Here is a 144,179-nt window from a genome sequence, read left to right as displayed (position 1 = left end):
TAACATCTGAGAAGCTTGAGAGCAAATATTTGTTCTAAATATATAAAATCACATTTTTGCACACAAAAAAAAATCTTCATTCTGGTAAAATGCCTAAAAATGTATGGATTTTACAGCTGTTCCCGACTTAATCACATTCTCATCTCCACTTTGGAATATTCCAGCTTTCTATTTTTTACACTGGATTTAGTATAGCTGCCACTTAGCCTCAAACTACCTACTAGTATTTAAAGGGGACCTACAGTACATCTAAAAGATGCATTGCTATAAACTTATTCAGAGTCATCTACGGTGCAACTTACATTCCTTTTTTATTTTTACTACATTCTGACAGTTTTTGGCTTCCATGTCAACATTTCTCATTGATAAACAGTGAGTATCAGTGACACAGGCATAATTATTAAACGCTGTATTTTTGGGTAAAAAAAAGGTGAATTATTGAGACAAAGCTCATTCGCTGTTTTGGATTTGTTAAAAATGTTGAAGCAAATTTAAATATTTAATGAACACTTCACATTGACTTCTGTGGCATCTGGATTTAGGTAACGAGATGCAATTTTTTAAAAATTTCCATTTGATAAATTTGCAAATTGCAAAGTGCACTTTCAGCACAATTACATATAATGCCTAAAAATTCGCACAGTTGCAGTTTTTGAGAATTGGGCCAATTGTGCTGAATTGGTAGAGTGGGGATTGTATCATTTCTGCTGCTTGGAATTAAAATGACCCCTCCGGAGTCATATTAATACTGTCATCCTCTGCTGCACCAGCCACACTCCCTGGTTTAAAGGATGCACAGCATACGCTACAAGTAGTTTCATACCTAATATAAACCATGGTTGATCTTTTATAGCCCTTCAAACTTTCTCTCATGTTTTTGTTAGAGTCATTTGAACATTACAGACCCTCTGGGCATCATTCCCTGAGCATGTGTGAGCCACTCTTTTGATCTACACCCCCATCACTTTGTGATTTCCATGGCACTTTTACAGGCTTTAAAAAGGTACCTACATTTTTAAAGACTGTTGGGATGTTGTCTTAAGGACCTGCTTCCTATAGGGATGACAGTTTTCATCAAAACCAAGCTATCTGTTGTTGCCCAACTCATTAGGGTCACATTAGGAATGTGACTTGCTACTAAGGAATTTTGGGAAGTTTTGTTGAGAAAAGTCTCTAATCCACAGGAAAACAGGTCCTGGGGAATACCAGTTACAGACCAGTAGAACTCTATTACATTGCAACCCTACCTGTCAGCTGGGCCTTTGCAAGGTTTAATGTTTATAACCTGTAATGTTCAACATATACAACTTATGAACTAAAACCTAAAAATTAATATGCCTAGAAAATGGCTTATTTTATATACTGAATTTATTAAATTAGTCTAAGGGTAGTAATGATCCAGGCCTTCAAAGTTGTCATAGAAGTTATCCATCTTGAATTTTGTTAGGAGTGTCTGCGACATGCACATGCTCAGTGGGCTCTGAGCAGCTGTTGAGAAGCTAAGCTTAGGGGTTGTTGCAAATCATCAAGCAGAAAATGAGGTTGACCTGTAATATAAGCTGATGATGATTATTACATTCTGAATCTAATTGTGCTTTTTCTGATCTGCTATACCAATAATGATTTATTTATCAGCCTCAGCCTTATATTGTGGCATTTATATTATATATATTCAGTATATTGTGCCCAGAGCATGTGCAGTAAATCAGCAGCACAAAATATGTCGAGCTACTGGGGCATCTTTGGAGACACAGATCTTTACAGGGCTGCCATCAGGGGGGCACAAGTTTGACTTTTGTCCCAGGCCTGGCCATGCTGCTGAAGATGCTACTTGTTGGTAACCCTGGCACCAATTTTTTTTTAACTTGTAGGGGCCATGGCATCAATTTTTTAACTCGTCGTGGGCCCTGGCACCAATTTTTTAACTTGTAGGGGGCCCTGGCATCAATAATTTTTTTTAACATTTCTGGGACACTGGCACCAATTTTTTAGCTTGTCGGGGGTCTTGGCCACCTATGTTTTTTTTAACTTGGGGGGGGGGACTTTGGCCACCAAAATGTTTTGGGGGGGCTTGTACGTGGGGGGCCTGGCCACCAGAGGGTATTGAAAAGTGAAGGGAGGCAAAAGATTTGGGCTGGATGGGATAGATGCAAGCAAAATGTTATGGTATTTGCTGTCAAGTTGATCCTTTTTGCCTGGTCATTTTGCCTGGTCATGTGCTTTCAGAAAGAGCCAGCACTTTAGGATGGAACTGCTTTCTGGCAGGCTGTTGTTTCTCCTACTCAATGTAACTGAATGTGTCGCAGTGGGACCTGGATTTTACTATTGAGTGTTGTTCTTAGATCTACAAGGCAGCAGTTCTCTTGTGTTAGGGAGCTGCTATCTGGTTACCTTCCCATTGTTCTGTTAGGCTGCTTGGGTGGGGGGGGGGAAATGGAAGGGGGTGATATCACTCCAACTTGCAGTACAGCAGTTAAGAGTAACTGAAGTTACAAAGGTCACATGACTGGTGCAGCTGGGAAACTGAGAATATTTCTAGCCCCATGTCAGATTTCAAAATGAAATATAATAAAATCTGTTATGCTATTTTGATAAATGGATTTCAGTGCAGAATTCTACTGATATGTTTTGAAAAAACATTTTTTACCACGAGAATATCCCTTTAAGCCATACCATACCTACAACTGTACAGAACAGTTTAGAGCATACATAGCATGTAGAATGTCTCCACAAGAAGATGTTCCCAGGATGATAACAATGGTCAACTAAGGGAGACAACTTAATTTATCTTTGCTGTCATAGGGTTCCAATAGCTCTATGCTTGGCCCAAATAGCTCTGTACTGAAAACCATAGGAATTGAATAATTAAGCAAAATCGGATCAACAGAAATTTGATTATAAAGTGCAAAATCCAATATTACTCAGGGAAAACATTAGTTACTGTACATAGTTAAATCAAGCTGAAAAAAGACAAAGTCCATCAAGTTCAACCCCTCCATATAAAAACCCAGCATCCATACACAAACCCCTCCATAATTTCACATACATTATATATACCCATATCTATACTAACTATAGTGTTTAGTATCACAATAGCCTTTGATATTCTGTCTGTCCAAGAAATCACACTGCTTCAAAGGAATTTTTTTTCCTCTAGTCTGAAGGGGTGGCCTCTGGTACGGTGATCCACTTTATGGGTAAAAAGGTCTCCTGCTATTTGTCAATAATGTCCTCTAATGTACTTGTAAAGTGTAATCATGTCCCCTTTCAAGCATCTTTTTTCCAGAGAAAACAACCCCAACCTTGACAGTCTCCCCTCATAATTTAAGTCTTCCATCCCTCTAACCAATTTAGTTGCACTTAGTCTCTGCACTCTCTCCAGCTCATTTATATCCCTCTTAGGCTAAGGCCACACTAGGCGATAGCGCCGCGATTTGACTCGCGGCGACTTTTCGCAGCGACTTTTAAGCCGCAATCGCTGGGGAAACTTTTGCGCTGGCGTCTATGGGGAATTGCGAGCGTAAAAACACACGCGGCGATCTTTTTTCTATTGTCGCTCGAAATCGCCTAGCAAGGCAATTTCGAGCGACAGTAGAGAAAAGATCGCTGCGTGTGTTTTTACGCTGGCGATTTTTCGCGATTCCCCATAGACGCCAGCGCAAAAGTTTCCCCAGCGATTGCGGCTTAAAAGTCGCGGCGAAAAGTCGCCGCGAGTCAAATCGCGGCGCTATCGCCTAGTGTGGCCTTAGCCTTAAGGACTGGAGTCCAAAACTGCACTGCATACTCCAGATGAGGCCTCACCAGGGACCTATAAAGAGGCATAATTATGTTTGTATCCCATGAGTTAATGTTATCTACAAAAAAACCCTAGATCCTTCTAATTTAAGGAAACTCCCAACACACTGCCATTTAGTGTATAACTTGCATTTATATTATTTTTGCCAAAGTACATAACCTGCATTTATCAACATTGAACCTCATTTTCCAGATTGCTGCCCAGTTTTCCAACTTAGTCAAATCACTCTGCAAAGTGGCAGCATCCTGCATGGAACCTATAGTTCTGCACAATTTAGTATCATCTGCAAAAATAGAAACAGTACTTTCAATGCCCACCTCCGGGTCATTAATGAACAAGTTGAAAAGCAAGGGATCTAGTACAGAGCCCTGTGGTACTCCACTAACAACACTGGTCCAATTAGAAAATGTTCCATTTACCACCACTCTTTGTAGTCTATCTTTTAGCCAGTTCTCTATCTAGGTACAAATACTATGTTCCAGGCCAACATTCCTTAATTCAACCAGTAACCTTGTGTGTGGCAATGTATCAAATACTTTAGCAAAGTCTAAGTAAATCACATCCACTGCCATCCCAGAATCGAGGTCCCTGCTCACCTTCTCATAAAAAGAAATTAAGTTAGTCTGGCAAGATCTATTATGCATAAAACCACGCTGGCACAGACTCATAGTATTATGATTTGCTATGAAGTCCAGTATCTTATCCTTTATTAACCCTTCAAAAAGCTTTCCTACCACAGATGTCAGACTAACTGTCCTATAGTTTTGAGGCTGAGAACGTGATCCTTTTTGAATAGCGGCACCATATTCTCCAGTCTCTTGGCACCATGCCAGACATCAATGAATCCTGAAAAATTGAATAAAGAGGTATGGCAATCATGGAGCTAAGCTTGCTAAGTACCCTGGAACGGCAGGCGAATTTTCGCTCTGGCGAATGGACGTAACTACACAAATTCACTAAGATGCGGATTTTACTGAACGTTACCTCTTGTGCAAAACTTGCCTTCTCCGCCCTCAGACCAGGCGAAGTGCAATAGAGTAGATAGGACTTCCTCAAAAAAAAAAGTTGGAAATTTCCCAAAAAACGCTGGCGTCTTTTACTTTTTACAGGGTGAAAGGCTGAAAAAGATAGTAATTTTTTTTTTTTTGGGGGTTCCATCCTTCCTCCCTACATTTTCTAACATCTGGCACCTAAACTATACACTGGGCACAAGTGTAGGGCAATATAACAACTCTATTTTATTAATGTTCCCTGGGCTTGTGTAGTGTAATGTATTTGCTGCAACATATACGTCCATTGTACTTTAACTTCGCGCCGTTTGCTAATTAGGCATCGCTAGCGTAACTTCGAACTGCTTATCGTATTATCGCTAGTGCAACTTCGCAAGCGTTCGGAGCCCAGGACGCAACTTCAGACTTTTTGTGAATTAGCGTTGAACTGGCGAAGTGTTACGATGTCAGAGATGCCGTCCCTGGCGCAATTGCAGAGGTAAGTAAATTTGCCCCATGATATGGAAAAGCAGACTGAAATTTGTTTCCCTAGAAAACTCAGAAAAGGGATTAAATACCAACAGTAACTTATTAGGCATAATTACAGTATGGAAATTACAATGCACTTGATACACAAATAAGAATATAGAATAGATCTTGACATGCCCCTTGGTATTGCAGTTTCCCAGGTGACCGATTTTCATGCTGAATTTATCAGGTACACGACAGAAGAGAACTTTGTTGGTGTGGAAAGGGTACTGTAAGTAAATTATCCAACGAAAAAAGTGATTATGAAAGCTCCTTATCATGACGTAATGCAATAGCCTTCCAACTGGAATATATACAGTGACAAACTGAGCACTTTGTTTTTCAATTCAATTTATAGCTAAAATTGTTCCCATAACCATAAGAGGGCTGTCAAAGCGGAGGGCAGAGGTCTGTTTTTAACCCTTCACAAAATTATTATGGCCTCCAGCATGCTCAAGATCACAATGAGACTCTTTAAATTACACTCTTGTTTTATAATAATCTGTCCCCTGAACGTGGTTGTTCACCTTCCAAATACTTTTTTCAGTTCAATTGTTTTCAGATTGTTCCCCAGAAATAAAATTACTGTACTTTCCATTTTTTATCTTATTTTTCCAAAATCTAATTTTAAAGTCTAATGTTTCTGTTTCAGTCTGGCAAGCTCAGTGATCCAGGAGCGGACTCGGAACTGTTACAATTTGCTATTTTTAGTTGATACATTTAGTTAATACATTTCTCAGCAGCATCTCTGGAATATTAGCAACTATTGTATGAATTCTAACAGCTGCCTTTAATGAAACTCAGGGTATCTGCTCAGGGACAAAGATAAGAAATGTATCAACTAAATTTATCATTTTAGAACAGTTTAGGCTAGAGTCCTGCAGCGGCTGGGGTACCCGCTGGTTACCTGCAAAAAAAATCGGAGGAGGATTTTCAGATGCGGGTATAGATGTGGGTCGCAGGTCGGGTTGTGGGTCTCATCTAAATGTCTTATCTTATGTAATATTGTCTATATTTTACTCCTTTTAAAGTTTTACAAAACATGTTTCTGTCGCCGCCCACTTTTGATGATGTCACTTCCGGTTTGCAGCAACATCACTTCCAGTTTGATGGTGATCAGCTGGTTGCAGGTCGGGTTGCGGATGAGGCAGTTGCGGGTCCGGTAGCAGATCAAAGTGGGCTGCGGGTTCTTAGAAATTGGTTCCGCGCAGGACACTAGTTTAGGCTATGGACACACGTGCGGATATGTGAATCATTTTCGACACAGTTCGCGCAGCAGCTGACCGCAGTGTAAATACGATACAGTAGCGTGCCATTGCCAAAGGTTGAAACCGCTAGCTAGCAGTCAGCTTTTTTAAAAACCATGGCATGAACTGCGCCGCAACCGCTGCGGATATCCGCATGTGTGTCCATAGCCTTACAGGGTCGGCGATCCCCCCCCCCTCCCAGAGCATTGAAAAATGAAACTTTACACTTCTATATTAGAAAAATGGTCACAAATAGACAGTTATTGGAAAAAGTCTTTATTTCTGGTGAACAATCTGAAACCAACTGAACTGAAAAAAGTGTTGGAAGGTGAACCACCCCTTTAATAGCTGACTGGCCCACGTCATGGGAAATTATGTATAGATTTATTACATGTCCTGTACCCATCCCACTGCTACCTGATCTCACCAACTGACCCTGCTCCTGGAGTTTGAGCAGTGCATCCATTAGCCAGCGCACAGTGAAATGCAGCAACTACGAGGCTGTGATAGGCTGTTTGTAAGGGTATTCCAGGCTGTCACAGTCTAGCATTCACAAGGAGATACGCCCCCTACTGGCTCAGGCACAGACTGCCTACACAGACACAGACATTAAATATAATGTCGTTAATTTGAACCAGCTTGGTCTAAAATGTTTGTCACAGATAGTGGCATTTTTGTATGAGTGGTGCCAGTTGTCAGTCACTGGTGAAAAGCTTCTAACCGGATTCTATTTGGGTCTTCTGGGTGTCTCAGTGCAATGCCATAACGCAGGAGCATTTCAATGTACGGAGGCAAGTGATGCGGTTCAAGGACAAGATATGGATCATGTGGAGTGGTCATCAGTTTGTTTATGAGGATCTAGAATAGAAAAGAAGAATGACAATCGGAGGCTCATTTATCAAAGGTCGAATTTTGAATTCATATGAGTTTTTAAAAACTCCCCTAAACTCCCATAAATTCAACCAATCTAAATTTATTAAAAGAAATCGAATTTTTTAAACTCGGATAAATGGAATCGACCCGGTAACTCGAATCAAATTCAAATTCAATTTGAATTTTAAAAACTCGATTCGTGTTTTTTCCCTGAAAAACCCCCCACAAATGTCAGGTCGGGCTGCAAACAATTTAAAATTGATCCACGGACCTCTCCCATTGACTTAAACAGCAATTCGGCAAGTTTTAGGTGGCGAATAGTCAAATTCGAGTTCTTAAAGGGCCAGAGTATGATATATCTCAAAAATCGAATTCGAATAACTCCCTAGTTGAATTTGACAGTTTTGACCATAAAAAAATTCAAATTTTCAATCCGACCCTTGATAAATCTGCCCCTTAGATTACTATTATTATAGTTCATTTAAAATGCACCAGCGTATCCCTCAGCAATGATGTGAGAACACTTTATACAGTATTTCAGATACAGAATAGCAGAGATTGCAGCTCCATAGCGTTAACACTGCTCTTGTGTTTAGAATGAAGCTACTGTATAAGAACTAGTTTGGATCCTTTCTATATCAGGACACTGACAGCAAGGTCCATGTGTATCAGTATAAACAGACTCTCAATTCAGCCTCTGTGGGTCATGCTGACCTAATATTTGGCAGTATTTGCCCTGAAGAAGAACCAATCATTTCCAGCCCAAGTCAGTTTATAAGACAACGGCTCAGATTTTAGCATCTTTATGGGTTGTCAGGTTCAGTTTGGAAGGAACATCTCTGCGTGTCTGATGCTGTGACCAAGCACAAGTGTTATTGGCCTGAGCTGTTTGAATGTCAAATGCTGCAGGGTAGCCAAACTAATATTAAAGGGGAACTATTAAGAAAATTAAAATGTAATATAAGCTTCATCATACTGGAATAAGAAACTTTGTAAATGCAATCAATGAAATAATCTGCATTGTTTCTGAAATAATCAAGTTTATCTTCCCTATCCCTCTCTCAGCGTCTGTTTCTCTTCATTCTGTCTTCATGCAGCAGTTGGGTGTCAGATAATCACTGACAGTTAGATCCAATATATCTTATAGGGGGCTCATTTTGCCTAGAAGATGTATCAGAGCTCACTCTATTAAAATCACCAGACATCAGGTCTCTCTACATGCAGAATTTGTGCAAAAGGAAGTTATTTTGTTTGATTTTGTTTGTACTGGAATCAGGTATTTGAGTGAGTTCTAATTAATTTGCTAGGAAAGCTAGAAAGTTTCTTTTTTCAGTATGCTGAAGCTTATATTAAATTTTCATTTTCGCGATAGTTCACCTTTAACTGTAATTTAATACACAGGATTGGTAAATCATTAAATGAGCACAACGGTGTTGTCATTCACTGCAGGATAAATTGAGCAGTTGCTGTAGGGATCTGTCCGATTTCTGCAGTTTAAAGCAGAGCCATATACAGTATGTAAGAAATACAATTCTGAGACAAATGGTCTCATTTATAAATTTCTGAATGGAACATGCAAAGCACAAACCTGCCCCTATTTTTATGTGATATTCGCAAAGGTGCTTTACATGCACCTTACAACTTGTGGGTAGTGGCAAGGTGCTGGTACAGCTGCTCTGATGAACTGAATGTAAGGTGCAAAGTACTGGGCATATGTCATACATTAGCCCTGGATTTAACACCTGCTTTGAGAAGGTCTTACATCCAGAGTTCTCTTAATATGCTGCATCTATACAGGCAACTGACTTACTGACACAATAAGGAAAAAAAACCTACATATGACTAACTTTACTGCACAGTGATTTGCCCACTAACACTACTAACTTTTGGGCTTTGCTGTTTGTGTTAGTAAAGCAAATGTCAAACAAAGTATAGTAAGCTTTTTTTACTTTAAAATACAGGGAGAAAGTTATGTTGTTCTGGAAACTATTCAGTGTAATTTTAGAGGTAAAAAAATAGGTTCACTTATTTAATGAATGTAAAATTGCTTCTAAGCACTTTCACATTTTACCTTTATTTTTTTAATAGTTTCCAAGTTTTTAACAGCTAATACAATTTGTAGAAATAAATCAAATCAACTGGATTTTTTTTTTCAAAGACGTTTCACCTTCTCAATTCGGCACCTCTCCTTGGAAGGTTTAGTAACACCTCAAAGCTCCAATCATGCTAATACAATCAACACCCTACCTTCATGACATCCTTGTTTATATATTCCCGAAAAAAGATCTTATTTACAAGTTATTCTGAATTGAGAAAGCCAGTTGGATGACTTGTGAAACATCTTCAAGAAAAAAAAAAAACAGAGCAAGTCCCTTTGATTTGACTTATTTCTACAGATATACCATGCCCTGGATAAATGAGAATCTTCACAAACATTTTGCTAATACAATTGATTTGACATAATGGCATCACCTGCTGTCTATTTCAGCAGAAAATTAAGTTAGTGAAAAGAGAAAAGTCTTGTGATGTCTCTTCTCTGCTTGCTAAATTCATTTTTTAACAGAGCAACAACATCAGATTTTCCCTAGAAGCAGCTGTATCTGGGATGTACTTACTGTCTTACAGCATAACAATGACTCTGAAGCTAAAGTGGCATGATTAAGAGTAATGGTGCATGGAGTGATTTTCTGCCTGCATGAGTTCTAGCTCACGGGTGGATGGCAAAGCATTCAATAGATAATGTTAATGGAGCTGACACAGCCAGTGTAAACACAGATCAGGAGATTATTGCTCGAAAATGGATGCAGCCAAGGGGACGATAGAATGCTGTGAAGAGTATGAGGAAGCTTTAACATACAGAATATAGTTGTGAATGTTAACAAATATTTTTCATATTGGATCAACTTGTATTTTTAGGTGTATTGTGCTTTAAAAATAACTGGGTACACTCTAAAGGAAAGAGAATATCAACCAACAACTACTGTGTGGATAACACAACATACATCTAGTGGCAGGATTACCTCTGAAATGTCATGTAGCTTCATCAGTGGGACAGGTTTTTTCCCAGAATGGCTCTGAAAATACAGAAAAAGAAAATTACCTATATACACAATATTTTTTAATAAACCGTTGCATTCCTTTCACCTAATAGATTTGATTTATTCCAACTGAAAAGATACGTATTATAACACATAATTTACCCAACATACTGGCCTTGTAACATAAATAAGTAACATAAAATCTGTGTTTTCTTACCTTTAACTTGCAGATGCAATAGGGGAGTGATATGATATTATATATATATATATATATATATATATATATATATATATATATATATATATATATATATATATCTATCATACAAAGATCAGCACTTACTTTTTGAGCTTACCCCAAGTATTGCAGTATTAGATCCTATACCTGTGTATATAATATCCCTATACTGTATTCAACAATATTTAACTTAAAGGGATTGTGTCATGATTTTTATGGTGTAGTTTTTATTTCTAAATTACACTGTTTACACTGCAAATAATTCACTCTACAATATAAAATGTCATGCCTGAACCAGCAAGTGTATTTAGTTGTAATATTAGTGTGTAGGCGCCATCTCAGGTCATTTTGCCTGGTCATGTGCTTTCAGAAAGAGCCAGCACTTTAGGATGGAACTGCTTTCAGGCAGGCTGTTGTTTCTCCTACTCAATGTGTCTCAGTGGGACCTGGATTTTACTATTGAGTACTGTTCTTAGATCTTCCAGGCATCTAATTCTAAGCAACTTTTAATTGGTTTTCATTATTAATTTTTGAATTATTTGTCTATTTTCTGACGCTTTCCAGCTTTCAAATTGGGCGTCACTTACTCCCTAAAAACAATTGCTCTGCAGCATCTATTGTTATTGCTTCTTTTTATTACTCATCTTTTTTTATCAGGCCTCTCCTATTCATACTCCAGTCTCTTATTTAAATCAATGCATAGCCACTATGGGGGAAAGTAATGATAATGGGGGATTTTAATTAGCCAGATATTGACTGGAGTACTGCCAGATCAGTTAATGGGAACAAGTTTATAAACTTGTTGCATGACAATTTTATGGCAAAAGTTGTTGAGGAGCCTACCAGAAAAAATGCTATTCTGGACCTAGTGATCAAACGCGCAAGTCATTGAACCCCTGGGTAATAGTGACCATAATGTGATATCTTTTAATGTCTGGTGCAAAATACAAATCTACACTGCTGCAGCAAAAAACTGTACTTCAGAAAAGCTCATTTTAGTGCATTAAAGAAGAACTAACCCCCAATAATAAAACCCCCTACCGTACATAGTCCCCCCCCTGCTCCCCTGAAAGTACCCTAATCCATTACTCATGTATAGGTGCAGAGTAAGCGCAGCAAAGTTCATGGGCGACATCTTCTGTGTTCTTCGAGAAATGAACTCCATATTGGCGCATGTGCAGTCTTTCGGTTTATAGCAACTGTGCATGCGCCAAAAGTGGCTCCTTTAAACAATGGATATCGTTTATAAAGCTTTACTAAAAATTAATGAGATGGAATACACCCTCGGGTACTAAGAGGGCTTAGTTCACTTGTAGACTGGCCTCTTTCTGATTTTCTCAGACTCTCTTTCAGCTGGCATGGTACCTTGGAGTAAAGCTCTTAATTAACAAAAGGGTTACAATCTCAGCCTGGCAATTGTAGACAGTAATTTTTTTATTGCTTATCTTTCTTAAAAAGCCTTCTCCTATTAAGCCTTCATGCTGACTTTTAAACCTGCTGCTGGGGTGCTAGGGTAATGTTCATCTTCCATAATGACTTTATTTTGTGACTGTGATGGAACATCCTGGGCATCAGTGAACCATAACATTTAACTACATATATTAGAGTGCATAACCTACATATAAGCCCTAACTAACATATAGCAGTTTAAATTCTAAGCCTGACAGTTTCAGATAAAAGAGAACAATAAATTGCAAACTGCCTTAAAGCACTGAAGTATAAGACATACTAAAAGTAAATGTGAATTGCTCATTTAAAGACAAGGAAAGCAAATTCACAATATGTCAGGCACCCCCCAGTGCAGGGGCTCTGTACCAATGAGGCAAATTGAAAAACTCATCTCAGGCAGCAGCGCTGAGTGGGTTACCTGAGGAGGTAAAAAGCAGCTCCTGGTACCCTTTTGTTTTAAAACGGAAATTCAGCTTTTATAGTGTGAGAGCATGTAACTGCGCTCTCCACACTAGTAATTCAGCCCCCACCGTGCAGGAAAGCGCGGGGGCAGCATTGCAGGCGCTTCCTCAGGTGACTCCTGTATCAGAATTGCCACTGCCCCAGTAATGTTCATTTCCTCAACTGCTCCTAGCTGCCCCATGGCACTTCCCTGACATTGTGACATCATCATCTAAACGGAGTGATTGGATTAAAGGGGGAATGTAATTCCCCCCACCCCACCGGTAAATTCAGCTTTTTTTGTCCTTTAACCTTGGGTGTGAATGGTATATACAAAACCCCAATGTGTCTGCACCACTCCACCTTGTCTCTTCTCTTAGTGTCACCAAAAAAAAAAAAAAGTCACCAGCACTCCTCGAATAAAAAAAAAAAAACGTTTGTGTATTCAGGGAAAGCTAGTGACTTTTGTTTTGTGTATATATAAATATATATGGGTGTGTGTGTGTATTTATATATTTATATATACATATAGTATGTATGCAAAAAGTGCTGGGTAATCTTATGCAACTACCTTTTCTCTGAAAATGGAGAAAGTTGATTTTTCCGCTCATCTTGTCTGGAGGCAAGAGCATCAACTATTTTCTGTTTACCATCCAATCCAGTTTTGCTCTCTGAAATAAAAGAAAATACCATTATTTTATATATGGGGTCTGGTAGCTACATTGATCAGCTTCCTTTGCACTTGTACTTGTGCCTGGTTCTAACAACACTGAGAAAATACTGTCTTATTCATCATTCTCTATATCGGTGATCCCCAACCAGTAGATCATGGATGTTGCTCTCAGTGTCCTCAAAACAGGGGCTTATTTTCGAATTCCAGGCTTGGAGTGAAGTTTAAAGTGCATTAAAACTAAGTATAGTGCCAAGCAGAGCATCCTGGAGGCTTCCAGTCCACATAGAGGCTACCAAATAGCCAATCACAGCCCTTATTTGGCACCCCCAGGGACTTTTTCATGCTTGTGTTGCTCCCCAACTCTTCTTACATTTGAATGTGACTCATGAGTAAAAAAGGTTGGGGACCCCTACTCTATATCATGCCTCATCCTTTACTCTGTGACACCTCTTGTTTCTGAACAAAGTCCTAACTCTTTCCATGCACTGTTTGGAATCTGTACAGATTAATGATTCCATGGTCTCTCCCTTAAACTGTCACCAGTGTGCTTCAATCTGTCTGACAGCTGCTTGAGCCTCTAACTTTAGGGGCATCGGAGGTAAAATTACCTTCCCATGAAGATATCTCAAAGGAAAAAAATTGCAATACAATGGAGTAAAAGGACTGGTTTTGACTAGTACTGTAATGGTAGACAGCAGAATGCAGTGCAACTGAACCGTAAATACTTATATAGTATGGAGGCCATATGGGTTGTGTATTGCATGACATACATATTCCCTGCTAAGAATCATCATGGCCAAGTCATACATAATATATGCCTGCCTGGTGCGCTCAGTACAGGTGAACTGGCACAGGTGTAATGACATATTATATATGACATATATATTTATTATGACATACTAGATATATAAAAACCTATCTGCTTATTTGTTTTGCTTCCTTTAATGAAAAGACATTACAATACAATATGAAAATTAAGATACATAGAGATAAAGTCAAAATATTATGCTACAGTTATCTCCCTCAGAACATAGATATCTAAAGTGCATCAGGCCTGTGAGAGTCAGAAACTGTTCCACTAGTTCCTATGGGTAGCTCTGTTGTGCAGTTGTATGTCATTAATTATTATTACAGGAATTAAAGGAACAGTAACATCAAAAAATGTTTTAAAGTAATACAAAATAATGCAGTGTTTCCCTGCACTGGTAAAACTGATCTGTTTCAGAAACTCTACTATTGTATTGTACATATGGCTTTTTTTTCAATTTCCGCCATTGCTACACAGCAGCTTGTTCATATAAACTATAGTAGTGTTTCTGAAGCAAACACATCAGTTTTACCAGTGCAGGGCATGATATTTCCATTACTTTAAAATACTTTAATTTTTTTGGTGTTACTGTTCCTTTAAACATGTCAAACAATTCAGGTTGGGTGGTCTTCTCTGGTCTTTCTAGGGAACATGAAGGGAGGTAGGCAGGGGCGTAACTACAGAGGAAGCAGACCCTGCGGCTGCAGGGGGGCCCAGGAGGTACAGGGGGCCCCATGAGGCTCTCATTGATGAGCAATTTGAACATATATTTGTAAAACAGGACAAACACTGGATATGTTGGGGGCCCTAAAATTAATTCGCTTTGGGGCCCAGCAACATCTAGTTACGCCACTGGAGGTAGGGACAGAGAAAAAGATCTAGTATGTCCTGAAGCCCACATGAGAAAGACTGTATGGTATTGAAGGGGAAAATAATATCATGAAAAGTTATGGTTATTTCAGCTATATATAATTCATATTCAATATTATATGGATAGAAATCTCAGTTTTTAGGCTGCAGTTTTATACAACCAAAGGCATTCAAATAGGTTCCATGAAATATAGAAATACAAAACACCAAAAAGAGGACGTAAGAAAATGATTAACCAAAAATGTTGTCTACCTACCTATCTACAAACCTATAGCTTTATTAAAAGGGAGTTAGAGCAATGGCACATTTTGTTTTCGAGTTTTTAAATAGTTTAGGTTTTTGTTCAGCATTTCTCCAGTTTGGAATTCCAGTATCTTTCTGGTTGCTAGGAAATAATTTATCCTAGCAACCAGGCAGGCAATTGAATGAGAGACCAGAAGATGAATAGGTTAGGGCTTGAACAGAAAGCCAAGTAATAAAAAGTATCAATAACATTGTAGCCCCACAGAGCAATCATTTATTGGTTGCTGAGGTCAGTATATATTTTATAGGGGGGCTCCTTTTGCCTAGAAGATGTATTAGAGCTCACTCTATTAAAATCACCAGAAATCATGTCTCTCTACATGCAGAATTTGTGCAAAAGGCAGTTATTTTGTTTGTACTGGAATCAGTTATTTGAGTAAGCTCTAATACATCTGATAGGAATCGAAGCCCCCCCCCTATAAGATGTATTGGATGTAACGGTCAATGAATATCTGACACCCAACTGCCGCATGAAGTCAGAATGAGGAGAAACAGATGCTGAGAGAGGAATAGGAGTACTTATTTCAGTATGAGGAAGCTCATTTTCACGATACAAGCATTTGTAGGATCAAGGCTCTACACTCCCCAAACTACATGCACATTATAACCCTGCTTTGTGCTCATGATGCTTAGAGTTAAAACGATCCTCAAATGCTTCGAGCATAATGATAATTTATGCATGTCATCATTCAAAATGGAGCAAGTGATATAATCCATTCTATATTTATGATCTGTGCCATGAGCTCATGGAAATATGACAAAACTGATGTTCTCTGCTCCACCATTTCCCCTCAGTCTAAAACAAAGTTTAGCTTCCCTCACATACGAATGGCGCAACATGTTCCACGGGATGTTAAATTTAGAACTAAAGTATTAACACAAGAATCTGAAAAGGAGCTCAAGTGCTTAATGTATAAAAGGGGGAAAGTATAAAATGGATTCTGTGGAAAAGGCAATCCTGGGAGATGGTTACCTCTTCTTTTCCAACAGCTAGCAGAACATCCTGGTTGTCAGATATTACTAAAAAACAAAACAAAAAAAATAGTGGTTAATGTTTTTGGTGGTCATAGCAACAAATGGACAAAAGACATCATCCTCATTTCCTGACTGTCAATGAAGAATAGCGGCCAATGCCAAGAATGACTGCATTGGCCATAATGTTGGACATGACCAAATATATAGGATTTCCAGCGTTAGGTCATGTTTGCTAGTAGGTAACGTGTGCTTTCACTCCCAACATTCCTGTACTGTGTGTTAAAGGAGAAGGAAAGGCTAAAATTAAGTAAGCTTTATCCGAAAGGTCTATATAAATACACCAGTAAACCCTCAAAGTAATGCTGCTCTGAGTCCTCTGTCAAAAGAAACACCACATTTCTTTCCTTCTATTGTGTACACATGGGCTTCTGTATCAGACTTCCTGTTTTCAGCTTAAACCTCCAGGGCTAGGGCTTGAGCATGCTCAGTTTGCTCCTCTCTCCTTCTCAACCTCCCTTTTTCCCTCCTCCCCTCCCTGCTGTAATCTGAGCCCAGAGCTATGAGTGAGCAGGGAGACTCGGGCAGAAAGTGATGTCCAAGCTAATATGGCAGCTGCTATCCTAAACAAACATATAGAGCTTCGAGAGCTGTTTACTCAGATATGGTAAAGCATTCTATAGAATAAATACAGTGGTATAGCATGTCACTATTGTGGCTAATCTACTGGCAATAAACTGTCTCTGTAGCTTTCCTTCTTCTTTAACTGAATGGATGCAGAACTAAACATTGGTACTCGAAAATTATTAAAAAGCATAAATTTAGTAGAAGGTGAACACTCAACGGCCCTACAATATGCTAAATACAAAAAAATTATCCATAGGTCTCTTACCTTTGCTAGTGGAGGTATTCTTCTTCTTTTAGGACATGACCCCCCAGGCCATAGTTTTGATCTTATAACACCCCTATGCCTAAACAATGTTAGGTCTAGATAATCCCCCTGGGCAACTGCAATTCTTTAATGAATTATCTCCACCGTAGTTCGGCATGTCATGTAAAGTAGCCTTGTTGCCAATACATTCCTTGACCAGGCAGTAAGTTCAGGGCTCTTTTTGCATAACTATATTCTATCTGATGCCTAATGAGTGAAATCCACTAAAGAAAAGCAGAAAGTAGTGTTCTGTTCTATTATGTTACCCAGTCACATTACATTTTTGCCTAACTAACTATATTAGAAAAATGTTTTATTTTGCACAGCCTATTTATTTACCCAGTTTTTATTTTTATACTGAACTGTACTGTAGCATTGTTTCCAATACATTCATTGACCAGGCAGTAAGTACATGGATATTTTTGTATAATTATATTTTATCTGATGCCTAATGAGCGAAATCCACTAAAGGACTTTATACTGGATTTAAATATCAAAACAGCCCCCCCCCAGCAAATTTCCATGCATGCAATGATAGTTGGGCAATATAGTTGGATTAGTTGCTGTGTCCCAAATAACTGTGTTCTTTTTACTCATGTAACACCTATTTGGGCTGCATAGCACACAAATAGTTAAACTGTCCAGCTAGCAGTAGAAGCATGGGTTACACGCGACTTACACAACAGGGTCAGGGCCTTCGCCATGTGGAAGTGTTCCCTCTATGGTGTAGTGCAACTACATCCCCCAGGTTACTGTGCATACAACAAAAGATGGGCGCCAGGAGGTTCTTGCAGTAAAACAGAAACGGTTTATTTAACTATGCACGAGGCAAGTGACCACAGGTTTAGTAGTCACGCAGGAGCTGAGGCAATAGCACATTTCTCACACAGAGCTGCAGGCATTAGGCATTTCTCACAGAGGAAAGGTCTCCATTAGGCATTTGCAGTATTCACACACATTCCCTCCTGGAAGTTGTCAGGAAAGCAGCTTCTACCCTACAGTCCCTCTTCACTGAGGTCCCTGACTGGAGGCAACACATAAAGCCTCTGGGAAGCTACTCCCTTACTGCAAATCCTTGTTGGAGCTTCAGCTGCTCTTTCTCTCTCACCTCTCTGCCTTTCTCTCCTAGAGAGACTATGACAAGTCTGCCCTAGTGTAACTATTCCTCATTCACGGGGTTACCTGGTCCCCGACTTCTTCTCCAAAGCACATGGGCCTTTCTGGGCCTAGCTGTGCCCAGGCTCCCCTGAGCACACCCAGCTGGATCACCATCCACAGGCCAAAGAGGAAGTGGCCACTCCCTACACACACTATATAGCAGTGTAGCAGGGGAGTGTCATTCTCTCCTGGCAGATCACTCTAAGAAAAAGGTGGGGGCCTTAAAGCTGCAGGGCAGATTAACCCATAGGGGCCCCTACACTCATTAAAGGAGAATGCAATGACCAATCGATGGGGGGTGCCAAAAGGGCACCCTACAAGGATTTTATTGACTTACCTGATGTTTTGGGCTGGTGATCCTTTAAGCAAAAATCTGTACCTCTTTCTCCTTTCTTTTATCGTTAAACTGAACTTTAACAAAGAAAGCTGGCATTTTTGCTCTACTGTGCATGTGTCGGCCACTAGATTTGAAGATGAAGGAAGAGGATTGCGCACTTGCAAAGACCATCTATGCCAATGCATTTTTCAGGCTAACGGGAGCACCAGCCTGGGGTATTAAGTAAGTCATTTCAATCCTTGGGGGGTGCCCTTGACACCCCCAAGGATTGGACCTTTCCTTCTCCTTTAACTCAGCCCAGTCTAGACAGTGCTGCATGTATGTTAGAGGTTAATGATTATTCTAATGTTATACATGCTAGACTTACAGCCTTACACACTATATACTAACTCATACCACAAAGTTTAGTTATATCCAGTCCCACATAAAGGGGCAGATTTATTAAGGGTCGAATTGAAAATTAGAATTTTCTTTATGGTCAAAACTATCAAATTCGACTAGGTAGATTTTTGAATTCGACCCTGGACAAATGTGCCTCAAAATTTTAAAAATGTAGGTACACAAACACCGATATTAACATTCACTGCTGTTGCTGATAATATCTGAATAAATAAGAAGGATACCAGGATGAACTGAATATGGTTTAATATTTAGAATTCAGAATATGTCTGCACATTGACATTTACATCAGAATAAATATGTTGGAATTATTTGAGGAGGATCTATAATTTGCATTTATGTAGTACTTCTATTTCTTTTTTAGAACACTACAAGTCTGTTTCTTCTCTTGTGTATATATTTACAGTATACTATAGTAAGAAAAAAAGGGTCTTATTCCCATGAGCAGTTAATCCAATAACGTAAGGAGGGATGGAAAATTCACTTCCACTTTTTCCAAAGTCCCAGGCCTCAGACCCCAAAAGATATATAGATCGCTAAATGGCTTGTCAGCGGTAGTTTCCACTGCATGTATTTGGAATACATTCACGTTTAAAACCAACCGTGCTATTACTTATGTTTGCATACAAACAGCATGGCATTTTAGACTATTTCAGCTTCACCAATATATTTATCTAGTTTAGGCTCATTTGCAATTACAAATTAAAAAAATAGAAACGAAATGCATAAGCAGCTAAATAGCAGTCACTGCTATTCCGTAAAACATACTGGCGTAGGCATGAAATTGGACTGACCATACTATTCCTCTCCAAAGGCACTACTTAAAGTGGTAGTGTAACCCCTTTTGAAACATTAGTCCCACAGATAGAACATAGTTTTTATCTGTTGTTTGAATTAAGAAATATGTATGGTTTTTATTATTTCTTGCACTACATAGGCCAAAACCTGAACTGAGTACAGATTTATCTTCTTCAGCTGCAGCATTTGTCGGGGTTTAAGATACGGAACAGCTCCTTATATAGATGCCTTCTCAGTTGAATGGTGATTTGTTTTGATTGGGTGTTTAAGAATAGGGAATAGAATGTGACTTTACTTTCAGATTTTGCCTAGTTTAGTGCAAGACATAACAACATCAATACACATTTCCTATTTAAAACAACATGGGAAAAGTATGTAAGCTCATTGCACTAATGGGGTATACTGCCACTCAGGAAGAAAAATGCCTGGCAATCCAATGGGAAACACTTGGCTTACAGCTAATAGATCTGACTATGTCAAGACTCTGGGGAGATCATGGGACCCATAAGTGAATGTCATGTATAATGAAAAAAAAAATACTAGATAAAATACTTAACATATATAACATAATTCAGCTTGTTTTGTAGTTTTATGTTATACATTACACAGTGGGCTGTTGGAGGGATACTGCATTAGCACCAGCAATAAAACTAAGCTCTCTGAGAAGTCTGTTAGGGTCATATACTGCAGTACCCAAAGCAGTAAACATGTGCTATAGGTTACAGCAGTGATCCCCAACTAGTAGCTCGTGAGCAACATGTTGCTCTCCAACTGCTTGGATGTTGCTCCCAGTGGGCTCACACCAAGTGCTTATTTTTGAATAACTGATTTGGAGGCAAGTTTCTGTTGTATAAAAACCACATGTACTGCCAAACAGAGCCTCATGTTGGTTGACAGTCCACATATGGGTTACCAAATGGCTAGTCACAGCCCTTATTTTGCACCCAAAGAATATATTTGATGCTAGTGTTGCTCCCCAACTCCTTTTACATCTGAATGTTGCTCACGGGTTCAAAAGGTTGGGGATCCCTGGGTTACAGCATTAAGGCAAATAGAAACTACATAAGCCTACATAAAGCTGCTCAGCCTCAGCTTTGAGCCCTCAGAGCTCTTCCTCTCAAGTCTCAATACCCTAGTTGAGGAAAATATGAAACGGCTGAGAAAGAGTAAGATAGAGAAACACTGATAAATCAGTACTGAGAGGGGAATCCATTCTACAAAAGATAAAGCGGTGTGAATGTATGAGAAGGTGAAGAGAAGCACTCATGTATTATATATGAGAAAGTATGTATATGAATTATACAAGGGTTGGGAAAGAGTTTGGATAAATGCTAGTTTGAGTATGGTGAAATCAACCTTATAACAGTATCCAAACTGAGAGAAGCGCTGCTGATCTCTGTACTTGTAACAATGCAAGGGACCAACCAATGGTAAACTGATGACGTGTCAGTGGAAACATATGATCTTGACCCTTACACAGATGCTCACTAGTTCCCACACTTACTTTCAGGTGTTCTCTTCTGCCACTGTTCATATTCAGCAGTTATGGCTTTCACTCGCATCATGAGCAAGTACAGCTAAAAGACATAAAAGCCAATTGTTACATTGCTGTACAGAGCCCATGCCTTTCATAGCCTAAAATGTACTTTCACTGTTTAATAATGTCCATGCATAAGTATTATTACTACTGCTACTCCTAAATAAAATGGATTTTGCTGTCATATTCACACACCTGTTTTTCCTCTACTAGGACAGCTCCCGTTTGGAGAACCGGCCTGGGGAAAATACTTATTGGAATTAGGCCTGGGAAAATACTTATTGGAATTAAAAAATGGTGTAAAAGTAAACATTTAAAGGGGTTGTTTACCTTTGAGTTAACTTTTAGTATGATGTAGAGAGTGATATTCTAAGATTATTTGCAATTGGTTTTCATTTTTTATTATTTGTGGTTTATGAGTCTCTTATTCCAGTCTCTTATTCAAATCAATGCATGTTTGCTAGGGTAATTTAGACCCTAGCGACCAGATAGCTGAAATAGCAAACTGGAGAGCTGCTGAATAAAAAGTTAAATAACTTAAAAACCACCAATAATAAAAACCAATTATCTCAGAATATCAGTCTCTAAATAATACTAAAAGGTAATTCAATGGTGAACAGCCCCTTTCAATTCCGCTATGACTTTTTACAATTTTACAATATTATAGCATCAAATTAAAGAACAATCTCACTTGCACATCCATGTCAGGCAGCGTTTCTGGCCCTGACATTGTCAGTTTGCTTTGGCACTGTTTGCAGAGCAGATAGAATAGTTAGGGGCTGATTCACTATGGGTCGAATATCGAGGGTTAATTAACCCTCGATATTCGACTAGGAATTGAAATCCTTCGACTTCGAATATCGAAGTTGAAGGATTTAGCGCAAATTCTGCGATCATACGATCGAAGGATTATTCCTTCGATCGAACGATTAAATCCTTCGAATCGAACGATTTAAATCCAACGATCGAAGGAATATCCTTCGATCAAAAAAACTTCCCCATAGGCTAACATTGACTTCGGTAGCTTTTATCTGCCGAACTAGGGGGTCGAAGTTTTTTTTAAAGAGACAGTACTTCGACTATCGAATGGTCGAATAGTCGAACGATTTTTACTTCGAATTCTTCGATTCGAAGTCGAAGTAGCTCATTCGATGGTCGAAGTAGCCCAAAAAAAAAAAATTTTTTCCATAAACACTACCATATGCATTACCTTGCCTTTACTACTAGCAAACATAGAAGAGTAGCTATATTTATCCACAAGGATTTCCCCTTTGTAACTCTAAGCGCAAACATAGATATCAATGGTCAATATGTCATACTCCAGGGCACCTTATATGACCAGAAATATATTATTATCTCCAGTTATGCCCCGGTCACCGATCCACTGATCTTCTTCAATACATTATGTAACCTCTTACCGGATTTAGACCAGACCAGACCAGACTTCTGTGGGCGGGAGAATTTAATCTTTCTTTTAACCATACATTAGATAGATCATCGACACTAACCCATCGCGGTACAAGACAATTACTAAAAAAGTGGACCATTTAATGCATGCACATAGCCTTATAGATTCATGGAGAGAAATCAAGAGTTCTAATCGAGACTATACCTTTTACTCCCATACACATAAATCTTACTCTATTATTGATTATATTTTAGTAAACGCCTTGTAAGGGAACCTTACCCTGGTGGTCTAGTGGGCAGCGGGGTCCAACGCCGCTCCTTTGTTGTGGACGCCCGCTGCGCTGCTCCTGCTCTGCCGGTTCCTCTATGGCGCGCGCGCTGGTGCGCTTCCAGGTATATGCGCCGTGTGATGACGTCACGAGCATTGGTGTGAAATTTCAAACAGTATTTAAGGGGAATTTAGTTTTCAGCAAGTTGCCCGTTGTTAGGTTCAATTAGCTTGTTCCTGGGTGTTTAGTACTTGTGACCTCTCCAATCCTGACCTTGCCTGCCTGAAACTACGGTGATCTCTCCAACCCTGACCTTGCCTGTCTGAAACAACGTTGACCTCTCCAATCCTGAAACCTTTGCCTGTCCTCCGACTATTCTATGATCTCTATCCTTATTCCGGCCTGTCTGACCATTCTATCTGCTTGTGCTGGCCTGCCTGTTTCTGGTGGTGTTCTTCCTTCAGTATCCTGGTGAGACGATCGTGCCCCTTTGCTAGTCCAGAACCGTTAGCTTTGCTCCTCTCTCTGTTAAGACCTGGTGGCATCCAATTAGCCAAGGGCTCCTCCCGAGGTGAAAGGCGGCGGTTAAAGGCAGAAGTGAGAGCCGAGACCAGGGAGCTTAGCTTGGGTTCTGGATATAGGGTGCCGAACGTGACATGCCTCCTCTCTCATTGACTCAAAGCACATTCAATGTGCTTGGTCTGACCATGATATTGTGCTGACATCACTTAATTTACAGGTTTCTACAATTAAACGTCCTAATTGGAAATTAAACGAAAGCTTACTAGCAGACCCTGATTGTATAAAATATATCTCACAAGAGATGAAATTTTTTTTCCAAGATAACTTAACATGTGATGCGTCAATAGACTGGGTTTGGGTGGCTCATAAAGCTTTCATTAGAGGATGTTTAATAAAATATGCTTCAAAGAAAAAGAAAGAGAGAATGCAGGTACAAAAACGTCTAGAATCTGAATTAACCCTATTAGAACGTACTAATAGATTACACCTCACAACCCGTAATAGGAAACTAATAGAAGAAACAAGGCAAAAATTGCATGCATGTCAAGTTGAGCAAGCTGAGAAAGCTATCCGCAGGACTAGACACAAGTTTTATAGGTTTGCAAATAAACCAGACAAAATGCTAGCTAATTTACTTAAGTCGGAAATGCGTCAAGGTCAGGTCCACAGAATCAGACTAGCTAATGGTACAATCTCCTCTAACCCTGATAAAATTGCTGAAACATTTGCAACTTTTTACTAATGACTATATACCTCCAGCCCCCCTGAGAAACCAGGCGAGATGGAGGCATTTTTAAAGAGATATGCCCTGGACACGTCTTGGAGGAAATGAAAAAGATTATGACCCAAGATATCACCTACGAAGATATAGAATACACTATTAAGCTATCAGCTACCCTGATTAATACTCTAAAAGCATACTACCACTGTCCACAAGCACGTCTGAATCTCCCTTCTACCAAAAATGTAGGTACTATTAAAATACAAAGGGGTACACGTCAGGGCTGCCCACTTTCTCCAGCTTTGTTTGCACTAGCTATGGAACCTTTAGCAAGAGCACTTAGGGAAAATACAGATATGAAGGGCCTCTCTATTAGAGGTAAAGAATATAAGCTCTCTTTGTTTGCTGATGATTTACTTATGCATGTGACTAACCCTCTTACATCCTTACCCAACTTGATAAATGTTCTATCGAGCTTTGCAAAACTATCTGGCTTGCAAATGAATCCGGGAAAGTCGGAAAGGTTACCCTGCAACTTACCTAAGCCATTGATTAAACTGACTGAACTTTGGGTTCTCTATTAGAAATGAATATTTACAATATCTTGGAGTAAAAGTAACTGCCTCCCTCTCTACACTATATAAGACTAATTATCCACCATTAATGCAGCTTTTAGCTCAGAAACTTTCAAGATGGGACAAACATCGAATCTCATGGATTGGCAGAATACATTGTGTAAAAATGGTGCTACTACCAAAGATTCTGTACTTGTTCAGGACTCTACCTATCTCTATACCAATCTCACATATCTGTAAGTTGCAATCAGCCATCAACAACTTCATATGGCAAAATAAAAGACCACGGATACCGAAACAAGTAATGTATTCCCATAAAGCGAATGGAGGACTTTCGGTGCCCAATTTAGCTAATTACTATAGAGCTGCTAGAATTGCACAGTGGGCCTCGACACATGCAGTGTCAGAAGCTCCTTTATGGGTTCAAATTGAGAATGACCTGCTATATCCCTACCTCACTAACAAAGTTCTATGGCTTTCGAAAATTCCCCTACAGAACTTCACAGATTCGTCTCTGATCACAATAGAGATGCTGCATCTTTGGCAAAGAAACCGTAAGAAATATCAGTTTCCTTCTCTCCTAAGCCCAGTGATAAATAACCCAGATTTTACGCCATCTAGAAGGGCATTCGCTTGGTGGTTGGACAAGGGAGTGAATACACTGGACACATTGGTAGATTTTCCAACTCAGCTCATAGATTGTCTCAGCATATCCTTACAGCCGCAAGACTGATCATTGCACGCAACTGGAAAAAGGCTTCAATTCCTTTGTCCATGCTTAAAGCAAAAATTATAGACATAACAACTAACGAGAAAATGACATGCATGCTGCAAAATGATAAGGAAGCTTATGATAAAATTTGGATGCCATGGTTAACATACTGTATACGGAAATGATCCCCTGCTCTTTTCAGCATTACTTGTATGAATGGTTAGTTAAGGTAACTTGCGGAATACATGTCCTCAATATTGAATACTATTTCCCCTTAACGTATATGCCTGCTATACTGTATAACCCAGCTGCCTTATTCAACTCTATTTTAATTTATTTTATTTACCTTATTCTATTTTATTCATTCTTATTTTAATAATGATATGATATTTTATGTTTACATGCCTGAAAACCCCAAGCTATATTCTGTAAAAAATGTTTTATTTGGAAAACTAATAAAACCTTTCAGTTAAAAAAAAAAAGAAGACCAGAGCAGAACTAGTAGAGAGCCTGCATATCTACTGACTGGTGAAAAGCCATGCACTATGAAGCTAAGCAAAGATACTGAGTATGCATACATTTATAATCTATATCCAGGGTAGGGAAAGGAGCTTGTGTCCGAGTAGTCAGTCAGGGGACTCTGATACCAAACAACTATTAGCTTGGTGCAAGTCTCACAGAATGAGGTAGGCAGCTAAAAAAATGTTTGTGGTACTGGTCCACCTATCAGCCTATAAAGACAACAGATCTGCAATGGAAAAGTATGGGTTATACAGGAATCTATTTGTTAACTGGGATAATGTTGTCTCAGGCATTACATCTCTGGATAAGAACTGAATATGTAACCACCTCCATCCTGCGTGTACTGTATATAAGAAAGAATGGCACAGGGAAAGAATAATGCATGTTTTAGAGCAGAAAAAATAGATCAAGGGGCAAAGAATGTGCAGCCATAAGCACTATATACTGTATTGTGTATAGAGATGCTGTAAAATGTTCTCATCCTATCAAAGTGGGTTAGAAGCTTATTGGCTTGTGTATTGTGCCCTACCAACGGCCTATCTGACCGAAACCTTATGAAAAACTACCAGATACTGTATCTATCACACAGGTGTAAAAATCCCAGGCAAGGATCACATTTATGTGCATGTGATGTGTCCCTCTGCCAATGGGTCACTGTAGGCCACCGTTATGATCCGACTGTTGTCCCAGGGGCTGAATAACAGTATCAGGTTAAGATCTGCTTGTATGAAGACAAGTATACACGGCTTAAATGTGGGTGCCTACACTAGAGAGCTAGGGGGTGCCCATTAGAGGGAAGGTATATGACCCTTTTTAGTTACCGTTCTTCTTTGATCCTCTCATTTAATCTTCTGGTTCAGCTAATTTCAGGAGAAAGCAAGCATCAATCAAAGGGGTTGCCAAATGTTAGGACACCCCCAGGTATTGTAATGACTTACCTGATTCTCAGGATCATTGCTCCTGTTGGCAGAAAATTGCACCACCCCAGGTCAAGAGTGAGTAAATGATCCTTTTCCTTTCTATTTCTTCAAAATCCAGCAGGCAACACAGGTGCAGTTCTATTAACTCTACTGCGCATGTGAGTGGGCAAAAAGAAAGAAGCTAGCTGAAAGGACTTTTCACTTGGGGGTGACAAAAGTGATCGCATGTGCTTACCTGAAACCTCAGGCCGTGATTCTTCCAGTGAGCACCACAGAGCGATTGTCTTCTGGCTGCTGCGCAGTAGAGCGAAAAGCCAAACTTTAACGAAAAAGCCGATTACTGTGCATGCGTCTCTCCCCCGGGAAAGTTGTAGAAAGAAGAAGCCGAAAGACAAGTCCCCTGGGCCGATGCAATTTTCTGCTATCAGAAGCAGCGGCCTAAGGTATCAGGTAATTCATTACAATTCTTGGGGGGGGTGCCCTAACATTTAGCACCCCCCTTGGATTTATGCTTTCCTTCCCCTTCAAATCAGCACAGAACCCAGTTGTTGGCAGTGGGAAGCAGCATGTACCTGATGTCAAAGGTTACTGGCCCACATTGTGTGCCCACATCTGCTGCTGCCGCCATCAAGAAGAAAAGAGCAGCGAACAGAGCAGACAAAGCGATTCTGCTCCCAAATGTTGTTAAAGGGGAAGCAATTTTTTGCGTTCATAATGCCTCTGTGTCATTAGGGTAAAGCCTGATAAAGCAAGAGCATATTAATTAGCTTTAGTGATTTAGTGGGGCTGAAATAGTTTTGGCCCATGTTAATCTTATCTTGCCCACGCCCAATTTGAGACCGACCCATTCAGGATTTGTGGAAAGGCCACAATGGCCCGGGACTAGAGCGGCAGAAAAATAGGGGTGGGGGAGGGTGTGTCTCCCATTTGCATTTATCTCTGGACTGGAGCACTGGTGACTGGGTGCTGAAGACTTTGACCCCAGTTGCAGAAAAATTGGCAGAATAAGGGGTGGGAGTATTTGGGGCTGGATGGGCTGTGTGACTTGTGGTGGGCCTAGAGGCAATACGTTTAGAAAAGCAATTTATATAGCCATGTGTGAGCCGCTCCCATCTCTGACATCACTGGACGGAGGAGGGTATTATAAATACTGACATACAGAAGTTTGAGTCACTGCCAGAGTTGCCCGGTCGGCTGTTTTCCAGCCAAATTGGGCTACTAATTTAAAGCCCAGGTGGGTTTTGAAAGTACAAACTAGCCAAGGTACATATTTGGGCTACTTTTTGAGCCTTTGGCTGGTTTGTACATTTTAAACCAACAAAATTTGTTTTTCACCCTAATATGCCGGGCCTGCATCTCCCAATGCATGTTGGGTAATGTCGTTTTTGTTTAACAAGTTGCACACTGCCAAGTTTAATGTAAGACTACAATACCCAGCATGCAATGGGACTGACTTGTGTCAGTCGGGAGTTACCAGATTTTGGGTTCTGTACCTGGATAGGAATGGTACATTCTCTACTTGGAGTAAGTTTCTTAGTGGGGTCCCTCAGGGCTCGGTATTGGGTCTACTTTTATTTAACTTGTTCATTAATGACTTAGGGGACGATGTTATAAGTAATGTATCAGTGTTTGCAGATGACACAAAACTATCCAGCCCAATTAATTCCATCCAGGATGTGGCATCCTTGTAACATGATCTTGACAAAAAGGGCACCTTGGAGTCCTTGTAGATAATAAACCTGACTGTAGCAAGCAATGCCAGTCAGCAGCATCAAGGGCAAATAAGGTCGAGTAGGGATGGGCGAATTTTTTTGCCTTGTTTCGCCGCAGAAATGACGACCATAGACTTGTATGGCGCCGTGTGTCAAAAAAAAAATTTCTGCTGCGCAACAACATTTTTTTGAGGCCTATAAATTTTAATGGCCATCGGCAACATTTCTCCAGCAGCGAATTTTTGGCGAAACGAAACAGTCTTGGTCTCCATCACTCAAACAGGACATTATTGTATTAGAGAGGGTACAGAGAAGGGCAACTAAGCTGGTAAAAGGTATGGAAAATCTTAGCTATGAGGAAAGACTGGCCAAATTGGGGATGTTCACGCTGGAGAAGAGGCGCTTAAGGGGTGATATGATGACTATGTATAAATATATAAGGGGATCATATAACAACCTCTATAATGCTTTATTTACCAGTAGGCCTTTCCAGCTGACACGAAGGTCACCCATTCCGATTAGAAGAAAAGAGGTTCCACCTAAATATTCGGAAGGGTTTTTTTTACAGTGAGAGCTGTGAAGATGTGGAATTCTCTCCCTGAATCAGTTGTACAGGCTGATACATTAGATAGCTTTAAGAAGGGGTTGGATGGTGTTTAGCAAGTGAGGGAATACAGGGTTATGGGAGATAGCTCATAGTACAAGTTGATACAGGGACTTTTTTCCCGTCCTGAGGAAAACTGGAGAGGCTTCAGATGGGTTTTTTGCCTTCCTCTGGATCAACTGGCAGTTAGGCAGGTTAGAAAAAGTTAAAAGATTAAACTTGATGGACGTGTGTCTTTTTTTTAACCTAACTTACTATGTTACTATGTTACATTCTCGCATTGTGCGGTGACTTTCCTCAATTTCAGACAATTCTGGGGCAAAAATCAGCTGGCCACCAAAATGTCTAGAGGTTGACCTGTTTTACCAATCTTTATTGAAATTGTATATGTATTAGGGCCTTATGGGCCCCTATATCTCCTGGGACCCCCTCTGTAGTTACGTCCCCTGTTGATGGGCAAATCTGGGAAAAATTTGAAAAGGGCATATTTTCATATATATTCATTTACTTTTTCACTGCACATATTGTGCTATTTTGGGCTACTTTTGAAGTGCCTTTTGGCTAGTTTTAGGCTGGTTTTGTAGCTGACTTGGGCTGGTTTTGACAATTAGACAATCCTGCCTGCTGCAAAAGTAGGTTTGTGACAGGGTGAGGAAAGTTGAACGGGCTGTTGGAACGTGTGGCGGAATTGACTGCCCTGAAACTGCTGCACATCACTATTTGTCTAGCAGTTACTTTTTAAAGGAGAAGGTAAGTCGTTTACCACTTGAGGGTGGCAAATGTTAGGCATCCCCATGTGAATGTATTGACTTACCTGAAACCCAAGGCCAGTGCTCCTATCAGCAGAAAACTGTTATACCAGTGAGCACCACGGAGCGATCTTCTTCTGGCTTCAAACTTTAACTAAAAAGTCAGCTTTTTCATTCTACTGCGCATGCGTCTGCCCCGGGAAATTTGAAGAAAGAAGAAGCCGTAAGAGAAGCGATCTGTGGTGCTCACTGGAATAACACTGGGCCGGTGCAGTTTTCTGCTGATAAAAGCACTGGCTGGGGTTTTAGGTAAGTAAATACATTCACTTGGGGGTGCTGCCTAACATTTGGCACCCCCAAGCGCTAAACAACTTTTCTTCTCCTTTAAAGGGGACATTTTGCATAACCTTCATATTCAGATATATAATTAATCTATCCTCAAATAATGTAATGATGCAGAAGAAAAAACATTTGAATGCATTTTACCTGCTAAAAGTGTCATTACATCAGAGCTGCAATGAGAACCTCTCAGGTCAGAAGCTTGGCTGAAATGAGGTGTGGGAGTGTCTGTTCTCTCACAGGAAATGGTCACAGCACTGACTGACAGGCTGAACTCTGCTGTAGCTTAGAAAGCCACTCCCATCTCCCTGTCTGTGTGTCTGTTTCCAGTCTGCACATAGCTGTCCTAGGCTGCTGCCTGATTTTTCTATTTGGATTTATTATTATTATTTTCGCTGCGTGGCACAGACTCTGATTACAACCATGCCAGACCCTCCCTTCCATCTCTCTGTCATCTCCCTTCCATTTCCTTGCCACCTCCAGTGGCGTAATTACTTGCCATCGGCCAGTGGCGTAACTAGTTGTTACTGGGCCCCATAGCAAATTCAATTTAGGGCCCCAAAATATTTATAAGTTGGCCTATTTTACCAAGATATATTAAAATTACTAATTAATTAGGGTCTCACTGGGCCCCCTACACTCCTGGGCCCCCCTGCAACCGCAGGGTCTGCTTCCTCTATAGTTACGCCCCTGCCATCGTCCCCTGGTACAGGCCCCCCTGTTGGGCCATCCCCCTTATGAATTGCATGATGGAGTGCGGCTGTATAACATGCAAATAGGAACTGGCCACTTCTGCAGATGGTGTAATGAAACACTCATGGGGGTTGCACTTTAACGGAATGCTTCATAAGTAATATATATATTGAATCCCTTCCGTGGCTCCTTGCAGTTTAATGTGGAGGGCTGGTGGGGTTTCCAGTTAAGCAGAAGCTAGTGGTTGCTTGTAAGACTTTCAGGTCTGAAAAATATGGACAATTGACTGAATGCAGCCAAGTAGCTTAGAGTCCCACCAAATTACCTATTTCATCCCCAGTACCAGTAAGTAGATTGTGTGCCTCATACAAACTAAAATAAATACTTCTGGGCACCACCCTGCACCCCTAACCAAGGCTACTGCCCAACTAAAACAACCAGCAGCCCTCCATGTAGCAGCAGCATTCTCAGAAAGAAGTAAAGCTCTAGGAGTGACACACAGCTTGAATTCAGATTTGCCCCTTGCAAATCTTTACGGAGCCAAATATTTCCAGTATGTACTGTACTGGAAAGAGCAACTGGCACACCACTAAAGTTGCTACAAGCCCATTGCTGTTAGATTTGCCCCTCGATATTGCGTGTGGCCCCCGGGGCCCTTCAGGACTCACTGGCAGCACACCACAGTGCTCGTCGTGGCCATTGAGAATCGGGCAGTCAAACCTTCTAACTCCTCTGCTGGATCGTGGCCCCATCCACTAGTTCCACTAGTTCCACAGAGCTGCAAGCGCCAGCGTTTCACTGACACGGAGCGTTACCATGGCAACGGATCTAACAGGCAGCCGGCAAGATCTCTGTCAATAGAAAGGATACTACAACGCTCCCACGCTCAACTCAATGCTCCGTGTCAATGAATCGCTGGCGCTCACAGCGCAGCTCTTCTGTAGAGCTTGGCTGGTGCTTCAAGCAGTAGTGGAACTAGCGGATGGGGTCGCGACCCAGAAGAGGAGTTATAACGTTTGAATACCTGATTCTCAATGGCCACGGCGAGCTCTGTGGCATGCTGTCAGTCAGTCCTGAAAGTCCCCGGGCCACACGCAATATCGAGGGGCGAATCTAACCGCAATGGACAAACCTCGCTTGCTCGCTCCTTTGCTGTCTGCTCGTGGGCAGGGATAAGCGCAAGCAGCCCTGAGAAGGACCCCGACGTGATTGACGTGGCGCCAAGATTAGACTGAGAACCAGCGCCTCCCCCTATGCACGCCCAGTCCTTCTCAGTGGCTGCTGCTCACAGAAGAAAAAGACAGGGGACAGGGAAACGGCCGACGGCCGCCCTGCAGCACAGATACCAGCACAGGAAATAAAGAGAAAGGGAGGAGCTACATAAGAAACACAAAGATAACAGAAAAACTGGACACAAAAGGTATATGAGACACAATGTTTTATTCAATTTTATTACAAAACCAATTGATTGAGCCTAAGTTGAAAAGTATGGTATATGTCCCCTTTAACTCCCAAATGTCCCGTTTTTCCCCGTACAGTCCTGATTTTCACAGCTCAGCCCCCAGTCTCGGGTTTGTTACTGAAATAAAAAGACTTTCTCTTTGATCTCCTGCACTGACCAGCCAGAAAAAGATACAAAAGTTTCTAACTTAATTGGCTTTTGGCCCAGAATACCTGGCAGGTGCACTTGGATACTTTTATAACAATTTAAGATAAGCTAGTCTCTTGGGGAAACTGTGACTCGCAGCTTAAAGGGCAATTCACCTTCATTAGCAAAAATGTTATAACACAGAAAAAACACAGGCTTTCATAACCCGCCACATTCTGTAAAATGTACATTGTAATTAGGGGGGGTGTCCACAAAAATGGGCGTGTTCAAAAAAACCTATTTGTCCCTCTTTCTGTTTCCAAAATGTGGGGTGGTATGTTCTGATGTTAAACAGGCGAGTAGCAAATGTTAATTAATAGCAACTTCCCACAGACTAAAACAGGAAGGTTTAACATCGCGCCAAACTAAATAAGCCTTGAGGCAGCCTTGTAATTAAACCTCAGCTTCCAACACGGACACCTGCCGGATACAACCCATGTCCACAACCCTCCCCCCACTCCCCGCTCATTTTATAGGCTCACAGCGAGGCACTCTAACGTTACCATAGCGACACACTGTTCTCTCACTCTATCCGCTGACGTCACTTTCCCGCGCTCAGTACAAATCATTCCGACGTCCTCGCCACGTTTGGATCCTATTGGCTGCTTGGAGAAATGACATCATCAATATCGCGACCAAAGCACGTCGCGGGGTTATGAGGAAATTGAGGCAGCATGGCGTCCGATCGGAAACGTAGGGGAAAGAGCAGTAGTTCTAGTAGTAGTTCCAGCAGCAGCAGTAGTAGTGAGGATGAAGTGCCGGAGAAGCGTCGGTGTGAGCAGGATGATGAGCAGGAGGAAGTTTGGGTGGGTCCAATGCCTGCTGAAGCCTCTGACAATAAGAAGCGAAAAGGTGAGTTGAGGATTAGCCTGTACTACTCTTGCTCTTCTCTCACTACACTTGTTTTTCTCCATTTCACATTGGGATCCTTCGTGCAATGTGTAGAATTAGCGAAGCCCTTGATCTCAAATGCCGACCCCGACGCTGCTCTTTGTTTTTGCAGCATTTCCCATGTTCTTGACTTCCCAGTAGTTCTGCTACCCTTAATGCTGCATGTGGGCTTAACATAGCTACTTAATGGACAACTAAACCCTAATAATGAATAAGGCCAACATGCCCTGTTTTATATACTGAAATTATTGCACCAGCCTAAAGTTTCAGACAACTAAATTCTTAAACCAAGTCAGCTGCTCTTAAAACTCTAGAAATTAATATGGCCAAAAAAAGTCATATTTTATATACTGAACTTATTGCACGAGGCTAAAGTTTCAGCTTGTCAATAGCAGCAATGATCCAGGACTTCAAACTTGTCACAGGGGGTCACCATCTTGGAAAGTGTCTGTGACACTCACATGCTCAGTGGGCTCTGAGCAGCTGTGGAGAAGCTAAGCTTAGGGGTCGTCACTAATTATCCAGCAGAAAATTAGGTTCCCCCGAATTCTTTGCGAAAGATTCGCCTGAATTCCGAATCCCAATCCTAATTTTCATATGCAAATTAGGGATGGGAAGGGGAAAAATGTTTTACTTCCTTGGTTTGTAACAAAATCACAAGATTTTCCTCCCGCCCCTAATTTGCATATGCAAATTAGGATTTGGTTATGCCGGGCAGAAGGATTCGGCCGAATCCGAATCCTGCTGAAAAAGGCCAAATCCTGGATTCGGTGCATCCCTATTGCTAATGTATGCCAGCTTGGAAAACAAAATGAAACTGTATTTTTAAAAAGGGTCATAAAGATTTTTATTTATTTATTTTACACCCACGCCTCAGGAATTCTCTGAATTATGTATAGTGAAACGGAGTTATGAAAGCACTTCTATTCCGCTGAGCTCAAGTCCAGACACCGCCATTGGGTTATGTCGTCAATGCTGTCTGATATGAGCTTTTCTTCATCAGGTTAATTTCTTGTAATTGTGATATGGCTGACCCAGGGAACTGCTGCACTTCAGGGATACAATAACACATTTGTGTGCAGGAATCCTTTACATATTCCCAGTGCTTATGAAACCGTTATCTGTGTTTATCTGGGGAGATATGTGTGGGAGTAACTCAGTCAGCAGGCACCTAGGGACACTACATATCAAAATCTGCCCCTCCACCCAAAGAAACTTATGAAAGCATGGAGGGCATAACAATGGTATGATGACTTTTGTACTATAATTCTATGAGACATGACTGTAACCATGTTCTACCACGTATTATGGCTGTACAGAATAAAGCATCCCACAGCACGTTTATAATATGCGGAAAGTTCAGTTGTGTTACTAATTGTTTTTGCTGTACGATGCTGTCAGAAATGATCACTTTCTGTTTTGTTTTTTTTTTTCCCCACCCAGTTCTTGAATTTGAGAGAGTATACTTGGACAATCTCCCCAGTGCTTCCATGTATGAGCGCAGCTACATGCACAGAGACGTCGTCACCCACATTGTGTGCACAAAGTAAGTATGGCCCATAGACTTGGGTGTCTGTTAAAGAATAACTGTATCCCAAAATGAATACTTAAGCAACAGATGTTTATATCAAATTAAGTGGCATATTAAAGAATCTTATCAAACTGGAATATATATTTAATTAAATATTGCCCTTTTACATCTCTTGCCTTGAACCCCCCTTTCGTGATGGTCTGTGTGCTGCCTCAGAGATCAACTGACCAGAAATACTGCAGCTCTAACTGTAACAGGAAGAAGTTTGGAAGCAAAAGACAGAACTCTGTCTGTTAATTGGCTCATGTGACCTAACATGTATGGTTTGTTTGTGTGCACTGTGAATCATACGATCCCAGAGGGTGGCCCTTATTTTTTAAAATGGCAATTTTCTTTTTATGATTACCCAATACCCATACTACTAAAAAAGTATATTATTATGAAAATGGTTTATTTACACGATGCAGGGTTTTACATATGAGCTGTTTTATGCGGTATATTTTTATACAGACCTACATAGTTCGGAGGGTATAATTTTCCTTTAACTGTCATAAACTATTTATACTGGATGGAAACCCACACTTTAGAAAAATATAAGGCTGTCTGTAAAAAAGTAATTTTTGGGACCTTTATCCAACTGCAAAGAAGAATATGGTTATGAAAGAGCTTGGAATGCATTTGACTTGTGTCTATTAATGTCCTGTATTCTGATTTAAGCAATAATGGGGTTATGTAATAAAAGGCACTGTTTGTCAAGTGCAGCATCCTATAGCAACCAATCCGCAGGTATCCTTTACTGCACCTGCTTAAAACCAAATATTTTATTGGTTGCTATAGGTTACTGCACCGTGGCTAACTTTTGTGCTTTTTATTACATATTCCCATAACTGTTTTTATTAAAACAAAGAGGTCTGTAGCTGTTATGAATATGGTTACATTTTGTATAGTGGGCACTGACATTTCAAAGGCCTTGCTGTATTACATCATTGTTTGCCAAGGAATTTTAGATGGCACTTGGGTTATGAGTACTTATGGGAAAGATCCTAAACACTTGTATGCTATAGAATTGTGTTTAAAGGAGAAACACCTTTACACAACTTCGCTCCTCTGTAGAGGCCTTCAATCCCTTATTGCACCTTTGACTCCTCCCATTGCAACCTTGCTGCTCATAGCGCTAAAAAGGCAGAGAAATGAAGTCGGGTTGACCGCAATCACTGACCATGAATGTGCACAATTAAAGCCAGGAGTAAATTGGCTTCAACTGCACATTCTCCTGGATAAATGAGGAAGACAACAGTCCAGATATGGTGGCTGCCATCTTTGCTGCGCTAGTTTGCCTATTATTAGGTCATACTGGGGGTTGGGGAGCTTCAATGGTGCTTTTCAGAAGTTGTAGGGAGGCCTCCGCATGGCTATGTAATAGGTTTCATTCTCTTTTACCCATCACAGTGTTCAGTCTGTGATTTTATATTGCAGACATGTATTCGATGCTCTAGCTTCAATTTGGTGAGAGCAGAATGTGTGTTTTTCTGCAGCGGGAGGATAATGGGGAAGGGGAATGCGGCGGGCATACGTTGTTTATAGGAATAAATGCAACGGTTTGTAGCACGAATCACCGCTATTTCCTTTTCTCAACAGAACCGATTTTATCATTACTGCAAGTCACGACGGACATGTCAAGTTCTGGAAGAAAATAGAAGAAGGGATAGAATTTGTAAAACATTTTCGAAGCCACTTAGGTGAGAGGGTTTCTCAGTTATTGGACGTTTTGTAAAAATGTCTTGGACTTGTAAAATAACATTTTGTCCCCAACATGCTGATTCCTTTCTTCCATTTGGCACTTCCTTCTTCGCCTTGTGTAGCCATAACCTTTAGTTGAGCATAAGTGCAATGAGTAGGGATTGGGCTGAAAATACTTGCTGCCCTTTTTTAATTTAAGAAAACTATGGTTCTTTTTATTGCTTGAGCTAAACAGGAAAATTGAAGCTGCTCCGTGTTTGGTCCTTGTGAGTTAGATTCCCAGTGCAGAGGTATACCGTACTCTATTTTAAAGGAGGATTGTGTGAGCTATTGTAATGTAAATCATCACAAGCTCTACTTCCTTAAAAGGAATTGTTCAGTATAAAAATAAAAACTGGATAAATAGGCACCGGCTGCTGGTGCGCACTTCTGGGTTTTCGGCTCCACTGACGCTGGCGTTTGACACTGAGTGTTATGACGCTCGCGTCGTTACGTCACGGATAGGTACTGGATTTTGAAAACTGGCGCCAAATCTTCTTTAAAAGGCCAATTCGCCATTTTGTAAGTGCCCAAGCTGGTTTCCGTTATCTGTTCCTGCCTAAGCGTCTGATTGTGATTGATATTCCTGGTTTTGACTTCTGCCCATTCCCTGACTACGAGTCTTGCCCTCTGCCTTGAACTCTTCCCCTGACTTCGACTATGTCTTCTCTTTTTCCCTGCCTATGAACTTGTTATGCACTTCTCGTTGGCTTCCGCAGCAGAAAGTCCAGGGCCCCAAAAGGGCATCAGTGAATACCGGAACCAACAGGATTCATCTGTGCGTCCGCAGGTACTATCGCTGAACAAGGTTCCTGATAACGTGGTTGTTACAATTAGTTAGCAAAATAATGTAATTTATAAAGGCTGGAGTTACTGGATGTCTAACATAATAGCCAGAACACTACTTCCTGCTTTTCAGCTCTCTTGTTTTCCACTGATTGGTTACCAGGCAGTGACCAATCAGAGACTTGAGGGGGGGCACATGGGTCATAACTGTTGCATTTGAATCTGAGCTGAATGCTGAAGATCAATTGCAAACTCGCTGAACAGTTATTTCCCATGTGGCCTCCCTCTAAGTCACTGACTAACGCACAGTTAGAGAGCTGAAAACAGGAAGTAGTGTTCTGGCTATTATGTTAGACATCCAGTCACTCCAGCCATTATAGATGATATTTTTGGCTAACTAACTATATTAGAAACATTTTTTATTTTGCACAGCCGATCTATTTACCCAGTTTTTATTTTTACACTGAACTGTTCCTTTAAAGAAGAGGCACGTTTTCCTAAGGTCAAAAGTGTAGTAACTTTGGTCACCCACCATGCCTAGCATATTAACCACCCCCGCCCAGTGCTTATTATATTTTTGTAGTCTGTATTTATTGCGATGAGTTTCGTTGGTGCAGTATCGCTTTAATGTGGACTCCAGTAGCATTTATATCCTTTGTTTTTCTTCTGTTCCGGTTCTAGGAGTAATAGAGAGCATTGCAGTGAGTGCTGAGGGAGCCCTGCTGTGTTCTGTTGGAGATGACCAAGCCATGAAAGTATTCGATGTGGTCAATTTTGATATGATCAACATGTTAAGACTTGGGTTTGTATTTCTAGCATACAACTTTGATTGGAAAAAAGGGTATGCTGTTGGTTCTTACCTTTGTGCACCTGCACGAATGATGACTAGCTATGACTACAGAATTTTCCAACTTCTCTTGTAGTTACCACCCTGGGCAGTCGGAATGGATTTACTGTCCCGGCGACGCCATATCTGCTGTTGCTTGTTCTGAGAAAAGCACCGGGAAGATCTTTGTTTACGATGGTCGAGGAGATAACCAACCTATGCATGTACTGGACAAGCTGCACTCTTCCCCTCTAACCACCATCCGACTAAACCCCGTGTACAAAGTGGTTGTGTCTTCAGACAAGTGTGGGATGATTGAATACTGGACTGGCCCCCCAAGGGGATACAAATTCCCAAATAATGTCCGTTGGGAGTACAAGACTGACACTGACTTGTATGAGTTTGCCAAGTGTAAAGCTTGTCTTACAAGTATTTCTTTTTCCCCGGATGGCAAGAAAATGGCCACTGTTGGATCCGACCGAAAAGTTAGAATATTCCGCTTTTTGACTGGAAAGCTAATGCGTGTTTTTGACGAATCTTTAAGCGTAAGTGCTGTAACATTTACTCATGGCTCATGCTCCCCCCCAAAAAGATCTTGCAACATTAAATTATTACGAGATAAATTTGAGAGGTTCAGAGAACGGTTAATAATTAGTTCAGATGGAGGCTGTATAGAAACCAAAGAATCCGAGTTGGTAGTAAGTTGCACAGCATGGATATTTTATATGGATTTGATTATAATGTGAGAGAGAGGTTTACCCTGTTTGATTATTTGACTTTCTTACCTTGATATATTACATTTATCTTAAAGGGGTGGTTCACCTTAAAGTTAATTTCTAGTATGTTCTAGAATGACCAATTCTAAGCAACTTTTCAGTTGGTTTTTATTATTTATTTTTTAGTTATTTGACTTTTTCTGCTGAATTTTTTTCAGTTTTTAAATGGGGGTCACTGACCCCATCTAAAAACACATGCTCTGTAAGGCTACAGATTTGTTATTGCTACTTTTCATATACTTCTCTTTTTATTCAGGCCTCTCCTATTCATAATGCAGTCTCTTATTCAAATCAGTCCATGGCTGCTAGGGTAATTTGGATCCTAGCAACCATATTGCTCGAATTCCAAACTGGAGAGCTTCTGAATGAAAAGCTAAATATCTCAAAAACCACAAATAATGACACTTGAATACCAATTGCAAATTGTCTCAGAATATGACTCTCTACATAATGCTAAAACTTAACTCAGAGATAAACCACTCCTTTAAGTCAATTGTTGCCCACTAAATCTATACCAAGCCCTAGATACCAAGCCGTGATCCCTTTCATTATGAATCTGAGAAGAACTCTCTATTTATTTGTTTTTTTTCTTAAAGGGGAAGTAAAGTCTAAAATAGAATAAGACTACAGATGCTGTATTTTGTATACTAAACAGAAACATGAACTTACTGTACCACAAGCCTAATCAAACAAATGATTTATGCTTTCAGAGTTGGCCACTGGGGTCACCATCTTGTAACTTTGTTATACATCTTACCAAGACTGTGCACATGCTCAGTGTGGTCTGGGCTGCTTAGTGATCGTCCTAAATTATCAAAACCGCAAAAGTCAAATATGTGCCAGAAGCCGATACAGCAAGACTGATTAATAATGAGAATATACAGACTGCACTGGGTCCTGTGTTGTCCTGTCATCTAATGTGGATTTTATAGTTTTGTATTTGTTGAAATCTAGCTCCATGATCTTTGTCCCTGCAGCTGGAGTTGGAAACGGTAAAGGGGATGTAAAGGCAAAAATAAAATCCAATACAAATCTCTACATAGTCACCGACTGCTCTACAGGGAAACAAACAAAGCTGCTTGAGTTCTGCATGGCTGGGAAGTAAGGCGGGGGCTCCCCCTGCTGTTCATAAGTATGATTGTTTCCCTGCTCAGCAGTTAGGGACCGTCTGACAATTCCTATCCACAGCAGTAAATGAAGGGAGAATTTCACTGCATACAGTCAGGTTTCTTATAAAAATGGTATACATTTTTAAATTAAAGTATATTGCAAATAGATTTTTTTGCCTATACATCCCCTTTAACTTAATATTTCACTCATATGGAGCCTCAGAGACAAGCACGTTAACTTTTGCTGATTATCATGATGTACAAATTATTTACTATACATATTCAGCAGATCATTAAAGAACCATAATAACTAACAGAGTTCTGTTTGAAAAGATGTTCACAGAGCTGCAGCAAATGAGACAACAACTTCCCGACATGGAGTTCGGTCGCCGTATGGCAGTTGAAAGAGAGCTGGAAAAAGTGGATGCAATGAAGCTAATGAACATCATTTTCGATGAGACTGGGCACTTTGTACTGTATGGGACAATGCTGGGTATTAAAGTTATCAACGTGGAAACAAACAGGCGAGTTTTCCAGACTCTCTCACAAATTTCTCCGCATTATCTCTTCCTCTGCCACATGTTTGTTCCAATTGTCCAACAGACCGCAGCACACTGACACGTTGTTTCTTGTGAAAAAATCTTTTGTGATTTATTGGCTCAGTAGACAAAAAATGCAACGTTTCGAGTCTCACAGGACCCTTTATCAAGCATGTAGTTACAATCATTACTCTGTGTTAAATAGTGAATAGGGAGGGCGGGGAAAGGTCAGGGGGAGTGGTGGGCGGGAACATCAATTACAACAAATCACATTTTTGATACATATGGTGTATAACAATCAGAATATCTTTAGACATTGTGTATAGTGCCCATCTTCATAAATATTATAAATAAGTGCATCAGATACATAGAGTATCATATAAAAACGTATATATTCTATTATTTGTGCTAATAAAAATCTTTTCACTGATTAAAACCATTAAAAACATTTTTTATTATTTATCCTTTAAAAAATTTTTTATTTTAGAAAAATATTATGTGAACAAAGTTTTTTCGAGAAAAACATTTTTTGTTTATTCATTACGCTCGAAAAACCAGCAGTTGATCCCTGGTTAAACATGATCCTATGTATACAGTCTCGTTTCTATCATATTAACAATAGGACAATCTGAGATATCCACATTACCTTTCTTGCAACTTTCTATTCCGTGATTCCTTTTGCAGAAGGTAATGATGGTACTCAGAATTGTCCGATTCCCAAGGGAAGGTGAAAAACTAAAAACTAACCTTTACAGGAAATCCACAGATAAAAACAATCTCTTGCATTTTGCCAGCTTTCACCCAGAACCATTAAAATGCTCACTTCCACTGTCACAATTCGTGAGGGTAAAACGTATCACCAGTGACCCCATAGAATGTGAGGCACAGTTGAGAGATATGACAAATAGATTTACAAAAAGAGGATACAGCAAGAAGGTTTTGAATACCAGTCTAGAGAAAGTGAAACATAAAAGCAGAGAAACACTATTAAAAGGAGAAACAAAAGAAAAACAAACGGATAGGCTGGCCTTTGTGAGCAGTTTCAGCACAGCGAGCAAACATGTGGGGCGGATTATACGCAAACATTGGCATATATTACAATCTTGCCTACCAGATGTACCTGGTTTTCAGTCACCACCAATGTTAGCGTATAAAAGAGCAAAGAACTTTAAGGACAGACTAATAAGAGCAGATGTGGGTAGCAATAAACTATCAAATACTCGCTTTTTACAGAAACCAAAATTTGGAACATTCCCGTGTCTGAGTTGCACACAGTGTAACTCAGTCATTAAAGGGGATACATTTCTTCACCCACATTCGGGCAAGAAATACGCCATTAAGCAATATTACACTTGTGAGTCCGCCTATGTCATTTACCTACTGAAATGTCCCTGTGGACTCTTGTATGTGGGCGAAACGACCCAAAAAATTAAGGACAGAATTTCGAAACACAAATCAACTATCCGTAAGGGGTTAACGACATTACCTGTACCTGCACATTTTGAGGAAGCAAAACACTCAGTCAGTCAACTTAGATTTCAAATAATTGACTCAGTGGAACCACCTAGAAGAGGGGGGGATAGACAGATGTTGCTTCACAAATTGGAGATGCAGTGGATCCACAGACTCGACACGATATGGCCTAGAGGATTGAACAGAGATTATACTCCTGCTTTATTTATTAATCAGTAGGTATTAATCAGTAGGTAGTAGACTATTGGAGTTTATAATTATTGCTCCTTGAGAACTAATGATCTTTTTTCTTCTCTTCTTTTTTCTAAAGGGTAATAATAACGGTTTGGGAATCGGACAATTCTGAGTACCATCATTACCTTCTGCAAAAGGAATCACGGAATAGAAAGTTGCAAGAAAGGTAATGTGGATATCTCAGATTGTCCTATTGTTAATATGATAGAAACGAGACTGTATACATAGGATCATGTTTAACCAGGGATCAACTGCTGGTTTTTCGAGCGTAATGAATAAACAAAAAATGTTTTTCTCGAAAAAACTTTGTTCACATAATATTTTTCTAAAATAAAAAATTTTTTAAAGGATAAATAATAAAAAATGTTTTTAATGGTTTTAATCAGTGAAAAGATTTTTATTAGCACAAATAATAGAATATATACGTTTTTATATGATACTCTATGTATCTGATGCACTTATTTATAATATTTATGAAGATGGGCACTATACACAATGTCTAAAGATATTCTGATTGTTATACACCATATGTATCAAAAATGTGATTTGTTGTAATTGATGTTCCCGCCCACCACTCCCCCTGACCTTTCCCCGCCCTCCCTATTCACTATTTAACACAGAGTAATGATTGTAACTACATGCTTGATAAAGGGTCCTGTGAGACTCGAAACGTTGCATTTTTTGTCTACTGAGCCAATAAATCACAAAAGATTTTTTCACAAGAAACAACGTGTCAGTGTGCTGCGGTCTGTTGGACAATTGCATATGATTGATACCCATGGCAGAGTGGGATTTTGACTGCTAAGCACCTGGTCCTCAAGGGATAAGAAACGGAGGTGAGCGCTTCATTCTTGTGTGGGACATGTTTGTTCCAAGACATGAGAAGATGGGCTCCCTTAATCCATACCATGACTATATTCTATATATTTATAATGCTAAACTCCATTGCTGAAATGAGTGTAGGACTAGGGAATACCATTCTAAATCCAGTTCTATGCAGTATCTCTGCAGACTTCAATAAGAATTAAAGGAGAAGGAAAGGTCTTTTTATTTGGGGGTGCCAAAAGTTAAAATGATTGCTTTTAATTACCTGAAACCCTGGGCCGGTGCTCCTATTAGGAGAAAACTGCACCGGCCCGGGATTCTTCCAGCGAGCACCATGGAGCGATTGTCTTCCGGCTTCTTCTTTTTTCAAATTTCCGGGGCAGACGCATGCGCAGTAGAATGAAATATGCAACATTGTTGTTAAAGTTCAGCTTTTCACTCTACTGTGCATGTGCAGCCATGAGAAAAAAGAAGCCGGAAGCCTATTGCTCCGTGGTGCTCGCTGGAAGAATCCCGGGCCGGTGCAGTTTTCTCCTAATAGGAGCACCGACCTGGGGTTTCAGGTAAGTAAATGCGATCACTCCGGGTGCCTTACTTTTGGCACCCACAAGTAAAAAGACCTTTGATTCTCCTTGAAAGAATCTGTTCCTGCGTTTGCTTTGTTTAATGTTTTTTGTTTATACACTCAATCTGTAGCTGCTTGATGATTGATATTATGCCATTGGTGCTATTCTATGGGGCAGATTTATCAATTTTTTTTTTTATGGTCATAACTGTCACATTCGACTAGGGAGTTATTCAAATTTGATTTTCTAGACACCACCTAAAACCTGTTAAATTACTGTTTAAAGGGATACTGTCCTGAGAAAACATTCTTTTTTTCAAAATGAATCAGTTAATAATGCTGCTCCAGCAGAATTCTGCACTGAAATCCATTTTTCTAAAGAGCAAACAGACTGTTGTATTCAATTTTGAAATCTGACATGGGGCTAGACATATTGTCAGTTTTCCAGCTGCCCCCAGTCATGTGACTTGTGCCTGCAGTTTAGGATGGAACTACTTTCTGGCAGGCTATTATTTCTACTACTTAATGTAACTGAATTAGTCTCAGGGGGACTTGGCTTTTACTATTGAGTGTTGTTCTTAGATCTTCCAGGCAGCTGTTATCTTGTGTTAGGGAGCTGCTATCTGGTTACCTTCCCATTGTTCTGTTGTTAGACTGCTGGAGGGGAAAAGGAGGGGGTGATATCACTACAACTTGCAGTAAAGAGTGACTGAAGTTTATCAGAGCACAAGTCACATCACTGGGGGCAGCTGGGAAACTGACAATATGTCTAGCCCCATGTCAGATTTTTTTATATTCAATTTTGAAATCCGTTTGCTTTTTTGAGAAATGGATTTCAGTGCAGAATTCTGCTAGAGCAGACTGACGTGTTTTGGAAAAAAACATGTTTTCCCATGACCCAATCCCTTTAAGTCAATGGGAGATGTCCAGGGATCAATTTGTAGTTGGTTGCAGCCTTCCTGACATTCAAGTTTTTTTTTTTTTTTGGAGAAAAAAAAATTCAAATTGAGTTTTTAAAATTCGAATCTAATTCGATTCAAGTTTTTGGGTCAATCCTATTTCACCAGAGTTTAAAAAAAAATAGTTTTATAATTTTGGTGGAATTTTTTGAGTTTATGGGAGTTTTGAAACCCTTGATAAATCTGCCTGTTAATGTTTACATGATTTTTTGGTGGACTTGCGGTATGAAGATCCAAATTACAGAAAGATCCCTTATCTGGAAAAACCAGGTCCTGAGCATTCTGGATAACCAGTCCCATTCCTGTACTGTAAACTGCTTTGCCTTTCTGTTGCTGCCCGACTGACCTCTTTCTCGTACAGGTGTGTCCGTATTCTTGGCAAACAGGAGAACATCAGGGTGATGCAACTTGCGGTGTTCCAAGGTGTAGCAAAGAAGCACCTTGCTGCCGCCACAGTGGAGATGAAAGCCTCAGAGAATCCCGTGCTGTTGGCCATCCAGCCTGACCCAACTATTGTGTGCACGGCCTTTAAGAAGAATCGATTTTATGTGGTCAGTGGCAATTGCTGTAACCCAGACCAATTTTATAGGAAATCCTTTCATACAGTGCAATGGTCCCTGTGATGGTTCTCTGTGTGATGTAGTGGATAGGATTGGATCTCTTGTTTTCCCTGTGCCAATATCATGTAGGGTTTTCCAGATGTCATTGTATATTAGGGATGCACCGAATCCAGGATGTGGTCAAATCCTTCTGCCTGCCCGAATCCTAATTTGCATATGCACGAATCCTAATTTTTTGTCACAAAACAAGGAAGTAAAAAAATGTTTTCCCCTTCCCACCCCTAATTTGCATATGCAAATTAGGATTCAGTTCGGTATTCACCAAATCTTTTGCAAAGGATTCGGTGCATCCCTATTGTATATGCTAGGAAGTGACTAAAAACATGTTTTGTTTTTACTCCTAAACTTTTTTTTTTTTCCAAAACACATCAGTTAATAGTGCTGCTCCCACAGAATTCTGCACTGAAATCCATTTCTCAAAAGAGCAAACAGATTTTTTTACATTTAATTTTGAAATCTGACATGAGGCTAGACATATTGTCCGTTTCCCAGCTACCCCCAGTCATGTGACTTGTTCTTTGATAAACTTCAGTCACTCTTTAATGCTGTACTGCAAATTTGAGTGATATCGCCCCCTCCCTTTCCTCCCCAGCAGCCTAACAGAACAATGGGAAGGTAACCAGATAGCAGCTCCCTAACACAAGATAACAGCTGCCTGGTAGATCTAAGAACAACACTCAATAGTAAAATCCAGGTCCCACTGAGACAAATTCAGTTACATTGAGTAGAAGAAACAGCCTGCCAGAAAGCAGTTCCATCCTAAAGTGCTGGCTCTTTCTGAAAGCACATGACCAGGCAAAATGACCTGAGATGCACCTACAAACCAATATTACAACTAAAAAAAATACACTTGCTGGTTCAGGAATTACATTTTATATTGTAGAGGGAATTATTTGCAGTGTAAACAGTGTAATTTAGAAATAAAAACAACATCATAAAAATCATGACAGAATCCCTTTAACTTCTAGCATGGCCAATTCTTATAAATTTTTCAGTTGGTTTTATACATACAATATATTCCAAGTCTGTCCCTAATCTCCGGTAACTGTCAGCAGAAAAGAAGATGGGGAGCTACTGGGGCATCTTCAGATTCACAGAACTTGACTGCTAAAGGGGCGGTGGTTGATTGGGGCTGGTACAAAACCCCAAAATATAGTGTGCGGCGTTTCTAGCTTACTTTTATTTTAAGCTTAATTATCCTTTAATGAAAGAATTGTAGGATGTTTGTGTTTTTCATTTATTGGGAATCCCTTTGTAGTTCACCAAAAGGGAACCAGAAGACACAAAAAGTGCAGAGTCGGACAGAGACGTATTTAATGAGAAACCATCCAAAGAAGAGGTGATGGCCGCCACTCAGGCAGAGGGATCTAAGTGCGTGTCGGACAGCGCCATTATACACACCAGCATGGGAGATATTCATGTCAAATTATTCCCTGTTGAGTGAGTATTTCTGTGCCTTCCATTACTTTATTCTTCTTTCAAATCATTTGTAACAGTCCTATAAAGTGAAGACGTTTCATGACAATGGTGTGTGCGGATAGAACAATAAAAGCAATTATTTGATTGGTTGTCACGGGTTACTGGCAAATATTTGTACATAAATGAACCTCATAGTCTATACAGTTTATTTATTTATATATATATATATATATATATATATATATATATATATATATATATATATATATATATATATATATATATATATATAATTATAATGCTTATAGGCACAGACTAGGATACTAAAACTTGCATTTGTCTCACTCAGATGTCCGAAAACAGTGGAGAACTTCTGTGTCCACAGTCGCAACGGCTATTACAATAGACATGTATTTCACCGTGTCATTAAGGTAAGGAAGCGATGGTGCAAGTCATTGTACAGAAGATTTTCTATTCATTTTTAAAGGGGAACTATTGTGAAAATTCAATATTCAGCATACTGAAATAAGAAACTTTGTAAATAAAATTCTGCATTGTTTCTGAAATAATTTAAGTTTATCTTTGCTATTCCTCTCTCAGCATCTGTTTCTCTTCGTTCTCTCTTAATGCAGCAGTTGGGGGGGCTTCCGTTCCTAGGATATGTATTAGAGCTCAATTAAAGGACAAGGAAAAGCAAAAAATTAAAATCCCAATTTAACTTTCTTTAATGAAAAAGAAATCTATCTCCAATATACTTTGATTAAAAAATGTGCACCGTTTTTATAAGAAACCTGACTGTATGCAGTGAAATTCTCCCTTCATTTACTGCTGTGGATAGGAATTGTCAGACGGTCCCTAACTGCCGAGCAGGGAAACAATCATACTTATGAACAGCAGGGGGAGCCCCCGCCTTACTTACCAGCCATGCAGAACTCAAGCAGCTTTGTTTATGACGATCCCTAAGCAGCCCAGGCCACACTGAGCATGTGCACAGTCTTAGTCTTGCAAAGATGTATAACAAAGTTACAAGATGACAGCCCCCTGTGGCCAACTTTGAAAGCATAAATTATTTGTTTGATTAGGCTTGTGGTGCAGTAAGTTCATGTTTATATTTAGTATACAAAATACAGCATTTCTATCCTTATTCTATTTTAGACTTTCCTTGTCCTTTAAATAACTGATTCTAGTACAAACAAAATCTAACAAAATAACTGTCTTTTGCACAAATTCTGCATGTAGAGAGACATGTCTGGTGATTTTAATAGAGTGAGCTCTAATACATCTTCTAGGCAAAAGGAGCCCCCTATAAGATATATTGGATCTAACTGTCAATGAATATCTTGACACCCAACTGCTGCATGAAGACAGAATGAAGAGAAACAGATGCTGAGAGAGGAACAGTGAAGACTAACTTAATTATTTCCGAAACGATGCAGAATATTTAATTGGTCGTATTTAGAAAGCTTCTTATTTCAGTATGAGGAAGCTTATTGAATTTTAATTGTTGTGATCCCTTTAAGCTGCAACTTGGCTCCATTTTTGGTTTCTATAGTGTAACTTCTTTTCTAGGGATTCATGATTCAGACTGGTGACCCTACTGGTACAGGAATGGGAGGAGAAAGCATATGGGGTGGAGAATTTGAAGATGAGTTCCACGCAACACTGAGACATGACCGCCCCTACACTCTCAGCATGGCTAATGCTGGCCCAGGCACAAATGGCTCGCAGTTTTTTTTAACCGTGGTACCTACAGTAAGTAATTTGCAATAGTAATGGAGATCAGATGTGGTCTCCAGTGTTCCAGAAGTTGTCTGTCCATATGCAGTTAGTGTCATACAAAGCAATAGCTGTGGGCTTTCTTCACAGGCAGGCCTTATGCCCACATCTTGGCTCCAGTCTCTGACACCTGCCATGATTTTTATGATGTCGTTTTATTTCTAAATTACACTGTTTACACTGCAAATAATTCACTCTACAATATAAAATCTCATTCCTGAACCAGCAAGTGTATTTTTTAGTTGTAATATTGGTGTGTAGGTGCATCTCAGGTCATTTTGCCTGGTCATGTGCTTTCAGAAAGAGCCAGCACTTTAGGATGGAACTGCTTTCTGGCAGGCTGTTGTTTCTCCTACTCAATGTAACTGAATGTGTCGCAGTGGGACCTGGATTTTACTATTGAGCACTGTTCTTAGATCTACCAGTCAGCTGTTATCTTGTGTTAGGGAGCTGCTATCTGGTTACCTTCCCATTGTGCTTTTGTTTGGCTGCTGGGGGAGAAGGGAAGGGAGGGGATGATCTCACTCCAACTTGCAGTAAAGTGTGACTGAAGTTTATCAGAGCACAAGTCACATGACTGGGGGCAGCTGGGAAACTGACAATATGTCTAGCCCCATGTCAGATTTCAAAATTAAATACAAAAAAAAAAAATCAGTTTGCTTTTCTGAGAAATGGATTTCAGTGAAGAATTCTGCTCGAGCAGCACTAACTCATGCATTTTGAAAAAACATGTTTTCCTATGACTGTATTCCTTTAACAACTGAGCCTCTCCTTGACCCTAAATGCACTTAATAAGTCTTTGTTCACACTGCATTTCATCAACATTATTCTCTTGTGTATAATGATACTTCGGGGACTAAGAGATGGTACCCAAACAACAATACACAGTTTAGTGCTAGAATACAGGAAAGGATTATACTGGAAGCCATTTGATACTGTAGTGTCTTACGTATTCTCTCTTCCTTCCCAGCCTTGGCTTGACAACAAGCACACTGTCTTCGGCCGAGTAACAAAAGGGATGGAAGTTGTACAAAGGATCTCCAACTCCAAGATTAACCCTAAAACGGACAAGCCTTATGAAGATATCTCGATAATCAATATCACAGTTAAATAAGATTGTGACTACTTGTGTTTTACTGTGCAGACAATGTACATAGTTTCATGATTTTATAGTAAACTACACAACCCGAAAACATGCCCTGTCCTCAATAAATATGTGGCAACTTTGGTTCCTATGTCTGCTTTTGTCTTGTTTCTGTGTGTTTATAGCCTGTATTCCCATTAAAGGACATGTAAAGTCTAAAATAGAATAAGGTTAGAAATGCTGTATTTTGTATACTAAATATAAACATGACCTAACAGCACCACAAACCTAATCAAACAAATGATTTATGCTTTCAAAGGCCACAGGGGGTCACCATCTTGTAACTTTGTTAAACATCTTTGCAAGACTAAGACTGTGCACATGCTCAGTGTGGTCTGGGCTGCTTAGGGATCGTCATAAACAAAGCTGCTTGAGTTCTGCATGGCTGGGAAGTAAGGCGGGGGCTCCCTCTGCTGTTCATAAGTATGATTGTTTCCCTGCTCAGCAGTTAGACTGTCTGACAATTCCTATCCACAGCAGTAAATGAAGGGCGAATTTCACTGCATGCAGTCAGGTTTCTTATAAAAACGGAACACGTTTTTTAATTAAAGTATGTTGGAGATAGGTTTCTTTTTCATTTAAAGAAAGTAAAAATGAGATTTTATTTTTTTGCCTTTACATGCCCTTTAAATATAGTGAGACATTCCCCCACTCAGAGTGTCCCTAATAAGCTGCATAGTCGTGTGCCCACAATGGGGCGGTTTCATGCACAGAGTAATGGTGCAAAGGCGAGTGACTGGTGGCCACCTTAGACTGCCAAGAAGAATGAGAGAGAAATTGTCTGCTGATAATCTTCTGTGTGTGAAAAGTGATCCTTAGACTGTAAGCTAATTGGGGCACCCCTTGAACCTATATTTAATCATTTGGAACAAGCGATTATTATTTTGAACACTGCTATTATTTGCATAGGGATGCACCAAATCCAGGATTCAGCCTTTTTTCAGCAGAATTTGGGCGAATCCATCTCCCCGGCCGAATTTGCATATGCAAATTAGGGATGGGGAGGGAAATCACGTGACTGTCACAAAACAAGGAAGTAAAAAATGTTTTCCCCTTCTCACCCCTAATTTGCATATGAAAATTAGGATTTGGTTCGGTATTCGGCCGAATCTTTCACAAAGGATTCGGGGTTTCGTCCAAATCCAAAATAGTGGAACAAGCTTCAATTAATGACTGACGCAGAATCAGCAACATCCATAAGTACGGTGTAGAACTACAGTGTAGTAGTATGAGCAGCATAAACGAATAAGATTATTTAAGGATATTCTACTTCCTCTGGTCTTGTGGGATTGTTTGCCGATAGGCTGAAGTATAAGTTATTATATTATAAAAATTAAGTTTATTTCAGCTGGTTAAGAAACAATATAAATACCTCCTCCCTAAACCACTCGGGTGTAAATATCAAGCATAACATTTTTTTTCAACATTATTATTCTTAATTAAACACACATGCCTGCATTGAAGACCTTTTGAAGTAGAGACTCGCTATTTCAAGGGGAACTAACCTAAAACATCACTTTCTTTTCCTATTCTAACACATAGTGATAAACTAAATTGTCAAAAATACTACACCATATTTCTTTTTTCGTTTTGTTGTTTTTGTACAGCTGAGAAACTGACACAGGACCGGCAGGAGTCCACATAACTAGAGGACTATACGGTTTTTTTTTTGTGTGCTTATTAACATGACTGATGATCTTCCCCATAGCAACCAATCAGATCTTTGCTTTTGTTTTCTAATTTATAGGTGACTGTTCAAATGTAATTGCTGATTGGTTGCTATGGACAGTCTCCAATGTTAATAAATGTGCTCCTCAGTGTACCATTAGCCTGAAGAATGGAGACTGCCACCATGTATCAATGTGTGTGTTTTTAGAGTCCTCTTCTGAGCACTTGCAATTCTCTTTGCTTCAGTTTGATTAGTACAATGCTAATCTAATGAAGGTGTAGCAGGAACGCCTCCTGTTCTTTCTGGGGAGCAGTTTTTTGTTTTTTTGCAGGTTGAGAATCAGCCCTGTGTGGTATTTGCCTATGGTAAGGACAGATGTAAAGGAGCATCAGGAAACTGTTCAATATTCAGTTCTATCACTCCTGTGACTGAGCAGAGTAGGTATCAGGAGAGGTTTTCTAAATTACTGCATCAAGCTCTTGCCCCAGAGAGAACAGCACGGGGGGGACTTCTGTTACACATATCAGCAGTGTAAACATTTTTTAAATAAAATCTAAAAAAAAGTACATTGTAAAAATGTGGTGAGTATGCTTCTTTAAAGGAACGGTTCAGTGTAAAAATAAAACTTGGTAAATAGACAGGCTGTGCAAAATAAAAAATGTTTCTAATATAGTTATTTAGTCAAAAATGTAATGTATAAAGGCTGGAGTTACTGGATGTGTAACATAACAGAACACTACTTCCTGCTTTTCAGCTCTCTTGGTTTCCACTTTCCACAGAGACTTGAGGGGGAAATCTGAGCTGAATGCTGAGGATCAATTGCAAACTCGCTGAAAAATTATGTCCCATGTGGCCCTCCTTACAGTCACTGACTAACTCCGAGTTAGAGAGCTGAAAAGCAGGAAGTAGTGTTCTGTTATGTTACACATCCAGTCACTCCAGTCTTTATAGATGACATTTTTGGCTAACTGACTATATTAGAAACATTTTTTATTTTGCACAGGCTATCTATTTATCCACTTTTTAATTTTACATTCACCTGTTCCTTTAAACAGTAGAGCCAGGACCTAAAACCCAGTGCCCATGCAGTGGGTCACAGAGATCCCATAAACTCATGGAAAAGAAGTCGTATAATAGCAAATAGTAAGTGAAATGAGGTGCGTACATTGTTTTCAATCACTTTCTTTGGGGTCACAAAGCGGATATCCAGATGCAGCACCAGGGAGAAGATTTTCAGACAAATGTAAGTGTAGAGCTTTTGCACATCCATAGGAACACAATGAGCAAGGACAATATGTTTATTCTTAGAAGCAGTATATGGTTACATGAGAGAGAACTTCTCAGATCTACAAAACAAGGTCCAGAAAAAGATCAGAAACAACAGAAAGAAAAAGTTCCAAATGTCCTTAATTCAATAGAGTAAGCAGGCTAGTCATGTGCCACATGCAACTTAATCCAAACGTACGGACTAAGACTGTCCATGATTACAACCCAGCACCCAACAAACAATATAATTATAGACTCAGTGTCTGACTGGGATACCAGGGGCCCACCAGAAAACCTTAGGTCCCACTTTCTAAACTATTATATACCTCCTCTCCTAACTCACCCTCTTTATTCTCCTAGTCTCTTTTCTCTGCATACTATACTCTATTCTTCCATTATAAAGCCTCTTTATTCCCATAAAGAAATAGGGAATGACTATGAAATAGGCCAAATGTTTAGAAGCAGGAGGGCCCACTGACACCTTGGCCCACCGGAGTTTTCCTGGTATCCCTGTGGGCCAGTCCGACGCTGAATAGACTCTCAGAACTTTGTAAATATTGGCCCAAAGAATTCCCTCCTTTGTGCTTTCTTCTTGTTCTTTTGTCTGCACTATATCCAGATGTGGTTTGGGATTCGGCTGACAACCTGAATCCTAAAATACCACGTGACTTTAAACCACATGATGACTATTTTTTATACAAGCTGCCATTTTTTTTTAATTTGGGTGTGTATGCGCTAATTACTATATGCAGATTAGGGCTTGTATCCAGCTGGATCTTTTGTGGTGGATTCAGTATTGGGCTGAATTCTAAAATTCAGGATTTAGTGCATCCCTAGACAAAAGTAACAGGTCACATAAATGAAACCCCAGGTCTGTCTAATACAACAGTGTTGTAACTGTTCGGCTCTTTATTCTTTTATATTTGGCCAGAAAAAGGCACATTGATTATGTCACATTTCCTTTTCATCATTGTAACATTTACATATTAGAAGTGTAAAATAAACCCAAATATCTAAACTGTGCTTGGGGCCAAGTTAAAGGGGTTATTCACCTTCAAACAAATAGGTGCTTTCAGATAGATCACCAAAAATAACTTTTTCCAATTACTTTCTATTTTCTATGTGTGACCGTTTTCCTAATATTTAAGTGTAAAGTGTCATTTTTCACCTTCTCAAGCAGCTCTGGGAGCGGAGGTTGCCGACCCTGTAAACTGTTCTAAATGGATACATTTAGTTGATACATTTCTTATCTTTGTCCCTGCTGAGCAGAATCTCTGGGTTTCATTACAGGCAGCTGTTAGAATTGATACAATAGTTGCTAATACTCCAGAGATGCTGCTGAGAAATATATCAACTAAATGTTGCAAAATTGTAACAGTTTAGAGTCTGCACCTGAATTACTGAACTGCCAGACAATCACCAGAGACAAGAACTAGTGATGTGCAGGCCGAACCTAGGCCCACGGGTTTACCCGCGGGTCGGGCAGGTTCGGGCCGACCCCTGGACAAAATGCGCGGGGCGGGTGGAGCTCTTCTCCTGCTCTCCCTAGTACTGCCGGCTTCCGGCGCCAGAATTTATAGACTTCCGCCTGCCCCGCCCCTTTTGTGACGTCACTGCGGGGCGGGCGCTGGTCTATAAATAAAGGGGAGTGGTGGGCCCGGGTCGGATGCGTGTAGGGAGCGGGTGGGTTAGGGTTGGGTGCGGGTCAAGAAATTCTCAACCCGCACATCACTAACAGGAACATTCAACTTTAAACTTGGATTTTGGAAAAACAGTAAAAAATAAATAATGGAAAGTAATTGAAAAAAGTCTATTTCTGGGGAACAATCTGAAAACAACTGAACTGAAAAAAGTGTTTGGAAAGTGAACAACCCCTTTAAGATTGACAAATGGGCTGAAATTCTAAATATCCAACTGCTCGGACATTGCGCATTATGGCCACTTCAGTACATGTTGGGTTGGGGGCATCAATTATAGGCCAATAACCACTGCCGAGCTGAAGCACAGGTTCGCGGCTGACACAGCAAGACTGATGCTCCTAGAAATTGTCTGGAAAGGACAGAAGTGTATGAAGCCACTAGGCAGCAAGTTACCGGTTTAAAGGAGAAGGAAAGCTATGGAGGCATTTTATTGCCAATAGATTAGCTGCAATAGTGCAAGCTAATGCTATATTTATTCTGTAGAATGTTTTACCATACATGAGTAAAAAGCTATAGAAACTCTCTGTTTGTTTAGGATAGGAGCTGCAGTATAAATGTGATGTGACACATTTATCCTGCATGAGTCTCTCCCTGCTCTGGGCTCAGATTACAGTAGAGAAGGGAGGGGGCGGGGGAATAGGAGCAAACTGAGCATGCTCTTGCCCAGGGCAATGAGGTTTAAGCTGAAGGCAGGAAGTCTGATACAGAAGCCCATGTGTACACAATAGAAGGAAAGAAATGCTGTGTTTCTTTTGACAGGGGACTCAGAGCAGCATTACTTTGGGGGTTTACTGGTATATTTAGATGGACCTTTCTGATAAGGCTTACTTAGTTCTAACCTTTCCTTCTCCTTTAAGAGAGGGGCTAAAATCCTGCCACCCTAGGCCCGGGCCTAGGTGGCCTTTCCACAAATCCGGGCCTGCCTATGCAGGGCCGAGGCCTTTGCTTAAAAAACTATGTCAATCAGGAATATCCAATTTACAGCTCTCCCACTCTTGTCTCTTCACTGATTAAACAAGAGCTTCACCATTTCTAGGCGATGACTTTAAGTTAGAATAGACTTGTTACTTGCAGTTCCACATCTTATCATATTAATCACCTTAGAGACGTCAGAATTCCCTCAATGAGTATATTACACATTTACCCAAAAAGGGGGGCTGTAAACTGGACATGCCCCATGTCATACACAATGTTATTAAGCTTAAAGGAGAACTAAACCCTAAAAATGAATATGGCTAAAAAATGCCATTTTACATACTGAATTTATTGCACCGACAAAGTTTCAGCTTGTCAATAGCAGCAATGATCCAGGACTTCACACTTGTCACAGGGGGTCACCATCTTGGAAAGTGTCTGTGACACTCACATGCTCAGTGGGCTCTGAGCAGCTGTTGAGAAGCTAAGCTTAGGGGTCGTCAAGCAGAAAATGAAGTTGTCCTGTCATATAAGCTGATGCTACAGGGCTGATTATTAATTACTAATCAGCCTTATATTGTGACATTTCTATTCTATGCGAGCTGTATATTGTGAGTAAGTGACTGCAGCACAGAGCATGTGCAGTGAATCAGCAGAAAAGGAGATGGGGAGCTACTGGGGCATCTTTGGAGACACAGATCTTTACTGCTAAAGAGCTGTGGTTGCCTTAGGCGGGTACAGAAGCACAGACAAGCCTGGATTTCTCGGGCGGGTGCCCCTAGGCTGCGCGTTCCGATCAGGCGGCCGCCCATATTCCCCCGCGCGCCAGCAAACGGCGCTATTGAATGGGGACGCACAGGTCCCCATAATGCGGCTGGGCGGCATGCCGCCCTAGGCCCGGGCCTATGTGGCCTCGCCACAAATCCGGGCCTGAGCACAAAATATAATGTACAACATTTCTAGCTGCCCACCCTGAAAGGCACTGCCATACATCTGGAAATTAAGGTCACACTTATGTTTTCTTGTGACATTTAGATGATGTTAATAGAGCAGGCACAATCACTAGGGTTATGGTTCCAGTCTCATGGTGCCGCTAAAAGCTCTAGTCTTTACTGGGGAAAAAGGTGACAACCCTACTCATAGAGCATGTGTTCCGACACACTACATGTTCATGAGCTGGATTATGTTAAAATGTTAAAGGGATACTGTCATGGGAAAAAAAAATTTCAAAACAAAATGAATGAGTTAATAGTGCTGCTCCAGCAGAATTCTGCACTGAAATTCATTTCTCAAAAGAGCAAACAGATTTTTTTATATTCAATTTTGAAATCTGACATGGGGCTAGACATATTGTCAATTTCCCAGCTGCCCCAGGTCATGTGACTTGTGCTCTGATAAACTTCAATCACTCTTTACTGCTGTACTGCAAGTTGGAGTGATATCACCCCCCCCCCCTTTTCCCCCCAGCAGCCAAACAAAAGAACAATGGGAAGGTAACCAGATAACAGCTCCCTAACACAAGATAACCGCTGTCTGGTAAATCTAAGAACAACACTCAATAGTAAAAACCCATGTCTCACTGAGACACATTCAGTTACATTGAGAAGGAAAAACAGCAGCCTGCCAGAAAGCATTTCTCTCCTAAAGTGCAGGCACAAATCACATGACTGGGGGCAGCTGGGATATTGACAAAATGTCTAGCCTCATGTCAGATTTCAAAATTGATTATAAAAAAAATCTGTTTGCTCTTTAGAGAAATGGATTTCAGTGCAGAATTCTGCTGGAGTAGAACTGTTAACTGATGCCTTTTGAAAAAAACATGTTTTCCCATGACAGTTTCCCTTTAATGCATACCAAAGTCTAAGGGGGGAATTCACAAAAGTGGAGATAGGCCATTTTGAGTAAAAGTGGTGGTAAACTGGTGTAAAATACTTTCTCCATATTCACAAACAGAAATCCGCCTAAATTCTGACTCAACCACCACTTTTCATATTTTAGTAAAAGACAGTTTACAGACACGTTTATGAAATTCTTTCAAACGACATAAAAATGGAGCAAAAACGACATTTTAAACATTTTCTGCAGACATTTTAAAATTAGAGTAACTCTTCCCCATGTGTCTGATGATCAATTCTGAGATAATTTGCTCTGCTTTGGTTCAACCAATCCTCACTTCACACCTCTTGGAAATGCCCCATTGGGGAATTATTATCATATTAACAGGGATTAGCATTTTATAGTCAAGGAACATGTTTTTGGCTAACCTTATAAGTGTAAAAGCCTCATTAACAAAACAAGTAAAACACTGATTAAACAGATAGTGTATTTTATACAATTTTATACGTAAAAAGTTTTTAACGCACACTTGTGTTATTTTACTAGTTTTCACTTAATTAATGAAGCCATACAGGTATAAGATCTGTTATCCCGAAACCCGTTATCCAGAAAGCTCCGAATTACGGAAAAGATGTCTCCCATAGACGCCATTATAATCAAATAATCCAAATTTTTAAAAAACGATTTCCTTTTTTCTCTGTAATAAAAAAACAGATAAAAAAACAGAACCTTGTACTTGATCCCAACTAAGCTATAATTAATCCTTATTGGAAGCAAAACCAGCCTATTGGGTTTATTTAATATTTACGTGATTTTCTAGTAGACTTTAGGTATAAAGATCCAAATTAAAGAAAGATCCATTATCCGGAAAACCCCAGGTCCCGAGCATTCTGGATAACAGGTACCATACCTGTATTAGCAATTTCAGTGAATATATTATCTAAAGGCAATGTAAAATTTTTAAATTTTTTATTTTGGAAGCACTAAGACACTTGACCTAAGATAATAAAACAGATTTTCTGATACAAATGCCTACATTATGCAAAATAGCATTTTTTTTAATTTAGACCCTTATATTTTGTTACAGAAGTGAAATTACACAAACGTGTTGGCAGATTTAAAAAGCACAGGTTATCCTGAAAAAAATGATGTATAATTCTCCTACTTAAAACAAACCCCTGCCCCAGAAATTCGAAAGTGATGGCTGACTGACAGGTGTAGTAAGAGCTAAAGACAAATTCAGAAAAAATGACGTTAAAATGTCGTGCAAAAGACAAAATCTATAAAGTGTCTGTTTAAAAGACAAATTCACAAAATTGTAGATACAGGTTGGTGAATTTGGTGGGAAATCCGACATTCTTATCTTTTGCCTCAATATCACCACTTTTGTGAATTCCCCCCTAAGAGTCGCATGGGTTGGCTGGGAAGTATCACTTGCAGGGCTGCATTCACCCTGCTCTGCTGCCTATTCATCTATTTAATATAGTGTCTCTTGATATAGGCTTGTTGTTGATGTGCAGCTGCTGCAGGTTCCTAACTAGGAAAGTTAAAAGCACAGTAGTTGTACAGATCTATATTAATGACTGGGACCAAGGATGATCCCCCCATGCCATACCGCGGTGCTGTATTTCATAAATTATTAGGGGCAGATTTATTAAAGGTTGAATTGAAAATTCAAATTCAAATTTATCGCATTTTTTATGGTCAAAACTCTCAAATTTGAATTGTGAATAATCCAAACTCGATTTGAGTTTCAATTCAAATTTCGAGGTTTATCAAATGCTGGACCTTAAAAAATTCGAATTTGACTATTCGCCAGCTAAAACCTGCCGAGTTCATGTATAAGTCAATGGGAGAGGTCCAGGCATCAATTTGTTATGTTACTAGCCTTCCTGACATTCGAGTTTTTTTCAGAGAGCTTAGTCAGATTCAATTCGAATTGGAGTTTTCGAGTCTGTAAAATTTGTGCGAGTTTTAGATATTACATTTTTTTTATCAAATAACCCCCCAATGGAATTTTAACTTTAATAGAGTTAAAAAAAAAAACCTCACATGAATTGGAAATTCGACCTTTAATATATGTGCCTCTATGTCACGCCTCAAAGCTGCTGGACTGGAGCCTCACTATTAGCATTGTGTTGCCTACAACACACACAGCACAGAAGCCAATGCAAAAGATAAAATAAAGCTGCTCAACGACTCCACTTTTGATTTTAATGCACCTCCATTGATTAAGCCACAAGCTTAAATTAAATTACTGCTACACCACTTACACTGTAACTGCCTCTTTAAGACATAATACAGCTGAAGGCATGGATGGAAATTTCACACACCTACCCACCCAACCACACACACACACACACACCCTTATTTGGACTGGTCATGGGGCAGCCTTTAACCCATTGATTGCTGAGCTGTGCTGCAGCAGTTAGTGGGTTACATGTAACCTACAATGGAACGATTCCATGGCAAGTTTGGGAAAGGCTTAAATGTGTCGTTTAAATTAATACTATAAGTGTAGTGTAAACATTAGACTGTTATACATATTAAATAAGAGTAACAATTATTCACCTAGCTAATTAGTTAGTCAGGCATCAAAAAAAAAAAAACTACTAGGTCCGGAGAGTTGTTGCACTAGATATAATAAAGTGACGTAAAGAGATATGTTTTCTAGCAGTCAATACAGTTATTTCTTCAAAGGGCAAGTCATTCCCAAAATAAAAATTTGCCTAATAAAAGATAACATTATTCTAAGCAACTTTGTGATATACATTCATTACACATTTTCTATGGTTTTTAAGTTATATGTATATGTATTGCTATTGAAAGCAGCGTCAGTCCCTTTCTATTCTCTGCCCTGATGTCTAAGACTGTTGATACAATGTAAGACAAGGCAGCTGATAAACAGACCAGTCTTTGCTGAGGAACCAAGACTTTTGCAACATTGTTTAAAAAGTAACAACTGGGAGTTAAACGAATGCTGCTTTCAATAGCAATTGTTTTTACAAATAACTTTTAAAGCGCTGAAAATCTGTAATGAATGTATATTGGAAACTTGCTTAGGACTAGGTTTTCTTTTTTCAGGTACAGGTATGGGACCTGTTATCCAGAATGCTCGGGATAAAGGATCTTTCCGTAATTAGGGTCTTCATGCCTTAAGTCTACTAGAAATTCATGTAAACATTAAATAAATCCAATAAGTTGGTTTTGCTTCCAATAAGGATTAATTATATCTTAGTTGGGATCAAGTACAAGCTACTGTTTTATTATTACAGAGAAAAAGGAAATCATTTTTAAAAATTTGTATTATTTGGATAAAATGGAGTCTATGGGAGACAGCCATTCCGTAAGTCGGAGCTTTCTGGATATCGGGTTTCCGGATAAGGGATCCTATACCTGTACATTTTTATTTTGGGGTTGACTTGCCCTTTAAAGGAGAAGCCAACCCTAAAGTTAAAAAATCCTACTGCCCACCCTACATAGACCCCCCTCCCTCCTCCTTCCCCAGCCTAGCTGCCCCACTGGGCAAATGCCCCAAAGTCTTTACTTTCCCCTCCGTGCCCGTAAACTCCGCTGGTCACAATCTGCACGGAGGGCGAGTGATGAGTTAGGGGCATTTGCCCAGGATAGGGGAGGAGGGTCTGTGTAGGGTAGGGTTTTTTTTTTATTAAGGGTTTGTTTCTCCTTTAAGTCGCCCATAACCAACCTGTGGTTCTTCCAGCAGACCAACAACCACAGGGCCACTGGTTAGACATGCTTTAGGCTATTGTCAAACAGGCCACCTTTCTGTTAGCAGTCAATAACCGCTGCACACACACACATATTACTTGGCTCAGGTTAGGCAACATCAAGCACACCAGCTGCCACCAGTTGCCTTGAGAGCCAGTCGAGTCCGTCATAAAGCCCCATCCCACTCCTGGCGTCACAGCCCTGTATGTACCAGCTGCGGCCACAGCACAGTTTGTGAAGACTCAGGAGCTCAGTCATTTCTTCCACTGACAGGGAACCGGTGACATCCTGTGTAGAGAAGCAGACAGAATAGTTTTGTTCAATATGAAGTTCCCGAAATGCTCATTTATGCAGATAAAGAAAAGAAAACTAGCAATCACTACAAACAATGCGTAGTTATAATATTGTAATGGTTAAATTTACTGTAAGGGTTAACTTTTGTTTAGTAGGCCTGACTCAGAATACACAGAGTCCTCCTTGCTCATGTCCCCCTTCAGTAGTCAGTTCTGTTCTAAGTCGACCATCAAGGACACAGTGAAGCGGTTACAAATGACCTCTTCACAGCAGCACCACTGGTGTAACATCTCAAGAGCGGGGTCTTGTCAGTACTATGTACGGTTCCATTGTTTTATGGTTGTGGGGCCCGACTGCGAGGTAGAGTCCTGCGCGGGTCCATTTTTTGGAACCCGTACCCGCAACCTGCAATCCGCAACCCGGACCCGCAAACCGCATTCTTACCCGCTTGGACTCACTACCCGACCCGCAAGTACCTTATCCGCAACCCGGACCCGCTGACCATCAAGAATCAGCAAGTGCTTTCGTAAAACGGAAGTGACATCATGGGAAGTAGGCGTGATCAGAAAAAAAGGAGTAAAACAGGAAGTGCTGTCATTGTAAACCAGAAGTGACATCATCAGAAGTAGGTGTGATCAGAAAAAAGGAGTAAAAATCGCTATTGAGAAGACCCGCGGCCCGACCCGCAAACCTGTATTGAGAAGACCCGCGTCTATACCCGCACCCGGAACTTCTACCCGCAACCAACCCGCTGCAGGACTCTACTGCGAGGTACAGTTCCTTCAAGGTTCCTATGTACTGCTCCTGCACCATTGTTTCATCATCACTGTTTTTCTATCTTGTAACGCTGTGTTGTGTGAAGGAGTCTAAAACCCCTACCTTGTTCTTTGTTCTGCATCTTGAGAGTACAGAATCCACGCAACTTGTGTCAATAAACTTCACACTTGATCTCCTGTTTCTGGTGAATTCCCACAACAATATATACTTAGCCTGATTTAAGGACATGTTCTCACTATAAAACTGCCCTTTAGACCAGCAAAAGGCACAGCCAGATTAAAGGAGAAGGAAAGCTATGGAGGCATTTTATTGCCAATAGATTAGCTGCAATAGTGCAAGCTAGAATGCTATATTTATTCTGTAGAATGTTTTACCATACCTGAGTAAAAAGCTCTAGAAGCTCTGTTTGTTTAGGATAGGAGCTGCTGTATTAGCTCGGTATGACATCACTTACTGCCTGAGTCTCTCCCTGCTCACTTATAGCTCTGGGCTCAGATTACAGCAGAGGAGGGAGGAGAGGAACAAACTGAGCATGCTCTTGCCCGGGGCAAGGAGGTTTAAGATGAAAACAGGAAGTCTGATACAGAAGCCCATGTGTACACAATAGAAGGAAAGAAATGCTGTGTTTCTTTTGACAGAGGACTCAGAGCAGCATTACTTTGAGGGTTTACTGGTGTATTTAGGTGGACCTTTCTTAGGCTTACTTAGTTTTAACCTTTCCTTCTCCTTTAAAGGGGCACCCAGCATGCTCTGGCACAAGGCAGTTCTGTACTGAACAGCCAGTAAGTGCAAGTCTATCTATGCATATTGGGCCTATAGGTATTGTAAGGGTTAATCATATGCCCATGTCCTGCCCATGTCCTGCCCATGTTCCCTTATATTGCAGGCGCAAATTGCACCCACTTGTAAGCTATTGACTTATCAGCTCAAATCTTTACATTTAGGGGCAGATTTATTAAGGGTCGAAATGAAAATTCGAATTCTCTACATTTATTTTTGGTCAAAACTCTCAAATTCGAATTGTGAACTATCTAAACTTGATCTGAGTTCTAATTCGAATTTCGAGATTTATCGTACACTGGCCCTTTCAAAACTCGAATAAGACTATTCACCACCTAAAACCTGCAAAACTACTTGAGAAGTCCATTGGAGAGGTCCAGGAATCAATTTGGTGATGTTTGCAGCCTTCCTGACATTCGCATTTTTTTCAGAAAAAAAAAAGTTTTTCAAATTCGAATCTAGTTCGTTTTGAGTGCATAAAACAGCTCATATGTAAAACCCTGCTTCATGTAAATGAACCATTTTCATAATAATATACTTTTTTAGTAGTATGTGCCATTGGGTAAAGCTAAATAGAAAATTGCCATTTTAAAAAAATAAGGGCCGCCCCTGGGATCTTAGATTCACGGTGCACACAAACAAACCATACGTTAGGTCACATGAGCCAATTAACAGACAGATAATTAACAGTTAGAGCTGCAGTATTTCTGGTCAGGTGATCTCTGAGGCAGCACACAGACAATCACAAAAGGGGGGTTCAATGCAAGAGATGTAAAAGGGCAATATTTATTAAAATATATATTCCAGTTTGGTAAGATTCTTTCATATGCCACGTAAAATGATATAAACTCTCTATTGCTTAAATATTCACTTTGGGGGCATAGTTTTCCTTTAATTGATTACATTTAGAAAATGTATTATTGCAGTATGGTGAAGCTTATATTAAATTTTCATTTTGGCAATAGTTACCCTTTAACCTTTCCTTTTTACATCTATGTCCTTACCTGTTTATTGGCAAATATTAGCAGCAGAGCATCACGCAGTTCCTTCTCAGTGAGCAGCTTGGCAAGTTCACTGTGTGCTTCTGTGACTCTCTCCCGGTGACTGCTGTCAATCACAAACACCACCGCTGCACATGGGCCACAGACATAGAGGCGTGAGTATTGGGGAGTAATGATATTGTAAACAAGCACAATGGCACAGGCTTTAAGCATGAGAAAAAAATACATGGTCATTTACAGATATACATATGTCATAATGGTACTGCGGGGTACCATTCAGTTTGACAACTACTACTGCCATCATTTACTTGCTAGAGGATAGCAGAAACTGGCCTTTTAAAAACAAAGCTCAGGCATCCCTAATGTACATGCCATTAATTGTTATCCACTTATCAAATAATGATTCTGTCTTCCCTAAACTCAGTCCTAATGGTCCTGCATCCTGATACTATATCCAGGTTGGTTTTTCCTTCAATGATTCAGGGATGATAGAAGGCAGAGCCTGTTATCAGTACATATGGACAGACAGATATGTATAATAAACAGTTCCCACCTTTGTATACCTGAGAAATTAGTATCTACCAATCAAAGTTGAAGGGGAACTATCGCGAAAATGAAAATTTTATATTTCAGCACACTGAAATAAGAAACTTTCTAAATACAATCAATTAAAAATTCAGCATTGTTTCTGAAATAATCAAGTTTATCTTCACTGTTCCTCTCTCAGCATCTGTTTCTCCTCATTCTGTCTTCATGCAGTGTTTACACTGCTAAATAAAGAAAGCACTTGCAGTTTGAAATTACTGCCTTTGAAGCTGTTTATTCCATCCTTATATTTTCCTTCATGCAGGAGTTGGGTGTCAGATGAATGATCCAATATATCTTATAGGGGGCTCCCTTTCCTAGCTGATGTATTAGAGCTCACTATTAAAATCACCAGAAATCCTGTCTCTCTACATGCAGAATTTGTGCAAATGGCAGTTATTTTGTTATATTTTGTGTGTACTGAAATTTGAGTACAGTTATTTGAGTGAGCTTTAATAAATGATATGTATTATAATACATATCATATATATACATGATATGTTATATAATAACTGATTTCAGTACAAACAAAATAACTGCCATTTGTACAAATTCCGCATGTAGAGAGACATGATGTCTGGTGATTTTATTAGTGAGCTCTAATACTAGGAAAGGGAGCCCCTATATAAGATATATTGGATCATTCATCTGACACCCAACTCCTGAATGAAGACAGAATGAGGAGAAACATACTAAGAGAGGAATAGTGAAGATAAACTTGATTATTTCAGAAACGGTACAGAATTTTTAATTGACTGTATTTAGAAAGTTTCTTATTTCAGTATGCTGAAGCTAATATAAAATTTTAATTTTCGCAATAGTTCCCCTTTAAGTCTCATACCCATATAAGTGCTACGCTACATTTGCCAGTGAGGTGTTTTGCACAGCATCCAACCAAGTTCATTACATTAACTTCCCTGGGTTTTTGAATTATGGACAGGAAAATGAACAATGAATGCAGAAAAAAATAATCTTGAGCATTAGTTCTACTGGGCACATAACCACAGGGATTCAAAAGAGCATTAAATATGTGATGAGGTGAAATGGGCCAGGACTAATTAAGGGTCGAATTGAATATTCAAAGTTTCTAATTATTTTTATGGTCTAAACTCTCAAATTCGACTAGTGAAACTCGAATTGAATTTTTAAAAAAATTTGAATTCAATTTTTGAGATTTATCAAAGTCTGGCCCTTTAAGAATTCAAATTCGACTATTTGCCACCTAAAACCTGCCAAAATCATGTATAGGTCAATGGGAGAGGTCCACTGACCAATTTGAAGATGTTTGTAGCCTTCCTGACATTTGAGTTTTTTTTCAGAGAAAGAACTCAAATTCGAGTTTGGTCGAATTCGAATTCCACTCGAGTTTCCGGGTCCGAGTTTTACATATTCATTTTTTTTAATATATAACCCACCAACTGAATTTCGAGTAAAATCGAATTCATGCAAGTTTAAAAAAAAAAACCTCACATGGATTCGAAATCTGACCCGTGATTAATCTGCCTCTAAGTGAAAAGCTCCCGGGTTTATGGCCTAACACTAACCTAACAAATACTAAATATTGTTACCAGACGATACCAAAAAAAAGCCAATTTCTTATACTGATAAGGGAGCTTATGTAGCAAATACTGCTGCAAAAATATTTAGGAACGGCATATCTGCATAATTCATAAATCATATGATGAATGGAACAACTGTTAAAGGAGAAGCAAACCTCCATCTTCTTCTCTTTAGTAATCTTCGGGAAGTAAATGCCGTATTGGCGCATGTGAAGATGGAGCAATTTTCTGTTTTGTGACAACTGCGCATGCCCTATAATAATGGAAATTGCCGAAGCTCCGGGAGAAGACCTGAAAATTACCGAAGTGGCTGAAGATGGCGCCCATGAACTCCGTTGGACACAATCTGCCCCGAGGGGTAAGTAAAGACTTACGGGCATTTGCCCGGGGTAGCAGCTAGGCTGGAAGGGAGGAGGGAGGGTTTTTTTTTTTTAACTTCAAGGTTTGTTTCTCCTTTAATGTGGTCAGTATTACATCTGCTGAACAGAATGAGACCACAGCACTTAGCAGAACTAGACGTCCTCACCTTGGGTATTAAGGTAATAATGTTTCCACAACGGCCTAAGTTTGTGTTTGCCGCCAACATCCCAAATTGTAAACTTCAGGTTTTTGTATTCAACAGTCTCGACGTTGAAACCTATAAAACAAACAACATTTCTGTAAAGCGATAAACATTCAGAATAGAAAATGGAATAGTAAAACAAACTGTTATCACAGTAGTAAGCAAAGCCTGTCATAAGTAATTTTTTGTGCCCCCTATAGAGCAAGTAGAAATGCTGAATATCCTTTAGCACAGGTGAAGGTGCCATTGTTCTCAGAGAGTTAAAGGAACAGTGATATCAAAAAAGTGTTTTAAAGTAATACAAATATAATGCAGTGTTGCCCTGCATGCATTGGTAAAGTTCATAACCAGGTATATTTATCTCACAGGCTCTGGATATAGATGTTTTCCTTTGAGACCAGCCTATGGATGGCAGACACTACGTACCAATTGTTGGGATGGGCTGCATGAACTCGTCTTGTTTTAGCTTAAACAAAATGGTAGTTTTTCCTGCTCCATCTAATCCCAATGTCACAACCCGGATTTCCATTTTTGGGCCGATATGAACTCTATTATCCTAAAAATTAAAGGACAAAATACAAATATTTCAATTTTCTAAAACATTTTCCTCCATTACTTTTACAAAGTTTGACAAGAAAGTAAACCTGGCCATGAGCAGGCCTACTTAAACATACAACTCAGATATTTCTGATAGATTTGTATGACCACCTGTGAGTCTTCTGAACAAACAATATGGTGGGGCTGAAGGATCAGAGCAGTCTAGTTGTTTACATACACTGTGCAATATCTGACCAACAGAATATTGGGCCAGGAGGACAGAAATGTTTCCATGTGTCTGGCAGGAGATCCTTCATGGCTGGAGGGACAGAACAGGCCCAACAATTAACAATGATAAGAGATAAATATAAGAACTCTGAACAGGACTACAGGGATGCTGGGATGAAGCTAAGTAGGCAAGGACTGAGTAGGCCACAATTTGAGATAGTAAACTGCAATGGGGAGTAGCAGGTGAAAGTCAAAGAACATAAAAAGGACAAAAATAGAGGCATTGAAGGGCAGCGATAGGACAAAGAACCAGTCATTTTGCAGCCTTCCCAAATAAGCAGATCTTGCTGTGTACGTAGTTTTAGTTAATTTCCTACAACAGTAGAAAGCATTTTCATAGCTGTCAAATGCACAGAGTAATTATTACAACAGGCATATAAATTTAAGTAAATGTTGCCCTTATGCATCTCTTGCCTTGAACCAACATTTCATGATGGTCGGTGTGTTGCCTCAGAGATCACCTGACCAGAAATACTGCAGCTCTGACTGTAACAGGAAGAAGTGTTGAAGCAAAAGCCTGAACTCTGTTAATTGGCTCATGTGACCTAACATGTATGGGTTGTTTGTGTGCACAGTGAATCCTTAGATCCCAGGGGGCGGCCCTTATTATTTTAAAATGGCAATTTTCTATTTATGATTACCCAATGGCACATACTACTAAAAAGTATATTATTATGAAAATGATTTATTTACATGAAGCAGGGTTTTACACCTGAGCTGTTTTATGCAATATATTTTATAGAGATCTATATTGTTTGAGGGGTATGGTTTTCCTTTAATCTATTTTAGTTAGTACTTTGGAGCAACAAGAGGCAAGTGACATAGGAGAAGGTCTATTCACTTTGTTTGCACAATGACACTGGGCGTGTTGAACCATTTTTTTGTCCTCTCGGAAGTTGTTTTGGGATCATGTGACAACTTCAATCTTAATAGTTAAAGGACCAGTAACATAAAATTTATTTTAAATAAATTTGTTAGTATACAACAAAAAAACCACAAAGACAAATGAAACTTTCTTTATTTAGAAATAACTTACCTAAACTCCACTTGTGCTTCTCTTCAGAAAAGTTGACAGGTTGATGATCCATCGTGCGGCACTCGATTTCTCCTCCCTGGCTATCGCCTATAAGGAAGACAGGGAGGAGAAATCGAGCACCACACGATGGATCGCCTTTTCTCAAGAGGAGCGCAAGCAGAGTTTCAGTAAGTTATTTCTTAATAAAGACTTAGCGATTTCAACGTTTAATTTTTCTTTGTGTTTTGTTTTTTTTTGTTGTATACTAACGAATAAAATTGAAAATAAAATTTAATGTTACTGTTAGATTGAAGCATGTAGTTTATCTGGGTAACTTGAGAACACATTTTATTTAAATTCATTTATTAAAAAACACACCCAATAGGCCAGCATTCCTGTAGTATGTAACTGTACTTTGTACTGTACTTTGAACTTCCCCCCATCCCCCATACTGCGGCAGAACATTCCAAAAATCTTACCCAGCCTGTATTTTTTACTGCAGAGCGATCTGTATAGTGTCTGCAATATATCATATGAAATGTCTTTACTGCAGGTTTCTTATACATGCAACAGGAATGCCCTAAGTTATGTTTAATTTGCCCACAGACAGCCACATTTCATAGATTACTACTTACCTTTGTGAATGTGACGGGGATACTGGAGTCCATCTGGATGTGATCTGCAAGCGATGTAAACTGCTGCTGTTGTTTCTGTAGAGTCTCTAGAAGTCGAGTGATCTCCTGCTTGGCTAGAACCACTCTGCAGTCATCCTGGGGCAGAATATGGGTCACATAACATTCTGATACTTGGAGGCTTAATTATTACAGGGCGGATTTGAGTAGATGTATAGGTTTTTTAACCACGATTAATCTCGCACACTCTACAACCACAAATTTGTTAAAAGATCCAAAAACTTAAAAATGCGAATGAAAAAAAGCTCTGAATGAGACCTTAAAAAAATACAAATACCGCCAAAAAAAATAAAGTTTTTCTGATAATTCCTAAAAGAAAAACAGAAAACTCCTAAAAGTCCAGTTTGATTGAAAGCAGTCCAATAAGATCAGCGCTGATCTCATCAACTTCGATCAGACCTCGACAACTTTTACATAGCAAAGTATTAAACGTTTTTTTTTTTGTAATTTTTTGCACTTAAAGGACCAGTAACAGATAAAAAAAAATGTAAAAATAAATTGTTAGTATGCTACGAAAAAAAGACACCAACACATATTAAACTTTAAAGTCGCTAAGTCTTTATTAAGAAATAATTACCAAAACTCCGCTTTGCTCCTCTTCAGAAAAGGGCGTTTTGGCGTTCTATCGTGCAGCGCTCCATTTCTCCTCCCTGCCTTTCTTATAGGAGATAGCCAGGGAGGAGAAATTGAGCGCCGCACGACGGATCGTCGCCCTGTCGTCACTGTTTCTGAAGAGGAGCGCAAACAGAGTTTCAGTAAGTTATTTCTTAATAAAGACTTAGCGATTTTAAAGTTTAATATGTGTTGGTGTCTTCTTTTCATAGCATACTAAAAAATTTTTTTTAGAAAAAGTTAGCTGCTACGGGTCCTTTAAAACATTTTTTAGAACTTTTTAGAAACATAGTAAAAACACAATTTTTTTGAGATTCGTGGGGGAAAAAAATCTCAATTCAACGGTTAGTAAATGGGCCCCCTAGTCTCTATTTATCTGTAAGTAAAATGGCATAGCTAATTGCTGCACCAACATTTATAGGGATTAGGTTCGCCACCTGGCCGGTATTTTACCGGCCTGGTCGGTAAAAATGATGGATGATCCCAATGTTACTAATAGGGAAAAAAGATAAATATATTTATTCTGTAATATATAAATCTGTATTATATATACATACATACATATATATATATATATATATATATATATATATATATATATATATATATATATATATATATATATATATATATATATATATATAATTTTTTCAGAACCGGTCAAATTACCATCTCCATAAGTTACAGAAAAGCTCCTGCTCTTGCTTGTGGTCTATTATAAATTAGTGAAAATGCTGGGGTCTTGGAACTAGTTCTATATGCCTGTTACTGGCATATTCTGTACAAGCTGCTAACATGTTATGTGCAGTAACCAATGTATGATTCTGTTTTATGATTAATGAATGCATTTAAATGTAAAGCCCAAAAGAGTGTTTTGTTATTATGGTTGATTGAAAACATATGTATCTGTGTAATTTTGCAGCAAAGAGTTTCCTTAGAATCCTTTAGCAAAGCATGCTCCGAATGCCCACAAGTGATAGATACCTGCTGCAAAGCCTTCTCACAGTGCAGACAAGCAGTTGACACTTCAGACAAGAGAATAGTCATGTTTTCTTGTTGCTGCCGAAGCCACATTAGCTGTTCTCTCACGTGTGCATCGACGACACTGAGGGCCATTTCTTCCTGACGGCAAAGTGTTTCATGTAGGTCGGAAAAATAGGCCCTAACACAGGAGCGGGCATTCTCCGCAGTTCCTGAAACCTATTCAAATCATAATATGAGATCATGAGATGTTTAAACCAAGTGTATCAATGCCTTAGACACATGCTTTTTGCTACTGATATTGAACATTGTCCGGGTTATTTATCAAAATCCGAATGTATCAGATTTTTTTTAAATAAATGCGACCAAACTAGAATCCACAATTTGACTTTATTTATTATTAAAAAAACATGATCTAATCGGATCACGGAAAAACTCGATAAAACCAAGTGAAAACCCGATTCACTTTTTTTTCCCAAAAAGACCAAATTATTCGAATTTTTGCCTTTTTCAGGCTAACTCCAGGACAGACTACAGAAACTTCCAAATAGATTAGGGATCTCTCCCATTGACTCGGCAGGTCTGAGATGGCGGATTTTTCAGATTTTGACTTTTTGCAGCCTCTGAGTTTACTATATCTCGAAAAATTTGGTAATAATTCGGATGTTATAGTAAAAAATCTTGAATTTTTCGAGTTTTTAGCATTCTGACTTTAATAAATAACCCCCTATGTATAGAGAATAATAATTCTATGCAAAAATAATTAGTGTGATGGCATACCTCACAACATTTTGGAAATAAAAAGAGGGACAGCAAAAATATTTATATTAAAGGAGTATAATGTCATTAACTGAAGCCTAAAAACAATGGGTTCTATTAATTTAGAGCTGAACAAATGAATACATTTTAAAAGTGTGATAAACACTTTTTCTACCTGCATAAAAGAATATAGTTCTTTCTATTCGTGTGTCTATCTACATTCTTTCAGTCAAATGATGGTTGCTGTCTGTCTGTACAGCTGAAACTGAAACACGACCTCTGATCCTGGTCTGAATTGCCTGTATATTGCTTTGCAACCCTGCAACCCAGATAGATGAAAAATTAAATGGAGTCATCATGTTTAGAACTGTTTAAACTGTATTTTTTTAGTGTTGCCATACACAGATCCTCTCAACAAATTAGCAGATATTTTCTCATTTTGGCCAGACTCGATCGTGCTCCATGGGAAAAAAATAAAATAAATCTCTCTCTCTCTCTCTATATATATTCAATACGCTTAGCTGGTGCACTCTTAACAATCCACAGCTGCCTGGGTGCTGGTCAACACATTAGAATGCAGTGAACAAACAAGCCGCACTCCAAGGACTTAATTTTGAAAAATAAAGGTGAAGTTTTAGTCTAAACGTTTCGGCTCCTTAACTGGGGCCGTCTTCAGGAGAGTCATATACCGGTGTGTGTGTGTGTGTATATATATATATATATATATATATATATATATATATATATATATATATATATATATATATATATATATATATATAAATTTTATAGAGGTTTTATGGCTTTAGGCTCTCATACAGCGCAATAATCAAATACCACTTAATTCAGCAATACATTTTTTTTTTTTTAAAAAACGTGAAGTTAAAACCCTTAATAAAAAAACAAAAATAATTACATGTTCTGTGTGAGCCATTCCAATGCCATCTTCTACAATCTGCTCGCCTCCTTCAATCAGCTGAACAATGCCAGTCAGTTTCCTGGAGTACTCAGAGATCTCCTCTGTGAATGTCCTTATACAGTGTGCCATGTCCAAAATAGAAGCACGGATCTGGCTTGCTTCCGTTTCCAGAACAGCATGCTTAAAAAGACAAAGGTACATATAACTCTCATTATAATATTATTTAATTACACTACTAACTGCATAATATGTTGTTCTGTGTAAGGGTATAGTGAATATAGATATTACAGCAATATAGCAGCATAAATGCAAGCTGGCGCTTTGTTGGAATTGCCTTTAATACCAAATATATGATTGGTGGGAAAGGTTGTAGGGTGAAATTACAATTTCAGGCTACTGACATTAAATGACAGAAAAATAGTGCAGATGGGGTAAGTGGGCCAAGATGCTGGCAGCAGATGTTCTATGGCTTGAACTGATGCGTTTATTTAAGGATAAGTAAAAATTAAAAACCTTTCTCACATCTTTCCTAAGCAGAAAAGCATCAGAGCAGCCTCTTTCTTTCTTTATTTCTCCTGACAACTCACTTGACTACTTGGTGGTCAGAGTGGTCAGAAACTGACCAGCAGGTGGCGCTGTTAAAACTTAACTCATTCATTTCAGCAGTACGTGTATCCCTTAAAGGAGAAATCAACCCGTAACTCAAAAAAAAAAAACCTACCCCCGTACCCTACGTAGACCCCCATCCCTCCCCCCCCCCCCAGCCTAGCTGCCCCCCAGGAAAATGCCCCTAACTTTTTACCTCGGTGCAGATTCAGGGATCGCAGTTCACCGCAGCCATCTTCCAGGTCTTCGTGTCTTCTTCCGGCGCTTCAGCAATTGTCCATTTCGGCGCATGTGCAGTTGTCATAAACCGCTAAATTGCTCCAACTGCGCTGGTCTGAGTCTCAGCTTACCGAAGATCCGGAAGATGGCTGGGCTGAACTGCGAACCCTGAGTCTGCAACAAGGGGTAAGTAAAAAGTTTGGGGCATTTCCCCGGGGGGGGGGGCAGCTAGGCTGGGGGGGGATCTAAGTAGGGTTTTATAATGAGGGGGGTAGGGTTTTTTTTAGTTACAGGTTGAATTCTCCTTTAATATCTTGGAATAAAAAAAAAAATTTAATGAATGTAAATTACAAAAGTGCTTAGAATACCCCCCTCATCAATTTTTCATTCACTCATTTTCACAGGTTTACTTATCTTTTAAACAGAAGATGTAAAAGTGAATATGAAAAGCATATGGTAGGCCTCATTAATAAGTCTGCAATGAACACTTGATTTGGGGTGTTCTGTGGTTAGTTAAAATTCCTGTGCTTTCACATAGGTACATGAAGCTTAAATTGCTCTACAGTAGCCTCTAACAAGGTACACACATGCAATCAGCCTTAATTTCAGACACCTAGCTTTGCAGCCCTCCAATTAATAATAAATGTGTATTTTCTCACAATGACGTCTCTTTGATACATCTACAGTTCTTCTCCTGAAACCTACTTTGTGTCCTTGATGTTTTCCATATTCTTTGCAGACACAGCACATGAGGGGACTGGTCTGGCAGCCATCTTCCAAACATACAAACTCGATAGCATGGACTTGGTGCTGTGAGCACAGAGTCTTTTCATAAGGCTTGTCAGCTAAAGGTACACGTCGGTGCTTGGCCAGTGTTTTAGTGGAATGTGTATGCAATGAGCAGTCAGCACAGAGGTGGGTCGCACAGACTGTGCAGTACACAGATGCCATGTGGGCTTCGTCTTCATCACATCGCACAATGCTCTACAGAATGAAAGCAAACAAACACTGCTGCTTATTAACCAATCCTTCTACAAGCTTATAGTCTAAATATTTAGAGGCCCATTTATCAAAGTCTGAATTTATCTCAATATTTTCTAAAAACTACTCCGACCAAATTCTCTTTATTTATCAATACACTTTCCCGAAAATTTTCTGTGCGGGAAAAAACTCTATATAATTGTGAAAAAAATAAATCGTACGAATTTTTTGGATTTTTCATCAGATTTTTGCCTGAAAACCCACAAAATCTATGGATTATTGCACAAAACCCGGCTCAGACCTAGATATTTTTTAGGGATGCATTGAATCCACTATTTTAGAATCGGCCAAATACCGAACTGAATCCTACTTTGCATATGCAAATTAGGGGTGGGAAGGGGAAACCATTTTTTACTTCCTTGTTTTGTGACAAAAAGTCCTTCAATTTCCCTCCCCACATGTAAATTAGGATTTGGATTCGTTCAGCCAGGCAGAGGGATTCGGCTGAATTCTGCTGAAAAAGGCTGAATCCTGGCTGAATCCTGAACCGAATCCTGGATTCGGTGCATCCCTAATATTTTTGGAACTTCTCCCATTGACTTACATGCAATCTTGGCAGGTCTGAGATGCCGGATTTTTAGATTCTGACTTTTTTTTTTATTCATGTTTTTTTTCACTGAAAATTCGGATTTTATTCTAAAAAAAACAACAAAAAAACCCACAGGAAGAAGTGTGGAAGCAAAAGACAGAACTCTGTCTGTTAATTGACTCATGTGACCTAACATGTTTGTTTTGTTTGATTTGTTTGTGTGCACCCTGAATCCTAGGGGTTGGCCCTTATTTTTTAAAATGGCAATTTTCTATTTATGATTACCCGATGAAACATACTACTAAAAAGGTATATTATTTTGAAGCAGGGTTTTACATATGAGCTGTTTTATGCAATATACTATTATTATAGAGACCTACATTGTTCAGGGGGTATAGTTTTCCTGTAAAAATAAAAAAAAGACACCAGTGGATCAGAGTGTTATTTATAGATACTCAAATATTAATTTTTAATATAGTTTGTTGTGTGCAGAAAGCTCTTACTTACTGTCAGCTTAGAGGTTTCCTAAAAGGAAACTCAACATGGTACTCTCCGTGCGTTATGTTATCAGGACGAGAGGTGTTCTTATGTACAGGAGGGGCTCTCCTGGTGTAAATGGGCTGCAGTACATTCGCTCACAAATAGTTGCTTGAGTTCTACTTAATGGGGTAGTTCACATTAAAATGAACTTTTAGTATGATGTAGATATTTGTATTTTAACAGATTTTGCAAAAAAGTATTTTTTGTGTTTTACATTTACATTTTTTTCTGCAATTCCTAGTCTTGGAGTGTTAACTGCCATCTGGTTGCTAGGGCTTCAATACTGTAGTGACCAAACAGCAGTTTGGGAGTCAAAATGGTGTATTACTAGACAACCCAAGTTGCCAGGTGTGTAAATTCAACAACTAAATTTTTAGTTTCAGGTCAGAAACTAGCAGCAGACTGGCCAGTAATTAAAATCATACCATATGAATTACAAAGACTAAATGAAAAGCGTCTTAGAACAGGTCCATCTATTACACATAAAACATTTACAGGTATACAACATATCTACTATCCAATGACAGCGATCAGTATTACCTCTCCAGATCCTCCTATTGCCTCCTCTACAGTGCTACACTGACTACTGGCACCATTCTGTAACCGTTCCAGCAGTTCAAGTAAAGCAAAATTTTTCTTTAATCCCCAAACACCAGAGTCTCCTGTATAGGAACAAGACATTTACAAAATATTTAAACAAATGATTTGTAGTTTTTACTAATTAGCTTTTCTGCAATAATAAGGCAATACCTAGTACTTGATAGTAACTAAACTAGCGCACTGTATCCATAATAGTGACAACACTGTTTGGTCTTTATGTTTGCAGTCCCGGATTTGCTTAGGCTGGCCAACGCGGAGTCCCCTACTTAATATTTCAACTATTGCAGTTGGTTCCATTGCTCCCTCTATAACAGGAGTGCCCATACTTTACTAATGCGGGGTCTACTTGGGGAGGGCCATTTATCAAAGGTCGAATTTAGAATTCATGTGAGTTTTTAAAAACTCCCATAAACTCGAACTTCGACCAATCGAAATTTATTTAAAAAAATTAAATTTTTCAACTCGGATGAATTAAATCGTCCTGAAAACTCATATTGAATTTGATTTGAGTTTTAAAAACTCGATTTGAGTTTTTTCTCCAAAAAAAACTTGAATGTCAGGAAGGCTGCAAACAACTCAGAATTGATCAATGGATGGCTCCCATTGATTTAAGCAGCAATTCGGCAGGTTTCAGGTGGCAAACAATGTAATTTGGGCCAGAGTATGATAAATCTCGAAAATCAAATTCGAATTTTTGGAAAAATCCTAATCGAATTTGAATAACTCCCTAGTCGAATTTGCCAGTTTTTACCATAACAAAAACTTTAAAATTCGAATTTTGAATTCAACTCTTGATAAATCTGCCCCTTAGTGATGTTGTCCCATCCACATCCATAATCCACATACATCCATAAAATATTGTTAGCATTCTGTTCCATGGAGAATATTACTTAAATAATAATTTATGAGAACATTATTGCTATATTTCTTATGTAACCTTAAAGGAGAAGGAAAGCTAGCAAAGCAGTTTATTGCCAATAGATTAACCGCAATAGTGCAAGCTATAACACTATTTATTCTGTAGAATGCTTTACCATACTGGAGTAAACAGCTCTAGAAGCTCTCTCTGTTTCTTTACGATAGCAGCGGCCATATTAGGTTGGTGTGACATCACTTCCTGCCTGAGTCTCTCCCTGCTCTGGGCTCAGATTACAGCAGAGAGGGGAGGAGGGAGGGGTAGAGGAGCAAACTGAGCATGCCCAAGGCCTGCCCTGGAGGTTTATGCTGAAAACAGGAAGTCTGATACAGAAGCCCATGTGTACACAATAGAAGGAAAGAAATGTGGTGTTTCTTTTGACAGAGCTTTTTGACAGAGCTTTTGACAGAGCTTTACTTCATTTTAGCCTTTCCTTCTCCTTTAACAGAATAAATATCTGAATGACAATAATGAAACAGGAGGGTGCTTTAAACAAGCTATTTGTTGACAGTGTTTTGATATCTACTGATCACCAGCTAAAGGTCTACTGGTAGATCCCGATCTACCTTTTGGGCACCCCTGCTCTATAACCTCGCTCCCAGTGTCCAGAAATATAGATGTGGCTGGGCAGCATGCCATCCCTGAACATGTGCCCGGGCCTTTGTGGCCTTCCCACCAATCCGGGCCTGTATGTTTGAATGCTTATTTTAACGATCATAAGGCATGTTGCTTCAAATTAAAGAAAGAATAATCCACAAAACCTCCGTTTTCAAGCACTACACATCACAGGTCCCAGTTCTGTACATGCTGAAGGAAGAAGAATGCATACATTAAATGGTTCTCAGCACTCTGAAACAGCAGGTTCCCAAACAATAGGCCCCCAGAGTCCTAAAGTAATGAGTCAACAAGTACTCATTTGTTTTTCAGTGAACAGCTAAGTGCAGGGTAGCTTGCAGTAAATGGGAAGTAGCAATATCTTGCTTTATATAACCCCCCCTTAAAGGAGTTGTTCACCTTTGAGTTAACTTTTATTGTGATGTAGAGAGTGATATTCTGAAAGCATTTGCAACGGGTTTTCTTTTTTTATTATTTGTGGTTTTTGAGTTATTCCGCTTTTTATTCAGCAGCTCTCCAATTTGCAATTTCAGAAATCCAAATTACCCTAGCAACCATGCACTGATTTGAACAAAATGAATAGGAGAGGCCCGAATAGAAAAACAAGTAATAACAATAAATTTGTAGCCTTACAGAGCATTGGTTTTTTTAGATACTAAAAGTTAATGGTGAACCACCCCTATAAAATAGAGTTATTATTATTAGAGTCTTATTGATGAAGACAATCTTACCTAGTTCAGTAGCTTGTCTATCAAATGGACAACGTATGGCTCTGCCATGAAGAGGGAGACGCGTGAGACAGTCATGGCACACAGTATGGCCGCACAGCAGCAAACGTGGAACTTTATCTCCTTGCAGTGAAAAGATATCTTCACAAACACCACACTCCAGAACCTAGCGTTGTTTAAAAATACACAAAGATTGATATATAAGATATAAACTATAATTATTAATTTAATTAAACACAATTTACCCTTTGAACTGGATGACATTTTAATATATCAGTCCATGTTGATTATGAAGTTATGATTATGAAGTTATTAAGATGCTATGATGGAAAAGTTTCCCTTTCAAATATTTTATGTTATTATTTATCCACTGCTAACCTTGTTGGGGAATGTGTGGGAGTGTCATTTATAGATAATTTAAAGCAATATGGACATGGATATTCTATATAATAAGTCAGATTCAGTATTGGAGGGGTAATTTTCTGAACAAAACTGATTTTTTTTTTTCTATATCCCCAGCTTTAGATTGTTGACTTCTGCGCTTGAGAAGCCTGCGGAAGTGGAAAATCTGGATAATACTAAGAAGAATTAGGGTAATTTTAATCAAAGCAGCACAGCATCTCTGTATAGGACATTTGCACTTACTCATACAGCCAGGGCTGGGGTTAAGGGAACAGTAAGTCAAAAAAATTAAAGCATTCTAAAGGAATGACAATATAATGTACTGTTGCCCTGTGCTGGTGAAACTGATGTGTTTGCTTCATAAAAACAACTATAGTTTATATAAACAAGCTGTTGTGTAGCCATGGGGTCAGCCATTCAAAGCTGAAAAAGTAGAAAAGGCACAGGATACACAGGAGATAACAGATAAGCTCTGTAGTATACAATGGGATTCTTCTGAACTTAACATTATCTGTTATCTATCGCGTGTTCTGTGCTTGAATGGCTGCCCCCCGGCCATACAGCAGCTGGTTTATATGAACTATAGTAGAGTTTCTAAAGCAAACAAATCTGTTTTACCAATACTACATGATATTACCATTCCTTTATAACACTTTAAAGGGATACTGTCATGGGAAAAAAAATGTTTCAAAATGAATCAGTTAATAGTGCTGCTCCAGCACAATTCTGCATTGAAATATATTTCTCAAAAGAGCAAACAGATTTTTTTTTATTCAATTTTGAAATCTGACATGGGGCTAGACATATTGTCAATTTCCCAGCTGCCCCAGGTCAGGTGACTTGTGTTCTGATAAACTTCAATCACTCTTTACCGCTGTACTGCAAGTTGGAGTGATATCACCCCCCCTTTTCCCCCCCAGCAGCCAAACAAAAGAACAATGGGAAGGTAACCAGATACCTGCTCCCTAACACAAGATACCAGCTGCCTGGTAGATCTAAGAACAACACTCAGTAAAATCCAGGTCCCACTGAGACACATTCAGTTACATTGAGAAGGAAAAACAGAAGCCTGCCAGAAAGCATTTCTCTCCTAAAGTGCAGGCACAAGTCACATGACCAGGGGCAGCTGGGAAATTGACAATATGTCTAGCCCCATGTCAGATTTCAAAATTGAATATAAAAAAATCTGTTTGCTCTTTTGAGAAATGGATTTCAGTGCAGAATTCTGCTGGATTAGCACTATTAACTGATGCGTTTTGAAAAAAAAAAAACATGTTTTCCGATGACAGGATCCCTTTAATGTTTTGGTGTTACTGTTCTTTTAAAAGAGAAGGGGTGGTAATGCAAGAATGCTTCAGCCTTTAGGATACTATGTTATGTTAGGGATGTCCAACCTGCTGCCCTCCGGCTGTTGTTCATCTTGAAGAACTGTCACTAGACCCCTCAAGACAATGTAGGGTGGTTTAGTCCCACAACAAGCCACACTGCACCTGAATACAGTAGGCTATAGAGCCCCCTCTGCATGGATGAACCAGGGACAAACTACGTGGGATACACTCCCTCAAACCCTGCTCTAGTATCACCTTGACTCCTCCTCCCGGACCTGTCCGGCTCTGCCGCCCGCTCCCCTCCATTCTCCCAGGGCCGCCGTGTCTGTTTACAACGACAGCCATATTGACAGCTGGACCGAACCACATCGAGTAGGGGGAATAGGATATCGTGTGAATCGGAGTGTTGGCAGTGTTTCTTTAAGAGTAAAGCCTGTTGTAAAATATAATTCTACACACGTTCATAATAGTAGTAGTCTGACATAGAAAAAAAAATCGAATCCATGTGACATCTCTGATGAGCAAAAAGCTTCTAAAACGGTTACTACCGCGAATAGAAAGTGGTTTCACCCACTGGTTGTCAGCTGAGGCAGCTCTCGTCACACAGAGAGGTGGGGATAAATAAAAAATAATTACCTTGGCTCTCCAGCTGTTAAGGAACTACAAGTCCCACAATGCAATGAAGGAGTCTAATGAGGGAGTCTAAAGGCAAATGCATTGTGGGACTTGTAGTTCCTTAACAGCTGGAGAGCCAAGGTTGCAGATCCCGCGGCTAAAAGTTATACGGCGTCATATTTAACATTGGCAAACGTTGCCCTCCTGGCTAAAGTGATACATAGGAGCTGTGGTTCACCACATAGAACGGAGAAGCCCAAACCGGTTTATTTTGCGCATACGCGTGCGCACGCGCCCCTTGGTAGAGAGAACATGCCCTTTCGTCTTTTTTGCGCATGCGCACCTTGGTAGGGAGAATGGGCCCTTTCGTCTTCCTTGGTAGGGAGAATAGGCCCTGTCGTCTTCCTTGCGCATGCGCACCCTGGAAGGGAGAATTAGCCCTTTCGGCTTCGTTGCGCATGCGCATCTTGTTTTAGGGAGAATTGGCCCTTTCGTCTTCCTGTAGAAGCAGTTCCGGGTGTGTGCAGGGGTGGTGACGGTGGTTCTGGAACCATGGACGTCAATCAGCCCAAACAGGAGCATTTGTTGGCCCTGAAAGGTACCGTCTGTGTGTGTCTGTGTCCTGACTGAGTTGCCGAACCGGCTTGTCCAAACCTGTAGCAGGAGCAAGGGAACCCAGGCTTTACTGCATATGTGTCCTGCCCACTCTCTCTCTGGGTCTGGACAATATATAAACACTCTGCCCTGCTTTCCCATCCTCTCTCTTCTATTTATACTTACCTCCGTCACGTGGTACCATTGCTCTTATTTGTTTGTGGGTGGCCTAATTTCTGTAGGAACAAAGGAGTGCCCAGTTCTAGTAACCTATAGCAACCAATCACCAGACAGTAGCACATTTTAAAAACCCTATAATGTCTTATCGCTGTATGAAAAGTCGTTCAGGTGGGTTTTGCTGTCTAATAGACTGAACTCTATGGCATTACGATGTTTTTTATGTCTTGTTGTTCATATCTCGAAGTTGTGATTATATACAATTTTTTTTTTCTCCCCCAGTAATGCGCCTTACGAAACCAACGTTATTCACCAATATCCCGGTGACATGTGAAGAAAGAGATCTTCCAGGTACTATTTGTTTTATTCTAGTCCCATACATTTAGATTAATCCCAGCACATAATATAAGAATGGGTGCGGACGGGTTGTAAAACAGCATCAACTAGCTCATGAGTCCTAGATCGCAGTATCCGATTTTTGGTCTGATATCGATTGGGGGGACCCGTCGGAAGCCCCCACATGGGCAGGTAAGCTGCCAAATCAGTCTAAAGAACTTATATTGGCGGCTTTAATCTTCCTATGTAAGGCCACCTTTGCTTCATTTGCATCCTTTGGAGATTATTTAGCTTTTGTCATCACTTACATAAGTAAGAAACAGGGAGCCACAAGAATTTAAAGGGATACTGTCATGGGAAAAAAAATTCAAAACGCATCAGTTAATAATGCTGCTCCAGCAGAATTCTGCACTGAAATTCTTTTCTCAAAAGAGCAAACAGATTTTTTTTATATTCAATTTTGAAATCTGACATGGGGCTAGACATAGTGTCAATTTCCCAGCTGCCCCAAGTCTTGTGACTATTAACTGATGCGTTTTGAAAAAAACATGTTTTCCGATGACAGGATCCCTTTAAAGGATTCAATCTCTGAATGAAATCACTGTTTCCCACAACACATTAGAGTGGAAGATCTCTTGTGAGACATTGGGGGCCCTCTTAAAGGGGAAACCCTCATTCTGTGAAACTTGAGTTTATGTGAGCACTAGTGCAGTTGTCCAGCATATCAAGGTGACATGGAACACTTCTTCACATTGGATGTGCATAATAAGGATGCATGGATACACACATTTTGGAAGGAGCCCTAGGCTTCTGCTAGAACAAGTGCAGGGAAATACAGGTAACTCCTATGTTATAAATGCAGAACAAGTGACCTTTAATGTGTAATGCTTTGCTTCGTACAGGAGACCTATTTAGCATACTAATGAAAGATGACCCTTCGACAGTGAAAGGTGCAGAAACACTAATGCTGGGAGAAATGCTTACACTGCCGCAGAACTTTGGGTAAGGTCGCTGACTATTTCACTTTTCAACAACTCTTTCTTTATCAATGATTGATGAGCAGGTGGCAAATAATCACCAATCTGTCTTGCATGACATGATTATACTTTCTAAACATTATGGTTTATAAACATCATAGCCAAAAGTAGTAAAGGAGAACTCAACCCCCCAATTAAGAAAAGCCCCTACCTACTAAGCAAGATAGTCCCCCCTACCTGCTTCCCCCCGCAAACTTCGATAGGTCTGAAAATAGGTCTGCGTTGGGTTTGATTGTGATTGAGATTGGTGGTTCTTTGCTGTCCAGTCAAGTTTTTTTTACTTTCATTCAAATCAGTCTAATGTGGAAAAGACCATGGGGGAAATTAACTAAAGTGACTAACGCTAGCGAAAATTCATTTCGGTACTTCGCCGATTTACTAACGGGCGCTGGCATAAATTTGCTAGCGAAGGAGATAGACTCTAGCGCTACTTCGCACTCTTACGCCAGGCGAATTTTCGCTCTGGTGAATGGACGTAACTACGCAAATTCACTAAGATGCAGATTTTACTGAACGTTACCTTTTGCGCCAGACTTGCCTTCGCCACCTCAGACCAGGTGAAGTGCAATAGAGTAGATAGGAGTTCCTCAAAAAACAAGTTGAAAATTTTTCTAAGTCCCAAAAAACGCTGGAGACTTTAGTTTTTCAGGGTGATAGACTGCAAAAAATCGTAATTTTTTTTAGGGTACCCGGCTTCCTCCCAAATTTCCTTACATATGGCACATAAACTATACACTGGGCTCATGTGTAGGGCAATATAACAACTTTATTTTATTTTATTAAGGTTCCCTGGGCTTGTGTAGTGTAATGTATTTGCTGCAACATATACATCCATTGAAATTTTAATTCCCGCCGTATGCAAATTGGCCAATGCTAGCGCAACTTTGCTTTGCTTGCCGAATTAATGCTAGCGAAACTTCGCCATCGTTCAGCGCCCTGGACGCAACTTCTCATTTTAGTGAATTAGCTTTGACCTGGCGAATTTTCACCTGGCGAAGTGTGGCGATGTGAGCGAAGCTGGAGGTTAGTGAATTTGCCCCCATGACGTAAAAGGATCTGTGAGAACAGGATAGTAAGTTATAAAGCGTAAATCTAAAAATACAAATATTTAAATTACGCTCAAGTCTTGAAATTAATTTATTTTTTCTCAACAGGAATATATTTCTCGGGGAGACTTTTTCAAGTTACATCAGCGTTCATAATGACAGTAATCAAGTCGTAAAAGACATACAAGTAAAGGTAGGTCACACTTTCCAAGGATGCCGAATGGTTCCGCCAAACATTGTTTTAATATTCTTCTTTGGTATTTTGGAGGCAACAAGTAGTAAACTCTACCTCTACGCCAGACACAAGCTCTACCACTTTGTTCTCATTTAGCAGTACACACCAAAACCCTTGTAAAAGGTACTCTGCAGTATGTTTTTCAATCTATTTAAATTTCTTCTAGAAGAATGTATAGGAAAGTCTATACAATTCCCATTTGACAAAGCTTGCCTTATTAATGGTTGCTTTCTAAGCAGAATTTAGCTTACTAAACTTGCTTTCCTTTAGCAAGGAGCAAATGTTGAGACAGTAATAGTGACTGTGTAAAAGCAATGTTTACATTTGTAAGTGCTTCAGTCTCACAGCCCAGGCCTTGGGTGTCTCTTAACCACTATACGCCAGCGTTCTGTGGAAGCATAGAAAAAAAATAGATGAAGACCTGATCCACCTGTAGGACAGATCTGAGTGAGACTGCAATCCAGTTAGTCTGATACAAAAAAGTGATTTCTGACAAGGCTTCGTCTCTTCTTTGTCTTTTTTTTCCTTTCAAACTCTAGGCAGATCTACAGACAAGCTCCCAGCGGTTAAATCTGTCCGCGTCCAGCGCAGTGGTAGCCGAACTAAAACCAGATACATGCATCGATGATGTAATTCATCATGAAGTTAAAGAAATAGGAACACACATGTGAGTGCTTTGGGAGGCTGCATGACAGACCATTTTTAAAGGGGGGAAAAGTACAAGAACAATATTATTATTGCATGATTTGTGAAGCTTTAGTTTAGGACGTTCAGCTTGAAGAGCTTGCAGTTTAATTAAATGAAGACTGGTACTATGTGTGAGTGATCTTTGTTTAAAGTGGGTGCTAAGAGATACCTTTGGGAGAAGATATCTTTGGTCTGTGCTGGCCACTTAATGGGCTGCTATTATATTATTTCCATTTTAGGTACACAACTTATAGTTACATAGTTAGATCGGGTTGAAAAAAAAAAAAAAAGACCAAAGTCCATCAAGTTCAACCCCTCCAAATGAAACCCAGCATCCATCCATACATACACACACTGACTCCTCCATACACTCACATAACCTATATATACACTCATACACTAACTATAGAGTTTAGTATAACAATAGCCTTTGATATTATGTCTGTCCAAGAAATCATCCAAGTCATTCTTAAAGGCATTAACTGAATCAGCATCACAACATCACCCGGCAGTGCATTCCATAACTTTACTGTCCTGACTGTGAAGAACCCCCTACGTTGCTTCAAATGAAAGTTCTTTTCTTCTAGTCTAAAGGGGTGGCCTCTGGTACGGCGATCCACTTTATGGGTAAAAAGGTCCCCTGCTATTTGTCTATAATGTCCTCTAATGTACTTGTAAAGTGTAATCATGTCCCCTCGCAAGCGCCTTTTTTCCAGAGAAAACAACCCCAACCTTGACAGTCTCATAATTTAAGTCTTCCATCCCCCTAACCAATTTAATTTCATTTAGTCTCTGCACACTCTCCAGCTCATTTATATCCCTCTTAAGGACTGGAGTTCAAAACTGCCCCCATATATGCTGGGAAATAGTTACCCATATAGTTTAGTATTGCAAAGTAGTAGCATTATAACTACCATATAGTCCTAACTTTGCTAATTCATCTTAGTAAAAGCAGAAGAGCAATGGCAAATACAGGTGAAAAAACACACACCAATATCTTAATATTGCAGAAAATGTGAGTCGCTGCATGCAATCCAGTCTGCTCTTTTAATCAGGAAACCATTCCCTTCCTACAGAAATGTAATTAGTGGGTTTTACATAAAATATGTGACCACTGTGAAAGAATGTTTCATTGTAAGACAGCTAGAATCTTAGTAACCATGTATGACTGGACTGCTGCTTTGTAGGAAAGAACATAGTAACATAGTAAGTTAAGTTGAAAAAAGACACAAGTCCACCAAGTTCAACATTTTAACTCTTATCTATAAAGAAGGACTCCAGCAGACTATGAGCATAAATGTGAATACATGTACCAGCTTCAGCCAATGTCCATTCGATTGGGGAACGCATTCATTGATGAGGAGGTCTGATGGTTTTGTTTCAGCTGCTCATTTTCTGGGGCACATGTAGAATTAATCATATGTCACTTTACACAGTACAGCAGAAGGGACAGACACACCCAGAAGACATACCCAAAGACCCAAGTCAAACATACCATGAACGTGATGGCCAGAAAGCAACAAAAGGATGAATATTTTTGAAAGGGTCTTTTCTTAATATAATTTATATTTTTAATTTCAGATTGGTATGTGCTGTTAGTTATACCACCCAGACAGGAGAGAAGATGTATTTTAGGAAGTTCTTCAAGTTCCAGGTATTTTTATGTGTGTGGGGGTATATACATATTTGCTTGTGTATATATAAATGATATATATATATATATATATATATATATATATATATATATATATATATATATATATGCTATACAAAGTGACTATTGCTAGGGGTATGAACCATGTATGTATATAAAATATAAATAATAGCCATTGTCCTATTTTTAATTTCCAAAAACATAAAGATATGTACTTTTACCATAAACTGGTTTTCCTGTTATCTGCAAATTTTGTCTGTATACCAGTTCTCTATTACTAATCTGTGCTATGTTGTACAAGATAGGACTGTATTTCTCCACTCCATGTGAACTTTCAACATTTCCCATGAACATAATTGTAAACAGAGCACACGTACAGTAGCACAGTGATATCATGATGCAGAAATACAGAACAAAATGATGAGGGTGAAATCAGTGAAGGCCACTATATTTTAAAGGGGGGCTTCTTACACCCATTGGAGGAATCATTTGCGGTTACATAGAAAGTTAGGTTAGTTCCATCAAGTTCAACCTTTTAAATCTATATATAAAGAAAAGAGTGCCTGGAAAGCACAACACGTCTTATAGTATCATCATGTGATTTATTTCAGGAATGTCCAGCAAAAGTTCAATTCCTTTTTTAGATAAATTCAATAGTTTATTGTAGAGATCAGTGTCACCGGCTATGTTAATTAACTGTAATGGTTCGACAGCAGACAATATTCTTTTAAGTCTATATATAACCTGCATAAGTGTTAGTTGATTCAGATGAAGCCAAAAAACTTTACAATAAGTGTTAAGACTATTATAAGATACGTAAACTTCAATAAAAAAAATAAGTGAATGTAAAATTGCTGAGGGGGCTATTCTAAGCACTTTTGCAATTTTCATTCATTAAAAATTGATCTAATGTTTTTCTGGTTAGGAAAGATTTGAGAAAGGTTTCCATTTTTTTCCTAACCAGGAGAACATAAGACCAGCTTCTTTCCTTCTCCTGACAAATTCCTTGACTACTTGTTGGTCAGACTGGTCGGAAAATGACCTGTAGGTGCCGCTGTTGTAACAAAATTCATTGATGTTAACAGTACATGTATCCCTTAATATCTTGGAATAAAAGAAAATAAAATAATGAATTTACATAGCAAAAGTGCTTAGAATAGCCCCCCTCATCAATTCATACATTCACTTCTTTTTAAGGTTTACTTATCCTTTAACATAAAACTATTCAGAGGGTTTAATGGGACCTATGACATTTAAGGAGTACAATGAGTTGACTATACAGGGGCAAAGAGTACAAATCTCTGAAGACAAACACAAAGGGGTCCATTTACTTAGCTCGAGTGAAGGAATAGAATAAAAAAAACTTCGAATTTCGAATGATTTTTTTGGCTACTTCGACTACGACTTCGAATCGAATGATTCGAACTAAAAATCGTTCGACCATTCGATAGTTGAAGTACTGTCTCGTTAAAAAAAACTTCGACCCCCTACTTCGCCACCTAAAACCTACCGAGGTGCCATGTTAGCCTATGAGAAATGTCCCCATAGGCTTTCTATCAATTTTTAGGTCGAAGAAAAATCGTTCAAACGATGGATTAAAATCCTTCGTATCGAACGATTTTTCGTTTGATCGAACTATTTGCACTAAATCCTTCGACTTCCATATTCGAAGTTGAAGGATTTACATTCGGCAGTCGAATATCAAGGGTTAATTAACCCTCGATATCCGACCCTATGTAAATCTGCCCCAAAGTCTCATAAAGTATTGAAGTCCCATGAGATCAGCCATAAGCAACAGAGATATCCACATGAGAACCATCACTGTGGATTCTTTGCTGCTCCTACTATCTGTGTGTTTATTTATTGAACCTTTCATTATTTTAAGACATCTTGGAAGGTGCTGGACATGTTCATGTTAAATACGGCTTTTTGATTCTAGAACTGTTGCTGTCCTGAGCAATCATTCAGCCAATTAACGTAAGAGGAAAGAATTTCACCCACTCTTGTGGAATTTACTTCCAAAGAAAACACTGTTCCGAGGCTTGTAGTCATAAGTTGTTTTTGAAAAGCTGGAGCTGTTTACTTGCAGCCAGAGCATAGAAACAAGGGAAAGAGGAGCACAACAATGGAGAATCGATCAGAACGGTCACTCTTTAATCTTCCTTCTGTGTTCACGCAGGTCCTGAAACCTCTTGATGTCAAGACCAAGTTCTACAATGCAGAGGTGAGCCTGTGTTTGCAGGATGTTTTTTAAAATCATGATGATTGCTATGTAATATATATATTAATTTATGACAATATAGTTAGAAACTGTTGTCAATACACTCTGTTGCTTGGCCTGGCAGTGTTCAAGATACATGTAAAGGCTAATATAATAGCAAACATGGCTTTGAATCTTGGCTGTGTCTTGGTTGTCATTATTTATTGACTTTTCTTCCATTTATTCCATCCAGTATATATCCAGCTATTTAAAGGCCTAGGCTGAATTTTAGTCTCTGCTGGGCCTGTCTGGGTATGAATATATCACAGACAAAATATAAAAGTGGAATTGTTTGTGCTACTAAGGCATTTGTTTATCTATAAGTTAATTAAATAGGCAATGGATAGGCAAGGGCAGCTTTTTTTTATGCCAAGAAGTTGATTCCCACCTAAAAGACCACCTAAAGGTGAGTTATTTTGAAAATTTGAATGAATGATTTATTTGTTAATTCATGGTCTCAGATATGCTTAAAATAGCAGCAGGTGTCTGTTAGTCATGTTTTATTAAAGCAGAGTCCTACCAAGTGCTGGATCATAAAAGGTGGATGTACCACAAAATGTAAAAAGCTCTGGGGTATAGAAATTCTGAAAATATCCGTCTGTCTGTACACAATGGCTGTCAGTTTAGAGACACACAGGAGCACATAGGTGATGAAAAACCGAGGCACAGCTCCATGTGCCATTAGCCTTAGTAGACTAGATTTAAGCTTTCAGCTTGGATCCAGATTCAACTGTTGGTGCAAGTTGTGTTCAGTCTGTTTGGCCCATCCATCTTGCAAGCCGTAATCCTTAATCAGCAAAGTTGTTAGCTTTATGTTCTCATTTCTCAGTAATAGTGCAAACCCTCGTACCCATAGCATGGCGCGCCCTTCTGCAAGGTGGCAGGTATCTAGATGATCTTTGCCCTTTTACTGCATGACAAATACAGCTTCAAGCTGCTGCACTCTAACTGCATGAATATACCTGCTGAAGCTAAAGGTTGTGTTAGGCCAGACCATTGCAGGGGTCCATATTGACTTCTTTCAACATCTGCACTCTTCAGTATCAGGTCCCAGACACCAATAAAATGACTAAGCTAGGTGCATGTATGTCTGTTGCTGGTTGAAGGAGAACTAAGGCTCAACAAAGAATTAGGCTTATATTTGGTCTTCAACATCAGAGACGGGTGCAGATATAAATAGAGCGGCCGTGTCACGTCGGGTGGGGTTCAGGTTGGGAGAGGCTGGCCGTGGGTCAGTTTTTTTTTTTTTGTTTTTTTTTTGTCGACCCTCACATCACTATTCTTCTGGTACAGTTAGTACAAGCATTTCTAGCCCTTTTCATTTTTAAGCTTTAGTTCTCCTTTAAGGTATAACTGTAGTTTGTAACACCAAACCAAGATATTAATCTGATTATTTGTCATCAAAATCCTAATTTTCTTTGCAGTGCGGAGGAAGAATGTGGAATGTCACTCATTGTGTTCAGGGATTTGTTTAGACTGTCTCGTCATTGTTGTGTAACCCATTAGCTCCTAATATTAGCTCCTTTAATAAACAACTACACCATGTTTTTCTCCCCTGTTGTACTAATAGCGCTGACTTAGTATCCTAGTGCATTTTGTTCCAGTTTGGTTTTTTTTTTTTTAGTTCTTTCACATTTTAACCTTCATTTCTTTCTCTAATTTTTTCTTTTTTTATTTGTTTTTTCTCCCATTAGAGTGACCTCAGTTCTGTGGTAATTTTTATCATTTATTTCTAAACTCTGCGCTTCATCTAATCATCTTTGTGCCTGTTGTTCAATTGATTTAGAATACTGAGCAAGCTGGAAAAGCAAACCATCACAATACTTCTTAGCTTAAAAGACAAGAAAAGGACCCTGGGAGTTAATAAAGGGGCAATGGCCAGAGATAAGTCAGGCTTTTATGGTAAGGGAATTCGGGGAGATTTAGTCGCCTGGCGACTAATCGCCTCTTCTTTAGGGCAACTAATCTCTTCGAACTGCTTTCTCCTGCTAGAATCAAAAATCGCCAGCGGCATGGAACTCGCGGCGCTTCATTTTCCGAAGTTTCCTTATGAGGCGACTTCGGAAAACGAAGCGCCGCGAGTGCCATGCTGCTGACGATTTTTCATTCTAGCAGGCGAAAGGCAGGGGAAAGCAGTTTGGGGAGATTAGTCGCCCAAAGAAGAGGCGATTAGTCACCGGGCGACTAAATCTTCCCGAATCTCCCAGTGTGACCTTACCCTTTGGTGCTCTGATATATTAGGGTTAGGGCAAAATACAAATGAAAGCTGAAAAGGCACAGCATATATACTGTTAGATCAGTGAAAGGTATTCATGGGCAATAAATTAGGAAGTTACAGATAGAGATAAATTGTACAGATAATAAAATGAATAAAGGGGAGCTGCCCCGATATGCCCACATTGATGTGGGCGATATCAGCTGATCTGATCGTGGGCCCTAAGGCCCAATGGTCGGATCAGAATGGAGGCAATACGGGTGGTCGGATCACGGGACCGCTTCAACGAACAGATCCGATCCAACAGGATTTTTTACCCTACCCGATCAACATCTGGCCGACTTTTGGCCAAATATCAATCGTGGAAGCCCGTCGGAGGGCCCCACATACGGGCCAATTAGCTGCCGACTGTCTCTGTCGGCAGCTTTTATTGGCCCATGTATGGGGGCCTTTATGATGGGTTGTAAATAATACATGGGTCTGGAATCAGTCAGGTCACATAGTGTGACATGAAACCTGACCCTAAATTAAGGTCCTATCTTAATCTGTTTAACTCCATAGGTTTGAATTCATAGATCTTCCTTTCTCATTCAGTTTTAAAGTTCCCTTTTAGAATTAAGACCCTCGTGCCCTGAAGACTGTGAATTTGATTGCAGAAGTGGTCTATTTAAATAGGGATGCACCGATTTCGGTATGGGATTCGGCCTTCTTCAGCAGGATTCAGATTCTGCCAAATCCTTCTGACCGGCCGAATCGAATCCTAATTTGCATACGCAAATTAGGGGCGGGGAGGGAAATCGCGTGACTTTTTGTCACAAAATAAGGAAGTAAAAATATTTTCCCCTTCCCACCCCTAATTTGCATATGCAAATTGAGAAGGGTTCGGCGGAATCCAAAATAGTGGACTCTGTGCATTCCTAATTTACAACCCACCCCAATTCATTTTATTATCTGTACAATTTATCTCTATCTATCTGTAACTTCCTAATTTATTGCCCATGAATACCTTTCACTGATCTAACAGTATATATGCTGTGCCTTTCCAGCTTTCATTTGTATGTTGCCTGACGAAGGGGCCTTGGTGCTCCGAAAACTTGCAATGTATTTTTATTGTTCGCCAATATAGGCATCACTTCTACAATACTTTTTGTATTTGTTTGCTTTTTTATTTGTTATTTCTAGTTTAAATGGAAATGGTATCGCTAGAGGTTTCCTTTACAAGGAATATAATCAGCCCTTTATTACTTTGTTGAGCCATTTGCTTTTCCACTCTGCTGCTTTCTATGGTTTAACTTCCTAATCCTCAACTAAACTTTTTTGCCTTCCTGCTCAGATTCACTTCATTGATAATTAGCTGAATGCAGATTTTGGTTAGACTCTAGTTAAGCAATGGATATATGGGATAACAGCCATTCCTCTGTTACTGATAATAATCACATCCATACTGTTCACGCATCATTGTCTAATTCTGTATCTTCTATTACTATAAAACTAAACTTGACGGTAAATGCCAATAACCTGCAAAGCATTGTTTTGCTATTGACCTAAAAACTCCACAAATCCCATCTGCTGGAAAATTGTAGTATTCATTATTCTCTCCATACATTATTGCCACCATTTATAAACTAGAAACAGAAGGCAGAAGACATTTTGGGGCAGATGATGATAATATATGTATAAGCTGCCTGTTGTGTAGTGGAACCAAGCTGTCACTATCCCACTATGTCCATTGTTTACAGAGACAAACATTTGACTAACGTTGCTCCAGATCCTTAAGCTTGGGATGCCAGTTGGAACGGTCATTTAATTCCGGGAACCTTGATTTCCAGGCATGAAACTAATCACATTGAATAATATGCATCGCTTTCCCCACTGTCTGCAGATGTTGCCCTTCTCTTTAACCTGTTACATCACTTCCTTAGACAGACGAGGTGTTTTTGGAAGCGCAGATTCAAAATATCACCACCTCGCCAATGTTTATGGAGAAGGTTTCCTTGGAGCCATCCATCATGTACAATGTGTCGGAGCTAAACACTGTAATCACAAATGGTGATGGGTAAGGACCTAAGTCTATTTATTTTCCAGTTCTTCTTATATTCTATACAAACAGTATATTGTGCATCTGTGCTTAAGCTCACTAAATGACAGCAGCACAGAGCATGTGCAGTGAATCTGTAGCGAGAAGATGGGGAGCTACTGGGGTATTTTTGGATGAACAGAACTTCCCTGCTAAAGGGCCGTGGTTGCAGAAGCCCAAACCTAATGTGCAGTATTTTTAGTCTAATTCTTTAGTTCTCCCTTTAAATATTTCTAAATCGTGCCCTCATCAGCCAGTTAATTTCTTAAACCAAGTCAGCTGCTCTTAAAGGAGAACTAAACTCTAAAAATGAATATGGCCAAAAAAGTAATATTTTATATACAGAACTTACTGTACCAGCCTAAAGTTCCAGCTTGTCAATAGCAGCAATGATCCAGGACTTCAAACTTGTCACAGGGGGTCACCATCTTGGAAAGTGTCTGTGACACTCACATGCTCAGTGGGCTCTGAGCAGCTGTTGAGAAGCTAAGCTTAGGGGTCGTCACAAATTATCCAGCAGAATATGAGGTTTGTCTGTAATATAAGCTGATGCTACAGGGCTGATTATTAAATTCTGATGCTAATTGCACTGGTTTCTGAGCTGTCATGTAGTAATTATCTGTATTAATTACTAATCAGCCTTATATTGTGACATTTCTGTTCTATGTGTACTGTATATTGTGAGTGGGTCCCTAAGCTCAGTAAGTGGCAGCAGCACAGAGCATGTGCAGTGAATCAGCAGAAAAGAAGATGGGGAGCTACTGGGGCATCTTTGGAGACACAAATCTTTACTGCTAAAGGGCTGCGGTTGCCTTGGGCTGGTACAGAAGCCCAAAACATAATGTACAACTTTTCTATTCTACTTCTTTATTTAGGCTTTACTTCTCCTTTAAGAGTGGTTCTTTTAGGAGTTTCTTTTCTTAATTTTTGCTGTGTGACCTAATTTCATCATTATTAATGGCTGGTTCATGCTTCAGGTCATCTACCTTTGGAACAAAAACCTATCTACAACCACTAGACACACGGCAGTATCTGTACTGCTTAAAACCAAAGCCAGAATTCGCTGAAAAAGCAGGAGTCATTAAAGGTGTCACTGTGATAGGAAAGCTGGACATTGTATGGAAAACAAACCTGGGAGAAAGGGGGAGACTCCAAACTAGCCAGCTGCAGCGAATGGTAAATGTTTTCACCCACTTTAACATGTGTTTTTTCATGGTGCTTTATCCTAAATGTATCCTCTAGTGTTATTTGTAGTTTTACATGGCACTGTACAGGGAGTATAAGAAACAGTTCTGCATTCTACATTCTCATCTACTAGCAGTGCTGACGTGGGCAAGGCTGTAGCCAGCCACTCATTTAAGTGCTAGGCTCTACTTCTAGGTGGACAGACCCCCATGAAGATTGAGATCAATAATACATGGTGGAATGTGTAGAAAAACCAGATTTAAAAGTCACCTGTTACCCTAAAACAGTTTCCCCCACTGAAGGGGCAGGCTAATAGAGCCCACTCCAGTTGGTGTAAACGAGTTGTTTTTTTCTTTTACCAAAAAATTTGCCAGAGCTAGGACACCCACGCCGTGAGGGTGGTACCAGTGAGATCTGCCATGTTGTAGCACTTGTACACGTATAATGAGTGGTGCAACTTGCTTATTATGTGCATGCACTCTACCCAACATGGCCGCTTGCAGCAGGAGCTCCCTGTGGGTGTCCTAGCGCTGGCAAGGGCAATTTGGTGGAGGGAAATATTTTAGGGTATCAGCTGCCCTTTAATGGTCCTTGTGTTTGTACCCACTTGTGCACTGGTAGCAAAATACCACTTGAATCTAAAGGTGGCCATACACAGACAGACCGTGTCGGCAGCTTATTGGCCCGTGTATGGGGCCCCCCGACGGGCTTCACCGATCGAGATGGCCAGATCTTGATCGGATGGGGCGAAAAATCCCATTGGATCGCGGCCACATCTATTCGTTGATGCGGTCCCGCGATCCGACCGCCCATTACTATTATTGGGATCCAATCGTTGGGCCCTAGGGCCCACGATCGGATCAGCCCGATATTGCCCACCTCAAGGTGGGCATATCAGGGAGAGATCCGCTCGTTTGGCGACATCACCAAACGAGCGGATCTCTGTGTATGGCCATCTTTACTTTAGTCGGATGTTGGAAAATTATTGTGAAATGCATTTTATGCAGAGGGGGGTTCTGCCTTTAACTCAAACCATGTAGTTGTAAAGATGTTATTAGTAGTTGTATGTATGCACTCATGCTCTGTGCCTATTGCGGTGCTATGCTGAAGCAGCCCATGAAGAATACTGTCTATATAATATCTTCCTATGCTCCTGTAGGCTCCAGGCTATGGAGATGTGCGGCTTTCTATAGAAACTATTCCTGATACTGTTCGACTGGAGGAACCATTCGATATTACATGTAAAATCACAAACTGCAGGTAACGTATAAAGACATTCTCTCACCATTGCTTATTCCAGATTACTTCTTATGTTATAATCTGAACAGATAGTTGTGGTTTTTGTAATGAGAACTCGTAGCAGGAAGGCACTCGCATATACTTGTAGTATAGGGCTTAGTAAGCTTTGTGTGTGTGTGTGTGTGTGTGTGTGTGTGTGTGTGTGTGTGTGTGTGTGTGTATATATAGGCAGGGTTGTCAGGTCTAATTGTCAAAACCAGACAAAGTCGGCTACAAAACCAGCCCAAAAATAGCACAATATGTGCAGTGAAAAAATAAATGAATGTATATGAAAATATGCCTTTTTCAAATTTTTCCATGAAACAAAATGGGAAGATTCACCAGTCAACAGGGGATGTAACTACAGAGGGGGTCCCAGGAGAAATAGGGTCCCATAAGGCCCTAATACATATATAATTTCAATAAATATTGGTAAAACTGGTCAACCGCTAAACATTTTGGTGGCCACCAGATTTTTGCCTGGTAACTCCCGACTTCTACACAAGTCAGTCCCATTGCATGCTGGGTACTGTAGTCTTACATTAAACTTGGCAGTCTGCAAATTGTTAAACAAAACTACATTACCCAACATGCATTAGGAGACGCAGGTTCGACACATTAGGGCAAGAAAAACACTTTGGCTGGTTTCAAAAGTACAAACCAGCCAAAGGCCCAAAAAGTAGCCCAAATCCGTACCTTGGCTTGTTTGTTCTTTCAAAACCCACCTGGGCTTTAAATTAGTAGCTCAATTTGACTGGTAAACCCCCAACCTGACAACTATGATGTAGGGCGTACGCTGGCACATTTTTAATGCTGACGTGCAACCTTTCCGGCTCTGGGGTGCGGATAAAGGGGCGGAACCCCAAAACATTGCAATTGCGCATTAAGAACTGCAAGGATTCGCCCTGCATCTACATGTCTTTTGTAATGAGAAGCATAAGAAGTCATGTTGATTCAGTGCTAGACCTGGGATAATGATAAGTACTCTGTTCTTCCTTCTAGCAGTGAAAGAACCATGGATCTGGTTTTGGAGATGTGCAATACAAATGCAATTCATTGGTGTGGAGTTTCGGGCAGGCAGCTAGGAAAGCTTCACCCCAGCTCCTCTCTGCATCTGACCCTAACGCTGCTGTCTTCCGTTCAAGGGCTGCAGGTAAGTTTAACCCAAAAGTGGAACGTTTTATCAACTCAGTGCAGTTTACTGTCAGAGTACCTGACATTGATTGACATTACCCCAGGCAGGTAATAATCATGGCAATTGCAGGACCATATTGTAATATGGGTACGTGGATTTGACTTAGCAGGAACTTAAAGGAACCGTTCAGTGTAAAAATAAAAACTGGGTAAATAGGCTGTGCAAAATAAAAAATGTTTCTATTACAGTTAGTTAGCCAAAAATGTAATGTATAAAGGCTGGAGTGACTGGATGTGTAACATAATAGCCAGAACACTACTTCTGCTTTTCAGCTCTATAACTCTGAGTTAGTCAGTGACTTTAAGGGAAGCAACATGGGACATAACTGTTCAGTTAGTTTGCAATTGATCCTCCGCATTCAGCTCAGATTCAAAAGCAACAGTTATGACCCATGTGCCCTCCCCTCAAGTCACTGATTGGTTACTGCCTGGTAACCAATCAGTGCAAACCAAGAGAGCTGAAAAGCAGGAAGTAGTGTTCTGGCTATTATGTTAAACATCCAGTCACTCCAGCCTTTATATATTACATTTTTGACTGACTATATTGGAAACATTTTTTTATTTTGCACAGCCATTACCCAGAGTCGGCCATAGGGGCACTTGTATGAATGTTGCTTAATGGTGTGTGTCTCTCTCTCTTTCACCAGAGTGTTTCGGGATTACGATTGACGGACACATTTCTGAAAAGAACATATGAATACGACGACATTGCACAGGTCTGTGTGGTCTCCTCAAAACTCAAAGCAGAAAGCTGATTCTCAGATATGGTTTTTAAAGATCTTTGTAACAAAAGGGCCAACGCCTCCCAGAATCCCTCCCATCACTGGCATGTACCAACGAATGGCGTACCTTGGACTTGCAGGGCATTGCAGCATGTTTTTATTGTTTAATAATGACAGTTCTGTGAATCTGTGTACATTTATTTTAAATGAAATGATGTTTTGTTTTTAAAACATTCTGGGACTGATTTACTAACACAAGCGCTAAACTACACCAGTACCAATCAGTTTGTTTGCTTTTATTTTCTAACTTGTACTAGGCTTCCGTATGGTAATTGCTGATTGGTTGCAACAGGCAACAGCAGTTTAGCACTTATGTTGTTAAATCAGCCCCTCTATGTATTTTATCTAATATTTCAGTAAATAAACTGTATATAGGAATTTAAATATTTACGTTTATTAAAAAAAAAATAAAACACAGTTGTAAATGCTTGATGGAATCCATGTACTTATTTATTTACTCATTTAAACCCTTCACTGCTTGAAAGAAATTGCTCAGTATAAAAAATGCGTAAATAGATCTGTGCAAAATAAATAACATGTTTCCAATATAGTTAGTTAGCCAAAAATGTAATGTATAAAGGCTGGAGTGACTGGTTGTCTAACATAATAGCCAGAACACTACTTCCTGCTTTTCAGCTCTCTTGGTTTCCACTGATTGGTTACCAGGCAGTAACCAATCAGTGACTTGAGGGGGGCACATGGGTCATAACTGTTGCTTTTGAATCTGAGCTGAATGCTGAGGATCAATTACAGTTATGTCCCATGTGGGCACCCATCAAGTTGCTGACTAACTCAGAGTTAGAGAGCTGAATGTACATTACATTTTTGGCTAAGTAACTATATTAGAAAAATGTTTTATTTTGCACAGCCTATTTATTAACCCAGTTTTTATTGTTACATTGAACTGTTCTTTTAACACACAAACCGCTGGGCGAATGCTTAACAGCAAATATCAAGCAGCCGTATCTCTCTTCCAGTGACTGCAGTGCCAACCCAAAATTTGATCATATCCTGCAATTATATCTTGCAAACACCCAGGGCATGCAGAGGAAATCCACACTCCATGTGTAATATACTGCTTAACTGTACTGTTATGAACTGCTGCAGCACAAGAGCCATGAATATCCTGTAAATTATATCCTTATAATACACAAAAGACATGAATATCTTGTAAATTATATCCTCATAAATGGTGAGTTCTGATGTCATCCGTTATAAACGGTGAGTTCTGATGTCATCAGTTATAAACGGTGAGTTCTGATGTCATTTCTGTCACATGACTCACTGAAACCTGTGTATTATAATAAATAAAGTACCCCCCGTTGTAAAATATGAGGATATTAGAAGTTACCTCGGAGTTCCATGCCCTGTATAAAAACACTCGGCCTTCGGCCTTGTGTTTTTATATGTGGCTTATAATATCCTTATATTTCACAAGGGGTTACTTTATTCATTAGATAAACTGTACTTAGTGATGTCATCCGTTATAATAAGTGCTTGGAAGTAGGAACAAATATGTACTTCGTTTATGTGGACATTAGAAGTAGGGATGCACAGGAAACCAAACCGAATTCCTAATTTGCATATGCAAATTAGGGATAGGAAGGGGAAAACATTTTTACTTGTTTTGTACGAAAAGTCACATTTGCATATGCAAATTCGGAATCGGTTCAGCCGAATCCTGCTGAGAGGCCGAATCCCGAACCGAATTCGGTGCATCTCTAATTAGTAGTCACCTTGGAGTCCCATGAACTTTGAGAGTCTTCTTATAGCCTTATATTTTACAATAGTTGGCACATTATTCTCTATTTAAACAGTGCCATAGTTGGTGCTTAGTGATGTATAGGGATGGGCGAAGTTAACCCGTTTCGTTTCGCCAAAAATTCACCGCCGGCTAAATGTCGCAGACGCCCATTTAAGTCTATGGGCGTCAATATAATGTTGTCGCGCGGCAAAATTGTTTTGCTACGCTCGCCGACATACAAGTCTATGGGTGTCATTTTTTCGGCGAAACGAGGTGAAAAAATTCACCCATCCCTAGTGATGCAACTAAATTGGTTAGAGGGACGGAAGACTTAAATTATGAGGGTAGACTGTCAAGGTTGGGGTTGTTTTCTCTGGAAAAAAGGCGCTTGCGAGGGGACATGATTACACTTTACAAGTACATTAGAGGACATTATAGACAAATGGCAGGGGACCTTTTTACCCATAAAGTGGATCACCGTACCAGAGGCCACCCCTTTAGACTAGAAGAAAAGAACTTTCATTTGAAGCAACGTAGAGGGTTCTTCACAGTCAGGACAGTGAGGTTGTGGAATGCACTGCCGGGTGATGTTGTGATGGCTGATTCAGTTAATGCCTTTAAGAATGGCTTGGATGATTTTTTGGACAGACATAATATTAAAGGCTATTGTGATACTAAACTCTATAGTTAATATAGGTATGGGTATATAGAATTTTAATTAAAAGTAGGGAGGGGTGTGTGTATGGATGCTGGGTTTTCATTTGGAGGGGTTGAACTTGATGGACTTTGTCTTTTTTCAACCCAATTTAACTATGTAACTATGTAACTATGTAACTATATTAAAAAAAAAAAGAGTATCCCCTGTTAAAAAAACAAAAAACAGAAAGATAATTGAAGTTACCTTGAAGTTCCATGGCCTGTATAAAAGCAGTGTCTGCAGCATTGTGCCTTTATGTGCCCATTAAACTTCTCAGTGACTTTTATTATCCTTACACTTTGCATCAGAACATTAATCCCTACATAATCTACAGGATGACTAAAACTGGGCATAATCTATAATATGGAAATAAATCCACCAACATGCTAATGCAGACCTTGTCCGACAGGATTTTCTAACCTTCCTGATTTTCCTCCTTATATCGGTTACGAAAACCCCTATATGCAAACCAATGGCCCCCTTAAAGGATAAGTAAACCTTTAAAACAAACAAATGTAAAATTAATGAGGGTGCTATTCTAAGCACTTTTGTCATTTACATTCATTATTTATTTTTATTTTTATACCAAGCTATTAAGAGAAATTTGTACTGTTAATATAAATGAATTTTGTTACAACAGCGCCACCTGCTGGTCATTTTCTGACCACCAAGTAGTCAAGGAAGTTGTCAGGAGAAAGAAAGAAGCTGCTTTGATGTTCCTCTGCTTAGGAAAGATGTGAGGTTTTTTTTAATTTTTTTTCCTAACCAGAAGAACATCAGAGCTGCCTCTTTCTTTCTCCTGACAACTCCCTTGACTACTTGGTGGTCAGACTGATCAGAAATAATGAATGTACATTGCAAAAGTGCTTAGAATAGCCTCCTCATCAATTTTACAGGTTTACTTATCCTTTAATGATAATGGGTTGTTCATTCAAAAAAAGGCTGAAGGGCTGTGATTCGTTCAGCGCTGTTTTTATTAGTTAGTTATGAAGCAATACAGATTTAACAGCTTGTATCATTCCATCTCTTTTCAGTACTGAATATTAAGTTCCTATGATTTGCAATATATTTACAAAATCTTCCCATCGTTTGGAACTGTGTATTCATGAGTGTCTAACATGAGATTTTCCCTCTGCGTTCTGATTAAATGGTACTTTTGCACACTTTTTCGGCTTTGGAGTTTTTTTTTTTGTTCCTTGGCCAAAACTCCACAATGCAACTGAAATTGCCTCCCATTACACTGAATTGCAATTGGGTAAAAACCATCACATGAGTCTTGAGCAAGGAAACATCTACTGTCGATAGGCAGCGTGTCCTTACCCTAAATCTGTAGAACAGCCACAACTAGTCTGATACATTCTTATAAAAATAAACGGCACAGTGAGCTTAATATTAGAATAAACTGCACAATTTTGGTCTTCAAAACAAGTAGAAATGTGTATATTGAGAGGTTTGGGAGCAAGTGCAGGATATACAAGGAGTGATGGTTTCAGTTTCCAGTACTTCATCCCTTTCCAGGAACCACACTTGGAGCTTTCAGACATCAGTGTAAATGGCTAATTTGATCTTTTTAGTTGGTATAAGCCCGGTTGGCTCTATTCTTTCACACAAGGAGTTCTCCTCATTCACGGATGTTCCTGAGTCTCTGTGTATTGAATGTGTGTGACAATGAAACATTATTCATGGAATGTAGTCTGCAGCCTCCTCACCGTAAGTCCCATTCTCCTCACACATGAGCAGCGCTGGCTTTCTCTTCTCTTCAGCTGACGTGACTACCTGCAATGCAACATGAGGTTCAAGTGATTCCAACACATCTACGTAATTTGATTTGCTGATCTTGCAGCTGACGGCATTCAGATACTCCAGCAATGTGTAATGCAATTTTATCTCACTGAGCAAAGTCTGTTTCTATTTACTGTACTGAATGATGTGAAAGTGGGGGACGTGCCGGCGTCCAATTCGGCGTGCTGCATTTTTGCGCATTGGGCTCGGCGGCCCAGTGTGGGAGTGTCCGCGTCCCGGCGGTTGGGGACCCCTGCTCTACATCATACTAAAAGTTATCTCAAAGGTAAACAACCCCTGTAAAGGTTGGAAATCACCAAAACAGTAGGAAAAATGTAAATCTGGCTCAGAAGCTGATTATTTAATTATTAAACAAGAGTCAGAATGCTGTGGTATCTGTGGACCACGGAATGTGAATAAATTACCATTAATTACCATGTCATAAATTGTACATTATATATTATATACAGCATGTTGTTAACCGTCCCCAGGTAAATAACAGCAGTCGGGATCGACTCGTGGCATCATTTGAAGGCGCAGATGTTCACTGCTTATGCATTTCTAGCCTCAGTCATGGCAAGTACAGGTATGGGATCTGTTATCCTGAATGCTCAGGACCTGGGGCTTTCTGGATAACTTTCTGTAATTTGGATCTTCATACCTTTAATTTAGTATAGTAGAAAATCTTTTAAACATTAAATAAACCAAATAATCTGGTTCTGCCTCCAATAAGGATTAATTATATCTTAGTTTGGACCAAGTACAAAGTACTGTTTTATTATTACATAGAAATTTTTTTGGATAAAATGGAGTCTATGGGAGATGCCCTTTTCGTAATTTGTAGCCTTCTGGGTAATGGGTTTCCGGATAACGGGTCCCATACCTGTACCACAGAAATCAGCCAAATACTCAAATGTGGGGAAATAAATGACGTGCCTGCTTTGCCTCAAGAGCGCTCCTCCGTTGTGCCGCTAAATGACCTGCTTCGAACGTGATTCCTCAATTGCTGTATTAGATCTGGATTCTGCTGCTGGATCTGCTGAGCAAACTGCTGCCCACTAATAAAAAAACACCACCGTGTTATAATCCAGACAATGGCAACAGCTTTATGGCTTCTGAGTATTCCTATAGATCAGGGATCCCCAACCTTTTTTTTCCCATGAGCAACATTAAGATGTAAAAAGAGTTAGGGAGCAACACAAGCACGAAAAAGTCTCTGGGGTTCCAAATAAGGGCTGTAATTGGCTATTTGGTAGCCCCTATGTGGACTGTCAGCCTATAGGAGACTGTTTGGCAGTACACCTGGATTTTATCTTTTTATCTCCAAACCAGGAATTCAAATAAGCCCCTGCTTTGAGGCGACTGGGAGCAACATCCAGGAGGTTGGTGAGCAACATGTTACTCACGAGCTACTGGTTGGGGACCATTTTTATAGATTATTGCCACAAATTAAGAGATACAACTACAATTATTACTATGGCTACACATGACTTCATACTATTCTTATTTTTATCCCATCTATGTGGCCCATAACCCTAGTATTTCTTTTCATGCAGAATTAATATTTTAGCGGCTAACAATCAAGGGTGCAAACAATGAGATTGTTAGGGCAGGAAACAGGTAACTTCTGATTTCTCACACCTTGAGATTTGCAATACACGTGCTATCATCTAGCATATAAAATAAGCACTTACGCTTGGATTAGACTTGAGAGGTCTGTTAATCCGCCGACGCCGGCAGCTGGGCCGACTGCTGCATTGGACATCATACCCGACATCCTGAAATGCATAAATACCCAGTTATGGTCTATATTATTACTCACAACTCTTTTACCCTTTCAGAATAGATTAAATCCATAGTAGCCACACGTGGAATTCTGGCTGCCTGGAAGCTATTTGTTGCTATTGATACAATGCTGTACAATCTGAATGTGCAAACCACATTGTAGTCTTAGGTTACATTTAAATCTGGAGGGCAGAAATGGTTCTTTTTTACTTTGTGCTGAGATGAGTAAGGAAGCAATAAGGAGCCAACAGAGAGTTAGATTGTATACAGAATCCATACTGGAGCTTTCTGTGTGCATGTTGCATGGTGCATGTCATGATTTTTATGATGTAGCTTTTATTTCTAAATTACACTGTTTACACTGCAAATAATTCACTCTACAATATAAAATTTCATTCCTGAATCAGCAAGTTTTTTTTTTTGTTTCATCATATTGACATTTCTTAAGAGAGACTCACGGTGTGAATGAGGACATCACTGTATTGTTTTGTAGGGTAGGCATTTAAAGAGCAGTCCTCCAGGCAGTAGTAGTTAAAAAACAGGTACAAGCGTGGATCACAGCCTTACGCGTTTTGTGTTCTCACAACACTTAATCATAGGCTGGAGTCCTGGAGGACTGTTCTTTGAGTGCCTACCCTACAAAACAATACAGTGATATTTGTTATAGTTGTAAAATTAGTGTGTAGGCACCATCTCAGGTCATTTTGCCTGGTCATGTGCTTTCAGAAAGAGCCAGCACTTTAGGATGGAACTGCTTTCTGGCAGGCTGTTGTTTCTCCTACTCAATGTAACTGAATGTGTCGCAGTGGGCAGTGTCAGACTGGCCCACAGGGATACCAGGAAAACTCCCGGTGTCAGGTGCCCAGGTGTCAGTGGTCCCTCATGTTGCTAAACATTTGGCCTATTTCATGGTCATTCCTTATTTCTATGAGAACAAAGAGGCTAAATAGATGGAATAAAAGATTATAGTATACAAAGAAAAGAGGCTAGGAGAATAGAGGTGAGAGTAAAGAGAAGAAGACAAATAGTACTCAGAGTGGGCCCCTGGTGTCCCAGTCAGACACTGGCAGTGGGACCTGGATTTTACTATTGAGTGCTGTTCTTAGATCTACCAGGCAGCTGTTATCTTGTGTTAGGGAGCTGCTATCTGGTTACCTTCCCATTGTTCTGTTGTTAGGCTGCTGGGGGGGGAGGGGATTGATATTACTCCAACTTGCAGTACAGCAGTAAAGAGTGACTAAAGTTTATCAGAGCACAAGTCACATGATTGGGGGCAGCTGGGAAACTTACAATATGTCTAGCCCCATGTCAGATTTCAAAATTAAATAGAAAAAATCTGTTTGCTCTTTTGAGAAACGGATTTAGTGCAGAATTCTGCTGGAGCAGCACTATTAACTGATTTATTTTGAGAAAAAAACTTTTTTTCCCATGACAGTATCCCTTTAAGCCATGATTCAAGGTGCCATATTTAACAGTAAAAGAGACAAATTTAAATTTTTAACAGAAATTTGGTCCTATAAGTTCACACAGCTCAACTTTTGTCTTGCTATACTGTAAACACTGCTCTTATGTGTTTTAAGTGAGAAGCCAAACCCCTAAGATAATATGGGCTTTTACTGTGACTATTAAAGCCTGGATCTACTGTACTGATTCCCCTGCAGTTATAACATTATCTGCCCCAGGCTGCAGCTCTCTGATGTGTTTGTGGTAATTCAGGCATGGCATGGTTTAGTTATTATTAATCAAAGCATTATAGGTCAGGTATATATAAAGTTATAACCCACTTGTGCAATTACGTAAGGTTGTTAGTACCATACATTTACTCACAGCTGTTGCACTTGGGGATCCCGCATCAAGCTGGCTGCCTGGAAGGAATTTAAATTACTCTATATTATTTTGCATCAGACTGTATATTCCATTTCTATGAGCAGACTTTTATTTCACAGCTTTTCAGTTCTCACTGTCTTCTACATACCTCCAGAACTAGGATTTGTTGGTGAATACAGAATACAGTTTATAGCATTTTTCTCCTTATACGGACCAACCTATCTTTACAAGTGAGATCTATATTCCCTAGTGTGGTCATAGCCGTTGATTCTCTTGGTTTTCTCTACATTTTTACATTTTTCTTTGTGTCCAGGAAACCAAATCTGTATATTTCAGGCTGAGACCTGAATTTGTTAATTAACAGGCCGTTATTGCTTCATAGAACTACAGGTATGGGATGCGTTATCTCGAAACCCGTTATCCAGAAAGTTCTGAATTACAGAAAAGCCATCTCCCATTGACTCCATTTTATCCAAATATTCCACATTTTTAAAAATTATGTCCTTTTTCTCTGTAATAATAAAACAGTAGCTTGTATTTGATACCAACTAAGATATAATTAATCCTTATTAGAAACAAAACCAGCCTATTGGGTTTATTTAATGTTTACATGATTTTCTAGTAGACTTAATTTGTGAAATACACAAAGTTCCGTTATCCAGAAAACCCCAGGTCCCAAGCATTCTGGATAACAGGTCCCATACCTGTATTATCTAGGAATATTTCTACATCCATGTCCATCATAGCTCCACTTAATTCCATTAAAGGGAAACTAAAGTCTAAAATAGAATAAGGCTAGAAATGCTGTATTTTGTAAATTAAATATAAACATGAACTTACTGCACCAGAAGCCTAATCAAACAAATAATTTATGCTTTCAAAGTTGGCCACAGGGGGTCACCATCTTCTAACTTTGTTATACATCTTTGCAAGACCAAGACCATGAACATGCTTAGTGTGGTCTGGGCTTCATTTGGGAAGTAAAGCTTAGGGATCGTCATAAATTATCAAAACAGCACAAGTCAAATAATATCAGAATATGCAGACTGCACTGGGTCCTGTGATTTTATAGTTTTTGTATTGTTTAATACAAACTTTCTCCAACTCTGCAGAACCAGTGGCTGCAGCAAAATAATCCTCCAAATAGAATCCCGGTGTATCTGTTTAAATCTGGCTCCATGATCTTTGTCCCTGCAGCTGGAGTTGGAAACATTAAAGAGGATGTAAAGGCAAAAATAAAATCCAATTTTTACTTTATTAACTGAAAAAGAAATCTATCTACTATATACTTCAATTCAAGAATCTGTACAGTTTTTATAAGAAATCTGACTGTATGCAGTGGAATTCCCCCTCTATTTACTTGCTCTGACTGCTGCAGATATGAATCTCTACCTGTTCTAATGGGAAACAAACAAAGCTGCACGAGTTCTCGGAAGTCCCTCCCCCCCTGCAGTTTGACAGTACGATCCTTTTATTGCAGAGCAGTTAGGGACCGTCGGAAGTTTCCTATCCTCAGCAGTCAGAGCAAGTAAATGAAGGGTATATTTTAACTGCATACAGTTAGGTTTCTTATAAAAATGGTAGACATTTTTTAATTAAAGTATATTGGATATAGATTTGTTTTTCATTAAAGAAAGTAAAAATGGGATTTTATTTTTTTACAACCCCTTTTTTTGGGTACTATATAGCTGTGCGATGGCACCAAACATACCCTCCCAAATAAGCCCTATGTTTGTGTAGAACCCCCTGATGTCAATGGAGCATGTGGATCTTGTACATTTGAAGTTGGCGCCTATTATGTCTTACGACTTGGGTCTGCTACGTCCAGATTTTACTTGCCTATAAAAGTATCTTACCATGCTTACAAAAGCAGGGTTGTTCATCAGGCTGGCCATATCAAAGCCCCATTCAGTGCTTATCTACAAAAAAATAAAGCAGAAAAGGGTTGTTATAATATTTACTATGAATAACATTTCCCCTTATTCACAGCAGAGAGAGAGACTTACAGGGCTTGGGATCTGCCTCAGCTTCTGTTCCGCTAGTTTCAAATTCATTCTATAGGATTCATTTTGAGGATCTAGATCCAGGGCTTTCTGGTAGCTTTCAATAGCTTCTTTGTACCTAGACATGGCCACCAATGCACGCCTATATGATATTGATAATAAAGATATTAGAGGTGCATTCCTGTGATACTCCCAGTCATATATACTGTATGTAAGTGCAATCTCCCAGCTACCCTCATACCCCATCCTTCCATAGGCTTTGCTGTACTTGGCATCAATGGATATGGCTTTCTCGCAGTCTCTTACTGATTCACTGTGCTTTCCTCTCTGGCTCTGGGCTGCTGCTCTGCAAAAAAGAGAGAATTCAGATGGTCATTTAAAAGGGTGGTTCACCTTTAAATTAACTTTTTAGTATGTTATAGAATGACTATTTCTAAGCAACTTTTCAGTTGTCCTTCATTTTTTATAGTTTTTGAGTTATATGCCTTCTGCTTCTCACTCTTTCCGGCTTTGAAATGGGGGTCACTGACCCCGTCTAAAAAAACAAATGCTCTGTAAAGCTATTTTTTTTTTTTATTGCAACTATTTATCACTCATCTTTCTCTCCTATTTATAGTCCAAATTCTTATTCTAATCAGTGCATGGTTGCTAGGGTCATTTGGACCCCAACAATCAGATTGCTGAAACTGCAAACTGGAGAGCTGCTGAATAAAAAGCTAAATAACTCAAAATCCACAAATAATAAAAAATTTAAACCAATTGCAAAATATCTCTCTACATCATACTAAAAGTTCATTTTAAGGTGAACAACCCCATTTAAGTCACTGGCTTTTAGTTGTAAAACTGAACATTGAGAGATACAGATAATTTGTATCAATAACAGTTGTGTAAGCCTATATTATTCATTTACTGTTTGATCACATCCCCATCAATCACGTCTCATATGGGAACTCCATTTTCCCATTAACTATCAACTCACTATTGCAAGTTCTTCTTTCAGTAGGGAATACTATCATATCATCAGCATACGTTATGTGCGACAGTTGTACATACCTGTTACAGTAATACACTGCATTGCTGGGATCCAGTTCTATAGCCTGTGAGTAGCAATCTACAGCCGCGTCATAGTTCTGCTCCTTCATGAAAGCATTACCTGAATGACATGAAATATTGAACATGTATAATATGGGTTAGACTGGGTTTACTCACTCCAAGGGAGGGGACATAGTGCTAGAAATTGCCTACAATTCAGAGTGAATGGAAATCACCATTAAGTGCTGGATTCTGACTAGTGACAGTAAAGTATTGCTGATGGCTGCACAAAATAAACAAATGCTATAATTTGTATTTCCCCCCTCCCAAAACAACTATCCTCGAAAGCTGCACACAATCTCAGACTGTCCCTCGTCAGACACCGTCACCCCTCCATCTACGGTAGTGATGTGCGGGCCGGCCCCATAACGGGCGGGTTCGGGCCAACCTTGGAACCCCCTTTCCAGGTCGCGGGCAGGTGTGGGTTGAGCTCTTCTGACTGCTCTACCCGACCTTACAAATGCCAGCTTCTGACTTCTGGGTTTAACTTTTATAGATGCGCGCCTGCTCATCCCGTCCCTTTTGTGACATCATCAGCGGCACGGTGTGGGTCTATAAAAGGGACCCGGAAGTCAGTATCGGGTGGGTGAAGTTCACCAAAATCCCAACACGCACATCACTAATCTACATATAAAATGAATGTGGCCCTATATAAACAGACACCTGCACAAATATTGGTCTCCCTGGGGCAGTAGACTTTATACTTTAGCGCCTCTGAGTTCTACTTCAGGATAATAACATACACAATAATATCAGTACACACCAACAAGAATCAGTAACCATAGCTCTTAAAGTAGGGTAATCTAATAAATGCATGTTACAGGGCTTGTGCAGCCCTTCTAGCTGTGTTTTCTAGCCATGTCCCTGAATTGTAAAGTGATCTGGTAACCCTATAATGCAGTGATCCCCAACTAGTGACTCACAAGCAACATGTTGCTCTCCAACCCCTTGGATGTTGTTCCCAGTGGACTCAAAGCAGTAGCTTATTTTTGAATCCCTGGTTTGAAGGAAAGTTTTGGTTGCATAAAAACCATGTGTATTGCGAAGCAGAACCTCCTGTAGGATGCCAGGCCATGTAAAGGCTACCAAATCGCCAATCGCAGACTTTACTAGGCATCCCCTGGGACTTTTGTGATGCCTGTGTTGCTCCTTAACTCTTTTCTTACATTTAAATGTAGCTCACAGGTAAAATAGTCTGGGGCCCCTGCTATAAAGGGTCAATACACCTTTCTGAGAGAGAGAATAGCTCTTACCTTCATCCTTTAGTTGTTCAGCCTTTTCTGCAGCTGATGGTGATGATGGAGAGATCTTGTTAGATGTTATTTCCTATAAAATGGAAATGGTTAAAATGAACACCTACTGGCAAATTTAAAGCAAAAGGGACTTAACATTGTAACAGCGCAGGGGGCCGACAAGCCAGAGGGGTCTGTATACAGACAGTTTTGCTAAATATGGAGTGACTCTTGGATGTGGTGAGTAGCACAAGAGCATTATATTCATGCCTGGGCTGACAAACTGTGGATTCTGGCATGTGACAGAGAGGCTGTTGGAATTATTTATTCAGTCTGTGGGCCTCTGTGTAGTTGAAATGCCAAGGCCTACTTTGACTCCCAGTCTGGGCCTGATTATATTTATGTACTTTGTATTCTGTTCCATCTTCCTATTTAATGGTTAAATTAATATAAAGAAATGCAGTACCTGAAGCTGCAGTAACCATTCATTATACCAACACTGAAAGAACAAAATGTAATGAGTGTTGTTATGTGCCAGTAACTCCTTCCCAAAGGCAATGCATGCAGCACAACGTAGAGCTAAGGTCATGCAACTCACACACATCAGAAGAAGCTTCTTCAAATCATTACACAAAGATTAAACTATATTTATCCCAACCCAACCACAGAGCAATGATTCTCCAAGAATGTCTAGTACTTAATTTTTTTTCTTGAGGCCAGCTTTCACCTTTAACACTTTTTGTTATTAAAAAAACATCTTGCAGCAGCAGCAATGAGCATTTTACAAAATATGCACAAACTGAGCTTGATCATCTTGCATTGTTTACAAATCTTTATGGTTGGACTGGGCTAATGGGAAAAAACCCGGTGGGCCCCGACTCTAGTGGGCACCAGTGGTCCAGATCCGCTCCCATCTGCCTGGCAGTCCCTGATCTCTACTGCCCCTCACACGTTGGTGGATGGAGGAGGGTAGCGGGCAGCTGCCAAGAGGGGCCCTGATGTCCTGAAGTTGGCGGACGGGTCGAAGGGCCTGGAGCTCAACACTGCAAATCTCCATCCAACAAGATTTGCTGTAGGATAGAGGGCCTTATTCACAATATTCACAGGAGCTTAATGGGAGTGTGACTACAATGAAAGAGGTGAAAGTAGCCCAGAATAAGAGACTCCAGCTATTCCCAGCAGTGCAGAAGCTTATCTGGAGTATGTGAGTGGTGCAATAATATTTAGTAGCATAGATTGTAATTGGAAAAGGTAGTAAGTGGGAGGTGAGTTAGACAAGGGTTCATTGGTGCTTCCTTCAATAGGAGCATTTTCATTGAGCTTTTAGTGCGATACTGTATCTTGATCGAGCATCGGACTAATAAGTATAATATGAAAAAACACAGGTTAAGTAGGAGACTAGTGTTTCCAACTCTGTGGAATATGCAGCAAGAGGGGGAACATACTGCACCAATCACATTGAAACCCACATCAGACTAATCTGCAGATGGCATCTAACTCCTTTGAGAATAGCCTCAGTTACACCAAACTATCCAACCCAATGCTGGAGACAGTGTGGACATCAGGGTACAATGCTCAATATGTGGTGGCACTGCCCATCGGTGACACCCTTTTGGTCCAATATCTTCAGCTTGATACAGACCCTACTTCAACATGACCTGCCCATGCAACCACAGGTAGCATTAATACAGATCTACCCTAGTAAAATCCCAAGGGAATCCAATATACTTCTTTTTCATATCTTTAATACATCGATTACTCTTATGGAAAAGTTCTGGAAAAAACCTGAAACACCTAGCATGCAGCAATTCCATGAACAATTAGACTTCAGGGCAGCGATGGAAACAATGGTAGTTACAGATCCAGAAAAATATCGAAATCTGGGAACCATGGAAAACCAAAGAAGCCTTCATATCTACCCATATATAATATCTTATATAATATTATAACATGTATTATAATGATATATTTCTTAACAATAAAGCTCAAGAGTCATCTGTAATATTGTTAAAAATGTTTTTCTACTATTTTGTAATTGATTTATTGTAGACTACAATTTGCAGCTGACCTTGCACTGTCATGTATATAAATGCAGCAATAAAAATCTTGAAAAAAAAGCCCACTAGGTGGACACTGGCCAATAAAGCTTTAGCTTCCAGATGTGCTCAGTAACCAAGCACTCAGCTCCTGGCTGGTAGCAATTGTGAACCAAGCAGCACCAGGGCCAATGAGGTGACCATGCCTTAGGTGCCAGTAAGTGGCCAGTAATAGTAAAAGCCACCTCTGGTAACTTTGAGAGCCATTTTTAAAATAGAAACTCAGCTCTTCTAGAGTAGAGGATGTCATAGCACACTCTGCACTAGCGATGCATCCCCTCCTTTCTGAGACTTTCTTCATAACTCAGACTTACACACCGTTTAACCATCTTAGTTACTCTTATTTGGACTTTCTATAATTCAGTAATATCCCTTTTGAGCGCTGGAGACCAAAACTGCATGGCATATTGTAGATGAGGCCTTACCTGCGCTCTGTAAAGTGTAGTACAATGAAGTATTACCTTAACTGCTTGTGAGAAAATATCTTCCAATGTTTGCGGCACTGCAAGATGTTGATCCCCTGGGCAGAGCTTAAAAACAGTCTCCAGGCATTGCACTGCAACTAAAACAAGTGAAGCATTAATGTTACACAGGAAAAGAAAACAGCATTTTGTTTTACCAGCATTGCCACTCATTTCACTGACATTCTTCGTGGGTCATTTTAGGAGTAATCTGCAAGTATAGCTGTCTTAAAACAGCAGCACTTGGCATTGGGGTAATCCTTGCACCACTCAGGTGCCACTGGGACTTAATCCCTAGATTAAAAGTTTCACCCATGGGCCTGGGTTTGCCATCAGTCTACAGCGTGAGCCATCAGTGACCGCAACTCCTAGCCAAGGAGGGAAAAAGTGTCCAGGAGAAGAGAGAGTTTTCTGGTAACCCAGGAGGTGAGGCCTGGTGCTGCAGATGTACAGAGAGTTCCCAATTTTGTTCCCTGCCAGGCTGCTAGCTATCCAGGAGGTGATTGATGCCAGTGTAGAGAGTGTCTGCACTGCACAACTGCTTGTGAACACCAGTGTGCAAAGCCATGTGACCACCCAGCGAGTGACCCACCAAGGGGAGGATATTGATAAAGGTACAAGTGCGTGGCCCCTGTGGATGGATATTGTGCATGTAACTGCTATGTGGGAGAACCTGCCTTAGGGCTACCTGGGCGAAAGAGCTCTTGGGAAGGGACATAGTGCCTGAAACTGAACTGTGTAGTTATTTATGCCTTCTTATGTCAGACATTGGGACTGTTATTATGTTCAGATGACTGTGCTAGTGAGTCAGAGTGTATCTGCTAATGTCACAACCTGTCAAACAGGAACCCTGGGACTGCTTGAGGGAACTGAACCCTGGAGCAGGAGAGCCTTGCCAGGACAAGTCATTGCTGACACCCTTTTGGGCTCCAGGAACTTTCCGCTGTTGACTGGCATAAAGAACATGGCAGAGTGTGGTACAGACAAGGGTTAAACACAATCATGGTCATGGCAGGCAAGGAGTCAGGGCAGGGGGTGAACAATCAGAGGAACACTCAGAGTCCAAAACAAGGGAATCAAACAGGAACAAAGGCTTAGGCAGGACTGCAACAGCAAAGGGCCAACTTAAAGGGAATGTAAAGTCTAAAATAGAATAAGGCTAGAAATGCTGTATTTTGTATACTAAATATAAACATGAACTTACTGCACCACAAGCCTAATCAAACAAATGATTTATGCTTTCAAAGTCGGCTACAGGGGGTCACCATCTTGTAACTTTGTTAAACATCTTTGCAAGACTAAGACTGTGCACATGCTCAGTGGGGTCTGGACTTCTTAGGGATCGTCATAAACAAAGCTGCTTGAGTTCTGCATGGCTGGGAAGTAAGGTGGGGGCTCCCCCTGCTGTTCATAAGTATGATTGTTTCCCTGCTCAGCAGTTAGGGACCATCTGACAATTCCTATCCACAGCTGTAAATGAAGGGAGAATTTCACTGCATACAGTCAGGTTTCTTATAAAAACGGTACACATTTATTAATTAACGTATATTGGAGATAGATTTCTTTTTCATTAAAGAAAGTAAAAATGGAATTTTATTGTTTTGCCTTTACATGCTCTTTAAGCAAGGATTGCAGAATGGAAAAGACCTTTTTTTTCTAATTCTAGCGCCAAAAGGCATGCCACAGTGTAGTGATGAGTGTCACAGCCGGTAATAAGACAAATTGGTCTCCCAGGGTGTCTAATAGTACCCCCACTTTCAGGAGCACTCATCAGGTCCCCTGAATGTACATGTGCAAACGGACCCGGGGGCTGGCAAGCCGAGTGGTAGGAAGTTGCGCTGGTCTTTTGCCTAAAGCTGGCCACAGACGCAAAGATCCGATTGTACAAATCAATGTAAGATCGGACTTTCCCATCTCCCGACCTGCCACTAACCATAAAGATCAAAGTCTTACCATTAAGAAGTAGTAAGAACAGATCAGCCGATGTTCTGCCCCTGACAGTAATCGTACCATAGTTATGTCCGACAAAGCTAGTGACAGTCTCCCTGAAAATTGTACTTTAGGCAATACATGTAGAGATATTACCGGCAGCCGACAGAAATTTTCTAACCTGTCTGATCGACCAAACGTCCGATCTCCGCCGGACGAAAAATTACGGGATTCTCCACACACAGTCCAAATATTGTACGAATCCTCGATTCATACGATCGGATCTTTGTGTATATGGCCAGCTTAACAGCTAGTGACTCAGATAGCGCCACACATGTCTCTATTGCAAAAGCGACTGAATGTATTCTGCTCTTTATATTTGTTATTGCTGCAAATCTTTGAGTATTTTTTTCCTAATGGGGCCCTCCGGAGGTGTATCCCTCAATGACTATTAGCGGATACACTGTGCTTGGTATGATAAGTAATTTAGGGGCCTTTAAAAAATAATAACAAAAAATGAGGTGTTAGTACCACACTTTGGACAAAATATGTAAGCTCACGTCAAAATATGTAAGCCCACGTCAAGGCACCTCATTGAACGTGACTCCTACACTATGTGAGCATTATAAGTTTGTAGTGCATTTAAAATCAAGTCTCCCAGCAACCAGTGTGACTGAGTACTAAGACCATTGTGCACTTACCCTTAGCTCAGAAGATAGCCCCTGTGTTAAGGGGAAGTGCACAATGGTCTTATTACTCAGTCACATGTTTACTGGGGAACTTAATTTTAAATGCACTACAAAGTTAAAATGCTAATAGTGTAGGAAGGATATTATTCACAGGTGTATGTTTGTAGGCTGGGGCTTCTGAGCTAAGGGTAAGTGCACAATGGTCTTACTACTCAGTCACACAGTTTGCTGGGAGACTTGATTTGAAATGCTCTACAAACTTATAATGCTCACAAAAAGTGTAGGAATTACGTACAATAAGGGGCCTTGACGTGGCACGTGAGCTTACATATATTGGCCAAAGTGTGCTACTAACACCTCATTTTTTGTAATTTTTTTAAATATTGGAAAAATGTAGGAATCAATAGCAGGAGAGAGCCGGAGCAGATCATTTTTGACTATGCATGCCAGCATTAAAGTTTTTAGCACAGACTATTCATGGCAACTAACCTATCAATGGATTTCTGAATATGATCTTTTTTTACGTATAAACCTTCCAGGAAATTCCTAACGAGAGCATGGATGCCTTGTACTAATGGAATGGCAAACAAAGAGTAATGGATTCCTTGTGTTAATTATTTACCTTCCAGGCTTTCTTGCTCATCTGGTGTGCACTCTTCCTGCTGACTCTGCTCTCTCAGGAACTGGACCACTGCGTATACCAGACGCTGCTTGATGGACGACATCTTTCCAGCCGGGACACCACACCTAAATCACAGTAACAAGAAAGCTTGGATTTACCTACAACAAAATCTCTTTCAGCTTAAAGTGATGATGGAAACATGAAAGCTCCATCACTAGCTGTGCTGTAAATCAATCAGCAGGGGAGATTATATGTGGATTTCTGATGATACACAAGCACAATAATAATAATATATTATTTGGAAACATTTCTATATCAGAAAGTTTATTTATTTACCAATACATATTTTTGGTCAGGAAGCCAGTTATACACTTATGAATCCAATCCAGACACAAATCTTTTTTTTTCTTCTTGCGATAAGACCAGTTCATGGTACCTTGATATTATTGGCTTGATCTGAATTGTAATATATTGTCAATCTTAAAGGGCATATTTTAGGGTAATAAGAGGCTTAATGACAGGGATAGCCATGTGCGGGCAGAACCCATGGTTCAGGTGGGTTTGAGCCAACTTCGGCACACTGTTTGCAAATCGCGGTGTGAGTGGCAGCCACTATTTATAGGCGTGTCCCTGCCCGGCCCCCTATTGTGGCGTTGGAGATGGGCGTGTCGAGTGCCGGCACATGTGGATTGTCTTTTTGTTGACCCTCACATCACTAGAATGAGAAAGCCGGGGTCTTTTAATCTTTTAACCTGTCCGATTAACTGAACGACCGATCACCATGGTTCGAAAAATGCCGGGACATTCCACACACTATCCGAAAATCGTACAAATCTTAATTTCGTACAACTGTATCTTTGTGTCTATAGCCAAAGATATGAAGTTTAATATCTGTCAGTCAGTCTGGTATATTGCTTTCAATGCACATTGGGAAATCAATGCTCCCACATATACATGTTCAAAGATCTAAAACTCTCCCATGTGGATGGATTGCGGCTGTAGCCATTGGGAAACTGCATAGCATATTTACTATGGTTATAGCTACATTATGAACAATGAGAACCATATTTTTTCCTAGCTTGATGCTTAGAGGAGATGTCCAACCACATATTATTTTGGCATGGTGAAAAAAATGTGTAATTTTAAAATGGTAAGGGACTTTCCAATAATTTAAAATGATGAATAGTTTATTTCTAAATGTAAGTGCAATTGAAAGTAGTATTTGTCTGTCCCTTCCTGTTCTCGGGTTCTGACTCTTGCCACAATGTAGCAGAAGTTTATCAGATGGCTTTACTTTCTGAAGTAAGATGCTGCTATGTCCATAGCCATTAATCCACTCAGTGGCATAGCTACTATACAGAAGACCCTGCAGTCATAGAGGGACCTGGAATGCAGGGTCAGCACTGTTTACACTGTTTACGCTGCAAATAATTCACTCTACAATATAAAATTCCATTCCTGAACCACCAGGTGTATTTTTTTAGTTGTAATATTGGTGTGTAGGCGCCATCTCAGGTCATTTTGCCTGGTCATGTGCTTTCAGAAAGAGCCAGCACTTTAGGATGGAATTGCTTTCTGGCAGGCTGTTGTTTCTCCTACTCAATGTAACTGAATGTGACGCAGTGGGACTTGGATTTTACTATTGAGTGCTGTTCTTAGATCTACCAGGCAGCTGTTATCTTATGTTAGGGAGCTGCTATCTGGTTACCTTCCCATTGTTCTGATGATGGGCTGATGATATCACTCCAACTTACAGCACAGCAGTAAAGAGTGACTGAGGTTTATAAGAGCACAAGTCACATTACTTGGGGCAGCTGGGAAACTGACAATATGTCTAGCCCCATGTCAGACTTCAAAATTAAATATAAAAAAATCTGTTTGCTCTTTTGAGAAATGGATTTCAGTGCAGAATTCGGCTTGAGCAGCACTATTAACTGATGCATTTCGAAAAAAAAGTTTTTTTCCCATGACAATATCCCTTTAAACTTTGCCGCCTGGCGAAAACTAGCATCAGAGACAGGCAGCAATCGTGATGTGGGGGGTGGCTGTCCAGATGGACTGTTCACACTGGTCCCACACAGAATCTTTTCAGGAAGCAGATGCGATCAAATTATTACACTAAAGCCACCCATTCTCATTTCTTCATTCAAGCTTACTCAGTTTGCTGTCATAAAGGAGTAAAGTGTTTGAATAAGGCCTACTGAGCAAAAGTGATCTCTGCCTGTCAACTCTAGGTACAACTTCCTCTTGCTGCTTCTGGTGCAGACCCTGCCTGCTGGATTATTAAAGTTCATCCCTACATGTTTGCATATTTTAATGTATGTTTGGTGAGAGATCTGGGAATTTCATGGTGGCATCTGGCAGCCATGTGTACCCTGACCCGGATTCAGATCTCCTTCTTGAGAAGACAATGGGCAACTCTCATAAGCCTTTTAAAAGTTTAGGGGAAAAGTGTTAATTTATAAACACAAGTGCAGTGTGCAAATCAACTTTTTTTTACTCATAATTACTCATCATATTTTTTCATTATACCAGTTTAATTGCGGCTGCCACGTTGCATCCGCCTCAGTTGTTTCCATTCTGTCAAAACGGATGCAATCGTGCTTGTGTTAGACACAATATAGTTGTATCTAGCAAATTCAGAACTGAGGTTGTGTCACTTCCGAACTATGTTCAAAACTGTGCATCCGATTCACAGGGTACAAGTCTGATGCATCTGTTGTATGTGCGGTGGGAACTCTAGGAGTCCCCAGCATTAGTAGACACTAGTGATGGGCGAATTTTTCCCATTTCGCTTTGCCCAAAAATTTGTGAATTTCCCCAAGAGGCGAAAATTTGTGAAAAATTTGTGGAACTTGAAAATTGACACCCGCGTCAATTTTGACGCTGGCGTTAAAGTCAATGGGCAGCCAACATTTTTTGATGCAGTAGAATTTTCACGGGCATTTCACGAATTTATTCGCCAGCGGCGAAACACAGAAATTTGCTGCGAATTCGCGCCAGCCGAATTTATTCGCCCATCACTAGTAGACACAGTTGTGCAGCTTTTATCAGAAGAGGCAGGGTGGCCAATTATATTTCTTCAATCTCTCTCTCTCTCTGTATATATAAATATAATAATAAAATATAATAAAATAATCCATTTTCTTCTATTTTTACATTTCCTTAGTAAAAACGTCTATTTCTCTCCATCTGCAAGGAGTGTTTATAATTTAAACATATTTTCCATTATACAGTTAATAATGCATGAGGCCAAAACTGATTGTGCAGAATGAGAGTTGCTTCTCTATGCGCATATATATATATATATATATATATATATATATATATATATATATATATATATATATATATATATATATATATATATATATATATATATATGCTTTGTTGTAGGCAATTGTATCTTATTCATATTCTTATGCCTCTCAGGTTATTAGATCATTTTGAATTTTGTCCGGCCCTGCGGCTGGACTTTCTTTGCAACAATCTAAAGCCTCTTCCTGGGTGGCAGCCACTTCAGTTATCTGGGAAACAGGTTTTGGCACAAGCTTTTGCCAATAGACAGGAATGTACCACAGGATCCACCAGTGGGGGGAAGGCACAATTGCTACTCAATAATACTCCAAGTCCGTGGCACTGCGCCAATGAGGCGAGTTGAGAAACTTGTCTCAGGCGGCATTGCCCCAATAGATACAAGTGGCAGAAAAATGCCATATTTTATATACTGAACTTATTGCACCAGCCTAAAGTTTCAGCTTCTCAATAGCTGCAATGATCCAGGACTTCAAACTTGTCACAGGGGGTCACCATCTTGGAAAGTGTCTGTGACACTCACATGCTCAGTGGGCTCTGAGCAGCTGTTGAGAAGCTAAGCTTAGGGCTCGTCACTAATTATCCAGCAGAAAATGAGGTTGGTCTGTAATATAAGCTGATGCTACAGGGCTGATTATTAAATTCTGATGCTAATTGCACTGGTTTCTGTGCTGCCATGTAGTAATTATCTGTATTAATTACTAATCAGCCTTATATTGTGACATTTCTATTCTATGTGTACTGTATATTGTGAGTGGGTCCCTAAGCTCAGTAAGTGACAGCAGCACAGAGCATGTGCAGTGAATCAGCAGAAAAGAAGATGGGGAGCTACTGGGGCATCTTTGGAAACACAGATCTTTACTGCTAAAGGTCTGTGGTTGCCTTGGGCTGGTACAAAAGCCCAAAACATTATGTACAACATTTCTAGCTACTTCTTTAGTTAAGCTTTAGTTCTCCTTTAAAGAGGTTTTCACCTTTCAACTTTTAGTAGGATGTCGAGAGTGATATTCCTAAACAATTTTCATTTGGTTTTCATTTTTTATTATTTGTGTTATTTAGCTTTTAACTCAGTCAGCAGCTTTCCGGTTCTCAATTTTAGCAATCTGGTTGTTAGGGTCCAAATTACCCTAGCAACCATGCATTGATATGATAGAGACTGGAATATGAATAGGAGAGGAATACAAAAGATGAATAATAACAAGTAGCAATAACAATAAATGTGTAGCCTTACAGAGCATTTGTTTTTTTAGATGGGGTCAGTAATCCTTGTTTGAAAGGTAAGGCAAATAATTCAAAACTATAAAAAGAAGACATGAAGGCCATTTGAAAAGTTGCTTAGAATTAGCCATTGTATAACAAACTAAAAGTTAACTTAAAGGAAAACTCTTAAAAAAAAACCTACTTCCCTACCCTACATTGACCCCCCCTCCCTCCTCCCCCCCCAGCCTAGCTCCCCCCCCCCAAATGTCCCTAACTCTTTAATTACCCCTTTCTTCTCTTCGTTAATCTTCGGAATGAGACTGGTTGGGTGGCGCATGCACAGTTGCAGCATTTTTTAGTCTGGTGACAAATGCGCATGCGCCGAAGCTCACAAGAATTGCAGAAGCGGCTGAAGATGGCACCCATGAACTCCAATGGACAGAATCTGCACGGAGGCGTAAGTAAAGAGTTAGGGGCATTTGCCCAGTTGGGGGGGGGGGCAGCTAGGCTGGGGGGAGGGGGTCTATGTAGGGTAGGGTTTTTTTTTAATTAAGGGTTTGTTTAACCTTTAAGGCAATGGTGAACAGTCAAGTGGACTCAGAAAGTCATCTACTCTGATGGACACTAGAAGCTACAGGCCTTACACTGCAGTCGCAGCATTTAAGATAAGGTTCAAAAGAACACCGTCTTTCACCCTAGATCGTCTTCAAAGGTCTAACTAAGCGAAGCACTATGGCAGCCCTATGGCAGTAAAAAAAAAGTGTTGTGTTCACACCTGCAGTGATTTCCTCACCTATATTATAGCAATTGTCAGTCTTTGAGTTAAAGTCTCCTTATGTTATCTAAAATGTACTCAGGCCTCCCTTAGTTTATATATATATATAGATATGAACACATGGCCATAACAGTCACATAAAGTAGTTGTAGCTCGAGGCATATGTAACAGAGAAAACAAGATTCCACCCCAATCCACTGCATTTAGACCCCCACAGTGCGGGATTGGCAGGCTTAATCTGTGGCCACATACTTGAGTATCTATGGGAAAATAAATGGAATACAGACCCTTTTATTGTAGAAATTCCATCGTGTGGCACCTGAACAGACATTCTATAAGCTGTGCTTTCAATACAGAACCGATAAGCACTATGCAAGCAAATCCACAGCTTATGTACCTCCTGAAATGTAATCCATCTCCTATCTTGCACAGGTATCCAAAACAGTGCCCCCCCCTTATATTTTTCCAAATCAGTATTCTGAACGCAGCAAGCCATGCAAAATTCACCAGGACACAAGCTTTCCCTATGCAGAGAGCAGCACCCCCCTGTAAAACCGATAATGCCTGAATCAAGCTGGAACAGACAGCATCCATTCATTCTGGTGCTACTTAGCATCCAAGCAATTATATAAGCACATACTCAGCATTTCCCCTGCGTGCAACTAGTATTATTCTGGCAGGTCCTGGACATAAGCATCTTGCAGCTTCGTTTCATGGGAGGATGAATGGGGAATCTGTAGATTTTTGTTTTACCATAATAATATTTTTACCTAATTCATTGTGACTTTGATAAGTTTCACAGCCACCAGTGCAAACAAAACACCCTTTATATAAATAAGAGAGACAACCCCCAGCATCTCCTGCTTATACAATGCCCACCAATGACAGGATCCCTTACCATACACACCGGCAGCAGACGTGAATGTGGACTGCGAGGCAGGAGCAGCCTGTGTCAGAGAGATGTGCTAAGCTGACAATGAACCTCCCTCTGTCACAATAGGTTCTCTGTGGGCAGGTCCCTCCCTGCTCCTTCCCTATTAGTTACAGATATTAAAGGAGAACTAAAGCGTAACTAAAGAAATAGGCTAGAAATATTGTACATTGTGTTTTGGGCTTTGGTACCAGCCCAAGGCAACCACATCCCTTTAGCAGTAAAGATCTGTGTCTCCAAAGATGCCCCAGTAGCTCCCCATCTTTTTTTCTGCTGATTCACTGCACATGCTCTGTGCTGCTGTCACTTACTGAGCTTAGGGACCCACTCACAATATACAGTACACATAGAATAGAAACGTCACAATATAAGGCTGATTAATAATTAACAGTGTTGGACTGGCCAACCAGGATACCAGGAAAACTCCCAGTGGGCCCAGTCAGTGGGCCCTCCTGCTTCTAAACATTTGTTTTATTTCATGGCAATTCCTTATTTCCTTAACAAAGAGGCTAAAAAGATGTAATAATAGATTATAGTATGTAAAGAAAAGAAGAGAATAGAGGTTGAATGAGGAGAGGCAGAAAATAGTACTGAGAGTGGGCCATGGTCTAAGGTTTTTTGGTGGGCCCCAGGTGTCCCAGTCCGACACTGATAATAAATACAGATAATTACTACATGGCAGCACAGAAACCAGTGCAATTAGCATCCGAATTTAATAATCAGCCCTGTAGCATCAGGATAATTAGTGACGACCCCTAAGCTTAGCTTCTCAACAGCTGCTCAGAGCCCACTGAGCATGTGAGTTTCACAGACACTTTCCAAGATGGTGACCCCCTGTGACACTTTTAAAGTCCTGGATCATTGCCGCTATTGACAAGCTGAAACTTTAAGCAGGTGAAATTAGTTCAGTATGGTATTTTTAGCCACATTTACTTTTAGAGTTTATTTCTCCTTTAACTCTTCCACAAGAGAATGAGATCTCATACACAGGGTTTGGACCACTTACCGTCATCATTTGCTTCCTTCTTCAATATATATTATGTAGTCATTGGTTGGCTTCTTGAAGGATACTGCTAGTTAGTAAAAGCAGGAAAAATAAGTATATTTGTTAAATGTGAAAGTTTTTATCCAGAACTTTTATGTCAAACACTTGTACGCTTAAACTTATATACAATAGAGTTATGGGATCCTTTATCTGGAAACCCATTATCCAAAAAAACCTCTGAATTACTGGCCATCATCCATAGACTTGATTTTAATCAATTTAATTCAACATTTTAAATTTTTTTTTTTATCTTTAAAGGATAAGTAAACCTTTAAAATAAGTGAATGTCGGTTTAAGAATTTTTTTTAATCTTTTTATAAGCAGAAGAACATCAGAGCAGCCTCTTTCTTTCTCCTGACAACTTCCGTGACTACTTGGTGGTCAGACTGGTCGGAAACTGACCAGCAGGTGGCGCTGTTTTTAGCAAAATTCATTTATATTATCAATACATGTATCCCTTAACATCTTGGAAAAAAACCAAAATGTAACAGCCTCTAGATGCCTCCTATAGCCTTTGATGAGTGTCTGGATTCTGGATGGTGGTATTTTTGACCATTCATCCATACAAAATCTCTCCAGTTCAGTTAAATGTGATGGCTGCCGAGCATGGACAGCCTGCTCCCCTAGATTTTCGATGATATTCAAGTCGGGGGATTGTGACGGCCATTCCAGAATATTGTACTTCTCCCTCTGCATAAATGTCTTTGTAGATTTCCAAGTGTGTTTAGGGTCATTGTCTTATTGAATATCCAACCCCTGCGTAAATTCAACTTTGTGACTGATGCTTGAACTTTATCCTGAAGAATTTGTTGATATTGGGTTGAATTCATCCCACCCTCAACTTTAACAAGGGCCCCAGTCCCTGAATTGGCCCCACAGCCCCACAGCATGATGGAACCTCCACCAAATTTGACAGTAGGAAGCAGGTGTTTTTCTTGGAATGCGGTCTTCTTCTTCCGCCATTCAAAGCGCTTTTTGTTATGACCAAATAACTAAATTTTTGTCTCATCAGTCCAAAGCACTTTGTTCCAAAATGACTGTGACTTGTCTAAATGAGCTTTTGCATACAACAAGCGACTGTTTGTGGCATGAGTACAGAAAGGGCTTCTTTCTCATCACCCTGCCATTCAGATGTTCTTTGTGCAAATTGTGCTGAATTGTAGAACGATTTACAGATACACCATCTGCAGCAAGATGTTCTTGCAGGTCTTTGTAGGTGATCTTTGGGTTGTCTGTAACCATTCTCACAATCCTCGGCATATGCCGCTCCTGTATTTTTCTTGGCCTGCCAGACCTGGGTTTTACAGCAACTGTGCCTGTGGCCTTCCATGTCCTGATTACATTCCTTACAGTTGAAACTGACAGTTTAAACCTCTGAGATAGCTTTTTGTAGCCTTCCCCTAAACCATGATACTGAACAATCTTTGTTTTCAGATCTTTTGAGAGTTGCTTTGAGGATCCCATGCTGTCACTCTTCAGAGGAGAGTCAAGCAGAAGCACAACTTGCAATTGGCCACCTTAAATACCTTTTTTCATGATAAGGTTTTTTAACGAGCTAATCCAACCAAAACTGTATACTGTATACTGTGCTTTGGTGCTCAAAGTTTCAGTAACTGACAGCAGCCCAGGGCATAGGATGTGAACCGTGAAGGCATGCACACTGAATTAAAAGCAAAATCTATATGCCATAAATAAAAACTCCTGATGCATATTGTGTCACAAAAGTAGGATAAGGGTAGATTTTCGCAGTTGGGGTTGTTCTCTCTTGAAAAAAGACACTTGTGAGGGGACATGATTACTCTTTATAACTACATTAGAGGGAGTTATAGACAGATAAAGGGGATCTATTCTCCCTTAAAAATGGATCGGACCAGAGGCCACCACTTTAGACTAGAGGAAAAAATCATTTATTTGAAGCAACGTAGGTGGATGATTTCTTAGACGAGTGTAATATCCTAGGCTATTGTGATACTTAACTCTACAATGAATATAGATATTGGTACAGTATATATATTCAGTGGGTGTATGTATGCTGGAGTTTATTTGGAGGGGTTGAACTTGATGGACTTTGGTCTTTTTTTCTTAATTAAGTAACTGTGTGCCAGTGCATGATATTTTTTAAAATATAGACGGAAAGTGCTTAAAAAAGTTATTTCAGGTTTTAATTGAAAATTTCTGCAAAACTACTAATCCTGTCCATCTGTTTTTGTTCCTGCTGCCTCCATTCCCAGGCTGTGCAGGGGAGGTTATGGCACTCAGCCCACTGCTCTGTAGGACAGGAACCAATCAGCAACTAGGCTGACTTGATAGGTAACTGAAGCATGTCTTTGCTTGTGTGACTGCTGGGCTATGATTGGCTGTCCACCTCCTATTGTGCTTTTAGCAGTGACCATTGGGACACACCGACCCCTCATGAAACAGAGACTGCAACTGCAGCAGATCCACGACCCAGAGTGAAACCATATTGTCCATATAATATTGATTTTATTATTGCCTTATTAGGGGAGTTTCACGTATCCCTAATCTTTGTTGGTTCAAATGTAATATAGAGATTTAAAACTTACTCTTATACCAACCATATTTAATTATTTTTATACACACTGTGTCTGTTATATACATGTCATTCTATGTCTGTGCAACGTATATACATACCAACTTGTGTATATGTTTACTAATTCCATGATTCTCACTTCTCACTACTGCTTTTGTGTGAAGTTGCCATACATACCATCTTCTAGTGCGTCTGTAGACATTTTATGTCCTTCATATTCCTCTGTGTGCTGATTAAAGGGGTGGTTCATCTTTAAAGGAGAACTAAACCCCCCGCGATGTTAAGTCCCCCCAGTGACCCCCCTCCGTTTGCCCCCCTCCCTGCCTCCCCCTGCACAGTCTTACCCCAGAATTCTGTCCCCTCTTGAAATGGTGACCGCACATGCAGAGTGAACACAGTGGAGCTCATGGGCGCCATCTTCTTCTCTTCGATAACCTTCGTGAAGTGAGTGGCGTATTGGCGCATGTGCAATTGGAGCAATCTTCGCAACAACTGCGCATGCGCTGAAAGAGACGGAAATTGCCGAAAGGGGAGGAAGAAGTCACGAACATTACCAAAGAGAAGAAGATGGCTCCCGTAAGCTCCGATGCGCTCACTCTGCATGTGTGGTTGCTATTTCAAGAGGGGACAGAATACTGGGGTAAGATTATGCAGGGGGAGGTAGGGAGGGGGCTAACAGAGGGGGGCCAGTGGGGACTTAATATTGCAGGGGGTTTAGTTCTCCTTTAAGTTAATTTTTACTATATTATAAAATTCCTAATTCTAAGCAACTTTTTTATTGGCCTTCATTTTTTATTTTTTTCCCCAGCTTTCAAACCGACCGATCTGAAAAACCGAATGCTCCGTAAGGCTACAATTTTACTTTTATTACTACAGGTATGGGATCCATTGTCCGGAAACCCGTTATCCAGAAAGTTATGAATTATGGAAAGGCCGTCTCCCATAGATTCCATTATAATCAAATAATCCAAATTTTTTAAAATTCTTTTTTAAATCCTCTGTAATAATAAAACTGTACCTTGTACTTGATCCAAACTAAGAGATAATTAATCCTTATTGGAAGCAAACCCAGCCTATTGGGTTTATTAAATGTTTACATGATTTTCTAGTAGACTTAAGGTATGAAGATCCAAGTTATGGAAAGGCCTGTTATTCGGAAAGCCCCAGGGCCTGTTATTTGGAAAGCCCCAGGGCCTGTTATTTGGAAAGCCCCCAGGTCCTTAGCATTCTTGATAATAGGTCCAATACCTGTACTTTTTAATACTTATCTTCGTGTTCAGGCCATCTTCTAATCATATTCCAGTCTCCTATTCAACTCAGTGCATGGTTGCTAGGGTAATGTGGCCAAACAACCTCTTTACAGGCCCTGGATTAGTTTTGTGTGTTTTTAGTACCTGTTACAGGACATTTCCATTCCATTCCTTTGTGGGCCATCGGCTGTTGGTAGATAATGGGGGAGTTCATAACTAGGACTAGTTGTAAGGCTGCAGGTAGAAATTCTTCTGGCAGGGACTACCCTTCATTGCTCCCTCAGATTGTTGGGAAACAAAAACCAGCCTTCCTGCTTATAGCTTTTTTTTCTTTATGGAATTAATCATCATCAAAATAGATTAAGAAACACTGCTCCTTGGTAACCTCATGGAATCTGACAGCGACTACTTGTAGTGCTCCAGCATTCCCTCAGAGCACTTCAAGAATAAATTATTTATCAGGGTTAGTTAGTAAATCACACTCATCACATAGCCAATGATAAATAATATATGGTGCTAAAAATGGGTCTTACCTTTAAAATTTATTATCCTTTATTTATTTGTTATTAGCGTTATGCATATGAGCATCTGCTCACACGTTAGCCTCCATACAGGCAATTGGCAGCTGAGGAACAGAGTAGTGGGGCTGCCTTTCTGCAATGAGGATTCTACAAAATAAACCCCAATAAAGCTAAAGGCCTGCCTTGTGCGTGAGGAAAATATGATATGACTTATTTTGAACAACCCCCCCCCCCAGGAAATAAAATCTATAAAGGTAAAGATCAGCTCAGCATTGACTTTAATAAAAATCTCAATGAGGAAAACACATATTTAATTTTTGCCAAGGTGGAACTAGGTAAATATTTTTACCTTTTAAAAAAGAATCTATAATATACTTGTGAAGAAAAATGTCCCCTCAGGTGAATTTTCTTCAAAGAAACCACAGTTTTAACAGTCTTTCCTGACTTGAGTTCTTCAATACCCTTTACCAGTTTAGTTGCTCTTAGTCTCTGCATTTTCTCTAGCTCATTTATATCCCTCTTAAGGACTGGAGCTTAAAACTATCATGTCAAAATTATGTTTCTATCCATTTTTATGCAAGAGTGTACTTTATTTGCTTTAGTAGCCACTGAATCACACTGCCTAGAGTTACACAGCTTGTTATTCACAAAAATCCACATATCCTTCTCAATTAAGGGAGATTAAGGGGGCATCCAATACAATACCCTTTAGTGTATTAGTCACATTTATGATATTTCTACTAAAGTGCATAACCTTGCATTTAACAATAATGAATCACAGTTTTCCAATTTTGTCAAATCTCTCTGCAAAGTGGCAACATCCGGCATGTAACAAATAGATTCGCACAATTTAGAGACAGTAAATTCATCCATCAATAGTTACATTATTAGAGTTGGGTCTAATAAGAAGGAAACCTTCTATAGCTGATCCCTCAATTGTGGAAGCAGGCAATAATTAGTTTAGAATCTCTGCTTTTATCCTGCTCTCATCAGCCGTTTATTGGCTAACCCTGTATGTAAGAATTGCAGCACTTCATTGGGCATTTTTATGATGTTACAATTTCTAAAACAGCAATATAGTGAAGATATATATATATATATATATATATATACAGACAGAAACACAATAAGATGCAGTTAGATCAAAGTAGGGCTCTGACATGGACTTTTAAAATGAAAAGAATATACCCGAGAAATGAAAAAGGATAAGATAAGGATCTCTTGATTGTCCTGAAAACACATGACCCGATTGAACACTGAAATGTATTATTTGAGTATTCAGTAGGGACATGTGTTGTGTATGAAGATCCAAGTTATGGAAAGGCCTGTTATTCGGAAAGCCCCAGGGCCTGTTATTTGGAAAGCCCCAGGGCCTGTTATTTGGAAAGCCCCCAGGTCCTTAGCATTCTTGATAATAGGTCCAATACCTGTACTTTTTAATACTTATCTTCGTGTTCAGGCCATCTTCTAATCATATTCCAGTCTCCTATTCAACTCAGTGCATGGTTGCTAGGGGTAATGTGGCCAAACAACCTCTTTACAGGCCCTGGATTAGTTTTGTGTGTTTTTAGTACCTGTTACAGGACATTTCCATTCCATTCCTTTGTGGGCCATCGGCTGTTGGTAGATAATGGGGGAGTTCATAACTAGGACTAGTTGTAAGGCTGCAGGTAGAAATTCTTCTGGCAGGGACTACCCTTCATTGCTCCCTCAGATTGTTGGGAAACAAAAACCAGCCTTCCTGCTTATAGCTTTTTTTTCTTTATGGAATTAATCATCATCAAAATAGATTAAGAAACACTGCTCCTTGGTAACCTCATGGAATCTGACAGCGACTACTTGTAGTGCTCCAGCATTCCCTCAGAGCACTTCAAGAATAAATTATTTATCAGGGTTAGTTAGTAAATCACACTCATCACATAGCCAATGATAAATAATATATGGTGCTAAAAATGGGTCTTACCTTTAAAATTTATTATCCTTTATTTATTTGTTATTAGCGTTATGCATATGAGCATCTGCTCACACGTTAGCCTCCATACAGGCAATTGGCAGCTGAGGAACAGAGTAGTGGGGCTGCCTTTCTGCAATGAGGATTCTACAAAATAAACCCCAATAAAGCTAAAGGCCTGCCTTGTGCGTGAGGAAAATATGATATGACTTATTTTGAACAACCCCCCCCCCCCAGGAAATAAAATCTATAAAGGTAAAGATCAGCTCAGCATTGACTTTAATAAAAATCTCAATGAGGAAAACACATATTTAATTTTTGCCAAGGTGGAACTAGGTAAATATTTTTACCTTTTAAAAAAGAATCTATAATATACTTGTGAAGAAAAATGTCCCCTCAGGTGAATTTTCTTCAAAGAAACCACAGTTTTAACAGTCTTTCCTGACTTGAGTTCTTCAATACCCTTTACCAGTTTAGTTGCTCTTAGTCTCTGCATTTTCTCTAGCTCATTTATATCCCTCTTAAGGACTGGAGCTTAAAACTATCATGTCAAAATTATGTTTCTATCCATTTTTATGCAAGAGTGTACTTTATTTGCTTTAGTAGCCACTGAATCACACTGCCTAGAGTTACACAGCTTGTTATTCACAAAAATCCACATATCCTTCTCAATTAAGGGAGATTAAGGGGGCATCCAATACAATACCCTTTAGTGTATTAGTCACATTTATGATATTTCTACTAAAGTGCATAACCTTGCATTTAACAATAATGAATCACAGTTTTCCAATTTTGTCAAATCTCTCTGCAAAGTGGCAACATCCGGCATGTAACAAATAGATTCGCACAATTTAGAGACAGTAAATTCATCCATCAATAGTTACATTATTAGAGTTGGGTCTAATAAGAAGGAAACCTTCTATAGCTGATCCCTCAATTGTGGAAGCAGGCAATAATTAGTTTAGAATCTCTGCTTTTATCCTGCTCTCATCAGCCGTTTATTGGCTAACCCTGTATGTAAGAATTGCAGCACTTCATTGGGCATTTTTATGATGTTACAATTTCTAAAACAGCAATATAGTGAAGATATATATATATATATATATATATATACAGACAGAAACACAATAAGATGCAGTTAGATCAAAGTAGGGCTCTGACATGGACTTTTAAAATGAAAAGAATATACCCGAGAAATGAAAAAGGATAAGATAAGGATCTCTTGATTGTCCTGAAAACACATGACCCGATTGAACACTGAAATGTATTATTTGAGTATTCAGTAGGGACATGTGTTGTGGTCATTTGATGCTGTGAGGTCCTTGTGAAGCATCCATGGTTCACATGGGGATGTGTGAGTCCCTGGGATGCATACAGAGTGGTGGATATGAGTTAGAACCCCCCAGGCTGCATACAAAAAAGATTCACTATGTTCTCAGTTGTCCATTACCAAGAGTACCCTACTCCATACCTCCTGGCTTTTGGAAGTGGTTAATAAAGAGCAGTTCTGACAAAAAGGGGCAGATTTATGAAGGGTCGAATAGTAAATTCGAATTTTCGAGTGTCAAAATTCACACATTCGAATTTTAATCCCCCTAATGTAAATTTGAATGTGAGATTCATCACACCTCAACCATGGGAAACAGTCCTAATTTGAATATTCGCCACCTAAAACCTGCCGAGTTCATGTACAAGTCAACGCAGAGGTCGGTTGAGCCATTTGGAGATGTTAATATCATTCCTGACATTAAACTTTTTTCCGGGAGAAAAACTTGATTGTAAAAATCGAATACTATTCAAATTTTCTGTTGTGAGTATATTTGAATTAACAAAAAATTCACATGCATTCAAAATTTGACCTTTGATAAATGGGCCTCTAAATATTGAACATTACTCCTTAACCACAGCACCACATCACTTGAAAACTATGGTGCCCATAGTTGCCCATTACTCATTATTGCAACAGTGAGGAAGGCAACCATTCCATTTCACAGGGCAGCTCCACAGCTCATAAAAGATATCTGGGCTGTTTTCACTGTCAGCAAAGCTGCAATGGCTAATGCTGTATTTTAGCAGTGGAACATGTAGAAACTAAAGGGACTAGTACCTTGCTTTCTCACCCATTACTATGTTAAGGTGGCCATACACTGAGAGATCCACTCGTTTGGCAATGTCGCCAAACGAGCGGATTTCCCTCCAATATGCCCACCTTGAGATGGGCAATATCGGGCTGATCCGATCGTGGGCCCTAGGGCCCAACGATCGGATCCTAACGATGCCTTAACGGGCGGTCGGACCGCGGGACCGCATCAACGAATAGATGCGGCCGCGATCCGAAGGGATTTTCTGTCCCATCCGATCGAGATCTGGCCGACTTTCGGCCAGATCTCGATCGGTGAAGCCCGTCGGGGGGGCCCATACACGGGCCAATAAGCTGCAGACACGGTCTGTCGGCAGCTTTAATCGGCCCGTGTATGGCCACCATTATACAGAAGGTCTTCCCAACTACTTTTTTGACAGTCTAGAAAAAATAAGTGGAAACAGCTTCAAGGTCACGTTCCAGTATCCCCATTATTTTCCTGTGCTAAAGAAGTGCTCTGTGCCTGAAACTAGAAGGAAAATGGAAAGCGCTTTCAATAGAAGGTGTATTAAAGTAATTATCTGAGAAGTGCCTGAAATCCTCCTCTGTGTGTGTTGCCTGTGGAATGGTTCTATGACCATAGGATGAATGGCATTGGTATGTTGTAACCATTGGGTTACAAAGTTAGTATTTAGTTTATGTCAAAAATCATCATTCTCTTATTTTTTTCCATTTAAGGAGAACACAGCCATCTGCTGGGATACCAGACACATGCCGATTTTATTCTGGAGTTGAACTGCCAAACACGCTAGCAATGTTTCATCTTTTCTAGGTTAGTTATTTGTTTATATAGAGAATAAAGTACCCCCTCTTGTAAAATATAAGGATATTATAAGTTACCGAGGAGTTTCATGACCATATAAAAATACGAGGCCGAAGGCCGAGTGTTTTTATACAGGTCATGGAACTCCTCGGTAACTTATAATATCCTCATATTTTACAACTGGGGGTACTTTATTGATTATAATACACAAATTTTAGTGTCATGTGACAGAAATTACATCACTACTCACCGTTTATAACTGATGACATCAGAACTCACCTTTTACAAGGATATAATTTACAAGATACTCATGGCTTTTGTGTATTATAATGATATACAGTACACAAAAATCAAGCACCTAGGGTACCAGGAGCAAATGATTTAATTGCCAGTGCTACTAAAAACTGTATTACCCGGACACAAACCTAGGCTAAAAAACTAGAATTTTATAGACAGAAAGGGTTACACTGCTGTCATATCTGTGTGCTCTTTCTCAGGTTTACATTTCAAAAATGAATAAACATGGTATGAAATGTATGTGTTGCTGCAAGTCAATGAAGAACTCCATATTCCTGATATTGCTATGGGTGAACATCACCCACAATATGTCATTTTCATTGTAATTGCAGATCATTTAAAAACCAAGTTAAAGACTCTGGGGGATTACAAGAAACAGTTAATATTGCAGTTGAAAAGCAAAGAATACTCTGTACGTGGCCTGGTAATGGACAACAAGATCAATGCCTGGGATCTGCATTGTTACCTCAGTTGGAATGTAGAGACCACATTTTCAGTGGATTGTGAAAAGCTTAAGGAGTTCTTTCCAATGCAAATTGTTACTGAAACTAGGACAGTGATCCCCAACCAGAAGTTCAAGTGCAACTTGTTGCTCACCCATTTTGCTTTCAGTGGCCTCAAACCAGGTGCTTATTTTGGAATTCCAGGTTTGGAGGCAGGTTTTAATTGCATAAAAACCAGGTGTACTGCCAACCAGAGCCTCCTGTAGGCTTTTAATCCACATAAGGACTACCAAATAGCCAATCACAGCCCTTATTTTCTACCGTCCAGGAACATTTTTCATGCTCGTGTTGCTCCAAAACTCTTTTTACATCTGAATGTTGCTCACAGGTAAAGAAGGTTGGGGATCCCTGTACCAGGAGATACTAGGGCTACAGTTTGAGCAAGTGGAAAACACCCACGTGTGGCATGAGAGTGTCACAAATTTCTGCAGAAGGGACTTTGTACTGTTTAGACAAAAATTCTGGGTTTTCCACAGACTCCATTAAAATTAGGGATCAGATTCTGACCTGTCTAGCCAAAAATCTCAACTATACATGGCTTCCTGTGACATCAGATGATGGGGAATTGTCAGGGGGCAAGTCCAGTTGCTGCCTTGGATTTGTCCCACAACTTTATACTTCTACAGACTAACTTAATTGGGATATCAGACACAGGATACCCCGTGGGAAAATCCGTTAAATACATTCGGTGAGCTTCACCTGTATTCTAATTTGCATCTCTCAAAGCAAGTTGGAGGGTCCCCCTGACAATCAGATCTGTGAATGTTAGGATTAAGGAACACAAAAGTTAAATAAGAAATTTCAAAGCTGACAGTTATTCTGACACACCAGTGTCTAGGCATTTTTCTAGAGCTAAGCACAATGTATGTCAGCTTAAATGGAAAGTGCTAGAAATAGTACCTAAACCGACCAGAGGAGGGGACCATAACACTATACTATTGCAAAGGGAAGCAAGATGGATTAGGCGTTTGGAATTATTACCTGTTCTCTCCAACAGGTAATAATTCACAATACGCCAATGCATTAAACACTCTCTCACAATAGTCAGTTAGTTCCTACTGACTCAACAAGTACTTCAGCATGCAGAGGGTTAAGGCTCACAGTACACTCTTTCAGGCTAGGTTCGTTTAGAGCACCAAAGACAATCTTATTAAATTCTCTTTAATATTATAAAAGGTATAACAGTGCAATATACAAAAAGATGTTACAAAAAGAGACATACATTCAATAATACAATTACAAACAGTTGTAAAATAAAAGGGAAAACATGGAAAACCTATACTTAACTTCAAAGATATAGAATTCCTGGTCCTGGAGGCAAGGGGAAACAAACGGGATAACTTCCAATCGCAATTGGTCCTCCAAAGTAAATCCAAAGTTTAGTCAGAAGAGCTGACTATTTATTAGTGATTTCAGGGCATCAGGTAACTGCACACTCCCCCCTCCCTCAGGAATGTAAGGGGGCATGGCCTAGCAGGACACAGCTTGAGTTTTTATGACCTCCTGTGAGTAGGAACTGGACCAACAATATAATGACCATAACTCCCTATTGGAACATAGGAGAGAGATGATATTATATTCATTGGTTATTAATTCTCTCAGGGATTCCATAGATACTAAACATCAATACTTTGTGACCTGCCCCTGCCCAGATATTCACATCTAATATACAGAGTACCAAACCTAGTCATGTTTGGACTCGTTGGAAAGATGAAATTGCCTTGAAACCGTCACCAGTTTTTTATACTGTTGGTACAACAGGTATTGGTTCTGTAAGGATAAATATATTGGAGTATACATTATATGTAACCTTTACTTCACCTTTGAGGGTCTTGCTGGGAACTTTAAGTTCTCACTCCTTGGGCTTCCCCCTCCCCATGGAATGGCTCTTATCAGCCAGGGCATGGAGGAGGGCATTACAGCTCTAACCCCTCTGACCATAGTGAAAAGAGGCCTGTTATGTGTCTGATTTAGATGTTGGCAGAAATATTTCTCATGATACCTTGGCCTGTTTTATTAACTATTACAGGCCTGTATCATGACACTTAGCAACCATTGAGCAAACTTATTCTGAAGCTGAATTTGTATCTTTGTTGATATTTTTATTTCTTATACCATTTGTAAGACCCAGGGCCGGAACTAGGGGTAGGCAGAATAGGCACATGCCTAGGGGGTGCCCGGCACGTAGAACTTCTACTGCCTTCCCTAGTTCAGGCTCTTGTGTCCGCCCAACAGCTCTTACAGCAATCACCAGAATTTTTTGTACACGCTATACCTTGCGTGCAATAGGGGAGGCAATGTAGCTGGCCTGGCACTGGTAAGACCTGATACACAGCTTCCGGTGTGTCTACAAACCAATGTCTTACTGCTAGGATTTATATTCCATTATGGAGGGTCCCAGTACAAAATGTTAAAGGGATATTAAACTCTCCATAAAACTGTCCCATTACAGTAGGAAAGCAGCTGTATTATGTGTCCCACACTGCTCATTATTATGTGTTCCACATATATTATTATCCTGCTGATACTGTATATGAGTGTCTGTCACTGTAATCTTTTAGCTCCATTGCGGATTTGGCTGAGCACCACTAATATTAAGCCAAAATAAATCTGCCTTGTATAATACATGTTCCTCACCACTGAATAGCATGGGATAGAGCTGCTATGCTGAATCCATTGTAAATATGATCAGACTCATAATTGCCGATTATGAAACCATCATGGCTGAACCAGTGAATGGATTCACAAGAAAAGATAAGTTATGGGACATCATGGCTCCTTTTGTGTCATTTCCCTGTAATCTGGCCCAAATAATAAAAAAAATCACCCATTTCCTTACACTGATATATTGTAAGGTATAAAGGGCAGGCACTTCCGTCTAACAGTCTACAGCGTTGTATATAAGCGCCGAACGCAGGTTGGAACGCAGCATGTCGCATTTTTCCTACATTCGACGCTTACGTCTGTGTGAGTAGAGCCGAATTGAAAAGAATTCATCGTGTCTACTCCCGCGCTCCCCTGCAGCTGAACGCATAAAACCGAAACACGGGGGAGTGCAGCTTCAAATGCCCGGGAGTAAGGGCCCTTATTAAGGCAAGCAGGACAGGCAATCAGCATAAAAGAATACAGTAGATCCCCCATTTTACGTTTTTCAGGGGGAAAAAATTGTGGAAAATGTGGAAAAACTTAAAATCAGGGTATGAAAAGTTGAGGTTTCACTGTACAATATAAAACTGGGTGTTACATGATCCTGGAATAGTGATGAGGCATTTAAACATAATGGGAGTAAATGATATCAGCTGAAGCTGGCTTTTCACCTTGCACTAGAGTCATGTCATTTCATTGTCACTAGGGGGTGCACTTGTAACATACAGGCTGGATCTTCAACCACAATATTTGTCTACACTTCAAGAAATACTTCTCTCTGTGACATTTCAGTTGTAATGTTACATCCAGAACCAGTGTGGTGTAGGTTTACTGGGCTGGGCCCACCTGCAAACAACATTTTGGGGCCCCACTCCAAGTCATGTTACCACCACCCCTATCAGTATCCAAAGAGCAGAAGGAGATGTGAGACACAGAAACACAATACAAAGCCTTTTGCTTCTAAAAAAGAACATATGGGCGATATTCAGTCCTTCAGTTAATTGTCTCTCCTGTGGCAATTGCTGTGCAACCATGAGACAGACAGAGGACAACACTTACATCTCAAGTGCAGGGAAGGCTCAAAGTGTTTGTTGTTCAGGAAGAGGATAATTAAGAATAGATACTCAAAGTACAATTTTGCTCTTTAATCCTAAGGGCTACTAGGCATACACTTAGGGGCACATTTACTAAGGGTCGAATATCGAGGGTTAATAAACCCTCGAATTCAACCCTCAAAGTAAAATCCTTCGAATTCGAATATCGAGTTCGAAGGATTTAGCGCAAATGCTATGATCGAATGATCAAAGTAAAAATCGAACGATAAAATCCTTCGAATCCCCATAGGCTAACAGTGTACCTCGGTAGGTTTAAACTGCCGACTGTATGTAGTCTAAGTTTTTTTTAGAGACAGTACTTCGACTATCGAATGGTCGAATAGGCGAACAATTTTTAGTTCAATCGTTCGAATCAAAGTCGAAGGTCACAGTAGCCTATTCGATGGTCGAAGTACCCAAAAAAAACCTTGGTGGTGCTAGGGTGGGACAAACCATAGCTAAATATCGACTTATTAATGGAGAAAAAAAAAGCTTAAAGTTGTATACCCACCTGTAAACAACGTATGTTTGTAACATGCATAATAAGCCCCTCCCTCAAAATCATATAATAAAATGTCATGCATATATAAAAATAGGAAAGGTATTATTTCCATACTACTACGCTCCAGTCTTTACACATCAGGGATATTAACATTGGACTGTTTGTGAGGGCAGAGTAAAGGAGATCAATATGGAGCCATATATTTTACGGTTTGGAACGTCCGGGCATGCCCATTCAGCATGCATTGACAGCTGTCCTTATTTTAAGTTGTTATAGTAATTAAAGCACGGCATTTAATTCAGCACTTGGTACAAGTACAAGATCTGGGATTTTGTAGCATCAGCAGCAGCACGGTGCAAGCACCTGTTCTGGGCAGTCTTGAAGCAGGGATCCCTGGGAAGGCAATCAATATGGTAGCACATATGGTGACAAATCCCCCCCTCCCAGTGAATTTCACTTTTCTTGTCCCTTTAAAATGTCTCTTTTCCTGTTTTAATTTTATTGTGTCATTGCCAATACCTTGTTTTACCCCATCAGTTCTTACGTTGTTTTTTTTCCACTTTATTCACATGACCATGAAGCATTAAAGGGCAGTTCACCTTCTGCAGAAGTTAATGGGTCATTTACAATGCAAAACATTATGTGCGACGGCTGCATCCGTCCATTTTTTTTCTTTTGCATTGTGAAAATTGCTGCACTCGGAGCATTCGGAGTTGTATTAGTGAGAGGAGACACGTAGGTGTCCCTCCACCCACCCCATTAACTTACGTCTCATTGAAATGTACAACAAAGGGAGTGTCAGGAGGCACAGCCCACAACAGTGCCCTAAACATACCGTCTGCTTTAAGGCAAGTGGAAAAGTCAGGGCTTGGCTGCGCCTCCTGACGCTACTCCTTTTTTTGGGTTTTTAATGAAGCATGAGAAGCAGAGCGCAGCTTACCCCAGGACACAAGAGCTTCTAAGATGAACACTACGGGGGTTCCCTCTTGCACCCCTTAACACCCTACCACTTGTGCTCAGGGATAACGTAAATGCCCCCTATGATTTTTTAACAAAAATGATGGAATCTGATATGGGATCTGTTATCTAGTTTGTTTGAGACTTGGGGATAATTCCATGTTTTGGATCTTCATACCTTAAGACTACTAGAAAATCATGTAACATTAAATACAATACAGATTCATTATATCTTAGTTTGGATCACGTACAAGGAACTGTTTATTTTTACAGAAAAAGGAAATCATTTGTAAAAGTTCGAATAAAATGGTGTCATGGGGAGCCTTTTCGTAATTCAGAGCATCCAGAAAATGGATCCCATACCTGTACCTAAAAGAGCCAGCACACAAAGACTCAAGCAGAGACGATCAGAATAATTAAATATAGTGTAGCATTTCTATGAAACATGTAAAATAGCTTTGTTTGTTTGTATTCACCCAAATGTCCAATTTACAGGACACCATCACCAAAACATGTGTATTTTATATGTTATATAGAAACGCTACATTATAGTTAAAGGGATACTGTCATGGGAAAAAACATTTTTTTCAAAATGAATCAGTTAATAGTGCTGCTCCAGCAGAATTCTGCACCGAAATCCATTTCTCAAAAGAGCAAACAGATTTTTTTATATTCAATTTTGAAATCTGACATGGGGTTAGACATATTGTCAATTTCCCAGCTGCCCCAAGTCATGTGACTTGTGCTCTGATAAACTTCAATCACTCTTTACTGCTGTACTGCAAGTTAGAGTGATATCAATCCCTCCCTTTTTCCCCCCAGCAGCCTAACAACAGAACAATGGGAAGGTAACCAGATAGCAGCTCCCTAACACAAGAGAACTGCTGCCTGGTAGATCTAAGAACAACACTCAATAGTAAAAACCCATGTCCCACTGAGACACATTCAGTTACATTGAGAAGGAAAAACAGCAGCCTGCCAGAAAGCATTTCTCTCCTAAAGTGCAGGCACAAGTCACATGACCAGGGGCAGCTGGGAAATTGACAAAATGTCTAGCCCCATGTCAGATTTCAAAATTGAATATAAAAAATCTGTTTGCTCTTTTGAGAAATGGATTTCAGTGCAGAATTCTGCTGGAGCAGCACTATTAATTGATTCATAATTTTGATAATCATTAATTCTGATTGTCTCTCCTTGAGCCTTAGTTTGCTAGGTCTTTTATGTATTATATGGTTTCTTGCTTGGAAGGTATGCAAACGTCAGCCGGCAGAGGACAATTTTACCAAAACCTTGGCAACTGTTTATTACTGTATAAGTGATAGAATATTGGCATGTAGTAGCACAAATATAGGGCTAGTGCTGGATGACACTGTTCTATTCAGAATCAAGAGAAAGCCTATCTGCCCTGGGCTCCTCTCACTTTAAAGGCCATACTATGGGCAGACAGGGATGGAACTAAATTTCTTCAAGTTTTGTGGTTTCAGGGCCATCGAAGCTCGTTAATGTTTAACATCTGCACAATTAGAATTGATTGCTATAAATGCAGCTCTGAAATCCACGTTGTCGTCAGGCAATTTAAAGCCTTTATGACTTGTGTTCTTATGTAAAGTTGCCAGGAGACTATTCAGATCTGTGGGATTATTTTAGACTGAGCAACTAAAATTAGCCTCAAAATGAACAGCGAGCATATGTTTTTTTTTCTAATTAAATAAGTGTGACTCTGAAAGAATGCACACAGGGGCATCATTCATGCTATATTTAGCCATGTGCTTATATAGGGCTTCTGTGTAAACAGAAAAGTGCCATATTTCAGTGATGGGGGCGTAGGTTTTAAATTACCAGCTTGAGACTTATTTGTCTGCTGTGTGTGTGTTACATGTATGTAAAATTAGTGCCAGAGTAAGGAATTTTGTAAGGAGTGCCAGAAAATCAGGTCCTGGGAATGAAAGGTCAGAATCATGTTAACCTTGATGATGTTGTTGGACTACAGTTCTCAACACATTTAAACTAGATATGCACTGAATCCTGGGTTTGGGATTTAACCAAATCCAAGCCATATTCATTTTAGCAGGATTTGGATTCATCCAAGAACATGACTGAACCAAATCCAAACCCTTTATAAAAATGGCTGCGACCATCTGCTATTTCCTCCTTTACAATGACAATTTCCTCTGGCGTCAAGCGTTCAGATTAAATTCATCTTTTGGCCAAATCCATTAAGTAGGATTTGGCTGAACTTTTGGAAAAAACTCATCAATGACTATTTGCCCAGGCAGAAGCTGGTATACCAGGGTCGCAGATGCTCAGGTAAATTTGAAGCCATCTGGGGAACATGGATTGAAATGAACACACTGCCTTAAGCATGGTCAATTCAGTAGAAATATATATGTAATGTACTCAGCTCAGTAACCCCCCCCACCTCACCTTTTCCCTCCATCTATTCTCTCTTAACCCTCTTGGTACTGTTTGGAAATTGAAATGAAAAATAAAAACCTACAAAAAAAAGTAGGATGTGGCTGAATACTGAATTTGGAGGGTTCGGTGCATCCCTAACATTAACACATACTGGTAGGGGCACATTTATCTAGGGTCGAATATTGAGGGTTAATTAACCCTCGATATTCGACCGTCTAAGTAAAATCCTTCGACTTCGAATATCGAAGTCGAAGAATTTACCGGTATTCCTACGAACGAACGATCGAACGAATAATTCGAAAGATTTTAATCCATCGATCGAAGGATATTCCTTCTATCAGAAAATTGTTAGGAAGCCTATGGGGACCTTCCCCATAGGCTAACATTGGCCTCGGTAGGTTTTAGGTGGCGAACTAGGGGGTTGAAGTATTTTTTAAAGAGACAGTACTTCGACTATCGAATGGTCGAATAGTCGAACGATTTTTACTTCGAATCGTTCGAAGTCGGAGTAGGCCATTCGATGGTGGAAGTAGCCATATTCGACCATTCGAAATTCACTCAAACTAAGTAAATGGGCCCCTAAGTGTATAATTTAGAATGCTGGGAGTTGCTGTCAAGGTATCTAAAGGTGGCCATACATAGGGAGATCCACTCATTTGGCGATGTCGCTAAACGAGTGGATCTTTCCCCCGATATGCCCACATTGAGGTGGGTGATAGGCTGATCCGATCATGGGCCCTAGGGCCCAACGATTGGATCAGAATTGAGGCAATATGGGCGATCAGATGACGGGACCGCTTCAATGAACAGATGCGGCCTCGGTCCAACAGGATTTTTTACCCTGCCCGATCGACATCTGGCTGACTTTCGGACAAATATCGATCGGGGAAGCCCATCGGATGGCCCCACACATGGGCCAATAAGCTGCCAACTCGGTCTGTCGCCAGTTTTTATAGGCCTGTGTATGAGGGCCTTAAGAGCACAAAGTTATTGCAGGGATGGGCCAAGCATATTCCTGCTCTGTGTGTCTGTTCCTAATAATTAATACCATAGTTTTGGCCAACAGTTGGGTTGCAATAAATCAGTAACAATATCACATTTGTGCTCCAGATACATCTGACTGTAAGTATAAATCTGAATGACGCACCTCCTGGATGTGACAGACCCCTTGTTTCACCAGTTAAAACATATCTTCTTTTTTTCCTCCTTTAAAAATGTACAGTATTTCAACCCCTTCAAGAATTCACATTTTCTACATATTTATAGTTAACAGCAGTCTTCCCGTGGCATTCCACTAGCTGAGCAACTGTCATATGTCAGAGACAGCAAAGTTCAAAACAAAAATTAAAGATTATCTAGACCACAGCGAGGACTTATTTTATTGCGTGCAATGGCATTTATATTATTCCATTTATATTACTCATTTATTTTTAGTGGTTTCTGACATATTGGCAGTTTAAGCTGCTTTATACCAGGCTTTAAACAGCTCTCCTTCAAAGCGAGTGTGCCAGGGACCCACAGACTATGTAGATCGATAGGGTCACCGACAATGAACTCTTTGTGAGTTTTTTAATCAAATGCTTCTTTCTTTCTGCAGTGTTTTATAGAGATCATTCACGCCAGTCCCTGCCCCAGTGGAGTTTACAGTGTAAGGTTCTGCTACATTTACACATACTATGGTTAAGCCAATAACCTGTCAGAAAAGGAAGAAAATCAGGGAGAACATACAAACTCCTTGTTAGAGCCCTGGCTGGAATTGAACTTAGTCCCCAGTTCTGCAAGACAGCAACGCTAAGCACTGCGGCAAAACAAATACTGAATATTACTTTTTTTAACTTTTGTTTTTTTTGGTAGGAGAATATCCTAGACGTGGTCAGAATGTAATGGAAAGCTTTTTTCAATGTCTTGCCAAGCCCTGCTGCAGATTAGGACATTGTTGCCTAACTCCCGGGTGCTCATGTGACTTGATGGTTGAGTTGCAGGTTGCGGTTTGTAGGCGTAGCTGTTCAAGGTGCACTGACTCATATCCGCATCATTTCAATTCTATATTTGTAGTTCTGACTTCATCGCAAAGTCATAAAAGGTATTTCAGTTGAGGACCTGAAGACTGGAATAAATTATTAAAATATGACTGTCAGGAAATCTTATAGGGTTACCATCTTTGAAATAAAAATGTATCAAGTGCATTGGTATAATAATAGCCGTCTACCTTATTAAGTCTGCTTTCCTTTTAACGATAAAGGGCTGGCGAGCATTATGTAAAGCATTGTAGATATGATTTAGTGCAACATGGAATTAGTCTTCCAGCACTAATGCTGAGATTGATGATACTTTATAACTGGGGTGTCTATGGTTTACACCAGTTCTTTAAGGGTCCTTACAGGATTTATTTAGCAAAGAAGAAAAGCAAAGAGAGGACAGAGTTGCAGAGCTGAGAAAGTCACAGTTTTGGTCAATATTGTGTGACAAACTTAACTCTGATGATAAGGAAAATGACACAGGGCTGTTTTACATAACGAAACCCTAATTGTGACTATGATTAAATCTTATTACTAAGGCAAAGGCTAGTGTTGGGGAAGGCATGGCTTCTACCCAGCTTCTCACACACTAGTTTGACTGTTTTGAGGTATAAATAAATACAGAGTGTGACTTTTTGGCATGTTTCATGACCAGGGAGGAATAATACCTTATTGAAAATGGTTCACCTCATTACAATGAATAATAATACTGTACATCTCCCATCCTCCCCCAGCTATTTCTTCAGCCTCCATGCCCCCTTCTTATTTTCCCCTCTTGGTTATGTGCCCCTCCATCCTGCATCTCCCCCCATTCCTGTGTGTTCTTCCCCTCCTATATCATTTCTGGGCATTTTCTACAATCTTTTATTGTTCCGAAATCTAAATTTGCTGCAGAAATACTTGTGACAGAAGCGGACTCTGTCCTATGACTCTGCACCTCCACGTGCCCCCAGATGTAGCCATCCAACTGATTTTTTTATAGCCCCCACAATGACCAAGGTTTCAACACATTTTTTTGTTTGCTTCTTTTCTTCAGGATAATCTGCTATTCGGTATGGGAAAATGAGACTCTGCAGAGAATGTCTGGGCATTACAGAGATTGAAGTCCAGTTCTTAAGACCTGCTTAAAAAACTGATTGAATCAAGGCTTGCCAATACAGGTAAAAAATCCAAGAATATGCTTTTTAGAATACTAAAGAAAAGCATAGTGGTTTCTTTGAGGGATCCTGTAGAATGCAAAGGATGAAATAGTGTGGGACAGGCTGGTTAGAACAATTAACATACTGGGCGAAAAAGGTGTAGAATATTTCTGTGGATATTGGTGAAATAGGCAAGAAATAACATTATAGATATAGATAGTTTCAGTTCCACACTGGAACTTTCATCAGGGAAAGTGATTAGAACAGTACACAGTGAGACACTTTAGAGGAGAAAATCGCGGCAAAACTTGCTTGCTTCGCAACCAACCATGACTCTGTGTCAGATGACAGAGCTAAACAAAAATCAAAAGCTTTAAGGTTATGTGTCAAGTTATTGTTGCCGCATATACGTACATGTAACGCCCACTTGGCCAACCCCCCTGGTGCCAAGGTTGTACCTGCTTACCAACTCGAGTCCTGAATTCCCTCTGCTAGGTGAAAGGCACTGGGAATGCTTCTCGGCAGTGCCTCCACCTAATGGGATCCGGGAATACACCTGCTGGTGGCCCCATTAGAACAACAAATCAATTACACACTTTATTATATAACAAATATAAAGGATATGCAAATTTAAAGGGGAAGTAAAACTTTACATTCGCATTAATAAAAATGCCCACTACCCTAGGAACCTGTAGCAGTCCAGTCCTGGTAATTCCCTGCCAGGAAAAAGTCCCGCACTACTCCATTTTGGCAGCCCAAGAGTTTCAATCCCTTGTCCCCAAAAGACTACCAGTCCTAGGTAGCG

The 144,179-nt window shown here is 39.8% G+C and overlaps 4 protein-coding genes and 1 long non-coding RNA gene across 13 annotated transcripts; 2 read left to right on the top strand and 3 right to left on the bottom strand.

Annotated features, from left to right (window-relative positions):
- Positions 1-6,826: 6,826 nt before the first annotated feature.
- Positions 6,827-30,912, bottom strand: cenpk.S. The gene is made up of 6 exons (XR_001934260.2): positions 30,585-30,912; positions 21,353-21,425; positions 16,227-16,273; positions 13,171-13,270; positions 10,454-10,507; positions 6,827-7,418 (listed from the first exon to the last, which is right to left on the bottom strand). It is a non-coding gene; the product is annotated as a centromere protein K S homeolog (long non-coding RNA).
- Positions 30,913-33,382: 2,470 nt separating this feature from the next.
- ppwd1.S (peptidylprolyl isomerase domain and WD repeat containing 1 S homeolog) lies at positions 33,383-50,102 on the top strand (the record flags this gene model as incomplete). Its single annotated transcript, NM_001097749.1, is given in 11 exon segments — positions 33,383-33,630; positions 35,113-35,215; positions 36,839-36,939; positions 38,447-38,567; positions 38,689-39,136; positions 40,810-41,000; positions 45,433-45,622; positions 46,950-47,131; positions 47,460-47,541; positions 48,680-48,862; positions 49,857-50,102. Coding segments are annotated over 11 exon segments (1,923 nt in total). The 5' UTR covers positions 33,383-33,452.
- A 9,514-nt stretch (positions 50,103-59,616) lies between these two features.
- trim23.S (tripartite motif containing 23 S homeolog) lies at positions 59,617-81,383 on the bottom strand. Of its 3 annotated transcripts, NM_001093355.1 has the most exon segments (12): positions 59,617-60,154; positions 61,122-61,433; positions 64,001-64,125; positions 66,668-66,778; positions 67,130-67,259; positions 69,179-69,313; positions 70,832-71,047; positions 72,504-72,686; positions 74,037-74,315; positions 75,982-76,103; positions 78,304-78,466; positions 80,989-81,383. In NM_001093355.1, coding segments are annotated over 11 exon segments (1,767 nt in total). In that variant the 5' UTR covers positions 81,112-81,383; the 3' UTR covers positions 59,617-60,154; positions 61,122-61,253.
- Positions 81,110-97,832, top strand: trappc13.S (trafficking protein particle complex subunit 13 S homeolog). 5 transcript variants are annotated; one of them, XM_018244479.2, is made up of 13 exons: positions 81,110-81,243; positions 81,699-81,767; positions 82,655-82,754; positions 83,944-84,028; positions 84,610-84,737; positions 86,339-86,411; positions 88,591-88,635; positions 90,366-90,383; positions 92,809-92,942; positions 93,941-94,139; positions 95,308-95,408; positions 96,432-96,579; positions 97,268-97,832. In XM_018244479.2, exons 1-13 carry the CDS (start codon positions 81,198-81,200, stop codon positions 97,373-97,375), a joined length of 1,254 nt encoding a protein of 417 aa, XP_018099968.1. In that variant the 5' UTR covers positions 81,110-81,197; the 3' UTR covers positions 97,376-97,832. The 5 variants fall into 5 exon arrangements, with proteins under 5 accessions (XP_018099968.1, XP_018099967.1, XP_018099972.1 ...); XM_018244478.2 differs by having other exon boundaries at positions 96,429-96,579; XM_018244480.2 differs by lacking the exon at positions 81,110-81,243 and adding an exon at positions 81,442-81,587 and having other exon boundaries at positions 96,429-96,579.
- Positions 97,833-100,762: 2,930 nt separating this feature from the next.
- Positions 100,763-121,648, bottom strand: sgtb.S (small glutamine rich tetratricopeptide repeat co-chaperone beta S homeolog). Of its 3 annotated transcripts, none has more exons than XM_041580543.1 (12): positions 121,550-121,648; positions 115,362-115,486; positions 112,122-112,222; positions 109,586-109,658; positions 108,294-108,393; positions 107,482-107,586; positions 107,244-107,382; positions 107,094-107,156; positions 105,238-105,275; positions 103,320-103,403; positions 102,562-102,683; positions 100,765-101,619 (listed from the first exon to the last, which is right to left on the bottom strand). In XM_041580543.1, the coding sequence occupies exons 2-11, from the start codon at positions 115,462-115,464 to the stop codon at positions 102,572-102,574; spliced, it is 918 nt and encodes a 305-aa protein (XP_041436477.1). In that variant the 5' UTR covers positions 115,465-115,486; positions 121,550-121,648; the 3' UTR covers positions 100,765-101,619; positions 102,562-102,571. The 3 variants fall into 3 exon arrangements, with proteins under 3 accessions (XP_041436476.1, XP_041436477.1, XP_018099966.1); XM_018244477.2 differs by having other exon boundaries at positions 121,559-121,620; XM_041580542.1 differs by lacking the exon at positions 102,562-102,683 and having other exon boundaries at positions 100,763-101,619; positions 121,550-121,627.
- Between the last annotated feature and the right edge of the window lie 22,531 nt (positions 121,649-144,179).

The sequence above is a fragment of the Xenopus laevis genome, chromosome 1S (genome assembly GCF_017654675.1).
Source record: "Xenopus laevis strain J_2021 chromosome 1S, Xenopus_laevis_v10.1, whole genome shotgun sequence".
NCBI lineage: Eukaryota > Metazoa > Chordata > Amphibia > Anura > Pipidae > Xenopus > Xenopus laevis.
This window is presented reverse-complemented; position numbering and strand designations above follow the sequence as displayed.

Excerpts from the sequence above, each read along its gene's own strand:
- trim23.S (XM_041575608.1), bottom strand. The coding sequence starts at position 81,111 with ATGCGCATGCGCAACGAAGCCGAAAGGGCTAATTCTCCCTTCCAGGGT. Across the intron at positions 74,316-75,981 it reads CAATAGGAGGATCTGGAGAG|AGCATTGTGCGATGTGATGA; the intron begins GTAATACTGATC and ends TTCATTCTGTAG. Across the intron at positions 64,126-66,667 it reads TTATTACCTTAATACCCAAG|CGGTGGTGTTTGTGATTGAC; the intron begins GTGAGGACGTCT and ends GCCCATGTGCAG.
- trappc13.S (XM_018244478.2), top strand. The coding sequence starts at position 81,198 with ATGGACGTCAATCAGCCCAAACAGGAGCATTTGTTGGCCCTGAAAG. Across the intron at positions 82,755-83,943 it reads ACACTGCCGCAGAACTTTGG|GAATATATTTCTCGGGGAGA; the intron begins GTAAGGTCGCTG and ends TTTTCTCAACAG. Across the intron at positions 84,738-86,338 it reads AAAGAAATAGGAACACACAT|ATTGGTATGTGCTGTTAGTT; the intron begins GTGAGTGCTTTG and ends TTTTAATTTCAG.
- sgtb.S (XM_041580543.1), bottom strand. The coding sequence starts at position 115,464 with ATGTCGTCCATCAAGCAGCGTCTGGTATACGCAGTGGTCCAGTTCCTG. Across the intron at positions 109,659-112,121 it reads TTTTCTCACAAGCAGTTAAG|GAAATAACATCTAACAAGAT; the intron begins GTAATACTTCAT and ends TCCATTTTATAG. Across the intron at positions 107,157-107,243 it reads TGAGGCAGATCCCAAGCCCT|ATAAGCACTGAATGGGGCTT; the intron begins GTAAGTCTCTCT and ends ATTTTTTTGTAG.